The 126,161-nt window shown below is 22.5% G+C and overlaps 26 non-coding genes across 26 annotated transcripts; all 26 read right to left on the reverse strand.

Moving 5' to 3' along the window:
• Positions 1-41,920: 41,920 nt before the first annotated feature.
• Positions 41,921-42,039, reverse strand: LOC147658705 (5S ribosomal RNA). The gene has a single exon (XR_015293238.1). It is a non-coding gene; the product is annotated as a 5S ribosomal RNA (ribosomal RNA).
• A 151-nt stretch (positions 42,040-42,190) lies between these two features.
• On the reverse strand, positions 42,191-42,309 carry LOC147658706 (5S ribosomal RNA). Its single transcript, XR_015293240.1, has one exon. It is a non-coding gene; the product is annotated as a 5S ribosomal RNA (ribosomal RNA).
• Positions 42,310-42,461: 152 nt separating this feature from the next.
• LOC147658707 (5S ribosomal RNA) lies at positions 42,462-42,580 on the reverse strand. Its single transcript, XR_015293248.1, has one exon. It is a non-coding gene; the product is annotated as a 5S ribosomal RNA (ribosomal RNA).
• A 151-nt stretch (positions 42,581-42,731) lies between these two features.
• LOC147658708 (5S ribosomal RNA) lies at positions 42,732-42,850 on the reverse strand. Its single transcript, XR_015293249.1, has one exon. It is a non-coding gene; the product is annotated as a 5S ribosomal RNA (ribosomal RNA).
• Positions 42,851-43,001: 151 nt separating this feature from the next.
• LOC147658709 (5S ribosomal RNA) lies at positions 43,002-43,120 on the reverse strand. The gene has a single exon (XR_015293250.1). It is a non-coding gene; the product is annotated as a 5S ribosomal RNA (ribosomal RNA).
• Positions 43,121-43,271: 151 nt separating this feature from the next.
• On the reverse strand, positions 43,272-43,390 carry LOC147658710 (5S ribosomal RNA). The gene has a single exon (XR_015293251.1). It is a non-coding gene; the product is annotated as a 5S ribosomal RNA (ribosomal RNA).
• A 151-nt stretch (positions 43,391-43,541) lies between these two features.
• Positions 43,542-43,660, reverse strand: LOC147658711 (5S ribosomal RNA). The gene has a single exon (XR_015293253.1). It is a non-coding gene; the product is annotated as a 5S ribosomal RNA (ribosomal RNA).
• A 151-nt stretch (positions 43,661-43,811) lies between these two features.
• LOC147658712 (5S ribosomal RNA) lies at positions 43,812-43,930 on the reverse strand. The gene has a single exon (XR_015293255.1). It is a non-coding gene; the product is annotated as a 5S ribosomal RNA (ribosomal RNA).
• Positions 43,931-44,082: 152 nt separating this feature from the next.
• On the reverse strand, positions 44,083-44,201 carry LOC147658713 (5S ribosomal RNA). The gene has a single exon (XR_015293256.1). It is a non-coding gene; the product is annotated as a 5S ribosomal RNA (ribosomal RNA).
• A 152-nt stretch (positions 44,202-44,353) lies between these two features.
• Positions 44,354-44,472, reverse strand: LOC147658714 (5S ribosomal RNA). The gene has a single exon (XR_015293259.1). It is a non-coding gene; the product is annotated as a 5S ribosomal RNA (ribosomal RNA).
• A 151-nt stretch (positions 44,473-44,623) lies between these two features.
• On the reverse strand, positions 44,624-44,742 carry LOC147658715 (5S ribosomal RNA). Its single transcript, XR_015293261.1, has one exon. It is a non-coding gene; the product is annotated as a 5S ribosomal RNA (ribosomal RNA).
• Positions 44,743-44,893: 151 nt separating this feature from the next.
• On the reverse strand, positions 44,894-45,012 carry LOC147658716 (5S ribosomal RNA). The gene has a single exon (XR_015293262.1). It is a non-coding gene; the product is annotated as a 5S ribosomal RNA (ribosomal RNA).
• Positions 45,013-45,163: 151 nt separating this feature from the next.
• LOC147658717 (5S ribosomal RNA) lies at positions 45,164-45,282 on the reverse strand. Its single transcript, XR_015293265.1, has one exon. It is a non-coding gene; the product is annotated as a 5S ribosomal RNA (ribosomal RNA).
• Positions 45,283-45,433: 151 nt separating this feature from the next.
• LOC147658718 (5S ribosomal RNA) lies at positions 45,434-45,552 on the reverse strand. The gene has a single exon (XR_015293268.1). It is a non-coding gene; the product is annotated as a 5S ribosomal RNA (ribosomal RNA).
• A 152-nt stretch (positions 45,553-45,704) lies between these two features.
• LOC147658719 (5S ribosomal RNA) lies at positions 45,705-45,823 on the reverse strand. Its single transcript, XR_015293269.1, has one exon. It is a non-coding gene; the product is annotated as a 5S ribosomal RNA (ribosomal RNA).
• Positions 45,824-45,974: 151 nt separating this feature from the next.
• LOC147658720 (5S ribosomal RNA) lies at positions 45,975-46,093 on the reverse strand. Its single transcript, XR_015293270.1, has one exon. It is a non-coding gene; the product is annotated as a 5S ribosomal RNA (ribosomal RNA).
• A 152-nt stretch (positions 46,094-46,245) lies between these two features.
• LOC147658721 (5S ribosomal RNA) lies at positions 46,246-46,364 on the reverse strand. The gene has a single exon (XR_015293272.1). It is a non-coding gene; the product is annotated as a 5S ribosomal RNA (ribosomal RNA).
• A 21,982-nt stretch (positions 46,365-68,346) lies between these two features.
• On the reverse strand, positions 68,347-68,465 carry LOC147658722 (5S ribosomal RNA). Its single transcript, XR_015293277.1, has one exon. It is a non-coding gene; the product is annotated as a 5S ribosomal RNA (ribosomal RNA).
• A 662-nt stretch (positions 68,466-69,127) lies between these two features.
• LOC147658723 (5S ribosomal RNA) lies at positions 69,128-69,246 on the reverse strand. Its single transcript, XR_015293279.1, has one exon. It is a non-coding gene; the product is annotated as a 5S ribosomal RNA (ribosomal RNA).
• A 151-nt stretch (positions 69,247-69,397) lies between these two features.
• LOC147658724 (5S ribosomal RNA) lies at positions 69,398-69,516 on the reverse strand. The gene has a single exon (XR_015293289.1). It is a non-coding gene; the product is annotated as a 5S ribosomal RNA (ribosomal RNA).
• A 151-nt stretch (positions 69,517-69,667) lies between these two features.
• LOC147658725 (5S ribosomal RNA) lies at positions 69,668-69,786 on the reverse strand. Its single transcript, XR_015293280.1, has one exon. It is a non-coding gene; the product is annotated as a 5S ribosomal RNA (ribosomal RNA).
• Positions 69,787-69,938: 152 nt separating this feature from the next.
• Positions 69,939-70,057, reverse strand: LOC147658726 (5S ribosomal RNA). Its single transcript, XR_015293282.1, has one exon. It is a non-coding gene; the product is annotated as a 5S ribosomal RNA (ribosomal RNA).
• Positions 70,058-70,209: 152 nt separating this feature from the next.
• On the reverse strand, positions 70,210-70,328 carry LOC147658727 (5S ribosomal RNA). Its single transcript, XR_015293283.1, has one exon. It is a non-coding gene; the product is annotated as a 5S ribosomal RNA (ribosomal RNA).
• A 151-nt stretch (positions 70,329-70,479) lies between these two features.
• Positions 70,480-70,598, reverse strand: LOC147658728 (5S ribosomal RNA). Its single transcript, XR_015293286.1, has one exon. It is a non-coding gene; the product is annotated as a 5S ribosomal RNA (ribosomal RNA).
• A 151-nt stretch (positions 70,599-70,749) lies between these two features.
• On the reverse strand, positions 70,750-70,868 carry LOC147658729 (5S ribosomal RNA). The gene has a single exon (XR_015293287.1). It is a non-coding gene; the product is annotated as a 5S ribosomal RNA (ribosomal RNA).
• A 152-nt stretch (positions 70,869-71,020) lies between these two features.
• LOC147658730 (5S ribosomal RNA) lies at positions 71,021-71,139 on the reverse strand. The gene has a single exon (XR_015293288.1). It is a non-coding gene; the product is annotated as a 5S ribosomal RNA (ribosomal RNA).
• Between the last annotated feature and the right edge of the window lie 55,022 nt (positions 71,140-126,161).

Genomic DNA, 126,161 nt, shown 5'->3' on the forward strand with positions numbered 1-126,161 from the left:
TTGATCATACATTTTAATCGTTTATATTATTTTATGTTTTTTGCTGGAAAGTTGTATTTTATAAAATCTAAAATTTAATTCAAGAGAGAGAGAAAGGGGGGGAGAGAGAGAGAGAGAGAGAGAGAGAGAGAGAGAGAGAGAGAGAGAGAGAGAGAGAGAGAGAGAGAGAGAGAGAGAGAGAGAGAGAAAAGGATTTTTATATTAAATCGTTTATTAAATATTCATAAACATTCCTAATTATCTATTGAAATATGAAAGAATTAATATATTACAATTTTTTAATTCTCAAATTACATATAAATATCAGTGTATACTTGAGAGAAAAAAATAGAATTTAGCAGAAAATGAAATTTTTTAAACATATTGTGCAAGAAAAACAAAAAAATATTATTTCTTAAAAAATTTTAAAAACATTAAAAAATCTTTTTGTATATGAATTTATTTTATGAATTATTTTTTTGACTATCATTCGTTCTAATCGTTTAAATAATATTTGGCAAATATATTTTCAAACAAAATTGAAAAGTAGAAAAAAGTAATGATAAGTTCATTATATCAAATCCGTCATCTTTTTTTTATCAAAGAATTCGAAAATTGTCTGATAATTGAAACAAAGTTATAAAAGTAATGGCGAATAATTAAAAGAATAACAATTATATAGTTTCCTTAGATAAAAATTTTAAATTATATAACTTTAAGTAATTTTTAATATTTAAATAATAATTTTTTTTAAATAATTTTTTTTTAAAAAACTAAATTAATTTCTAGATAATATATAAGATCTAAATAATATTAATTTTCAACATATATTGGAAATAATACTATTCATTTCACATTAATTTCAACATTATATTAATTTCATTTTAATTTGAATTTTCAATACATAAATATTATACGTTGAAAAGATTGAAAATCATACTTGTATGAAATAAAAAAATCTTTTATTATAAATCAAATATTATAAAAATAAATATTTAAAAGTGAAATAAATTTATGATAAATATTTCTTGAGAACTATTTCAGGTAAAGAAAAATTATTAAATTAAAATAGAATAGCCAAAGTTTATTTAAAAAATCAAAAATTTTAATTTTACCTTATGTGACTTAAAATTTTTATTTTATTATTATTTCATTATTCAGTAAACTTTAATTGTAACAAACAAATTTAATATAATGATAGTTTAATAGTTTTGTAATTTCTTATTGTTTCTAATTTTTTAACACATAATGAATTTCTTTAAATAAACATTCAATCAGTTATAGTAATATTTATATTATACATTATAAAATTTTTATTTTTTATTTTTTTTAAAGAATTTTGTTTACTTTTAATGAAATTTAGTGAGTATGTAGAGATTAATGAATTATAATATATACGACAATTTCTTTCAATAGAATATCACTTCAAGAAAATGAAATTAACGTTCAAAATTTTAATACTTTTTCATCTTTTAAATATAACTTTATAGTGATATAATATAGAGCAAAATTTTACATTATAAAATGTTTAATTTTTAATATTCTATCATTCTAAAAAACATCTCCAAAATGCAATTCTATCCAAAATTGAAAAAAATATTGAAACTTTTATTAATTAAATTTTATTAATTTTACTTTCTCAAAGAAATTTTCCGCAAATAAAAAAAATTATATATAAAATATACAAAAGTTTTCAATAAAATTAGAATTTTCAGATAATGAATATTTAAAATGAATATTTTTTTCTTACAAAATTCGAACATTTTTGTTTCTGATTATACGTATTATTAAATTTTTTTGATATCGAATATTGAGTATGGAATTCATTGAAATAAATTATTTTATTTGTTGACGGGTTCAATTCTCTTGTCTCTCTATCTTTGGCCAAAACACAAAGGAAAAGGAAGACAAAATGAAAGGGAGATAGTAGGGTCAGAGAATTTTCTTCAATGAGTAACGGAAAGCGATAATGTAATAATGACTTTATTAGGGTTATCGACATACGCACCTCACCGACATACGACTATGCCTCACCCTCTAACATTTTAACTCTTGACATGCTCGTTATACAAACCCTTCTATCTTAACGATTAATCCTCTTCACACTGTCTAGCCGTAGCAAGTAAGTTATCTTATAATTTTAATCAATCATTATCATTATTGGATCGCTTGCATTATTTATATATCGGTATATATTAGTCTAAGTATAATATAGAGATATAAATAAAAAAAATGTTATAAATAATTGTTATAAATAAATATTATAAATATTGTATAAATACATACATTGTTTGAAATTTTATTAGGAGGTTATAGAAGAGAAAAAAAATGAAAATATAAAGAAAATATTGCTTTTATTATAAAATAATATATATATATATATAGTAAATAATTATCGAATAATTACTTTATTTTCGCTTAATGAATTAATTTGTTGAAAACTTGAAAAGAAACAAGATATAATTGAATTATTATATTATTAAAATAAAAATTAAATTTTTATTTAATATAAATCATTGCAATAATTATTTTTCAAAATATGGAAAACATTTGCTAAAAATATTATTCTATTTTATGAAACAATGTATTTTATTCAGTTTCGTGTTCGAAAAAGATATTAAAATAATTTAAGACTAATAATAAAAAAAAATTATTAATGTTAAAAGTACCAAGTTTTTATTACTAAAAATTGTAAATATAACAATATTATAAAATAATATTTTATTATAAAATATGAATAAAATGTTTTTAAATATAAATTTTATGTTATATTAAAATTATAACTTTTTTTTATTTTTTAACAATTTATTTAAAAAAAAATAATGAATATAATCAACTTTATATAAATCTTAATTCAAAAAGAATTTGAATATTTTTAAATTTTTGATTAAATTTTTAAATTATTCAAAAACTTTTATAATTCTCATTAAATGTTAATGAACCATTTATTTTAACATAGATTATGAATCAAGTAGTTCATGACTAAAGTGTAAGTATATGTATATATATGTATAATTTATCGATTTATTATTATTTAATGTATTATGATTGGTTGTAAAATTAAAATTTATTTTATAAGAATAAAAATTTAAATATATATACATATATCTTATTAGAAAATAGAGAAATATTAATTTTTATGATTAACAATTCTTTTACTTGAAATTTATTTATCTAGAAAGTAGAATATTAAAAAATATAAAATCAATCTACACTTAGTTCCAAAAATATCTGATTTCTTAAATATCTTAAATATGTTTATATTTTAATAGGTATGTTTATAATTTTTTATTTTTTTTATATCTTTTTTTTCTTAAATAATTAGACTATCATTGTAGAATAAAATAATAAATACATATAATGAATCATTTAATTCTACTCTTTGAATTTATTGAAAAACTGCTTGTTATATATATAAAAAAATATTTCAAATAAAAGTTATTTGATAATAAAATGAACATACAATATTAATCAATAATAATTATGTTAAGGATTTCAATTGCACAATATAACAGTCAAGACAAATTGCTATTTTTAAGAAAAAGGTCTTTTTTATTATTTGGATGCTAGTAGTAGATGGTATGTAACTTTGGTACAACTTTCAAATTAGATAATGCAGTACAATTTTTTTATGTTTTTGCAAAACTATATCATAAATTTAGAATTTTCTAGTAAATTAACAATTTGTTGTAGATTGCTATATATTTATTTGGTAGAAAAATCAAAAACTAACTAAAAAAGTTAATCAAATATTTTGAGTCCCTCTCTTGCACATCTTACAGTTACAAAATAGAGAATAGATGACTTCTGATTCCTCGTCTAAAAATAAAAACCATTAAAAGTATAAAGAAATACAAAATCTTCACTATTTATAAATAAATTAGTTTAATTAACTAGTTATTATAGTTTTTGTATGAAAAAATGCACATATAGTATCATTTTTTATCATAATTATAATACACAATTATTGAAAATATATCTAGAAAATTTGTTTATATCTATAAACTATTTCTTTTTTGTTCACTATTATATGTGAAGATGATTAGCACAATATGTACGAATTTTCTTAAATCAGAATATGATCAATCAGGAGTCGTAATAAATTAGTTTTTTATATTCCACATTTTTTATTAAATGTGAAAATCACCTTGAAATTTTTAATTATGATATATCTTTTAATATGTTTTTTAACCATACGATTTAAAAGAATATTAAGAGAGCTAAAATTTAAAAATATGATATACAGTTTGATTAATCTGTTTAAATGATTTGTAGCTTTGATAAATCCAAATAATCCATTCTATCAATAATTGAGGCGAAAAAAATAGCAAGATATATATTTATTTATTAATTTATAAATTTCATTCTTTTACTATTCATTTTTATGTTTTCAATTTTTATTTATTAATAAGCTTAATATGTATAAATTTTCAAGATTGTAAGATAGCAATCTTTCATCAAGCTTAAAAAATGACGGAGAAGAATTTAATAGAAAAGAGGATGAAAATAATTATAGAAATTGACGTTCACAAGCAAGACACAATATTAATGTAAGTCTCGAATTCATTTGAGAATCATTAGAGGTTGAAAGTTAATCTTATATTTATGGATACTGCAATGAGAGGAAATTACTATGAAATAGTCATTCTCAAATGGCTAATCTTAATAAAATACAACTCCCGATTGTAACTCTTAAATATTTTATTCTCTTAAATGTACATTTAGTAAGCAAAAAATACTAAATAAATACTAAATAAGCAGACCTGTGATAATTAAAACTCTGAATGATCAATTCTCAATAATTGCCAAATAATAACCAAATAATAAATTTCATATTTTTAATTTGTCGTTTCGATTTTATCATATCAAAAAGATAAATACTTCAAATCTCAATCAATATATTAAAATTATGATTATTATTATTAATATGATTTTCTGTTTCTTTAAAAATCATAAAATAAACTAAATTTTAATAAACGCGCATAAAAATTTTTTATTACAGTCGAAACATAAAATTATACACAACATTATAACATAAATTCATTAAAAAAAAAAGGTATATATTAACAATAATTGCAATTATAGAAAATTTTTGTCATAATATTTGAAATCGTTATCAAAACTGTCAATATTGTTTATAAATCAAAACTTTTGTATCTCTTATTTCTATTCTATCTCATATTTGTATCCTTTTCTTTTTTCTTATAGTTTTTCATAAAACATAAAATATGTAACGTCGTAAAATATTTTTGTGATCAATTATCAATATTAGAATTAAAATAATATAATATAAAATTCAATTATCGTTAAAACAAAACTAAATTGATACATTCTTTTCTATAACAAATTAGAATTTTTATTTTCTTCTATAAAAATTTAAATACAATCTTGTGATAAATTATTAAAAATTAAAATAATGTAATGCAAAATTCGATTATTATTATCGTATATCATTAACAAACTAGATTGACATGTTCTTTTTTTATAATATATTATGATTTCTATTCTCTTCTATTCTTCTAACAATTTAAGTACAATTTCTCAAAATCATACGTTGTTCGCAAATGCTCTTTCATTAACGAGAGTAATTCAAGTTGCTCCAGTGGCGCTTACCGTTCTTGATATCGCGCGATAAATTGGCCGGATAAACACAGTAATACCGTGAAATCCGGATGGTGTTAATGACCGGTGCCAATTTGGATACGTGCAATAAGTTCGGAAGCGTAGCATTTACGGTGTAATGCGTTGGTCCGCGGAATAGTTTCAATGGGTGTTTCTCATTAAACTAATTCAAATTGCATCGCTTCCCTTCTAAATGACGCAACAATTTCGCGCCAGTGGATTTTTACGCTATCAAATTGTGAACTCGATCTGTTAGTTCGCGTAGAATCGTACCATCGCGAAATTGCGTTCATACAGTACTCCACGAACCGAATTGTTTTAGCTACGATTAAATTACTAATTAGAGAGTTTGGCGAAGGAAGCTTTGTAAATGAATTTTGATAATATTTCAAATTTATCGTATTGAAAATTTCAATGTTTGAAATTTAGATAAAATTTCGATGCTCGTTAAAACAGATACCATATCTATGTTATTAAAATGAAATACATTCTACTTTTCATACTATAATAACGCGATATTATAATTATTTAAAGTTATTTCTCTGTGAGTATGTATGTGATATATATTTTTATTATTATTATATATTAAAGTATTTTATATTATATATATATATAAATTATAATGTATAATATATAATTATAATGTAATATAATGTATATAATTATAATGTATAATTAAAATTTAAATATTTTTGATATCGTCAATTGAAATTTGCCTATTTCAAATTAATAGAGATAGAATTTTTAATCCGGAATTTAACGAGGTTTTTAAAATTTTTAAAAATATGTTAAAACTTTTGAATTTAAAATGTACTATAGATAAAAATATGAGACAATTATTCACACGAAATAGGAAGATCCTTTTAATGATTTTTTGACATAGATTGATTTTAGAGAACAAAATTTTGAATTTTTTGCGAAAGATTCAAACTCGAAATTGGATTTGAGACATTTTAAGTCTATGAGCAAGCAAATTTTTTACCAGTTTATTCATTATAAACATTTTGGATGTTGCCCGTTGAAATACAACATTTTTAGGAACAATAGTGATGTTTACAGGCTTACGCATACATAACTATGAACATAAGATTATTATGCATATAAGAGATATTTTATGATATAGCAACAATTTTTTTTTTCAAATATTTCGAAACTAAGATGACTGTAATATGCAAAGAAAAAAGTTATTTAAAATATTGATTTCTGCAATATATCTAAAAATCATTCAAATCGGTAAGGATTCTTCTATTTCGAATAATAAATGTATACATATATATATGTATTTTTTCTATTTTCTTTTTTTTTAAATAAATTTTGTCAAAAATTAAAATGTTGACAAATTTTACAATTTTTTTACTTTTTCTATATGGATTACTTTTTATTAAATTATTGTAATAAATTATTATAAATTAATTTTGTAATTAAATTGATTAAATTTTTTTATTTTTTATTATACTGTATTGTAATAAATTAGTATATTACCATGTATTAAAAAGGCTATCTAATAAGAATATATTAAGTATTGAAAAAAATGCATTTTTGCACTTATAAGAATAATTAGAGAAATTTAAATTATTAAAGTAAAATAATAAGACTTGTTTTTAGTTTATGTAGTTGTATGAATATTCAAATATGTAAAATAATTGAATCATCGAATAAATAAAAAATATATATATTAAAGAATATAATATATATTAGAGAAACATAATAAATTTGCATAAAATAAAAACAATCTATTATCAAAAATATACATATATTATTAACAAAAAATAATTTATAATATATTAAATCATTTAAAATGTAATGTAATGTCACAGAAAAAAGAAATAAAACACAATACTTATCTTTTATAAAAATTGATTATTTTTTTTTTTAAATTTGTTGATGTTTGAATATTTTTTTGATATTTAATTTGATTTGAATTATTTAATTTGAGTATAAGATATTATATTTATATTAAATAAATGGAATTTATATTTCTATTAAAGAATACTTCAAAGAAAGAATATGTCAAAGAATAATATATTAAAAAACAATAATTCCATTAAATTAACAAATAAGTATAAATTAATAAATAGAATATATAGAATCAATATCTTGTAAATCATGATACTCGTATATTAATTCGAATAATATAACGAATATAAATATTTGCATTTATACGCGAATTTTTTTTCTACTCTAGAAATTAAAATATGGAGAATCGTTCGTTTTTGTGTTCAGCAATTTTTATCGAATTTAAACTAAAAATATTAATTTGAAGATATTTTAGATTAAAATCCTTATTATTGTTCGAATCTACAAGTATTCGAACTATAAGTATTTAACTATAAGATATTTATACTTATATTTTTAAATTGAAATTCCAATTAATTAATAAATATTCAGAATATTAGAATATTCATATAATAGATCGTATAGAAAAATGATGTATTTTAGATACATCTGCAACTTATCGAGCATTTTAAATGCTCCGTTTTATCTTTACGAACGTCCATTCGCGTTTGTTGTGAAAATGATCGACGACTTGTTTGTATTAAATAGACGAATATATAATCAGCTAGAATAGGAAAAGAATGAATATTTGTTGTATTGTAAATGCATCCTAATAATGCATATGAATGAAAACAAAGACGTAATGTAATAGACTTTACCTTGGATTTATATATGCAATTCCTGCAATTCAAATCCAAATACAATACGCATTCAACTATTCTTTCGTGAATAACGATTCACGTACGTTAGATACATCTAAGATACTCGTTTGATGACAGTATCCAATTTATATAGTATAATATAGTATATTAGTTTACTACGAATAAACAATTGTATGAGAATGTGTGAATGACAATATGAATGCTATTATTTTTTTTTTAAATCATTTATTTTATCTTTTCTTTTTAAATTCAAAGGAATTTATCAAAGAATGATAGACTGATTGAAGATATAGGAAATTGAAATTATGATTCTAAATTTTTATGAATTTTCGTTTAAATGTTTTAATATATATAATAAGAATAAGCATATGATTGATATCCATCATGCATGAATCATAATTTATGAATTATTGGAATTGTAAAGGAAAACTATATAATTCGAAAAAAAAAATTATATAAAAATATAGAAATTAATCCATTTATCTAAATTATCATCTCATCATTTGAAGAAAAAATTCATGAATAAAAATTACAGTAATAAAAGTAAGTAATAAAAGAAATCTAAATCTATCAGTGAACTTCTATCTATATGAATGATCTAATTATGCAAACTATTTATTTCTTAAGAGATTCAAATTCTCTACTCTATTATTATTTGATTTTGTTTGTATTATTATTTCTATTATATTATTGAAATTTAAACATTTCAATTTTAATTAATCACAAGTATCTATAAAAATTATCTTTTTTTTATTTATTGCTATAATAATAATTATTAATATTATTATAATTATTATTAAAATTAATTATTATAATATTTAAGTATATTTTTAAGACATATTTAAATTAAATTAAATGTTTTATTATACAGTTTGAATATATTCTTTCTAATAATTCACATTAATAATTATAATAACTATTTAATTAAAAAATAAATAATACTCTTATGATTGTTCGATTAAAACGAAACAACTGTGAAAGTTAACATGAATATTCGTGGAGCCGTAGATTGTAAATATCGAATGATAAAACCAATCTCGTGTATTGGATTTTAATTAATATGAACAGAAATTTTTAGCCGCAAATATGAAACTGCTTTTTTTGCTTGTAACCGTTTCTCTTATCGGAATAAATTATTACCGATTTAATACAGAATATTCTTCAATATCTATAGCGGGATAGAAAGTATTCATGTACTGATTAATTATGATTATATATTCACTTCATTGCTGTCAAAAATTTTGGAAACATTTTAATTTTTTTAAAAAATAATTAAAGACTATTATTATTATTTTTATTATTAAAAAAATATTTATAACTGAATAAGATATTGATAAAAAATATATTAGAAAATATATTAGAAAAATTATATTTATTAACTTTTAGCAGTTCTTCTTTAACTAATTCTTTAATTAATTTTTCAAAATACTGTGAATATATTTAACCAATATTTTTTAGAATCAATTTTATAGATATTTATGTATTGTTACAATTTATTATTAGAAAATATGGAATATAACCAAAACAATAATTCTAAGACAATGTAATTTTAGATAAAAGCAATTTTGAGATTTTCCATTATTACAATAATTCAAAATTCAATGTAATATTTATAAAAAATTTTTTTATAAATTTTAATTTCTTTCTTAATTTTTTTATTTATGTTATTTATATTATTTTACTATATTATCTATATTATTTGTTATTTATTTGTACTATCTCTACTATTTATTTCTATATTTTCTGTGGCTTATTTTATCACAATAAATTTGATTTATGATTAGTATTAAAAAGTACGATACGAGAGTCTACTGAAAAATACTGACTTGCGTGTATTTCGGAGATAAAAGAATGTAAAGAACATTGCATGTTACCAAAATATAACTATATTTTTCTTTTATAAATGTGCAAATGTTATTTGCTCATAGTTTATGAATAATATCGCACGTAATCTTTAATGATCTATAGATGTTAAAATTGAATCAATTTCACATTTGATATATTTGTTTAATTTAACATCTTATGATTTCCAATTTCTTGCATATCTCGTAAAAAACCTTAAAGATGTTAAAGTATATTTGTTTCATTATATGCACAAATGAAATGAAGAAGACAATGAAATTTTCAATTTAGATTAAAAATCGATTATTGAAATATCTCAGTAACGGAAAAAGAAATAAAGATTTCATGTACTATATCTACTACTATATAAACAATGCCAATATTCTTTATTGTTTTTTCTTTATTATTATACTCTTCTGTTTTATTTATATTATAATTTATATTTTATTAATTAATAATTTTGCATATTTAAATATATTATTTTACATATTCAATATTTTTTCTAAAAATTGCATACAATATAATATAATCATTTTTTATCTAATAAACATAATTATCCAATATAATTAATCAATCTATTATAATAATACTTCCTCTTTGATCGTATTCTTTCGTAAAAGAAATAAAAGAAAAAATAGGAAAAAAAAAAGAAAAATTTGATTGCTATTGCCGGCCATTACATATCTGAATCTAGCCAAAGCTTTATTTTTCCATCAGATTCGAGGTAGGGTTGTAGGAGTGGCGGAGGGGTGAACAACGAAGGTGGTTTTCCCGCCGGCGTCTAGACGCCGCGGCGCCTGTTCTCAGGCATCAGTTGCTTATGGAAGTACGGTCGATGCTTGAAATTTGCTTTTTTTTTTCTCTCTTTCTCTCCTCTACGCTGCCCTCCAACGATACTCTCTGTCCTTTTTCCTTTTATACGGTTCGTGCTCCTTCGTTAACAATTTCGATCGAGTCTTTCGGTTATTAAAGAAACGATAGAGTCAAGTCGGGACTAGAAAGGGGAAGGGGGAGTGGAACGGGAGAAAGTTGAACGATAAGCCGACGCGAGAGCTTCCATGGAATGATAAAGGACGTTCGGGCTTATTGGGGACGAAAGTTTATTAAAATCCAGCGCTTTTTCCGGAAGCTGTTGAGAAGAGCCGGTGGTTCATAGTCGAATGTATTCAAATCGAGCGATCAATCATGCGATTTCGTATTGTTTCGTTTTTGTTTCTCGAGTGGAACAATATATGCGTACGCGTGATTAATTGCGACAGATGAAGAGTAACTTGATTTTATTTTGAACAATCGATTCGCATGCAATCTTTTTTTATTATTTTTGAACAAAAGATCATAGTTTATTATTCAGATTCTCTAATAAAAACTATTTGATTCCTACTTTTCTTTTTTTGTTATATATAGGTTATTACAATAAAACTTCGATTATTAGAATTAATAGTTGCTGTGTTCAGATAATAAAATGACTCTATATAATAAATATAGTTTTCCCTATTACAGTAGAATTTTTCATATTCGTATCAATAGGGAAATAAAAATGACTAGGTAAAAGAATTTTTGAATAATAAAGTAATCACTCTTTTATGTTGAACTTTATTTATTTAAATGGAAAATAATAAAATTAATAGTTTTTTCAATATTTAAAATTTTTGACTGTTAAATCACATAAAATTTTTAGCATAAATAATTATATTATATTTTTTATTTTAAAAGAATATACCATTGAAATTTTGTAATGTCTTATATAATTTTTTAATGTTCTTATAAATGAATCGATATCATGTATTCTTTATGATACGTTAATTTCATTAATTTCGTAACTATTAAATGATTATAATATTCGTTGCATGTAAATAAAATTATACATAAATATCGTTATGAAACGGCTATTCAAATAATAAATGAATAATAGAACTTATAACTCTTATATTAAGATATAAGAATATATGAAAAATTCTATTAATTTCATATATTTTCATATCAATTATTTATATATTTTATTATATATTTTATTTCATTTTATTATATATTCTAAATTTCTCTATTTTTTTTATTAAATTTAAACTTATTTATTGTTTTTTAATAATTATTCTCTTTTTTATATCATTGATCTTAATTTTCAAATATCACATTTTGTTAAATTTTTTATGTATTCGCTATTTTTAATTTCCTTGATTTTCGTTTTATTTAAATTAATAATATTATAATTTTCTATTTTGATAATATTATTATTATCAATTCTATGAATGATTTGAATATAAGAATTATATCAAAAATTATTGTGAATAAATTTTTTTTTTATAATTTAAACTTAATTTTTAATTTTGATAATTTTACTAAAAAGAAATAAATATTGCATAGACTCTCTATTATATGGATAATAGAATATTCTGATGATAGATAGAAGAATTTAGATAATAGAGAGTAACTGATAATTCGATATTTAATGTTTTATCATAAAATCTATTTGAATGAATTTACAAATAACATTCAATGGAAACAGCGATGAACAATTTGTGGCTCTTTATCTATTGACCTATTAAAACATTTATTTATCTGAAAAATTTTTACCAACACAACTGGTAAAAATAGAAACATAAAATTTAAATAGAGATCTGTATTATAAATATCATAATGAATATTATATTTTAAATATTTTGTGTTTTGTTCCATATCATATACTGTATATTAAAATTTCCATACTCTACTTATTATGAAATATGTATTAAATGATCATAATAATCATTTATTAAAAATAATCATTTGCTATGATAATTTTCAAAAAACGTTTCTATAAATTTGAATCGAAAATAATAAATTTTATCACATATAATACAAAACTTTTTATTGACGTATTTAATTTTATCATATTTAATATTATATTCGTTGCGGCTCGTACAGAATATTAGATTTTTATTTTTGATATACTGCAAAACAAAAAAAAGTTATCACTGAACTAAACTTTCATTCACGATATGAACAACAAAAAAAAAACGCATAAAAACAGAAATAAAAAAAAAAAGAAAGAAGAAACAGAAAAAAAAACCGTGAAAAGCATTGTCCAAAACATCACGATTTTCGTCGTTTTTCTCCCTCTGTTTCCTGGCCGAGACAGCCACAGCGATACAACCGTGAAACAAAATTTACCAGCAATCAGCCATCAAGGCACCGTGCAAGATCTGGTCAGCATCGATTTCAAGGAGTGCACAATGAAATATTTTTCGCGTGTCAACCCAACTATGGTATCTGTCTATTTCAGTATAACCGATCGTGCCTTTCGTCCTTCCCTTTCGGCGTTACCTTAATCTTGTCATCGAAATCGTTTTCAATTTCCGCGGGCGGAGAAGGAGCAACGAGGAGAGAAAGAGAGAGGAAGGAAGGATGAAGAGATATAGAAGTAAGAGTGAGGTGTAGACACATGTACGGCACTGTTGCCGCATCCGGGGAGCGGATTTTAATCAGTCGATGGCTCATGCGAATTAGAATGGGCTAAGGGCGGATCGATTTTTAATCTCTGTAAGAGACTCGAGGGAACACGCGCGTTACATTCCATTCAGAAACGTTACGTGTTTGCGCGTAGTTTAATGGTCGGTCCACGCGAGCGAACGTCTCCTTAACAGGACAGATTATTATCGCGCATAATTGATTCGTATGATACTTTACTGATTACTACGTATTGCTTCTCGTAGAAACAATAAAATCGAGAATTTTGAGAAAGTTGGGTTTTTCTTCTTATTATTTTTTCTTTTATTGTTTAGTTTTGGATCAATGAAGAGCCATCTCGTATTTTGATCTTTCATATTTGAAGTGTTATATGAAGGGTCATATATTGTAAATTAATTTTGTTATGTTATGAAAAATATTGAAATGGAGAAGATTTAGGAAAAATAGGACTTAATTTTTTACAGAATATTTTTTACAAAATATCAAATTGGAAATTTATGATTTCAAAATGCATTTACAGGATTATGCTACTAAAAGACAGAGTTTGCATTTTATCATGAAACATTAGGCGATCTCACTTTCCGCCGGATTACATTTTAAAACTTTAATCCTCACAAATAACACTATAAAAAACCATCTAGTTACAATATCGTAATAGGTTACGATCTCCAAAAATCCAAATGCGGCTTTAGTAAAAAATACAGTAATACCTTGATTAACTGGCTTAAATAAGGGCAAACATAAACCCATATAAATTGAGCTTCATCGGATAATTGAAGTTCGAGAGAAAACAACTAGAAGCGTATTTTTTATTTTTAAATTATTTTTTCTATAACTCACTTTTGCATTTTGAATTTACTTTTGAATTTAATATCAGTTATCTACCGGATATTAACTTGCGGTGAATATTGACTAAGAGAAATCTAATATTAATCATATAGATAAAAATTCGAAAATAGAATAAGTTAAACCGAATTTAATTTTAGAATACGATTACACATAACAATTATATTAATAACAAAGATTCTAACGAAAGTATTATTTAGTTATTTAATACATTATTACAATAATTTTATTATTTATTATAATATCAAGACTAATAAAAAATGATAAATAAAGAAAATGTTATAACTGTTATTGATTCCGGATCGATCGGATCCGGACACAATTTTAAAAAATTAAGATATTTATTGAATCAAAGTATAAAGAATAAAATTAAACAAAAATAATTTTATTTACATATAAAAAAGCTAAAATTAATTAAAAATTACAATTTTTTTATTGAATTTTATTACAGTGATAATGATATATAAATCATTTTTACACTTTTCAAATCCTTAAATTGTATTCAATGTATTACACCAATTTTTTATTTGATAATAAGCAAAAAAAACAATAAATTTCTTTATGGAATTTTCTTTATTGATTAAAATATTACAACAGAAATTGCCGATATTAATTTCGATTATACTTTTGATTTTTTTAAGTTTAAATTATAAATTTTGATTAATGAGATGTTTAAAATTAATATGTAATGGTTACTTTAAAAAAGATCAGATTAAAAATTAAAAAATAAAAAAGGATATTTGCAAAGAAAAGTATTTATATTTATATTTTTTAAATTAATAAAAAAATTATTTGTATGTATTTATATGTTTATTGCATATCTATATTATTCGATACATGAATAATATAGATAGGATATATGAATCTAAATATTATTTTTCATCATAAATTCAAAATTCATTATTTCATTTATCATTTTTGTCCTCTTTTTCTGTTGCTATTATTCGTCATATAATAGCTTCCGATCTATTCTTCAATTTGATGTTAAAAATTAAATTATCAGATTTATATCGAGGTCCTCAACAATGTAAAAAGAAAAGTCGTTCAAAATAATAATTTGAACATATATAATTGAAATCGAAAATATTTGTTCATATTTACCAAATTTTATCAATGTTATTCATATTTATCAAATTATTTATTGTATATTTATCAAAACATTTTCATCAATTCAAATACCATTTCAGAATAATTTATATGAGTATAATATCAACATTTTATGAGAAAAGAATTTTTTCATATTCCTTCAAATCGTTGAAACTTATTATTCTTATTTAATTGAAAAGAAATAAATCGAAAATACTACATATATAAACGTGAGAATTCGAAAATGAAAGAGTGGATCACGAGGAATCCTCATTAAATTTTTCATAAAATTCTTAGACGAAAAATTACTTTTTTTTTTTCTTTCACTTCTTCGAAAGATGAAGATCGTGGTGATTTCGATCATTTGACAGATAGATTTCAATATGACGCATTAATCCATGTTTTCGTTCGCTTGGTTGTTTCAACTTTCGACAACGGGCTTTTTCTGCGTTATCCAAAGTGGCCCGTAAAATCCTGCGGGTGCGACATCGGCGTAAAACAATTCCCTGGGGTGTGTCGCGTAGATTAAAGGGCATAAAACTTGGCGAAAGCGTAATAAACTCTCTTTCTTTTCTTCTTCACCTTTTTTTTTTCTTCTCTTATCCCTTCTCTTTTCTTCCTTTCATTATTTCTCTCCTTTTCGCTCGCTGTTGCTCCTTTTCCTCGCACTCGAAGATCTCTAAGAGCTCGTCTTACATTCAAGGGCTAGTTTTCCTTGCTCAAACCAGTTTTCTCGATGCTCCTCGTGCTTTCTCCTCGATGCTACGTGAATTAGTGTAACTTTTTCCCGTTTTACAACGTCTATTTAAAACACATTTGTGCCACAATTTCCTCTTTAGAGTGAATTTCATGGAGAACGTACATTTTTAGGCGAGATTATTGTGTTAGGATTATATTGGATTGATTGTTTGTTTATTGTTTAACGATCGAATTGATTTAACGAAAAAAAGACCTCGATTAACTGGATTAGGAGAGAGGTTGGCTTAGAAAAAAATATCAAACAATATTATATATAATAGGTAATATTGGTCAGATATATATTTTAATCAAATTGGTACAAATTGTTTATTTTTTTTATCCAATTAATATTCAATGATTTATTTTTTTAATTATTTCATTTAAATGCTTGAAACAATGATTTCAAAGAAAAAAAACAAGTGTACCGATACCATATGAATTATAGTAATAACTATTTTGAATATACTTAGATTTATCTATTTATTAACATTAAAAGCAATATGAAAATTTATCTTATAGATTTTTCAACGATATAAAATTTTACAAATATAATATAAAAAGTATTAAATATTTATAATTATAATTTTTGTATTTTCGAGATTGTTAATCATTAAGTCATTTCAATTTAAAGAAAAAGTCAATCTTAAATTTAGATAATTTTAAATAATTTTTCAAAGTTGGTCTATGTCAGTAACAAGTAATAATAATAGTATCATTATTGAAATCTGCAAAATATTTGACATAAAAAAATATTTGTCATGGATCGAAGTTATTATTGATAGTAATGACTGGAAAATGAAATTTAGAAAAATGATTAACTTTAATGAATAAATTCATTAATTTATTAAATTGATTATAATTCATCCCATAAATTTATCGTAATGATATTATAATAGGACATACTAATCTATTTCATAGATTAGAATTAAATTAAAATATTTACAATGTGCAAAATTATTGTAATTAGATATATAAATACATAATTTGTTAAAAATTAATTTGATACAAAATAATTTATCACGATAATATTTTTCTTTATTGATTTCATATTTTTTAAGTTAAAAGTCATCTAAAAGGATTGTTTAATTTATTTGGATTCACTACAACAATATAAAATTAAAAATACATAATATTATATAAAAAATTTAATGTAATCTTTTTTCTAAATTTTTTTTCAAGTATTTTATACTGCAACTTATATTATTATATTATTATATTAAAAACAAACAATTCAAAAACATTTCAATTTTAAAACATTTTCATAAAAAATCCTGGCAATAGTTTAATTGTAACGGTATATAATTGTAATAAAATGTAATAAATATAATGTATATATTATATTTATTACATATTTTTTATTTCATCAATTTTATGCGTATAGATAAATGCTTTGTCACGCAGACAACACAATAATCGAATTCACAATTAATCGAGATTTCAAATAATTGAAATAGTAATGAGAATTTTATGTAACAGTGAGATATTGCAGTTTATTTAATTCAAACAATTTAACTTATATTTAACTCATTTACTTTATTTAATTTGATACTAGTTCGCATTCTATCGCGTGTTAATGAATATATTTTATGCTATTAGAATAGTAATAGAATAGTAATAAAATTGTTCAGTTCAGGTTAATAAATTGAAAAATAACGAAATTATTTTCGAATTTTAACTCGCAATTATTATGCTGAGTTTTTATATTAAAATATTCATTATGAAATTTTGTTTACAAAAATGAAAAATGCATTGAAATTTTAAGCATTTATATATTCATAAAATTTCATTAAACATAAAAAAAATTTAAATTTTTTATTTAAAAATACATCTTTTATTTATAATGAAATATTATAAATATATAGAATATAATGAATTATATATGAAGCAATTTTTAAGGGAATATTATTTAAAAAAAAAGAAAATCAACGCTTGATGCACAAAACGTGCATTAAAACATATTAAAACAATATGTATCTTTATTGTACTTATTATAAAAATAATTTTCATGCAAAATTTTTCTCAAAACATGAAAAAATTCTGAAATTTTGAGGATTAATTTCATTCCTTCAAAAGAAGTTCTTATTGACAAAAATATTATTCTATATATAATTTGTTACTATACATTATATATATACAAAATTTCATTCAAATTTTTTCACATTTAAATAAAAATATACAGAAACATTTTTCTCTTTATATATATTAAAATAAATGCAACGATATATAATTAAATAATAAAATAAAAACTAAAATAAATTGAATAAAAATTTTTGATATTATTGTTTTGGATCATTCTCATTAATTTAAAAAAAAACGAATTATTCTTTATCTCGATAAAATTACTTCAAAACATCACAAACACGGTTCGATCCAATTCCTGTGCAATATTAAATACCAAATAAGATAATACATTGGTAATGCCATTCTTTTTTTATATCAACCTTTCGGCACCAGCTTCTCTTAATGAAACGTTATTACTTTGTGAACGATACCAGTTAATTACCCGATAATAAGAAAAAAGTGGGAGCAAAAACGCGCACATGCTTGAGATTCGCTTTGTTCGTATAAACTCGCGAATTCAGGCCTCGACTATCGATCCGACCGCGGTTCGAGGTTTCTTGGCTCCACTGATCGAAGACTAAATGTCGTTGCCAACTGCAGTTTGGACTTTCATTCTTTTGTCCCTTTGGCTAGACTTTTTCTTATGTGTATCGGTAAATGTAGCGATGAAGTATATTTTCTGGAACAGATGAAAACTTTTTTTTAGATCCAATATATTATAAAAATGAAATATGTTATGATAAATGATGAAATGATAAATAATTAAATAAGCTAAATAGGCTATTTAACGAAATTACTTGTGATGATTTTTTTTGAAATTATTATTTAATTTTTTTTTTTGTATTGAGATTTGTAAGAAATTAATTAGTCATTATTTGTCTATGTTTATTAATTTTATTATTTTTTTTTTAGATAAATTATTATTAAAAAATAAAAGAAATATTAATCAAAATAAAAGAAATTTATCAAAATGTGAAAGAAAATTTTTATCGCATTTAATAAATATTATGAAATTTTAGTAATAAATTATTTATTTTTAATTTTATTTATATATTTTTAATTTTTCTAATTAATATTATTTTAATAATATAAAAACTTGAGTATATAAATTTTTTTTAACATTTTATAATCATATATATATGCTTAAAATAAAGACTTAGGTTTCATATTAAAAATATAATAATCAATTATTTTATATTTGATTTTTAATTTTTAGGAAATTAATTAATTGTCCATTAAATTAGAGAATGAAAACTAGGTCATTTATTCCATAAAAATATATTTTAATTGTTTTAAATAAAGATAGATTCAGATAATTAAATTTTAATTTTTATATTCATGAAAAAACAAAAAAATAAAATTTTTAGAGGTTTCGAAATTTATTAAAACAACTTAATTGGAGTTATTATTTCTAATTAAATGTATTTATAATTATTTTTTACATGAGTTCGGAGAATTTCGAATCATAAAAAAAATAAAAAGTTTCGAAGTTTCAAGAGAATTTGAAACTTTATGAGTTTTGGAGAGTTTCGAGATTTCAAAGTTTTGAAGTTTTTCACTAATTTTATGTTTAGACAATATAATGAACCTCAAAAAATGAAAAAAAAATTATAGAAATACTTTTAAAATATTTTTCCAAATGATGTTGAAATTAAGTAATAAAATAATTGTTTTCACAATTGTGACAAATACAATTCTTTCACAGATTTGGATAAAATTTATTTTAAATAATAATTTAAAAACAATTATTTTAAACAGTAAATAATAAGTGTATTCCATATAAGTATTAATCAAAAACAATAATAATATGAACATTTAATGCTATATATTAAAATACCAAATCAAATAATTAAAAAAAAATTATTTATTGCATTAAATAAATTATTTAATTGCATTAATCAAAAATCATTTTAATTTAATAAATATACTTATTTAAATTTTTATATGAAATATTGTATAAAGTATTTGTATCGTTTAAAAAAATAAATTATTTTTTATATGATTTTACAAAAATAATGTAATTTAAAAATTCTTTAAAATATCTAAATCTGTTTTTTTACAAAATTGTTCCACTATTATAATACGTAATTGCATGCCTTTTAAAATGATTGGTAGACATTAATAGGTAGCATGTTTTATATTTTATTTCCCACAGGAAAAATTTTAACGAATTGAAGTCTGGCGAATATGGAAGCCAAATAACGTAAATAAACGATGCAATTATTCTATGTATATTTTTCTGTGTAAGTTTTTTTTATATTTATTTTTATAAATAACTATGGAATGCATAAATGACTATGCAAACATAAATATAATTAATATGATATAAAAAGAATATTACCTTGTTAAAAATTAGAAAAATGAAAAATATAGAAATTGCATTAGAAATTGAACTGATTTATAATAGAGTAATATTAAAAAAAATTCAAAAATTTAGAAATTAAAAAATATCGATAATTATGATTTTAATGTTAAATTTTAATTTTATTGTTAAAGAATCTATAAAAGATTCATTTCTAAGTATTCGAACGTTATATAATATATATAATATATATAATCTTATAATCTCTCTTCAATGTTAACGTAATATGATATAAATAATAATTTCGACTACTAAAAAATGAATTTTTTTATAGCTTCCTTGTAAAATTTATTAAAAAAAAAATTATTATAATTTTATATATTATTAATTATAATAATTTCTTTTTTAATTTTATATAAGTTTATTAATATTTTCAAATTAATATATAAAATGATGTTTAAATGCAAATGAATAAATTGAGAATTTTTTTTTACAAATTAAGAAATAATATTTATACAAATTAAGAAATAATTTATTTCAAATCTAATCCATTTTTTATTATTTAAAATTTTTATATAGAAAAAGATATTATTTTTTATCTAAAAATTTAAATCATTATAAATTATTATAAATAAAAATATATGAAAATAATAATTTTTAAATTGTTTTTAGCAATTTAAAAAAAATTTCTTGATTAAAATTCAAATTTTAATTAATATTTTCAAATGAATATGTAAAAAATATTCACAATATAAATGAAATTAAAAATTCTTCGAAATGATAATTTTAACTATTCTAAATCTGGTTCATAATTCATTTAAAATTATTTTCACATAGAAAAAAATACTATTTCTGCAAAATTTTAAATTATTATATTAAATTATTATATATATTATTAATTTTGAATTATAAATTATATATATCATAATTCATCAAATAAGAATATATGTGAAATCTATGAAAATAATAATTTTTAAATTATTTTCAGTAATTCTTAATTTTAATAATTCTTAAAAAATTTTTTGATTGAATTCAAATTTTGAATTCACAATTTGAATATTAAAAATAATGAAAAGTAAAAAAAAATGTTCTTACGTTTTATTCCATTCTTTTGCATAACCGGAAGAGAGTTTGTTGGGGGCATAGAATAAATGAAGGACGTTACGTTCCAAGTTTAATGATCCACCAACCGGCACTCATATCAAGGCATCATACACAACTCCCCGAAGGGCCTACGGATTCCGATCAATATTCGAAGCAATTCGAAGCTCGTACATTCGAGATAAGTTGAAGCATCCCGTGATCTAACATATATCGTATACATCAGGGACCATAAGGCTACGTGTACTTTGAGTTGGCGAAGATACCTTGTTCGTACTACGATTAGGTGTTAGGCTTGATATAATGTAAATTGGAAACTTTGTTCACTTCTAATGAGATATTTCCGTGAAAGGGATATGAATTTCTGTGGATATTCAGATTAGATTCAAAACTATACTTGGAGAAGAGATTGCGCCGTTCCAAGATATTAGTGTAACACATATTGCTTTATTATTACTAAGATATAATCGTAAAACAGAATTTATGAAAATTTGAATGAGATAATTTTTAGAAAACTTTAAAATATAAGAAATCTTGTATTTTAAATTTGATAAGAAAGAAACTAATATTTATATCATGATAAATTATTTACTTTAAAAAAGATTATAAAGATTAATTATATTAAGATGGTTTAATCCATTTGCAAGCGCGACTGTTTAAAAAAATTAATCCATAGTAAAAAGTAAAAAAGAAAAAGTAAAAAAGCATACATGTTATTAGTAGAATAAATAGCAAGTAAAAAAGTGAATAAAATATTAAATCGATCGAATTACGAGTTATAATAGCGGGTATAAGTCTTTATTTTGCCTTTAAAACGAAATAACTTTCTTAAAATTGAATCAATCAATGATTTGAATATTTTCGAGAAATTACAAGGATTAATTTATTATATGACGTATAAAAAAATTTATGAAGAAATTGATCAGAATCAGAAAGAAAATAAAAATTTTTTATAATTTTTTTATTTAAATTCATGATATCATTTATAACGAAAATTAAAAATATATATACAATTTTGTTAAAATTTATATCAGTTATGTACATATTACTATGATCTATAAATTAAAAAGATGAAAATTACAGACTTTATAATAAATTTAAAATTTTTTACGTATTTCCATGTCTATCCCTTTTGTCGATTTTAATGAATTTTAATAAAATTTTCAGTATATATGTATATAAATTTATAAAATGCATATTTTAAAATTGTAGATTTTTTTAATAAAAATATTATAAAAATGATTTTTATTATCTTGTTTGTGATTTTAACCAGTTGCAATTTTTTCAAAAATTTTGTTCGTCATATAGCAAACTAATCTTTCTAATTTCATAAAAAAATTCAAATCATATCTAATGTTGAAAAAATTATTCTGTTTTAATTGATAGATTTATACTTTTATCCGTTACTATCGTTATATATCTCATTATCTCATCACATTTTAACTTCTTAGCACCCATGATTTAAATTAAACTATCGCAATTGAAACTTTCAATTAATCTATATATGTTCTAATTATATATACATATAATTAATCTATATATTCCCTATTAATTTATTATCACGATATTGCTCTCAAAAAGAATTATCCATTTTTATAAACATGTATTTCAAATAATCTATTCTATATCTATTCCAACGATAATTTGATTCATATTAATGAATATCTGTTGATAGCAAAAAATTCACTTTTGTGAGATAAATGTGTTACGTAAATAAACACGAAATACAAATGTTTTATATATTCTTAAAATGTAAATGTATTATGTAATAAAATAAAAAATACATTTTTAGAATTTTCTGATATATAAAACAAATTTTTCTTTAGATTGTGAATTTTTATTTAGAATTATGAAATTATAAAATTATCTATAATTAGTTAATATAGTTAATATATGCATTTACATAAAATCTGGATTTTATTCATTATTTTATCTTGAATCTTTAATTAATTGATATTGATATATTATTCAAAATATGTAAAATGTAAAAATCAATTTGAAATACAAAAATTTATATTTTTATAAATATAATTAATTATTAATTAACATAGTTTTGTAATAAAATTATAATTAACACAATTTTTTAATAAAAATATAAATAATATAATTTTTAAAAAGTTTAATTTTAAATTTTAATATTAATTATTTAATATATTTTTATATTTCAGAGTATATTTTTTAGAAGTATATTTTTTATATTTCAAATATGAGCATAATTGTATTATAAAAAAAAACAATCCATTTTATTTTAAGATATAAATAAATCACTTGTTGAAAATAATTGTCAATTTGATTTTAATAAACTAGTAAATATATCAAAATTCTTAATCTCTTAATTCTTAACTCTTTGATTTTGATGTATCAATATATTATTAATTGCAAATAAGTTCATTATTAAACAAAATTATAATTTTCAGATTAATATATATTAGAAATAGATCAAATTATTTATTTAGAATAAATGGATATCAAAATTTTATTCCACTTTATTTATAAATGTGTTACAAACAATCTGTGCTGATTTGCCTGTAAATGACTGTTGACACTAAAAATGCGATTATATTTGCAATTATATATATTTCTGCACAAATACAACAAGAACATAAACCAGAATTAGGTTATAAAGCAGTCAAAATAGCTTGAATTTCACTTTAAATCACTTCAGCAATTTCAAAAAATTAAGTTTTAGCAATAATTTATAAATGTACAGTTTCCCTCATATTTTTTTCCCTCAAATCGTCAATATCAATTACTAGAGATTAAGACATAACAACGATAGCTATTTCATAAGTCACATTTGCTCGCTAAATATTTTGCGATAAATCGTGAAAGTGATCGCAAGGATTCTGATTTCTACGTTACGCAATCTCGCGATCTTGAAAACTATCCTTCAATGTGATTATTGGTTCTTTTTATTTTCTCTTAGTTTGCATTTTCGATGAAGTATCCTTTTTTGTGCAATATTCAAAGTCATATTTAATTGGACTTTAACAGCATAACTTTTTTGTGTTCGATTGTATTCAATTGTGAAAAATTATTATTATCGGTAAAGTTTTTCCAAAATTCGTGAATGAAAATTTTTTATCTATTATCTTAAGTTCTTTCACGATCAAATTAGTATATAATAAGCATATATTGCACCAATTCTTTCTTCAAATCTATATAATAATTATATATATATATATATATATACATACATACATACATACATATATACATACAATAATTATATTATAATCTAAAAATATACTCTGCTAAAAAAAAACTTTAATATAAAAAATAACTTTAAGTTTTAAAAAATCAATATTTATCATTTTTTCAATTTTTTCTCTTTTATTTTTCTTGTATTTTCTTCCTTTGTTACGAAAAAATTTCTTTAAAAAATTTTCTCTTTACGTAATATTTAAAATACAATCTTTTTTGTTGGAATATTATTCAAATTTTCTATTACATAAACATTCTATTGTATATATATTTATTATATATATATTCTACTATAAACGAGTCATACGATATTATATAAATGAGTCGGTCACAGAAATCTTCATATCTTATAAAAATTCAATGAATAAATTGTTGTTTTTAAAACAACAATAATTTTATTTTATATAAAATATTATAACTATAACTATGCATATACAATAATGTATACGTATATATAATATATGTATAATATATGTATATAATAATATATTAGAAATAATTTTTTTTTATAAATGAAATATTTCAAGAAGATGAAATTAACTTTTAAAGTATTATTTTTGTTTTTTAAAATAACTTTGTAATGTTATAAGAATAAAACGAAATTTTAAATTATAAAGTTTTATTGTTCTATTATTTTGTTGTAAAATATATTTCCAGACGAAATTATAATTAAAATTTGGAAGCTAATTTTCATTTAAAGAGATTTTCCGTCGAAAAATAATGCTTTATTCATTATTCATTATACATATACAAATTTTCATTAAAAACCTGATTTTTTAAAATAGATGAATTTTTCTGCAAAGTAATGTATGAAGACTTGTTGTATGCATTTTCTATTAGAATAATATATTTAAACATCTACAAAAAATATTTTTTCCTTCTGTAATATGTATATTTATATATTATATACATATATTTACATATAATACTGCTATAGAAATGTGTAATTATGTATTTTATATTTCTAAAGATATATAGAATTGAAACTTCATCATAAATTAAAATTCCAAATTCAGAAATTGAATAACTCAGTTAAGGCAGAAAGTTCGACAGTTAATTGGATATTAATATATCTATTTATCATTATTATTATTAATATATCATATATAATATTTTATTTATATATAATATTATATACAATATTTTATTAATCATTTAATATTTTATTTAATTATCTACAAACAAATTTTTAGTTTACTTCATTTTGTCTTAGATATATTATATGTCTTATATGTCTTAGATACTGTTTTAGGTATTGTATGTTCCAGATTTTTCTTTCAAACTTCACCAGTTTGTTTTAGAAATAAAAATAAGATTTTAGAAATAAAAAAAATATCATGTAACAGAATATTATAATATTATGCAATAAAAAATATTTTGTAAAAAAATTATAAAGAAAATATAAAATATATTTTTTGATTTAATAGACATTATTATACACAATTATTCCTTAAGAGGAAAAATCTTTTACTTTTGATTTTAGTGATTTACTGGTTTTACATCACAATTTTTATTTATGAAGCACTCTAAAAAAGAATATTTATAATACGTAAATATATAAAAAAAGAATTAATTGTAAAAATCAAAATTGTATGCAATGAAATTAAATAAAACAATATTAGATTAAAATTTACAATATATTCAATTTATTATAATTCACCCATATTAAATATAAACGACATTTCAAAATAAAAATGTATTTATAAAGTATAAAGTATTTTTACTTTATTTTTCATATTTTTATTATAACTTTTTAATAAAACATTTATTAATTTTTTATTATAGGATTAATTTTTTATTATTTATTTTAATTTTATTTTTACTGATAAAACATATTAAATTTTAAACGGAAAGATCTAAACATAACATATATGATTGTGGTCGTTCATTATTCCATTATTACAGTCAATTATTACAATCAATCATAGAAATATTCACAATATTTTATTTTATTAAAGTACTCATGTATTAAAAATCTTTCTTTATTATAAAATTTTTTTTATTTTTAATGAATGTGTAGAACATATTACATATGTGCCAATTTTCTTTAACAGAACATCACTTTAAGAAGATAAAATCAACTTAAAGCTTTACTACATTTTCGTTCTTTGAATTATAATTTTATAATAATACGAGATAAAACAAAATTTTAAATTATAAAATATTTAGTTTTTAATACTTTAATTTATTGTAAAACATATCCGTAGATGAAATTGTTTTAAAAATTGAAAAAATATTAAAACTTTCGAAGATTGATTTCATTCTCTCAAAAAGATTTCCTGTTCATAAAAAAATTATTTCATTATTATATTTTATATATATAAACTCTCAATAAAATCAGAATAAGATAAATTCTTTTGTAATATTTCTGTACATGAAAATTCTCTTGTATAAACACATTCAATAAATAATTAGTTCATACAAAGTCTCATCTGATTATAATTTTAATATTAATCTTTTTTTTAATTATATTTAATTAATTATTTTTATTAATTATATATTTTTTAATATTATTATTTGATTTATTAGTAAGTGAAAAATATTTCAGTTGAATCATTTTGAGAGGAATATTTTCGGTATTACAAATATTACTAGTTTTTTCATGAATGTAAAAATATTATGAAGTATTATTTTTTTTTAAATTATAAATATATATTTTTTTAATATATCAATTGATACATCTCGATATTTTTATTTCTCGAACAAAAAAGTATTAATTCATATCTAAAATGCCTAAAAATTATTATAAAAGATATTTCAATTTGAATTTTGAATGTATAAGAGACAAGGAACATAAAAAATGTGTATATTTGCTTTCTTTATTTTTCATATAATAAGTTTTAATAAAATTCAAATTAAAATATCTGTTAATCATTTTTAGGTATTATATATATAAATAATTTATTATTTATTATAATAAATATATGCATATATAGAATAATTTATAGATAATATGTAAATATTTATTAGGTATTCATGTAAATAATTTAAGAATTGAGCACTAATAGAATTGAAATTGACTAAAATTTAAAATAAAGTTACTTTAAGTAATCATTTTATTTAAAATTTACTCGAATAACATTTATTTATAGCTATTATATTACTGCTCTTCATATAATTTTTGTCATTTGGAGTTATTCGATGCTTTGAATATTAAATTATTTTATAATTTAAACAATTTATTAATTTTATTCTTAATTTCAATCAAAAAGAAATTTTGTCTATCACTGATAGAACTAATCGATTGATATATTAAAAAATATATAATATGTAAATATAACACTAAAATATGCTTTTTTTGATATAATTCAATTTTTAAAACATTTTTTTTTGTGCACTAATAATAATAAAATATATGTAACATAACACTGAGAAAAGTAAGATATCAAAATTATGTTAAAAAGACGTATAATGGAACTATATTATCGAAAATGTTAGATAAAAATGCTGGAAAAGAAGAAAAAGACTAAAGAATCCTTACAAAAGAAAAAGAAAAAAAAAAAAGAAGATAGCAGTCGAATGGATAATTCGCAGCGATTCAAAACTGACGCATCTTGAGGCCATCACTAGGGGTAACCATGGCGAGATGCTTCAACTTAGGGTGCACACGTATCATGGTTGCAGGGAGTACGGTGTATCCGAAGGTATAGGGATGGAGGGGAACTCGTCGCGAGCTTAATGATGTACCGACCAGCGAGACAAGAGGGGAATGAGCGCAGGAAAACGTGGCGGGAAATGAGAGCCCGGCAGCCGTTGATATGCATTATGGAACGCTGTATCGTTATTGTTTCCCATTCGTTTTACCGGTCCCCCGGCTTTCTCGACCCCGCCGACGTCGTCGTCGTCGTTCTGCCTTCAACGGCTCGAAAAGAACTATTCTCCTGGCGATTGCGTGGCATCGCGTCGCGAGTAGCGTGTTTGGATTTAGGCGGATCCATGATACAAAGAATAGGGATGTGTGTTTGCCTTTTTCGATGGAAATCGAAATGGTGAATAGGTTGGATGAAAAAATACTGATGCGTTTTTGATTGTGTTTGCTTTTGGTACTTAAGAGGATGACATTTATTGTGGATGAATTTGAGTAAATTGAGATATATGGGATTGGGAATTGATGGAAAATTAGGGAAAATAGAAGTTGGAAAGTGATAGGAAGGATCGTATTAAAAAAACCTTATTTTCGCCAATGATTAATATTTTTAAAGTTTTAATATATTTGTATGGATTCATTAAGAGGCCATCGATCTCTGATATTAATTTTTCTAATAAAATTCTAATAATAAGATAAGAAATACAATAAAACATATTTTTCGATAATATCGAATTAGAATAAGAAAATCAAATCATGTATCATTAAATTAAACTAATTTTTTCAGTTTTTAAGAAGGTAAATATGGAATATTTTTAAATCAAAATTTTATTATCTAATTTTATTAAAAATTTAAAAAAATAATATTTTATAATATATAAATATTATTAATATTACATCTCGTTAATATGTAAAAATGAAGAAAAGATTTATCACAATAATCGATCTTCATAGTATTCACAAGAATTATCATAGAAAAATTATATTATAAAATATTTGGATAAATATTCTAAAGCAGAACAAATTTAAGAAATTTTAAAGATTAAAATAAACAAAAGTTAATAGTAAAAATTAATAGTAAAAATTTCAATTGAAATTTATTTATTAAGAAATTTAATTTTATAGTAACTAAAACAAGACGGAAATAGTTTTTCTTCTTTTCTTTTATTATATTTCATTTATAAGATTAAATTGTTTATAAGTTAATAAATTGCATTTATTTCGATATTTTTGTATATATATTTTCATATTTATTTCTAAAATTATTCCTTAAATTTTTTACATATTTCATCTGAATGTGACTTTGTACAAAAAGCTTATTTAAATAATAAATACACTTTTTGGGAAAATTTTTTTTTTTAGAATTATAACATAAAATTCAATTCGATACTCAAACGGTAAATGAAATATTTGAACAGAATATTCAAAAAATGTGATTTTAAATATTAATTTTATTAAATAGTTCTTTAAAGAATAAAAAATTGAGAATTTATAAGAATTGGAAATTTAAAATTTTCTCACAATTAAAAGAAAATTACATATATAATCTCGATATTTGTGTCTCATATTTCAACACTTTAAAACTAACAGTTTAAGATACATATTTTCATTATTAACAATTTTCTTTAGAAGTATTTTTATAAATTTATATATGTATTTATGTATGTATTTAACTACAACAAACTTGTATATAAATTGTATAGATTCTAAATTTCAAACCACTTCCATTCTTTGTTGTATGAACTTGAGGCGAATTTGAAAGTAAGATGATGCAGAATGTATCGAGTTTCCTCGAAACCATGAAAAGGAAATACGTTCCTTCATTGCAAAAGGATAGAGGTAATATTGTCACAGGTTACCATAAAGGAGGCGAACAATGCGAAAACTTCACTATTCAGTAGCGTTCGAACAAATTCGTTGTTGCATGGTCGTTTCTCGAACAGAAAACGACTTCTATTGGGGTATAAGATTGCGCATAAGTTAACCTAAATTTTATTTTATGCGAATAAATGATCTCTCGGATGCCGCCGCGGTTCTGAATGATTCGAGGAACAACGGGAAAATGATTTCTCATTTCTATTCTTTTTTTGATTATTTTTAACGAAATTGTATCTGTTATATAAATATATAACTTTAATTTTTTACTCTATGTTGACTCTATGTTCATTCTTTTTGTGATAAAATTTAATAATATATTGTTAATTGACATAAATTTAATAGTTATTTAAACATATTCAAATATTATGTGTAAGCAAATATCTCGATTGGAATACTTGTACCTTGGTTACATCTTAATGTCATTTTCACTATTTTTGTTAAAATAAATATCTTTGATTATTTTATTTCTAATATATTTATAAAATATAATTTAATAATTTTTCTATTAGTAGAAAATTTTTTTCGCAAGTGAAATATAAATATAAATATAAGTCAATTAAATCGAATTTATCTTATATAATAAAACATAGATAATATAGATTATATAATTTTTTAAAATAAAAAATGCAAATAATTTATATAATTTGTATAATACAATATGATTAATTTTTAATTGATTTTAACCGAATATTATGCTTTGGATATTGTGCACTATACTATATCGTACTCCACTATTGTACTATTGTATTGTATAAATTTAATCATTTACCATATAGTTATTGTATATATTTATAATAAATATAATTAAAAATAATTAAAAGAAATATAATAAATTAATATGATAAAGTATAATTAATAAATTTATAATTAAAATAAATTTAAAATTGATTTTAATTACTGAATTGTTAAAAAAAAAAAGAATTAAATGTCTTCTTAAGTCTTTTGACAAGATTTACAGAAAAATCGTATTACAAATTTTATTTTTAAAATTAATTCCTCGTGGGCAAGTATTTTTTTACATTTTTTTCTGAGAAATTTGGATTGTTTATATTTATTATTTTCACTAATTTTAAGCTTTAAAAAAAATCTATACAAATTCTGGAATTTTATTTTATTGGAATCTCTATTTATTTTTATAATCAGACGTTTAAAAATTTTATCTACAAAAATAAAATTCTTTTCAAATAAATTTATTTTTCTCTTAATATATATAAATGACTCAAGTTGTCCACAGAGAAAATTAAATAAAATAAAAGTTAACTTTTAAGATATAATAAATAAATCAACAGTATAATTTTTAATTATTGCAACTTCTTTAAAAAAAATGTATCTTCGATTCGATAGTGTCGCAAACGGTACTATGCGAAAAAGTACGTTGAAGACAGCACAGGACACAAAGTAATCATTACAAATCCTCTATATTTGTGATTAACAAAATTTGATTCAGGATGATATTCATCGCGACGCGCGCCGCGGCTTCAAGTCATCAGGTTTCATGCGCGCCTAGTAATTATTCCGATCTTAATCCTAAGAAGGCATACGGGCGCAATTTCCACGCATTCCTCGAGCGTTATATTAAATGGCTTCCGGGTTTTGAATGCCAGCGGCGAGATCATCTCTTTTCACCTGCGAAAAATTTCTATTTATCCGTTCAGACTGAGAAAACACGCGGAGCCTACCAAGAAAAAAAAGACTTCGAAATCCGGGTGCCTCCGACCATTCAACCGACGAAACAGAAAGCAGAGGAGACGAAAAAGGATCCTGTTTACCGCGGTTATCATTTATTCAATGGGGCCGGCATGGTAGCGGGACCAGCGGCATTGTTTGCCTCCTTTCGCTAAGAATCGATCGAGACTGAAAACCGAATGTAAGAATTATTGACACAGATAGAGGATGGCTTTCTTTGTTGTGTCGGTTCAATGTGTGATTCGATTCGATATTAAAATGTGTTTGCTTAAAATTGTCGAGAAATGAATTCGTATCTTCATTGCAATGGCGAGGTTATTGAATGAAGATTGAGGATAGGTAGATATGATGGATGAAGAGTGATGAGATGAAGTTCAATATATATTTAAAAAGTTAAAAATCAAATCCAATCAAAGGCAGCAGATTCGTTCATAGAATTTATAGAATTAAAAATAGAGGATTAGAGATTATAGAATTTAATATATGAAGAGTGTGAATATGAAATAAGGTAGAAATATAAGAAATTTCATCAAAATTTTGATTTGCACATTGATAGTTTTAAAGATGATTATATTTCAAATATTATGATATATTTCCAATTGTTGATTATCTTTCTTTTGTTTAACATTCTATGTTTCGAAAGTCTCTATTATACTAAATTTCTAAGCGCGCTTATTATTAAAGTGAAATTTACTTTATAATTTTTGTAATTTCATAATTTTTAAAAAAATAGAAGAGATAAGTCATACTTCACAACAATCGTTTCGTGATTATAATATATATTATACAATAAAGTATTCGTATTTTTGATATGAAAATGAAATGGTACATTGACAGAAATATAAAATACTAATAGCAAAATATAATTAAAATTTTCCAAATTATAAAATATACTTGAAAATATATTGTCTAATCATACTAATTATGAAACTATTATGATTATAAACTTAAAAAATGAAATTTATATACAATTATTGCAAAATAAAATAAATTTTTTTATCTCTGTTTCTCTCTCTCTCTCTCTCTCTCTCTCTCTTATATATATATATATATATATATATATATATATATATATATATATATATCTATGCTTGTATATTAATAAAACCTTTCTATTAATATTGTATTCAGTTTCATAATTTATTTTCTTTAAAATTAATAATGTCTCATATTACTATCCGAAGTGCTAATCGGATTTTGTCTTTATTTTAGGAAAAATAAAAATTTCGTTTTAAAAAAAATTAAAATTTCGCAAAGTTTATAATATTTATGCAACATATAAAATTCCATATATAAAATTCTTCAAATTTTTTCGTTTGATTTTTTTATCTATTACTATTCTGAAATATGAATATTCTGAATGAATATTCCTATATTAAAAAAATAAAAAAATATATCCTATATTTATATTCTCTCTAGTAATTAATTGTAACTTTTAGCAAAAAGTATTGAGTATAATTTTTTAAATAGTATAATTTTTTTAAAATTAGAACTTGATTTTTTTTTAAAAAAATAGAAAGATTAGTTTATTAGAAGACATATAAAAAAATTTTTGAAAAAATTGCGATTTGAAATTATAAAAAAAAAATAATAAAGATTATTTTTTTAACACTTTTACTTGAGTTTGTAATAAGAAATATTAGGTGTAATTAGTAATAATTAGAAATTGAAATTGAAAATTGTATAATAGTATTAAGTAATTAAATATGATGATCCATAAAAATATTTGAATATTTTCTTTTTTTAATAAAATTTTAATGAATTTTTTATTTTTAATAAAACCTTGTGGATATGTAAAAAATAATGAATACATATCAAACAATTTTGTTTTCGCCAAAATATTATTTTAAGGAACTAAAATCAATATTTATATTTCAATATATTTTTGTTTTTTTGAATACAATGAACGATACCAAATAAAATAAAATTTTAGATTAAAAAATACTGAAACAAGAGAATGAGAATTAATTTCATCTCAATAGATTTCCTAAAAACAAAAAATTATCTATTAAATAAATAATCTATTATGTTATATACATTAAAGAGAATTATTATATATATGTATAAAATGTTTTATTAAACTAGAATTCTTGGGTTTCTTTGTAATTTCTTTGTAAAATCATGTTCAAATATTTTTATAAATCATTGAGTTTGAGTGAAAATAATTAGAAAAAACAAATTTGAAAAATTGTGTAAAAAATTAAAAAAATTAAATTTATATATTTATAAATGTAATTATTTACATTTATAATAATTGTGATAGTTGTGAATAGCATAAATAAGATCGAAGCGAACTTTATTCATTAATCTTTTTAACTTAATATAATATCGTGAAAAAAAAATCAACAAACGGATAAATTGATCTGTTGTATATATTTTTTGATGATTAATGATACAAATTTATATTATATACATTAAAATTGAAGTTGTAATATGATACGCAGGTACGCAACAAGTGGATAACCGATTTATTTTCATTTACTTTTAAAAATGGATGTCATGTGTTCTATTTAACAAAAAAAAAAAAAAAAATTAGAATGATAAATATATTATATATGGAAAATAAATAGAATAATTATGAAATTGATTTAAGCGATCTTAAAATTGAAATAAATTTTAAATGTTTTTTTAAAATTTAACTATAAAATTATCATAAAATTATCATAATAAGAAATATGTGGAGTTTTATTTTTGCTTATGAAACTTAAATTCTTATTATTTTCCTAAATCAATGTTTTTTATTAAAGATAAATTAAAAAATGAATATCACGAATAATATTTTCTTTTGTTTAAAAGGTTTTGTTATGAGTGTTTTTTAATGTTAACACATTTTTAATAATCATCATTCATTCAAAATGGAATTTAAGTTATAATTTCATTTATCATTATTTTCATTATTATAGTAAATTTTTATGATTAATTTATTAATTTTAAATATCTATTTTAAAATATTAATACAAAATTAATCTAAAAATATTTAAATAATTTTAAAATAATAAATAATTAATAAATAAATTATTATAAAGTAAAACAACTATTATTATGAAGTTATTTGAACAGTTATGGATTAATTAGATAGTTCTTAAAAATGTAATTATATATTTTTTTTAAATAAACATTTTTAAATTCTTTTTATCTATTATCTATTATTTATTTGTATATATATCTAATTTATCATTTATGTCACTTCTAAAACAAATTTATTATCATTTAGCAAAAGAATTTTAAAATTATTGAATTAAATTAACGTGTTTCATAGCAGATTTTAACTAAACTTTTCAATTTTTTCTCAAAATAAATAGATGAATAAAATATATTGTGATATTTTTATAAAAATACATTCTTTCAAATTAATTAAAATATTTTTTTTTTTTGCGAAACATATAAATATATAATATTAATATTAATATAAATATATGTAATTAGATCATTGCAAAACTTAAATACAAATGATTATTTGTATGATTATTAGATGTCAACAGAAAAATTGTTTTTTTTATCAACAAAGCATAATTAATGCAAAAAATCATAAAAATATATCAAAAATAATGATTTTGTTTTATTTCTTATTTTTTGTCAGTAAGATTTTATTTTCACATTATCCTGTTTTCGTCATTCGATTCATAATTAAATATCAATCAATCAATCATCAACCAATTGATATAATATCGTTTTCCATCATCGTTATGGCGTCAGAGCTATCTCTATTTCTATTTCGCTTCATCTAATGCAAACTTAAATTATTTATAATTAGATTTTAGATGTTTGTGCAAAAAATTATTTTAATAAATAAAGCAATAAAAAATTTGTTTGTAATAAAGAAATGACAAAAATATATTATTTTATGTTTTAATAATATATTATGTTTTATATATTCTTTGAATATTTTTCATAATATTTTTCACACATAATTGTATATTTTTCATGTACATTTATTATTTTTTATTTTTTTAATTATTATGTTTCTTGCATACTTATCGTGCATAAATATTTAGAGTTAATTTAATAATATATATATATATATTTATATAATTTAATAATATATATATTATTTAATAAACAAGCATCATTTATATATATTTCTAAACTTTTGTGTTTTTATATGTATTTTGGCTTTTAAAATCGAAATCTCTACAATGATTTTTCTGATCTCTATATGAATATATTAACATTTCAAATACTTAATAATATTTGTTGTTAGAAATTGGAATGAATATTTTTTCGAGTGAAATTGAATTTTAAAAGCATTGATGAAAATAAGTTTATTTGTGAATATATAGAAATTATAAATATATATTTGACAAAATAATGGGAAATTGTTGATTTAGATTTTTATATTGATGAGAGAATATTGTTAATGAAGATACAAATTCACTTTCAAATATGTGAAAATTTAATGGAATTTATTGAAATTGAAAGTAAAAGGTGGAATTTAAATCATTGCAACGAATTAGAATTTTCATTTATTTTTTACAAATACATATACAAGAATATTACAGAAACATTATTAAAACAATATTTATTGGATGGAATTACGATTTGTGGATTTGAATTTTTATTACACAACGGAGTTGTGAAATTAAAGATATTTTGTTCAAATATGAAAAAATTATAAAACTGTAAAAAAAATGTAAAACAATTTTTTTTTGTATTTTTATCATTTTTTATTTTATTTCGATAAACAGAAATAAAATTATAATATCTTGCTAAAATAAAACATAATTTTCCAAATATAAATAAAGAGGAAAGTAATTATATTATAAAATATTAGTAATTTCATTATAAAATATTATCCTTTAAAATATCGATGACATCAAAATTTATATGAATTTATCACGAATAGAGATTTTTTAGTAGATTCGAAATTAGTAATAGTTTATTAAAACTTAAAATTTAATATTATATTTTGTAATTTCAAAATTATTCCAAAATTAATATGCAAATGAATACATTATATATTTACTTCAAAATTTTTATATATTTTAATTGCAACAATTAAGTATTTGCTCAAAAACTTTTCAAAAACTCTTCTACAAATTGAATCGAAAATATCAAAATTATGGATCCATAAATATCATTGGATAAAAAGTCATTTATCTTTATTATTTAAAATATTACAAAATAAAATATTAAATATAAAATGTTAGTAATTTTTTTAGATATTTTGATATTCCAATACTATTTTTCTTAAATATGCTTCATTTGTTTTACTTATACTTTTCTCTGCTTTTTTCATAATTGATCAGTTTAATAAATAAGTTTTATTATAAACAAATAGTAACACAGTGTTTACATTGTACAAAGTAATTAATTCTCAACTAATATGATGGATATGTGTCACATAAATAATATAAAATAATAAGTCAAAAAGATTTAAACTTTTATTTTTTTTTATCATGTTAGAAATAAAAATAATGAACTATAAATAAAGAATCATAATGTTTTTTTATAATTAGCTAAAAACAAAATATTGATATCATAATTTAATAAAAAACAATTATTATTATAAAATAAAATCAATTATTAAACAAAATCAATTACTTGTATGAAAAATACGAAACATATAGAGAATTCTACCAATAATATAATTTATAGTCAATATGTACATATATTCTATACAATTAAGAATTAAAGAAATAAAGTTTTACAACTTATTTTACTCTAAAGTCATACTGATCTATATTATGTATACAAATATGTATATATTTATACTATTTCAAGACTATTACTTCTTAAAACTTAAACTTCTCTTCGGAAAAGATAAAAAATTTTAAATCTCTTATATAACAAAATTATATAACGAAACATAATAAAATTCTATACAATTCTCTTCTCTCTTCTTTTTTTTCGATTATTCACTTTCTTAAGTCGAGAAAACAAAATATCACTCGTACAATCTCTTCTACATCTTCTTCGACATAAATTTCTGATAAACTTTCCGAGAGTTCTTCCAAGTCCAAGAAACATATTATATTTACCGTTCTCTAAACAAGATTTAGAGTTTCCCTGCAAGAACAAGCATTCTATAAAATCTAAAGGAAGATATCCCAATGTTCGCACGTTTGGTAAATGTACGAGCCGCGTAGATCTTTGAATCGCGCGAGTCAGAAGCCACTTATTCTCCAAAAGTTTCGCCTGATATGGTAGACCGGCTTTCTAATCTCTAAACGCGAATCTGTAAGTATGCTGAATTATTTCAACGTATGCTTGATTTAAAAGAAACAGTCTGCGAAGTTTAGATTATAAGGATATAAATGAAACCTGAGGTGAATTTACGCGAATTCGTTTATTCTTCGCTCGTTAATTTATTATTTCAAAGCCAGTACCGTTTGGATTTAATCGTTAAATATTCAAAGAAAGAAATATGATGAGAAATCGGATCAAGAACGATTAAATGTTAAGAGAGGAGAAACATCGAGGATAAAAGAATGTCTCATTTGGATGATTACTGTATCATTTTACTTCATCAGATGGTTTTATGCATAGAATTCAATTTTTTTTCTCAAAATGATTATGATCTATGATGTATCTATGATGTATCTATGTATATCTTTGTTAGTATTTATTTATAAAAGAATATTCATCGATTTTGATAACTTTGAAATATGTTGTCAAGTTTATCATTTTGAACAACTTTTCTCTATACACGTTATTGCTATTCAACCTTAGTTTAAATATTAGTTTAATATAAATAATAAAAGAAAAAAATTAATGGATTATAAATTATATTTATTATAATATATAATTATATATTAATTAATCAATTAATTTTTGATTAAAAACTATCGTAATTATTTCATTCATTTAGAAATTCATTTATTATATAAATGATAATTTTAAACAATTTTCAATATCATTTTTAAATCATTTTCAAAATCATTTTTAATATTATATATTTGTCATTCTCACGTTGCTGAAAAATTATTATTCGAAAAGAATATATGTAAATATTCAAATACGAGCAATAACATATGTTAAGATATTTAACAAAGAATATAGGGTGACATTGCTTGGTGACGTTTTTGAGAGAAAGATTTAAAGAATTCTTGGAATTAGAAATTTATTTAAATATTTTTCAAAAATTTCAATTTTATGACTGGAATGTGATTTTGGACTTGAGATAACATTTTCCTCAATCTCAATGTAATCAGCATCATTCTATACTAAAGAAGATTTATTCACAAATACTCGCGGATTAGTTTTCTCGGAACAGCGAATTCTATGGATAAGCATAGTCCTCCCTAGTCTAATTCTAAGAATTTTCCTTAAGTTGGGAATGTCGTACAACCAGAGGCTGGTCTGCGGTGTCATTGACCGCTGATGTGCTTTATCGAGGATTCGCGAATCTCGAGATGAATATGGAGGGGATCTCAGAGAACACGAATAAAATTCGAGAAAAAATTAGAACACATTAAACTATTGAATTATTAGAACACCTTGCAATATTGAATTATATAAACATATTGAATTATTGAATTATATAAACACGTTGAATAATTGAATTATTAGAATTATTCAAATTATTAGAACGCTTTTAACTATTAGAATTATTATTAACTATTGAATTATTATTAACTAATGAAAAACTATATTAAAATGTTTTTGAACTCTTGAACTTTGTAACTTTAAGCTAACAGAACTCTTAGAACCAAATGAATTCACAATTACTCAAATGTAAATTTTATTGGCATATGAACGTTGCTCTTGATCGTTTAAATCAGAATTTTTTTAACGACAGAACTTTGTAATAAATCAATTTTATTATTATGTACTATAACTACAAATCGGTTGCTAACATCGTATTTATCATAAAATAAGAAATATATCGGATATATATACATATGTATTAGAATGTGATATATACTTTCAATTATAAATCTAAGTTTATCAAAAGTTTTCTTGTAAACATCTAGGAATTTATAGCCGAACAGCAAACATGTATAAAAAAAAAGATCATTGAATTTGGTGAAGATAATTAGCCTTCTATTAATTATCATTTTAATTATAAATAAATAACATATTTTGTAATATATATTGTATAATATATGTTATTTATTAGATTTATAATTAATATATAATTTATATTATATATTAATTTTATAATTTTACATATAATTACATACAATTATATTCATAATTTTGTATAATATACGTTTGTAAATAAATATTTTTTATTTAAATATTAATTAAATTTACAAAACGTTGGTTATTTTAAAAAATATGGACTATCACATTTTTTAATATAATTTAATTGATTTATGATACTTTTACATATTAGAAATTAATGCATTATATAAAAATATCATGTATGCATCATGAAGATTTTCTATGGCGATTGAAACGTATGATCGCATCAAATTTTTTGAAAAAGCATTAGAAATGAAAATGAATTTTCTATACATTTGAATTTCCTTTTACATGTGTTCAATATATTATTTATTGTCGTTAATATGCACAACCACTTTCGTTCCATTTTTTAATCGTTTTCTAATAGTTTTCATATTTATAAAAAATCAATATTCGCCATTAATAAGCCTCTATTCTAATTTTTTATGTGATTTCAAATATAATAATTATTATTCTCTGTTTCTATACAGATAAAGACAGAAATTTTAATAAAATTATTTTTTTTCCTTATTTTGTTTTTTTTTTTTTGAATTAATAAGAAGAATATTTTATATCTATTCATATTTATATTTTATATTTATCTCATATTTAATTTCTTGATCGAAAAGTTCCAACTTTACTGACATTACGCGTTATATATTAATTTTGATATAACATGAAAAATATTAAAATAGTAAAGAAGAATATTTCTAAAGTATAAAAATATTCATATGAATAACTGTTCGTTATGCGAAATGATAAAAAAACAGATTAAAAATTTAATGACAGTATTAATTAAGAGCAAAAATTAAAAATATTTAACTAAATTTTACAATCAATACATTCAATATAAAATTAATTTTTGTTATTTATAATATATTAATACATACATTAAATGAAAACAATAATTTACAAGAGATTGAGGAGATTGAAATTAAGGATAAAAGGCGAAAGTAACATAATAAATAATTCAAAATCTAACTTTAGCTTTCATTCAATTTTCAATATTAGATATGCAAAATATCCAAGATAATAGATAATTGAAATACATACATATCATGAAATACATATAATATTCTTTACAATATAGAAATGCAAAAAATATAAAAAACTAATATGATTCTTCGACATATTCATGTAATTTCATATACAAAAGAATTCTGATTAGTAGACATAAAATTGTCATAATTGAATACACGACAAACAAAAGCCATTAATCTATCATATATTCAAAATCTTAGAAGAAAAACATTTTTAAAAAATTTAATTCTTCTATAATTCAATTTTATGTTTTCAATATTAACTTATAATTAAATTAATTATGTATCAAATACAATATCAGTATAACTATCAATTTCACTATTTTTTATTATCATTACCATTTCCCTATTTCCAACTATTTCATTTCCAATTACTATAAGTATAAAAGCTTATTACAAATAAATAAATAACTTATAAAATAATATTATAAGCAATATTAAAGATCTCAAATAGTCTGCTATTTCAAAGACATTTACAAATATATATATCGTATCATAACAATACGTGCTAAGTACTAACCGTGTCCGACGTAGCTTGACTTTGGTGATCGAACGAGAACCAGTAGTTCCTACGTGGTATGGTCGTTGGATCGAGAAGCATTAGTTCTTTTCTTTAAATGCGTGCTATAAATATGATTTGAATACGATAAAATTAGAAATTTGTAAAGTTAAAAAAATATGTGCAAATTGATATTGATGTCCACACATACGGATAAAATACGTCCTAAGATAAAAAAAAAAAAACCAACAACACACGGTGTTCCCAAGCGGTCACCCATCCAAGTACTAACCGTGCCCGACGTAGCTTGACTTTGGTGATCGAACGAGAACCAGTAGTTCCTACGTGGTATGGTCGTTGGCTCGAGAAGCATTAGTTCTTTTCTTTAAATGCGTGTTATAAATATGATTTGAATACGATAAAATTAGAAATTTGTAAAGTTAAAAAAATATGTGCAAATTGATATTCATGTCCACACATACGGACAAAATACGTCCTAAGATAAAAAAAAAAAACCAACAACACACGGTGTTCCCAAGCGGTCACCCATCCAAGTACTAACCGTGCCCGACGTAGCTTGACTTTGGTGATCGAACGAGAACCAGTAGTTCCTACGTGGTATGGTCGTTGGCTCGAGAAGCATTAGTTCTTTTCTTTAAATGCGTGTTATAAATATGATTTGAATACGATAAAATTAGAAATTTGTAAAGTTAAAAAAATATGTGCAAATTGATATTCATGTCCACACATACGGACAAAATACGTCCTAAGATAAAAAAAAAAAAACCAACAACACACGGTGTTCCCAAGCGGTCACCCATCCAAGTACTAACCGTGCCCGACGTAGCTTGACTTTGGTGATCGAACGAGAACCAGTAGTTCCTACGTGGTATGGTCGTTGGCTCGAGAAGCATTAGTTCTTTTCTTTAAATGCGTGTTATAAATATGATTTGAATACGATAAAATTAGAAATTTGTAAAGTTAAAAAAATATGTGCAAATTGATATTGATGTCCACACATACGGATAAAATACGTCCTAAGATAAAAAAAAAAAACCAACAACACACGGTGTTCCCAAGCGGTCACCCATCCAAGTACTAACCGTGCCCGACGTAGCTTGACTTTGGTGATCGAACGAGAACCAGTAGTTCCTACGTGGTATGGTCGTTGGCTCGAGAAGCATTAGTTCTTTTTTTTAAATGCGTGTTATAAATATGATTTGAATACGATAAAATTAGAAATTTGTAAAGTTAAAAAAATATGTGCAAATTGATATTCATGTCCACACATACGGACAAAATACGTCCTAAGATAAAAAAAAAAAACCAACAACACACGGTGTTCCCAAGCGGTCACCCATCCAAGTACTAACCGTGCCCGACGTAGCTTGACTTTGGTGATCGAACGAGAACCAGTAGTTCCTACGTGGTATGGTCGTTGGCTCGAGAAGCATTAGTTCTTTTCTTTAAATGCGTGTTATAAATATGATTTGAATACGATAAAATTAGAAATTTGTAAAGTTAAAAAAATATGTGCAAATTGATATTGATGTCCACACATACGGATAAAATACGTCCTAAGATAAAAAAAAAAAACCAACAACACACGGTGTTCCCAAGCGGTCACCCATCCAAGTACTAACCGTGCCCGACGTAGCTTGACTTTGGTGATCGAACGAGAACCAGTAGTTCCTACGTGGTATGGTCGTTGGCTCGAGAAGCATTAGTTCTTTTCTTTAAATGCGTGTTATAAATATGATTTGAATACGATAAAATTAGAAATTTGTAAAGTTAAAAAAATATGTGCAAATTGATATTGATGTCCACACATACGGACAAAATACGTCCTAAGATAAAAAAAAAAAACCAACAACACACGGTGTTCCCAAGCGGTCACCCATCCAAGTACTAACCGTGCCCGACGTAGCTTGACTTTGGTGATCGAACGAGAACCAGTAGTTCCTACGTGGTATGGTCGTTGGCTCGAGAAGCATTAGTTCTTTTCTTTAAATGCGTGTTATAAATATGATTTGAATACGATAAAATTAGAAATTTGTAAAGTTAAAAAAATATGTGCAAATTGATATTGATGTCCACACATACGGATAAAATACGTCCTAAGATAAAAAAAAAAAACCAACAACACACGGTGTTCCCAAGCGGTCACCCATCCAAGTACTAACCGTGCCCGACGTAGCTTGACTTTGGTGATCGAACGAGAACCAGTAGTTCCTACGTGGTATGGTCGTTGGCTCGAGAAGCATTAGTTCTTTTCTTTAAATGCGTGTTATAAATATGATTTGAATACGATAAAATTAGAAATTTGTAAAGTTAAAAAAATATGTGCAAATTGATATTCATGTCCACACATACGGACAAAATACGTCCTAAGATAAAAAAAAAAAAACCAACAACACACGGTGTTCCCAAGCGGTCACCCATCCAAGTACTAACCGTGCCCGACGTAGCTTGACTTTGGTGATCGAACGAGAACCAGTAGTTCCTACGTGGTATGGTCGTTGGCTCGAGAAGCATTAGTTCTTTTCTTTAAATGCGTGTTATAAATATGATTTGAATACGATAAAATTAGAAATTTGTAAAGTTAAAAAAATATGTGCAAATTGATATTGATGTCCACACATACGGATAAAATACGTCCTAAGATAAAAAAAAAAAAACCAACAACACACGGTGTTCCCAAGCGGTCACCCATCCAAGTACTAACCGTGCCCGACGTAGCTTGACTTTGGTGATCGAACGAGAACCAGTAGTTCCTACGTGGTATGGTCGTTGGCTCGAGAAGCATTAGTTCTTTTTTTTAAATGCGTGTTATAAATATGATTTGAATACGATAAAATTAGAAATTTGTAAAGTTAAAAAAATATGTGCAAATTGATATTCATGTCCACACATACGGACAAAATACGTCCTAAGATAAAAAAAAAAAACCAACAACACACGGTGTTCCCAAGCGGTCACCCATCCAAGTACTAACCGTGCCCGACGTAGCTTGACTTTGGTGATCGAACGAGAACCAGTAGTTCCTACGTGGTATGGTCGTTGGCTCGAGAAGCATTAGTTCTTTTCTTTAAATGCGTGTTATAAATATGATTTGAATACGATAAAATTAGAAATTTGGAAAGTTAAAAAAATATGTGCAAATTGATATTGATGTCCACACATACGGATAAAATACGTCCTAAGATAAAAAAAAAAAACCAACAACACACGGTGTTCCCAAGCGGTCACCCATCCAAGTACTAACCGTGCCCGACGTAGCTTGACTTTGGTGATCGAACGAGAACCAGTAGTTCCTACGTGGTATGGTCGTTGGCTCGAGAAGCATTAGTTCTTTTCTTTAAATGCGTGTTATAAATATGATTTGAATACGATAAAATTAGAAATTTGTAAAGTTAAAAAAATATGTGCAAATTGATATTGATGTCCACACATACGGACAAAATACGTCCTAAGATAAAAAAAAAAAACCAACAACACACGGTGTTCCCAAGCGGTCACCCATCCAAGTACTAACCGTGCCCGACGTAGCTTGACTTTGGTGATCGAACGAGAACCAGTAGTTCCTACGTGGTATGGTCGTTGGCTCGAGAAGCATTAGTTCTTTTCTTTAAATGCGTGTTATAAATATGATTTGAATACGATAAAATTAGAAATTTGTAAAGTTAAAAAAATATGTGCAAATTGATATTGATGTCCACACATACGGACAAAATACGTCCTAAGATAAAAAAAAAAAACCAACAACACACGGTGTTCCCAAGCGGTCACCCATCCAAGTACTAACCGTGCCCGACGTAGCTTGACTTTGGTGATCGAACGAGAACCAGTAGTTCCTACGTGGTATGGTCGTTGGCTCGAGAAGCATTAGTTCTTTTCTTTAAATGCGTGTTATAAATATGATTTGAATACGATAAAATTAGAAATTTGTAAAGTTAAAAAAATATGTGCAAATTGATATTGATGTCCACACATACGGACAAAATACGTCCTAAGATAAAAAAAAAAAAACCAACAACACACGGTGTTCCCAAGCGGTCACCCATCCAAGTACTAACCGTGCCCGACGTAGCTTGACTTTGGTGATCGAACGAGAACCAGTAGTTCCTACGTGGTATGGTCGTTGGCTCGAGAAGCATTAGTTCTTTTCTTTAAATGCGTGTTATAAATATGATTTGAATACGATAAAATTAGAAATTTGTAAAGTTAAAAAAATATGTGCAAATTGATATTGATGTCCACACATACGGATAAAATACGTCCTAAGATAAAAAAAAAAAACCAACAACACACGGTGTTCCCAAGCGGTCACCCATCCAAGTACTAACCGTGCCCGACGTAGCTTGACTTTGGTGATCGAACGAGAACCAGTAGTTCCTACGTGGTATGGTCGTTGGCTCGAGAAGCATTAGTTCTTTTCTTTAAATGCGTGTTATAAATATGATTTGAATACGATAAAATTAGAAATTTGTAAAGTTAAAAAAATATGTGCAAATTGATATTCATGTCCACACATACGGACAAAATACGTCCTAAGATAAAAAAAAAAAAACCAACAACACACGGTGTTCCCAAGCGGTCACCCATCCAAGTACTAACCGTGCCCGACGTAGCTTGACTTTGGTGATCGAACGAGAACCAGTAGTTCCTACGTGGTATGGTCGTTGGCTCGAGAAGCAATAGTTCTTTTCTTAAAATACCCGTTATAGATATGACTTGAAAACGATAATGGATATATTTATGAACAATCATTTAAATTCGTATTGATTAAAATAGTATAATAAATGATATTATCTTATTATGTTTTTTAATGAAGCCCATAAAATTCAATGTGTTTAAATTATAATAAGATATCGATTACCGTTTTAAATGAGGAATAGTCATTTCATATAAATCTATTGGTTAATCGAGATGTAGTAGATAACGAGAAATATGTTTTTTCATTTATATTAAATTTTTTAATCAATTTTAATATTTTTAGTATGTAGTTACAATTCTATGAATTTAGTATTTTAATAATTCTATTTATTTAATATTTTTTATCTAATATAAATAATTTTTAATTAATATCCAAAAGTTGAGGGAAGAAATCTTACAAATATAATTATTCATAGATACAAAAGTTTAGAGAACGAGTATATAAAATTGTATATTTAATTGTACGAATACATTTGGGAGTTTCTATAGTTTGGCAATTGTCTTTTGTTAATATTGTATTGAAATAATCAATCGAAATGAATTTTGAATGTTCATTCTGTACTAACTACATTTTTTAATTAAAAATAATTTCCGATTGCAATTTTTTGTTTTTATGCTTAAATATATCTTTTAATAAATAGAAGACGGATAATCGAAATCTTGAGTAATCGCGCATCAATTAATGGAAATTTCCCTGTATTAAAATTTTTTTATAGGATCATTTCTTATATAAATAAGTATTTTTTTTATTCTAATTTTTAATTTGATCTGTTTAAACAATAATACTTATCATTATTTAATAATTTCATTAGTAAAAGTTAATAATTTAAGCCCAAAAATTTGATTAAGAATTATTATAATATTTATACTTGTAATATTATAACTAATTGAGAATTTTTTAAAAAATATTATTGTCTTCTTGACTTGTGTTATTAAATAAAAAATTGATGTAAGTAGCCTTAGTGTAAGGAATATATTAAGTACAAATAGCCAGAAAAAAATGATAAAATCTATGCAAAATGATTTATTATAATTATAATATATCAAATATTTATCATAATTATAATGTATTTATAAAATAATTCTTAATTTAGTCAAAATTTTATTTAATTTTCAATTACTATTACTATTTCAATTATTTTTTTGTATAAATAAAATTATATTTACTTAAATTTATTTTGTATATCTGTATTATAATTATATAAAAAAAATTTAGAATTAGTAAAATAATGAATTATTATGATTGAATATGATCTATATAGCAAACATGGATATTTGTATGTAAGAAGCTATTTGCTTAGTATCTACATTATTTTGAATAGAAATGTTAAAAAATAAATACTCTGCATACATTTTTTTCATTTTGAAATTTAAAATCAATGAAACGTTACGTAGTAACGCGATTTATTATGAATTTTTTATTACGATATTATTTACGACTTTTTTATAGTTAGACAGATACTTTTTATAGATAGAACAATAATTTGATGAATTTTTTTCGTTATGTTTTATTATTAATTATTTAATAACTCGCAGAAGGACATTTATATAACTTGTTTCAGAAATTATATTATAATTAGCCTGCAATAATTCTACATATAAATGTCAAAAAAAAGAAATAACTTTTTAAGGCTTTATTTTCGAAAAAAATGAATTTAAAAATCTATCAGATATTTGTTCATTAAATTGAATGTTTCGAAACTATTCGTATCTTTAATATTAAATATAAACAATATATTATAGACAAAAATATAAAAGATTGTGGAAAAACATAAGAGTATTTCTCTTACGGCACTTATAAAATTATATAAATTATTTGACAGAATTTTTATTTAAGAAAAATTACGATTTTTATGAACATATAGATTGTTTTTATTTAAAATAATGAATATTTTTGTATTCATTAAATTATTCAAATATTGATTAAAATCCTCATTTCGCATACTTGTCGATTATTTTTGCCATATATTTTATTTAATCTTCTATTCATTGATATATGTAAAATTTTCTTATTATTAATTTTTTAATAAAAAATGAACGACAGCTAAAATCTGTAAATTATTTAATCATATTACAATATCATATTACAATATAAAATTATACATATAAGTTGTATATTAATATATATAATAATAACTAATAATAAATACTAAATAATAATAATAATAATAATAAAACTAATAAATACATATACATATAATACATAATATATATATATATATATATATATATATATATATATATTATATGTAACAATATATATATATAAAGAAAAGGAATTTCATATATATATATATATATATATATATATATATATATATATATAAAAGAAATTTCATAATATACAAAAATAATAGATTTAATTTTATTTTTTATAAATCGAGCTCTATATTTTCATGATTATTTTTTTTTATGAATTATTTATCTTTTTGAACATTTTTAAAAGAAAATGAATAATATAGATCATAAATAACGTATTAATTTTTTAAATTTCATTTTAGTGTATTTTTGATACATTCTCAAAATTGAACTTATTTCAAAAAAATTTTAAGCATAATTTTATTCTTCTAACTGATATTAAATGTTTAATTTAAATAAAATTTAAATTTTTAATTATTAATTTTAGATATTTATTGACAATATATTAATATTTGAAATGTTAATGGCATTGTATAATTCTGTTCATGAACTAAATTTTTTATATATAATATTTTTTATAATGAATTTTATATATAACTTTGAAATGTTCGAATTCCATGATATTTATTTTTAAATAAATTTCTTATTATTATTGGTGTATTTTTTAAATTTAATAAAACTGCATATAATAAATTTAGTGATTAACATAAAATATTATCAAGATCATTCTAACAAATCGTAACATGTTTAATAATGTAAAAATAAGCAGAAAAAAAAAATTTCATTCCTTGAATCATCCATTTAATATATTTAATGCGGGACTAATATAAAAATCGAAATTTTTTGTAGTAAATATTAATTTTTTGAAAAGAAATTATGAAACAATGGAAAATTTAACGAAATTCAAAATGGTTATGCATACTAGTAGGAACATTTATACTGAATGTATACAAAAGAAAAGTTGAATATTTGAAAAAATTTTTCTTCACACAAAATTTTTCTTGAAAAGTTGTATAAGTGGTATAACCATAATCACATAAAATCTTCATAATATATATATATGTTACATATACATATATATGTTATATATGTTATATATATATATACATTCATAATATATACATATATTATATGTAATATTTTTTATATTACCTAAATACCTGACAAATTTTTAAATTTATTTTTTCAAACACGAAATATTAAATGAAAAAAAATTTACTTCGATTTTTTTTTTGCATATTATATCACAAATATTCTACATACCTATATTTATATAGAATCATTACTTTATATCACGATTTTTGACACATTTTATAATAAATAATGTTTTTGTACGATTAAAATTTTAATGAAGAAATTGTAAAAAAATTATATTTGAAAAAAAAAATTTTTATATCAATAGTATTAATATACACGAATGCAAAATTATATATTTGTTTTTATCGCTATTTAATTCAAGTGCAAAATAATTACAAGATAAATATGAACTACTTCTTTGTTTCAATCTCTTTATTATAATTACCTGACTGGGTATTATTTCTGTTTCTCTTTTGCGGTCGATTGTTTGAAATTTCTCTTGAAACATAGAATCAGAGAAGAAGAAGAAAAAGAGAGGAAAAAGAATTCAAGCACAAACTACAGGAATATCCGCTACGGTTAATCTTTCCAACAGGCTTTCAGATAAACTAGGTAAAGGTGAAAGGAACTGGAGCAAAACTGGGATCTTAAGATAATTTCATAACTTTGATATTAATCAAGTGAAAAGGAAATTGAGATTGGAAATTGTTTATTTAAAGAATCCTTTTTCTAAATAATTTTATATATCTGTAATCTTTTAATATTTTAATTGTTTAAAAAAGAAAATGGAAAGAAAAAGAAGAATGAAAGAAAAAAAAGAGGTTGAATATAATGAAAAAAAAAAGAGAAAAAATAGATAATAGGAAAGAGATAGAAAAAGTGAATAGAGAATAGAGAATGGAAAATAGATGTTAATAATGATATGTTAATAATGAATAAAGAGAGTTATTTAGTAGTTTAACTTAATAGTCTGTTTGTCATTTAACTTTATCATATGCAATTTATAATTATTAAATTATTTTTTTTTATTAAAAAAAAAACAATATAGTATATTACAAAAGTCAATTATATAGTCTATTTATATTTATTTATTTTTATATTTATATTTATTAAGTTGAAAGATATTAAGAAATTCTATGTTTTTGTTATTTTCGTATTTAATTACATTTAAGATAGATATGAATTATACGGATTAAATAAACAATTCACGAATGTTCTCTATAAACAAAACATGTATATTTTTGTTAACAATATTATTTATTAATAATCTGATTCAATAATATGTTTGTTATTTCTATCTTCTTCATTACATTTCTTATTATATTATATACTTCTTATTATATTTTGGTTCTAATTTTATTAATATGGTAGTAATATTTTGTTCTATCTTATCCTGATCATTCTCCTTCATTTAAGAAAGAGCAATCTGGAATGGCGTTTGGATTAAATATATATTAATTATATATTATAAATATTATAAATATTAATATATATTAAATATATTAAATATATATATATTAGATATATAATTTTATGATGGGTCATCTCTCTCGTAAAAAATCGAGCTATCTAACCTAAATGTCAAAAAATCATGACTCACTTGTTTTTTCAATAATCATAAGATAATATTTCATTAAAACATAAATACAATCTCTGAACATTATATAATGCATTGTATTTGAAAAAATTATTATTTTTTGATATCAATAAATTATAGTTATTTAAAAGATATATAAAAGGTTTTCGAAAATATTTTCGAATATACAATTTTTATATTATATATAATTTAATTTTTTGAAAAACAAACAAAAAATAATAATTGATATATTTTATATAAATATGAATATAAAATATGCAATCAAAATAATTGAAAATTGGAAAATTTTTTAGTTTTTCATCTCATTTTACTTCTTTGTCAAACTTATCTTATATATAAAGGTATGGAAAAGTAAAATCCATTGTAATCCATTTATTAAAAAAGCAAAACATATCTAAAGCTTATTTTTTAAATTTTCGATTCTAATAAAAGCACATAAAATTCCATATGTTTTTAACTTCGAGACGAAAGAAAGAAAACTATAAACGAGTAACAATAAATATTTAAATTCGTAAAACAACATATCGAAAGTGAATCGGATAAAGTAGATATTGATTTAAAAAAAAGCGATCATTAGAAAAAAGAATCGTTCGTTCATTTAATAGCCAAAAAAAAAGAAAAGATAATATAAAAGATCTAGAAATCTTCTATAATTCGAACATCGCATCACGGATAAGGAAGAATAATGGAAGATGGGTAATAAATCTGTAGTCGGTACGAAACTTTGTAGAAAATTTCAAGTATTTATTGTGCACATAGATAGCATGAGAGATAGCATGAGAGATAATAAACATTTCCATTCGTTTCCATTTATATTAAATCAAAAGCGATGTTGTATTTTTCATGATGTTCTAATAAATTCACTTATTCAGAACGAATTACATATTTAGGTACATATAGATATAGTCGATAGAAAAGATATAATAACATTTAATAAATTTATTTATTCCATTAGAATTTGAAATAAAATTGTAAATATACTCAATTTTTTCAAGCAAACTTTGACAATATATTCTATAAATCAAAATAAAAACGAAAAAAGTATATCATATAAAAATTATCATTGGAAATATTATTAAAAAGTTATAACAAATGAAATGTGAAATAAGCGATAAATAGGGAGTTGAAAATTATAATAATAATATAAATTAATTTCAATGAAAAATTCATATTTATAAATTAATATTTAAGAAAAGAATAACTTTTTTTCTTATCTTTTTATATTTTTGGATTAACTTTATTTATAACTTTATTTATATATATATAGTTATAACTAAAATGTTGAGATAACTTGTAGCAAATAATTCAAAATAATGTGAAATTATAAGACAGTTTTACTTTCTATCTTCTATTGAACTTATACTATTATGATTTTCAGCCTTCCTTTAATAATGCGTATTAGTATTTATAAAATATAACTAAATTAACAACATTTACATGTAATAGTCGTGAGTATATGTTACAATACTTCTACAATTTCAACTACAATTTCATTTCAAATATTCACCTTGTTTCTTAAAATAAAAAAAATCAAAATCAAAGTGAATTTTAAAGAATTTTATGATTTTTTGATTTAATTTTCTATTGCTATTTTCTGATAAAAAATGATAAATAGATATTTTAAAATTAGAATTATAGAAAAATTGTGAATTTTTGACAATTATTACATGTAAATATTGTTGATCATAGTTTGCATATTATTTATTATTTTATATTATTTATTATTTTGTTTTATTGTTATAATTTTTTAATACTTTTAATGGTATATATTTATATGATATTTTTTCTTTAGAAAAATATATTATTAAAAGAACATTGTCAAAGTTTAAAAAAAACTTGTATATTAAATTATTATTGCATAATAAAAAAAAAACAAAAAATAAGATGCATTGCAAAATAAGATGCAAATTAATGACAAAACTTAATGACAATATTTTTTTATTATTTTGAAATTATATTCGCCATATCGTAATCGCTATTTATTTTTTATTAATCGTGAAACATATAGCATCTGTTGAAAATAAGATTTAAATTTTAAGATTTAAAAAAATTCAAGTGGAAAATATGGTAATACTTCTTATATAATCCAGATCTTTTCTCTTGGGACTTTCATGTTTTAGAACCAATAAAAAAGACTTTTCAAAGCGAAGATATGGCTCTCATAAAGAAATTCTAAGTGTGACGCGAATATGGTTATTGCAAGTCGGATGGTAATTTTTCAACGTTGTATAGAAAAACTGGTTCCACAATATGATAAAAAATCCTAATAAATATGAAAAAGTTTCAAGTTTCATATAGTATACAGGGCATACTATATTCAATATAATATATTGAATAAAAAAGCCTAAAAAAACATTAATCTTAACCATTTTTGAGATAATAATTATTTTTTGTTTTATATTAACATTATGATTGAATTATTATTGCTTTTCGATATTAATAAGAGATATTTCACACTTTCGTTTTTCTATTTTTATAAACGCTTAATCTTTTGAAAATTCTAGATTTTCATTTTATTTGACAAACATGCAAGATTTTGTTTCATTATGTCATTTATTGATAAAAAATTGACATATTTTTGTTATGAAGTATGTATGAAAATTGAATAAAGACATTCAAAAATTTATTATTTATTTAAATTATAAACTCTAAAAAGAAACTACTAGTAAATCAGTTATTAATAATTGATATTAAAAATAAACTAAGATTAAATTTTCAATCTATGCTAAAGTTTTTTTATTCTCAATATGCTTTATTCTTCAATACTTCATATGAATCTTTCAAAAAATTTTTTTTGAATACTCTAATAGAAAATGAGTACTCTAATAGGTATAAAAAAATAATAAAAAATAAATAATAAATAAAAACTTAGATTCTATTTTCAAATCAATAAAAAACTAAATTCAAATATGAATATTTTTTTTTAATATATATGTAGCATATATAATATATGTAGTAAATATGTAGTAAAATTATTTCATTATTCAAGCTAATAGATACAGAAAATCGTTTGGATAATAGAACATAAACCTTTCTTAGATAAATTATTCATATTTTGAGAAATAATAAAATAATAGACTTATTTTACAACGAAATTGAGGTAATGATAAACGTCTGTTTATATTATCGCAAATAGAGTAATAATAGTGTAGTAATAGATAATAAAATATATCAAATAATAAAATGTTCGATTAATAAAAAACTATATATGTTCGGATATTAGATAATGGATTATATCCAATGATAATGAAAATTCTATTATTTAGATTAGATTAGATTATAGAAATATAGATTGTATAATTTAAAAAAGATTTTATTATCTCTCTAGCAAAATTATTAAAAAATATTTTATTAACAACTTTTATTGCCTAAATATAACAAAATATATAAAAAATACTGTGATTAAATCAATTAAAAGTTTATCAATTATTTATATACAGAAAAAAAATTTTTTTTGTATTATTTTTTTTCTTTGTATTATAGCAAGATACGATCATATAGATCTTTAATGTAACAAAAATGAAATAGATACAGTTTAATTGAAATTACTTTATTCATTCATTCATCAAAATTGACTTTTATTTTTGTTCTTACATTGCAAAAATTTTTGGAATGAAAAATCGTTCAAAAAAAAAAAAAGGAAAAATAAACATATATTTAATTTTTTAATATAAAAGTTTTTTAATATAAAAATTTTATAGCAAAGAAATATTTAAATTATCATAACAATTTACTATAATATTGATAATATAATAATAAGAAATAGAATAAGATTGAGCATAAATTAAGATTTTTAATTAAGAGATAAATAATATATGAATATAAACTGAAATTATAATTATATCGAAATTATAATAATCGATTATTAAATTAATCTTCTAAATATAGTCAATCACAAAAATCTTTATATGTATATCATCTTGCAAAAAAGAATTTACCTAAAATCTTGATATTGATAAAAATTTATCTATATTCAGAGCAATGTATACAATAATTTTTTTTTTTTTGAAAAATTTCTTTGAATATGTAAAATCAACCTTCAAATTTTCATTATATTTTCATTTTTTGAATATAATTTTATTTTAGAATATATTTTATAATAGAATAATAAATTAAAATTTAATTTTTTTATTTTATAATTTAAAGTTTTCCTCGACTATAACTATACATATAAAGTTATATTTCAAAAAATAATAAAAATATTGATTTCAAAAAGAATTGATTTCACATTTGATAAGAAATGTTTTTTGATAAAAGGATTGTGATTGACTCAATACTTATCCACAACAACGGATTAAAAAATAAATAGATTAATAAAAATCAAAAATTTCTAATATCTATATACATGTCATATCTAAAGATGGCAAAAGACTAAAGAATAAAATGGTAAATATATAATTGAATAAATTGTATATATATAAAATTGTATATAAAATTGTTATTTAAGATTCTGAAAAAAATGGACTTAATACACAATTTAACGGAAAAAGATTTTGTAAATAAAATGAAAATAATTTAATAAACGTAAATAATAAAATTATAGAAATTCGATCAGCGGTGAATAGGTTATATAGGTTAGATTATATTCTGTCAAAAACAAACAATTATTTGAATATATTTTCAATTTTTAATTAAAAATATTTGATCATCGGAAAATGGATGAAAGAGAAAGAAATAAGAATGCTCTTTTTTTCACGTGACACGAGAAAAAAATAAGAAAAAAATAATCGGTCTGTAGAGTAACGTGACGAGATAATTGCAGGTAAATATATGCAAAAGGTATTTCATCGTACACGATTCTGGTCGAGAGAGCCAAACCTCTTCTTGCTAGCTCTGCCGCGAAAAACCATAAAATTAGAGGTCGAAAATTGCGGTGTACCGCAATGACGAAACTCTCCCACTTAACCAACTCGTACATACAAGGTGTTACAAATATTTAGAACAAGTTTCGAAATTCTAAATGGGATGAAAAATGTTGATACATACAAATATAAAGTTATCTAAATTAAATGCCATATTTTTAAATATAATTAAATAAAAATGAATATAATTAAATAAAACACAAATTACTATTATATTTCAATATGTATTAATTCAATATAATTATATTATTTTTTATTTTAATACTATTCTTTTATATTGATGTTTTTTTTATTCAAGGAGCGATAAAATACTATACAAAGTATTAATGAATATTCGTGAGACATTGGAAAATCGATATGTTGAATGAAATGAAATGAAGATAAAACGAATAAACAAAATGACGAAGATAGATATTTCACTTCATCATTATCACTGTCTTTTTCTTTCTGTTTCATATAACAAATTTAAATTGACCATATCTTAATAAATAAGCCTCAACCAACATTTTTGCATATCAACTTACTTGGTATACAAAATATAGACGATTTTTAGACTATCAAAAGTCTCAATTATATTATTATAATTATTCGTACAAATAGCTGGATAAATGGTAAAATATATCGTTATCATTTAAAAATCATTTAAAAATCATTTAAAAATCATAAATATATCATATATCATTTAGATAGATATATAAATGAGATGCTTCTTCAAAAGAGAATCTTCTTCTTGAATGGATGAAAAAATAAGATATTTTTTTGTTTTATAAATGGATTATATGAAACCACTGTTTCTCAATAATTTACATTTAATACAATCAAGATTTATATAATTTACGTACTAATCATATCTAATAATTGGAATACAAGTTATGTTATGTCATCAGAACACGATGATGGATTTTAACTCTCCATTCATACTAATTTTTGAAAAATCTGTAAGGAAACTGTAACCAATGATATCTTCTGAATGATAGAAGAAAGTTTTTAATTAAATTTGAAATTAGTGTTGCAAATAATAGACTTGTTTGCCAAAAGTCTTGTCAAGATAAGATGATGTTGAATGCCATTACTACCATTACGGACTATAAAAAAAGTTAAAGTTATTTTAAGTAATAATTTTATTTAAAGTGATAGAATAACATTTATTCGGTATAATTGATCTACATTTCATATAATCTTGGCAATTTATTTTTACAATTATTCAATATTTTGAAAAATAAATTATTAAAATAATTTAATGAAGTAACTTTATTCTCAACTATTAAAATTTTGTTTAGTCTTCGAAGATTGGAATATATCACGCATGGATTCAGGATTATATTACACTTTAGCCAGATTGAAGTGTTTTAAATATTTTTAATATACAAAAAGTTTTTAAAAAATATACAATTGCAAATGTCACATAAATATTATATTCAAAAACAGCATTATGCTTTGCAATTATCTTAGATCCTCCATTTTAAGTTTAATATAGGTTAACATGCGAGAATAATTGAGATTCTTGCGAGAATTTTTTCTTGAATACAGAGATCATAAACCTTGTGACTTACTGTTTATGAAAAAAATCACCATAACAATATATATTAATATTATAGTTTTATTTGTTCAAAATAATTGAACATTGTAATATAATTTGTTATATACATAAATAGTGCAAATGATTAATAATAGAATTCCATTTATATATCAAATATTCATATACTTATATGAACATTTGTTAATAAAAAAAACAAAGATAATAAACTAATGCATATATAATTCTAAAAAAAAAGAAACTGTATATATTAAATTTACTTACTTGAACAATTCTGGTTGTTCAAGTAACGAAAAGTTGAAAAAATAATCAATGCACTTTTATTATATCTATAATTAATTTTTACCCGATTATACGAATCAGTTATTTTTCTTGAGTTCATATAAATGAAGTTCTAATTAATAGTTTTGTAAATTTACATTAATAATTCAGAAATGATTCAAAAATAATAATACTATTAAATGAAATATAACTATTTTTATTATAAAAGGATTAAACGAAACAAATCGATTTTATGAAAAAATAATATCGTGTTCCATAATTATATTATAATATGTTAAAAAAAAATTTGAAATATCTTAAGTAGTTTGTGTTTTATTTCGATTTAAAGACACGAAATTCAATAACTTTTGGATAATCTTTCATATTTGCATCATATTTAATGTGAAGTGATAAAAAACCACATAAATATCTATATTAATAAAAATTCATTTGGCAATTGGACAAAATTCAATCTTTGAAAAATTTAACATTTTGATTATCAAATATCATGAATCAAAATTCATAATTCATAATCTAATCTATATTCAATCAAACTAATCGAAACAAAAGATTTTAAAATAATTCACAAGATCAAATTAGATTTAATCAATTAGAATTTGAAATATTTAAATATTTATTTAAGACAATACATATTATGTAAATAATTCGAGATAATTATATATTAACCCTTTATAATGTAATTTAAAAAATGAAATTTTTAGATATATATAAAAATTTTGGTATATAAAATAGGATATCTGTTTTGTCTAAATGTGAAATATTTTTTAAAGAAAAATATTATAAAAAAAATATTAAAAGAATGTTATGAAGAAAATATTAAAATATTTTATAATATAATTTCTTTATAAAAATAATAATGTTTTTCATATTTTTTTTTTTTAAATTTGAAAATTCGCTAATTACATAGCTTCTTGTTATATATGTTTAATCTCGATTTTCATAAAAAATAATTTAAAATTTTATTCTATGTTGCCCCGTTTGTTTATTTTCACATATAATCACTTATCAATAATTCATTCCAATCCGGAATTAAATAATTTCATTTATGTTGGAATAATTTTCAAACTTGATTTATGAAATGAAATAATTTTATTCTATATTTTTGATTTATTTTTATGTTTAATATATAAACATCTTTTTCAAAGTTGTGCCATCATTTGTGGGATATCCTGTATAGTAAACTTCCTTTAACCGAGCCTTATAGGGTTAGCTATATTCTCCGGTCGGATAAATGAATGACCGGTTAATCCGATAATATTATTCATAGGTTATAAATAAAATAAAAATACAATATATATATACATAAATACCTGCTCAAAAATTATAATATCTTCTTAATAAATTAAAGATTATTCTTAATAAAATGAAGATTATGCATTTTAAACTGCATATGCATATAGGTAATTTCGTTGGTATATTATTTTTAGTATACTTTACCTTATTAGTAAAGTATCATATATGTTTTAATTTTTAAACATATGAATTTCTTACTTACATATAAAATTTATAATATAATATTATCAATATTGTATATTATCATATAAAAAAATAATAATTGTTATAAGAAAATAATGATTTGTTTCAAATTTCCAAATTCAATTTCTGCACAAAGATTGTATGTAAAATTTTATTGCATAAAAAAAGCAATAACATATTTTATAAATATCTTATAAATTATCTTATAGATTTCAATGATCCTTGCAAAATCATATTTCAAAAATTATTATTTTTTATCCTTATTTTACTTTTTTATCAAAAATGTAATAATTTATTTTACTTTATTGCAAAATATATTTTTACCTCAAATACACATCATTTTCATCAAAACTTCAAAATACATCTATTATAATTTTCTATCACCCATGAATAATCTCTTCGTATTTTATGCATATTTTTTCTCTTGTATGTAATATTAAAGAAATTCCGCGATAAAATAAAAAATCATATATTTTCTAATTTCTTATATTCAAAATCCTCTTTTTTATGTTACTTTATTCGCGTTTTTTCGCTATGTACAGAATAAATAATTTTTATTATCATTCTGATCTAAATTATTAATTGATTACTAAAAATAATAATAATATAAAATATATAATATAATAATAATCATAATATATTATATATTATATATTATTAATAATAATCATAATCATAAATCAAATAATTATCATATAGAATAACCTAGTTTACAGAATTTTCAAAAAGTGCAATGACATATCAGACTAATTCAATGAAGATAAAGAAAAAATCCTTGATCATCACATTAACTTTTACCTTTTAATTGTAAGATGTTCTAAATATTTCATCTATAATTATTAATTAGTACATTTATAATCAATTGAATGATTATGAATTATTTGTATTATTTTATTATTATCATAAAACAAAATTTACAGAAAAAAATCTAATGTAATTTTTTAAAGAAGTATATTAACTAAAATAATTTCAATTTAGAGATCCAAAAATATTTCAAAAAATTAAAAAAATTACCTCATGATAACAAATTCTTTTGATTTTGAAAATAATATCACTTAATTTGTATACATTCAATTGTGTACATTTCATTTGTAAAGAACAATTGAATTTAAAATTTCTCACTCAATTGTTATTCCTTGATAAACAAAATTTTTTTCTTTAATCTTATCTTCAATCGAGAATTTATTTTGATATTTAATAAATAATAATATATATTCTAAAGATTTATAAGATATATATGAAATAAAATGTTTGAAATAAGAAATAAAATAAACGCAAAATTAAAAACAAACTATACTCATAATTATAAGCTTATTAAAGTAAATAAATAATTTACTCAAACTATAATCCAAAATTAAAAAAATAATATTTAAAAAAAAATATTGTTATTATAAATAAATTATTATTTACTTATAATTAAAATTGTAATTATTTCATGGTTAATAAATATTGAATTATTAATGATTTCCGATTGATTTATTGTAATTATTTCTTTTAATCATTATCAATGATTACCGATTTTTTAATAAATAATAATTATAATTAATATATTAATATGATCATAGTTTTATATATATATAATTTCTCTCAATTTCAAATGCGCAAAATAAAATATAATAAAATTTCGATTATCGGAACTAATAAAGAAACAAGTATATTCGAATAATAGAATTTTTGGATTGAGTGATATATAAACTGTACTTAATTTGACATATTTTGAATAATATAATTCATGAATTCTATATCTTTTTAGCCGCTAAATTATATAAATTTTTTTGATATAAATAATTTTTTAAATTTTTTAAAGTTGTATTATTTTTATATTTTAAACTATTTTTTTTTCCCCCTCGAGATTTACGAATATTTCAGAATAAGAAAATATATCATTTTCGTTAATGTATTCATTTCTGTGTTTTTAATTTACATTATTTACATTAATGTATTCAATTTAAAGTTTCATTTAAAGATAAAAATCAAAAGTGACTTGTGAAGCAGCCAAGATAATTTGAATTTCATTTTTAATTTTAGCATTTTCAACAATTTAGATTTAAATAATTAGATTTTATTAATGAGCAAATAGTTCTCTCACATTTTCTAAACTTTCAATAATACTAATATATAATAGCAATGGCCACCTTCACACTTGCGCGTCAAATGTCTTGCGAACGAACCACATAATATCAACCATAGAAACGATTATAAAGGTCTTAATCCTCACGCACAGTTGGTTCTTTTCATCTTCTCTTAAGTTATATTTTTTCATCGAAAATAATTATTAGAGAGAAAATTAAGCCCCGCAACACTTTCTAAAATCATATTTAGAATTGAGATCAAATCGCAGTTAAACATCAGAGAGATTGCATTTAATCGCTACAAAAATCAGTTAGATATGAAATATCGAAACCGCGAAATTCAATTATCAATTGCAAAACAATTACAGTCAATCATCTTGACTCAACTGACTCAAAACTCATAATATAAACAATTGTACAATGCTACAACCGTAAATAGTCTTTTGAGCGATAATATTCAATTGAAGCATCCCTTTATATGCAATAATCACATTATTTGGATTTTAGTTAAGCCATTATGGTTGTAAGCTTATACAATTAATTATATTGCGAACTTTTAATGAATTAATGATAATTAATTCTAACTGTTTGCAACTGATTAATTGAATTTTATCTGACTTCTAAGCTATGCTCTGATCTATACATCTATATCTGAATTTTAATTATGATCTGAACTTTATTTCAAATATAACTGATTTAAAATTCTTTCTGATTTGCAAATTTGTATCCAAATTTTAATTATTGATCTAATCTAAATTATCTAGACTGAATAATTGTAATTTTGAAAACTGTCACCAGTTTCTCTTCAATTCATATATTATTTTTAGTGAAAATATAAATTAAAAAGAACTTAATAATCGTGTTGAAGAATGGTTTCTAAGGATGGTCCATCGTAAGATCGTGAAGTGGCTATCATCCAAAATCTAAACTATTAAAAATGCTAGAGTTAAAGTTTTTGAAAATAAATAAATAAGTTTAAATAAATTTAAACTGACTTCATAAATCAGTTCTTGCTTTTCATTCTTAATATTTTGATGAATTGGGACGTTCTTTTGTTTCGTTATTTCTTTTATCAAATTTAAACCAGTTTATGACATCAGCTTTATCTAAATAACTTCAAAATTTTTCGATTAATAATATGATATTATTAGTCACAATCCAGTGGACAATTCTTAATTTTATATCGTTAATTATTGATTTTCCAATAGTCTATTTTTTGTTAAATTCATTGCATAATTCGCCATTTTTTATTTTCTTAATAATTTCACATTTTATTTATTATTAATTAATAGTATTATTCATTCCAATTCAACAAAATTATTATACTTTCGTAAACAATTCGAGTATAAATTCAAATGTAAATATTAAAATATAGAAAGATTTTGTTTTGATTGTTATTATAATTTTCATAAAAGAAAATAAATATAATAAATAAATAAATACTGTATGGATGATATAAGCAATATATTCGGAATAATAATAAAAACATTTAGATAATATAGAATTGGGATAATTCGATAATCGAGTAGAAGCACAAAACGTATATACGAATCGTAACAATGATCGTTTCAACTTTCTGACATCCGTGTAGGGAAATTAAATCATGCTCGGAGTAAACCTGATAAATCTCAACGGTCCAGTGAGGGGGATAATATTTTTCTCGATTTCTCAAAGCACTCTCCACTGTTCAACAGACCTATTCGATACATCGAATACCAAAGTCTTGATTCGTGGTGGTTCTTATCTTTGCCACGGTTCCATGGATACGTTTCGAACGTGTGTGAGGTTATAGGGAAAATTGTGATTCTTGGTGAAACTAGCGAAGGGTCCAGTAGATTCTCGTTATATGGAAACCTCGGAAACCTACACCACAGATACAGACAGTGGTACATACAGTAGCTTCAAAAAGTATTGGCACATCTTTACAGACGCGATAACATTTTTAAAATTGGATTTAATATGTTCAGTTGATTTGAAAAGTAAAAATAAAAGAATAATGTAGTTAAATGAAAAATGAAGTTTTAAAAGTTTTAAAAAAAATTGCAATTTGTCAAAATAAAAGATATAAAGATCGTTTTTTATCTGTCAGAGAGTTTGTAATGGAAATTTAGTTTAAAAAATAGATTCTAAAGATTTGTGTTAGTTTTATATATATATACAAAAAAGTATAATTCTCCGATTTCGATGAAAATAAAGATTTGGTAATCATTGTTTATTAAAAAGTTATTAATGTAATTTAATCTAAAAAACCAAATTTTGAATAAATTTTGACATCGATTAATTTATATTAATTCTAATTTCATTTCAAATCAAAATTAAATAAAAATTCATCTAATCGTTAATCAAATAAATGATTTGAATTAAATTTGGATTAGTTTTCTAAATCTGACAATTATTTATAATAAATTGTTTAATCTGATTTAAACTAAAGAAATATTTTTATTAATAATTTTTATAAATACAATTATCGTTATTAAAGTCTTTATAATATTACTCAGAGTAACGATCTTGACAATATTTTAACAATTTAAAAATGCAATATTATTTATTTCATCAGATTATTTATTTTGTAAATATATGCTGAAAATTTTATTGATGCAAAAATAAGTAAAAAGCATTGAAAATGTAAAAAGATTCTTTAGACTTTTGATCGAAACTCATAAAAAACAGTGATTTTCGTTTTCTTTAACTGTTTGTAACTATGATAACATTAATTTATTTTAACAAAATTTTTAGCATATATGTAATTGATATAAATTTACAAAATGTATTTTTTAAATTTTCATTAATAGAACAGATAAAAAAAGAAAAAAAATAATCTTTGCTATTTTTTTTTTTTTTTTTGCAATTCCAATCAGTAAGAGCCAAGATTTTTAAGATTTTTTTACGTGTAAACTATTCTAACTTCTCAAAATAATTCAATTCATTATGTCTAATCTAAAGAAAAATTATCGTGTTTTAGAGAATATGCCAATTTTTGGAGCTACTGTATATGTATATGTATACAGTGCAAGTCATTCGCATTGATCGACCCTGGAATCGGTTTCTTCGATTACATTGAAACATTCGAAGAAAAAGTGTATATCTGGTATCGTTAGCTACATTCAATAGGGGAATAGCAAACCCTTTGAAAGAAATTGGAATTGGATTGAATGGAAAGATGTTTGAATTTTTTGTTCACTTTATTAAATACATGATTTTATTTATTCAAATACAGTAAACCTTTGAATTTTAAACACAATTTCAAACACATGTTTTGAAAAATGAAAAATTTTGTTCAAAATTTAATAAATCTTCAAGTTTAATCTTTAGTTTTGAATTAAATTTTTTCATTTGAAATAATGTTGAACAAATTGAATTAATTGAATTTCAGATTCTTAAAATTTATATAATACAAAATATATGTATATATTAGGAAGTTATGATTTATTAACATTACTATCATTTAATTTTTATTTTGAAAGATACCAGTCTAATTATTTGTTTTTATTTATTAAAAAAATTATTATTTTAAAAATTTTTCTAAAATGTTTCGTTACATTGTCATTATCATCTTAAACAAATTGATATTCTTGTTTAAAACTGTGATATTGAAATGTCATTTTCTATGAATTTAAATCAATAATCCAACAATTCATTAATGTTTGTAGAGGAGATGCTTCCACATGACGGCATCTGCGGATTCTTTGTTCGATTTTCGAATTTTTTATTCGAATTTTAAATTATTCAAATATCAAATCATTTGAAATTTGAGGATTGATTTTAATAAAATAATCAATTTTAAAATAATCAATTTACATAGATATTATTATAATTATAATTATAATAAGTAATTTAACAAGAAATTTATGCACTACAGAAATAGTATATAAAATAGATAAAATTTTTTTATTACAAAATTACAATAAATCTGTTTAATAATTATATAATATCTTAATAATCTGATTAATAATTATTTTAATATTCTCCTCATATTTAACTAATTATTATATATTATGTTTCAATCATTTTTTCACATTAATCACGATTTATGATTAAATATGATATCATACGACACCGTATATCATGTGATTTCAATTGAGAATCCTACAGCAAGAGAAATATAAATCCATTTTTGACAGTTCTTTAATTATTACGTGTAATATACTACGTAAAAAATTTTCTGCATCGTTCGATGCATGTTTGATGCAAATCCAATAAAATGACTGATTTATTGCAGATACTTGCAGATTTATTACAGACTGCCGCTATTACTGTTTTATGTCAAACAGGAAACGATTGCATCATACAGTATTTATTCGTTATAAGCTCTCAATATTTATTCGTTATAAACCTGGAATAGATCGTGATCATATATATCTGTAAGAAAATTTATTAAACACATTTAAAAATTATTAAGTCATCATAGTTCAATTAGTTCAAATGGTATGATTCTCTAATGAAAATTAAAATAGTAATTATTTTAAAAAAGTGATTAATAGAAAAGTGATAAAATAGAAAAAAAGAAATTCAAAATTTCTCAATACATTATTTTTGAATGTAGAAAATTATTTAATATATTTTAAAAAAATATTCGATTCATTCTTTAAAATCTATAGATTTCTTCGGTCTTTGTCGTTCGTTTTTACAATCGAAATTTCAAAATAAAATTTTCAGTGTATATATATAAACATAATTAACATAAATCTATAAAAAAGTATTGTTTAATTTTTTATTACAAATTTAAATGAAAAAAAAATGATCTTTAATATCTTCGTGATTTTAACTAAAATTGCAATTTTTCTAAAATTTTTTTTACATATCATCTAATAAATTAATTCTTCTAACATTTAATAAATTCTAATTATTATAATTATAAAAATTTTTTTATAATTATCTAGTAAAATAATTCTTCAAATATTTTTAAAAAATTTAATCATTTAAAAAAAATTAATTATCTCTGAATAAATTATTTATGCTAATAAAACAAATATATATATACAATAAATGGGAGTACAATATTTTATATAATCATATATTTAATATATACAATACAATATTTAGTATTATATTATCTACAAGTCTATTAATAGTCCATTCATCTATTATATATTCAATAATAGGGCACTATATTGGAAAACTAAACAACTGGCATACAGTAACTTATTTCTCATTTTTTTCAAAACACAGTAATTAGTTTATGAACTTTTTTATTATTTTAATTAATATTTGGAATTTTTAAAACAATTGTATAATGTATAAAATAATTTTTTATTGATAGAAAAAATAAAATATAATATGTGTATCTAAAAAGAAAAAAAAAGAAAGAATACTGATTCTATTTAATAAAAACAGGAAGAAAAATTTGACTTAATGGATATAGTAACTAATAATCTAATTCTAATTATTAAATTAATAATTCTATTTCTATTTTAACGAATTTTTATAATTTGGAACTGCTTGCATCAAAATATTAAAATGATGATTTATATTGGCAATGAGCAATAATATGATTTAAATACTAAAACATTGTTTTAATCAAACATGAAAAAATATAAATTTGAAATTTTTTGCAGTCATTAAAAAATAATAATATTTTATGTCCATATTGCATAAAATACTAATAAAGACGATTCAATAATACTAATAAAATCTGAATTAAATCATTCATACTTCACTCAATGTATATTAAACAATGCAAAGCATTTTCTTACATATATTACATGATATAATATAAAATTTATCAAAAATAAATTTGTCTTTTTCTTGATGTAAAGTTTTTCAATTGTTATAATTAATAAATAATTGCATGAAATATTCAACACAGGTAAATAATATTCAACATGATTCATAAGAAAATAAAAGCTTGTAAGTATAAAGTAACATACGCGAAAAAAAGATACCATTTGTTTGAAAGTCAAGTCAGCACAGATAAGTATTAATAATAATAAACAAACAACATTTGTACATAAGTACAAATAGCTCCTAATATCTATTTACCATTTTCGTACGAAGTATGTACTATTTATAAAAATACAAAAAAATTTCGTGAAACAACATAAGAGTAATGAGAGCACTTTTCCTTTATTTAAAGATAAGATGATTTTATTTGTAAATATAATACTTCTGGCCAATATAGTTAACATTTATTTGTTGTATGTGAATGTATTTTAGAAATTAGATGTCTAATTTTTCATAAAGATTTTATATCAGTCCAAAATAATATTTATTCACATTCGGTAAAAATTTATATTTATAAGGCAAGAAACGATTATTTTTTACTTTATTCTGTCACTCGATAAATTTTGTCTGGTATGATTCAATTAATTTTTCTATTATTATACCAAATTTTTAAAAAATAGTAAATAAGTACTGATATATAAATGTATTCAAATGTGGAAGAGCTTCTAAAAATAATAAAATAAAATTAAAGTCATGTTCATAACATCATTTCATTTTTTAAAAATTTTTGAAACAAATGGCAATGCTTTAGAATTAATCTATACGTTTCCAATATTTAAAAATAATTACATATAAAATCACATAGCAACTATATTAATTAATAAATAAAATTATTAACCCCAAAAATCTTATTTATTACCATTATCTATTACCATTATCATGTTTCCATTTTATTTAATCCCCGCCTACATCAATGCCAAAAATAATTATGAATAGATCTATATCCTCGATTGCTTGATATGTATATATATGTCATCAGACATGACTGTTTTATATATTCGCGAAATATTTCGTGAAATAAATCGATATTTAAACAAAATTGTATACAACAAATATAACTGCAAATATACTAAAAATAAGAGAGTATTTCATTCCGATAAAATTAAAAATTTATAAAGTTAGAAGATTACGTGCAAACTGGTAAACGTCTATACCGATAAAATACGCTGTAAGATGAAAAAAAAAAAAGAAACCAACAACACACGGTGTTCCCAAGCGGTCACCCATCCAAGTACTAACCGTGCCCGACGTAGCTTGACTTTGGTGATCGAACGAGAACCAGTAGTTCCTACGTGGTATGGTCGTTGGCTCGAGAAAAATTAGTTCTCTTCTTCAAATACGTGTTATAAATACGATTTAAACGATAATGGATAAATCTTCTAACAATCAAACGTACCAAGTAAAATAATATCACTTGATGCATCTACGTTTTTTATGTAGCTCGTAAAATTTAAAACATAGGCGAAAATACAATAAGATATTGATTATTAACGGTGAAATCATTAGAATTAATCAAAATTCACCAGATAATCGAGAGCTGAACAAGAATAACTAGAAACCTTTTAGTGCATTTCTACAATCAATATTTACGCTTCTGATATTTATAATTGATTATTTATGTTTAAATTTGAAATATACCGTAACACAACAACTAACCTCAAAATACCTATTCATTACCATCTTCGTTTCCTCCTTTCTCAAACACTCAATGCTCGTTATGAAATAGTCGAATAGATTTCTATTCTCGATGACACAAGTATATCGTCATGCATGATAATACGTGCAGCAAGTAATGAAATAAATTTGTTTTTTAATAATATCGATATAAAGAAATCAACTGGAAATGCTTTATTAAAAACAAGAAAGTATAAAGATAAAATTAAAAATTTATAAAGTTAGAAAATTATGTGCAAATTGGTAAACGTCTATACATACCGATAAAATACGTTGTAAGGTGAAAAAAAAAAAAGAAACCAACAACACACGGTGTTCCCAAGCGGTCACCCATCCAAGTACTAACCGTGCCCGACGTAGCTTGACTTTGGTGATCGAACGAGAACCAGTAGTTCCTACGTGGTATGGTCGTTGGCTCGAGAAGCATTAGTTCTTTTCTTTAAATGCGTGTTATAAATATGATTTGAATACGATAAAATTAGAAATTTGTAAAGTTAAAAAAATATGTGCAAATTGATATTGATGTCCACACATACGGATAAAATACGTCCTAAGATAAAAAAAAAAAACCAACAACACACGGTGTTCCCAAGCGGTCACCCATTCAAGTACTAACCGTGCCCGACGTAGCTTGACTTTGGTGATCGAACGAGAACCAGTAGTTCCTACGTGGTATGGTCGTTGGCTCGAGAAAAATTAGTTCTCTTCTTCAAATACGTGTTATAAATATGATTTGAATACGATAAAATTAGAAATTTGTAAAGTTAAAAAATTATGTGCAAATTGATATTGATGTCCACACATACGGATAAAATACGTCCTAAGATAAAAAAAAAAAACCAACAACACACGGTGTTCCCAAGCGGTCACCCATCCAAGTACTAACCGTGCCCGACGTAGCTTGACTTTGGTGATCGAACGAGAACCAGTAGTTCCTACGTGGTATGGTCGTTGGCTCGAGAAAAATTAGTTCTCTTCTTCAAATACGTGTTATAAATATGATTTGAATACGATAAAATTAGAAATTTGTAAAGTTAAAAAATTATGTGCAAATTGATATTGATGTCCACACATACGGATAAAATACGTCGTAAGATAAAAAAAAAAAAACCAACAACACACGGTGTTCCCAAGCGGTCACCCATCCAAGTACTAACCGTGCCCGACGTAGCTTGACTTTGGTGATCGAACGAGAACCAGTAGTTCCTACGTGGTATGGTCGTTGGCTCGAGAAAAATTAGTTCTCTTCTTCAAATACGTGTTATAAATATGATTTGAATACGATAAAATTAGAAATTTGTAAAGTTAAAAAATTATGTGCAAATTGATATTGATGTCCACACATACGGATAAAATACGTCGTAAGATAAAAAAAAAAAAACCAACAACACACGGTGTTCCCAAGCGGTCACCCATCCAAGTACTAACCGTGCCCGACGTAGCTTGACTTTGGTGATCGAACGAGAACCAGTAGTTCCTACGTGGTATGGTCGTTGGCTCGAGAAAAATTAGTTCTCTTCTTCAAATATGTGTTATAAATATGATTTGAATACGATAAAATTAGAAATTTGTAAAGTTAAAAAATTATGTGCAAATTGATATTGATGTCCACACATACGGATAAAATACGTCGTAAGATAAAAAAAAAAAACCAACAACACACGGTGTTCCCAAGCGGTCACCCATCCAAGTACTAACCGTGCCCGACGTAGCTTGACTTTGGTGATCGAACGAGAACCAGTAGTTCCTACGTGGTATGGTCGTTGGCTCGAGAAAAATTAGTTCTCTTCTTCAAATATGTGTTATAAATATGATTTGAATACGATAAAATTAGAAATTTGTAAAGTTAAAAAATTATGTGCAAATTGATATTGATGTCCACACATACGGATAAAATACGTCGTAAGATAAAAAAAAAAAACCAACAACACACGGTGTTCCCAAGCGGTCACCCATCCAAGTACTAACCGTGCCCGACGTAGCTTGACTTTGGTGATCGAACGAGAACCAGTAGTTCCTACGTGGTATGGTCGTTGGCTCGAGAAAAATTAGTTCTCTTCTTCAAATACGTGTTATAAATATGATTTGAATACGATAAAATTAGAAATTTGTAAAGTTAAAAAATTATGTGCAAATTGATATTGATGTCCACACATACGGATAAAATACGTCGTAAGATAAAAAAAAAAAAACCAACAACACACGGTGTTCCCAAGCGGTCACCCATCCAAGTACTAACCGTGCCCGACGTAGCTTGACTTTGGTGATCGAACGAGAACCAGTAGTTCCTACGTGGTATGGTCGTTGGCTCGAGATATATTAGTTCTCTTCTTTAAATATGTGTTATAAATATGATTTGAAAACTATAATGGGTAGATCTACGAACAATCAAACGTACCGAATAAAATAATATCACTCGTTGCATGCATTTATGTTTCTTACGTAGCTTGTAAAATTTAAAACATAAGCGAAAATACAAATTGGTAAATATCGATTATTATCGACGAAATCATTGGAATGAATCGAAACTCACCAGATAATCGAGAGCTGAGCAAGAATAACTAGAATCTTTTAGTGCATTTCTACAATCAATATTTACGTTTCTGATATTTATAATTGATTGTTTGATAATGATCAAATTTGAACTCAATCGTAACATAGTTACTAACCTCAAAATTCCTGCTCTCGTAGCTTAATTTCGGTGATCGAACGAGTAGTTCCTATGATTGATTGCTCGAGAAATATTAATTCTTTTTTTGACATGCGTGTTATAAATATGATTTGACAACGTTAAAGGTAATGGGAAAATCTATAAATAATCAGTCGGATACTCCAATTTAAATGAAACTATTTAATTATGTATGTATTATAACACGTAATTTTTTTTACGACGTTCTAAAATTGATATGCATAATTTTGTTATCTTATCCGATCTAAATTATTTGGATTGAATCCAAAGTATCAATGGCCAAAAATAAGTGTCATAGAAACGTATGGTTTTTTTCTTTTTTGTAGAAATTGTATCATTGATTTACATATCATTTCTCTTTCTTTTTTTACCTATAATTAAATTTAGTGTATAGTAAATATATGTCTTTGCACTCGAATGATGTGTCTTAGGCAATACATGGTTTGATGCGATAATTCGAAAAATGAATTTCCAGGTATCGTTTGTATTGATACGGCAATTGAAACGGTGACAATATTTATATTTGATTTTTTTAGAATATTGCTTCATGAATCAATTCCTAAGTTTTTTATAATCTTAGGAAATGTAGAATAATATGCTATTAAATGATTAGATTTTCTTATTTGATCGTAATCGCGGATTGAACTATATCTTCGGCATTAGTCCGAGTTTGATAGTTATAGCAATAGGAATATTATTTTCAACTTTATAAATTTTTGAGTTTTGTAAGTATGGAATGTAGTAATGAAATTAGTTCAAGTGAGATGAGTTTGATTTTTCGTTATTGCATTTTGTTATTGAACGAAATTACTTCTATTTATTAAAAAAATTGATGATAGAGGGAAAGAATGTAATGGTGAAAATAGAAATATAATAAAAGGAGGAAAAATAAGAATAATAAACAGTGAACGTGAGATCATGTTATGTTAACAGAATTTAAAAGTTTACTTTCAATAAAGGAAGAAAGATGAAGGACATCAAACGACATTTTACTGTGACATTTACCCTGGTAAACGAAAGATGCATCTTAATGATTGTTTTATAAATATTACACAAAACAATATAGAGTTTAATATTCAACAAATTTTCTTTTTTTATATGTAAAAATACATAAAATATTAAAATATAAAAGTTTTATAAGTTTATTTGTGTGAAATCATTTTAAATTTTCTGTAAGAAATTCATCGAACATGCGGAAAATCGTTTTGAGTTGTTAATTCGGCCGAGCGAAAAAGGCTCGAGCACAAAGGGTACGCTATATGGTAAGCTATAATGATTGTTTAACAAATATCAATCTCAAAACGTGGTGGAGAAACATCTAATTGAAAAATAATTTATTCTTGATATAAGTGTTCCCACTATAACGATAATAAGATTAGTAAAAGTATATTATATATTAAATTCATTTGAGAGTTTATTATTAATGAATAATTGCATTGAAATTGAAAATTGTTGAAGTCATCGCAACATTATTTTTTAATGAAAAATAATTTTCTTAAGAATTTTATTTTCAAATATATCTTTAGTAGTGTGTTAGAAATAAAAAAAGTAGTCGAAACTGTCGATATCTAAAATTTTTGATGATCAACATCGCGAATTAATGATATTTCCATGTATAAAAATATTTTTAAATTGCTTACGTTTATCTTAAAAAATTAATGAATAAACTTTTAAATTTCATATAATATATTTTCTTCTTATATTTTCTATAGATATGTTTATAAATTTATTTCGAATTTAACCAACTTTTAATATTATACTTTCAATACAATCAAATGTTTTATAGTTAAATTTATATAGAGTATAGTTAAATTTGTTTACGATATTCAATAATTAATAAAAATAATATTTAAAAAAAAATATGTAACATATGTAACAACTTATTTATGTTGTTTATGTAAAATATGCGAAATATATATAATATGAAAAATATATATTTGCATAAAAATTTGTATATATCTATATAATTATTTCGAAAATTAGAACTAATTATTTTTCAATCTCTGTTGTTACTCTTGTACGAAAATGATATCGAAGAAAAATTTTAAATAAAAGAAAATTATACCGATCAAAGTTAATTTTTATTTTTCCATCAGATATTAATATTTTATTTGAAAATGTAAATATAAGAATTCTATATAGCATGTTTACTTAAAAATAAAAATATTCTTAAAAATATTTGATCGCAAATAGTTATATTTATATTTCAGAATCATTGCTCGAAATTAATATATTAGTCGAAGTTATTATTTGAATACAAAACGATTTTAAAGTATAAGAAATATTCTTATATTGAAAACTATTCACTATGAAAGCTCGGGCAATTGAAATTATGAACTTAATTATAATTTATCAGTATCAGTATAAAAAAACTAATATATTTTTATATATTAATAAAAATTTATGTATTTTGTATTCATACATTAATTATTTAATATGTTACAAATAATTTCAACTACTAAATCTTTCCAATTATATTATATTTAGATAAATCACAATAATTATTGAAGATTAATATACGAATCATCTATAAATTAAAATAAATAATATTTATTCTTATCAATGCATATCTAATATATATACAGTAAGCAGTAAAATTTAACTAATAGAAATTTTTTTTATAAAAAATAAAGACAATATGTATTATATATATTAAATTACAACAATTTTACTGAAAGAAATCTGTGTAAATTTTATAGCATTCTATTTAATTTGTTATATTGATATTCAACTTAATTTTATTTTTAAATATGTTTGTATTTGTTATATTCAGAACTGCTAGAGAAAATCGAATTTATATTAATCAATAACAGTTTTATGAAAGTCATTAAAGATCATGCTAATACTTGTAGCTAATACTTGTGTTATAATGAAATCATAATGAAAGTTGTTCAACATGTAATAATTTTCTTTTAATTTCTTGATTCGTGAATTATTTTAACTTTATGTAGAAAATACTTAATGTTACAGTCCATTATGCAAAGAATTAGAAAAAAATATTGTAACGATATTCCTGAAGACTCGATTGAATGTTCTCATCATAAAATAAGAAAAGTTTCATACGTTTCATACGTCATATAATTCAGATATAGTAAAATCTGCTAAATGCAAGGAAATTAATAAAAATTATAAGAATTTATTGCAGTTGGATCATATGACGAGATCTTAAAAAAATGGATTTTAAGATATATAATAGAAAATAGAAAAAGAAAAAAAAACCTGTAATTTACTAAAGAATTCTTTTGCCAAAAAATATATATATTGAACAGTAGATAATTGGAAAGACTTTATATTATGATCAAATGAATCCAAAATTGATAGAATTTTGTTCGATGGACGTGAGTCTGAATTCATAAATCATCATATAAAAATGACATTTGAAGAAAACAATAAAATTTGATGGTGGATCTGTTATGCTCTATGAAGATGTTTCATAATATATGATGTAAATTGTATTAATGAAAAAATGAATCAATATATGTTTATACAAATTTTAAATGCAAGAAAAAATGATGAGATGCATTACGAGAAACGATAGAGAACATGCCAATTGACAAAATAAATATCTAATACTAAGTATTCTAATAAGGATTTAAAAATAAATGGCAAAAAATGTGCAATGTTAATTGCAATCATTTCAAACATTGGATTGATTAGCCTAAAATTTAGACTTGAATCCAATTAAAAATTTATAGGCAATATTGAAAAAACGATTACGAGACGAACATGATATGCCATTATATAATCTTGATGAATTATGGAGAACAATAAAAGAATAGTGGTATACGATCTTTTCGGAATTATGCAATGTAGTTAAATCTACTTAAAAATATGCCAAGACGAATTGGAATTCTTTTCAATGTTAATAAATTATGCAAAATATTAAATTTACTTAAATTTATTACATTTCATTTATTTTTAGTAACAGTGCAAAATTGAGTTGCCAACATAATTGTGTAATTAGAAAACTGTATACAAAATACAAAATAAGAAATATAAAATTTTCATATGTTTGTTATACTAAAAAAAATTCTACAAACATATATATAGTATTACAAATTTCTTTCTTTTTCTATGCTGATATGTAAATAAATTATCATTTTTTACAAAAAGCACTTGTATTTTGTTTCTTATTGATATATATATGCTTGGAACTCTATTGTTTATTTTATTATTTTAGATTACAATGTTATATTTTAGATGTATTTAGATTATTTTTAAGATATTTATTACATATATCAATTTCAAGGTTAAAAATAATATTTTACAACGAGTTCAGACAATGTAGTTATTTAGTTAATTCAATCGAATAACCGAAACTAACAATAAAATTTCATATTTTCATCGAAAATTTAACTTTTTATATGTATCGATATTTTAAACTGTTATAATTTCGTAAAAAAAATCATACAATTTAATTAATTTTAAATTTCTAAAACATAAATATTATGAAATAAAATAAAAACAAAATTAAAACCATACTCGCGATGATTTTATAATTAAAATAAATATATATAATATATTTTGTTTAATAATTATTTAATAATTAATATTTTATAATTAAATATTAATAATTTTTTTTATAATGTATCATTTATAATATAAATTATTACTATATCCTAATTTTAGTGTTGGATGATTTAGTGTTTAATTTTCATGTGATAAACTTTGGATTCATGGTATATTTTTTAAAGTTCGATAGAATATATTCAAAGTTAAAAAAAAATCTTATTTTGTGATTTTTGAAAAATCATTTTAAAAGAAAACTTTCAATCTTCAAATCTAACATTAGTAATATTGATAAAAAAATTTTTTTCATCTTCATTTAAATATATAAAATTTTCAATAAAAAAAAAAATCTCTTTCTTTTCCTTGTTACATGATGTATAAATTTCATAGAAAAAAAAAAAAAAAAATTATGGAAGGAAATTCTGAAAGTAGATTTTAAAATGAAAATAAGTGAGCCAGGATTATTGTAGAATTTTTTTTCACAAAATTATAATAGTTTAAATGTCAGCAATTTTTAGCAATGATTTAAATGTCTAATGATGATGGATAGGTATACATATACACAAATAATCTTAACTTTTAAATTACTATTGATTTGAAAATGAAGATATTCATCAGAATAATTGAAAAACTAGCCTATAAAATTTATAACACCATCAAGTTTAGATTTATTTAATAATATTTGTTTATCTTTTAGTAACCAGAGGCAATTAATCTACCTTTCAAAATTTAATTCATTTGGAACGAAGAATGATGACATAATAGCAGCAATTAATAATTAGGTAAATTAATTCTTACGATTGATAAGCGAGCAAATGTTTAGAACACATGAATTCAATTGATGAAATAATCACATAATTGTCATATGTTTCGAAAAACAAAGTTATTCTATTAAAATAAAACAAATACTTGAACCATTATTTACTATTAAAAGATTATGCGTATGTAATTTTCAAAACTAGTATGTATTTTTACTTATATTTAATATCTATTTACATTTACTTATTTTTATGAATATCACAACAACATTCAAAATATCATACGTGATCTCGAAAAAAAGTCTGCAGAATCCTATCTCGATTCTCGAATAAATCATTCCTGTATAATACAAATAATAAAAATTGTTATTATTCAACAAATAAAAATTGCGAATAATAAAAACAATACAAGATACAAGACATCTCGTCACTAACATCATATCTACGACATAACATGAAACCGAGATCTTCTTTTATAGCGAAAAGATGAAAAATTGACGATTAAAAATTCTATCAATGCAAAGGATACGGACAATGTCGTATTTTCATAATACAATCGGAATCGTCGTTAACGAAGAAAGATCTTTCTTTATAATGAGGAGGTAAATGAAGGGGATGGAAAATCGTGGCATGAAAGGGATTTTGAAAGTTGTACGAATTAAAGAAATGAAGCGATGCCGGCTGACTGATGGTAGACAAAGGGAATGCAATTATGAACTTTATTTTATGCCTTCGCAATACGGTGGTGCGCTTCGCAATTAACCCTTTGCGTTCATGGGATAACAGGAATAAAAGTTTACCGTCGACGGATATTTCATACGGAGAACTTTTCGTTGCGAAATTATTAGAAAATGCAAAAAACTTCTTGCTATCCGTGTTTTGTTGTAGAAATCGTAGACTAATTGCGCTTTTCATATCTATCCTGTGATAGAATAAAAGAATGGCTGCATACTTTGTAATTAGATGTTAACGATGATATAAAATATGACATATATATATATATATATATATATATATATATAGTAGATAATAGTAGTATATAGTAGTAGAGTTCATAAATATACGGACATTTAGATTGTACTTGAAATTTATCAAAGAGTAAAAATCAAAATGTAAAAGAATGAATGAGAAATTGATGATTGAAATAAAAAATTAAAAATTATCTGCTAATCTACTTGTATTGATTTCATGTTTGTAATTTTCAAAACAATTTTTTAAGTTTATTAAAATAGTTTATGAAATTTAAACATCTTGAAAATGTAGAACTTATAAGTCAATAAAACTTTATAAGATTTAATAATTATGAATATTAATTTTACTATTATAAAGAGAGTGGCTGAATAATATATCAAACAAATAGGATGCAATTATGAAAAGTTTAAAAAAAAAAAATAATAATAGAATAAAATATTTTTATTCAAAACTTTTTATCCAAAAAAATTATTAATTAATTTTCGATTAGATATGAATGAATTATGATAAAAGGATATTTTAAACGTGAAAATAAGTAAAAATGATAGAATAAAATTTTTTAAATTGTTTAAATCTTCATTGATTTTTTAAAAAATCAAGATTGAACATATATTAGTCAAATTATAACGATTTCTAAAATTCGCATTTTCAAAAATTAATTTTTAACATTTTTTGTTTATTTTAAACATAATTTTTAAATATTGTTTTTATTATTAAATTCCTATTAATAATTTATTCGTATGTAAACTGAGAATTATCCAATTTTATTTGTAAAAAGTTAAAAAATTTTTAAATTCGATTTTTTTAAAAATGAAATTTTGGATAATTTTATTCTACTTTTTTTTTCTTATTTTTTTTTTTATATTTGAATTATTTGTTAGCTAAATATATTGTTCGGTCGCATTCTATATATTAATTTTTAACTTCTTTAATTTTTTTTAATTAATTTTTTAGCTATTACATATTAATTTTAAAAATTAATTTTATTTTTTTATATTATTCTATTATTCTATTATAATATATTATATAAAAAGGAAATTATATTATACAAAAGAATCATTATAAATTCTTTGTTCGTAATTTTATAATTAAAATACGTCTTATCTTATACTCTGTCCGGATACTTGTAAATCATGATTATGAGAAATTATTCACATTTTTATAGCTAATTGCCGATTATATAGGATAATAATTTATGTGAATTACTTTTGGAAAATCAACTACTACTTCTAGAAACCAAAATAAAACAAAAATTAATACACATTACATTAATTAATTTTCGATTAATTAAGTGTAATACAGAAATGTCGGTTGATACTTTCTTATTAAATTATAAGAAATCGAAGTTTATATTAGATAAAGCGAGATGAAAGTAAGATAACTCTATTTTCATCACATTGCTGTCGACATTCTAGTAGAACACTAGAATCTTTGCTACTAATGAAGGAAATAGTAAAAATGAGAAACAATAAGCTTGAATGAGATAGAAAGAACATCAGCGTTAGCTAAGTCTTGGTTGTCGAGAATCGTATGATAGAAATAACTTTATTTTTTTAATAGTAGACGTAAAAACGTGTCTACTATTGATTTAATTTTTAGAATCGATTCTCCTAAAACGTTCCACGAATATGTTATTTGTATCTAATAGAAAAAATTGTTAAAAATGAATCCTTAACAATATATTTCACTATAATTTCATTGAAGTCGGTGAAGAGGAAATTTTTCAATAAGTTATCTTCAAAAATAATTGTAAAATTATTTATATTATTTATATATTATGTAATTAAAATATGTAAAATTGTTATAGTAAAATTATAATAATATATTTTTAATTTAGTATTTGGATCAATGGTGATTAAGTATATGGAGTATCAAAATTTATCATATAAAGGATATTTTAGGTTATTTTATCGATGGATATCATAATGGATAATGGATCATATATCGTAATAGATATTTATTTAAAATATTATATTCTTTTAAAATGATATTATATATTTAGTATCTATTATTGTAACTGATCATTAATAATAATAATAAATATAATTTTAGTATTTAATAAACTGAGATTACAAAGGAGATGATCTACTTATGCATCTAATATGCAGAAAAATATTAAATAAAAAGATTGAATTCAAAAAAATTATTAAATGTATAGTGATTTAATTTATATCTAAATATATATAATTATGAATACATTTATGTAAATATATAAATAAATATAAAAATATAAATCATTATATTACAGTTTTAATTTAATTATCAAATCGAAAACTAGTCATTTTTTACTCATATTAGAGTTGTAAATATTAAATTTTATTTATATCGTTAAAAGAATATGAAATGGTTTAAAAATATTCCTGGTTTAAAAATTTGACTGAACGAAGATTAATTAGTTACAAAAATGATCTATACTTATGAATACATAGACACTCATTGACAAGTTTAATGATATGGATAAATTTTCCATTGACTCTGTGATTTCATTGATGATATTCTTCTAAATATTAAATTTTTGACTTTTTTTTTTATTCAAAAATTAAAAATTACAGATATTTTCATTTAATATTGCCATGTTATTTCAAATCTATTCTACATGTTTACATCATTTATTCAATTAATTATGACAATTTTAATATATTCGTTACCATTAAGAAAACATGTTGTATACTTATTTTACTATTTATATTATAATTTTATAAATAAACTATCAATACATTCGCTCTTATCAACAATGATGGTAAACCGCAAATGTTGCAAATAGTGTAATATTAAATTACGCTTGTTGCTATTATTAAATGTGTTACTATCCATCGATAGTACTTCAACAGTAATAATAAAACAGTGTCGAAAAACATCGATATTTCTTTCTAGTTAAAAGTGTGTATTGCTATTTTTGATCTTTATCAATGTACTGTTGAAGCATTATCGACGGATGGTACACGAGACATCATATTAATCGACAATGTTTCGACAGTAAAAACAAATGTATTAAAATATAATACGCTTTTTACAATTAAAAAATTAGAAATCGATCAGTTCAAGAGTCTAGATATCTTTCGTCCTATTTTGAGATAGGATTAGATTAGAAAATGCATTTCGATCGACAAACCTTTTATCATGTCTTCGTCGTCGATGATTTTCAATGAATTCTCGTTCAATTATCGCCGATCAAGAAACGCTTACAATTCGATTCGGTTACTTTCCAATGAAAGTTTCGCCTCGACAAGGCCACTTTGTAACCACTATTTCGAACGCTCGAAATTGCGAATTTGCCTAGCCTGATTGGGAGAAAGTGGTTAATTTTGTTGAAGAGCCGATACTTGCAACAAGTTGTAATAACAAAATGAGTAATTCGGATCAAATCGTGCTTTTCTTTCAGCTTAAGAACTTGTTTTTCTACTTTCCACGATTTTCACATGTGTGCTCGATGTGATTTGCGAAAAAAGTCGCTTTGTTTCTTTCAAGCGTTTGAATATATAATAGTGATTTTTTAGGTTATGAAAATTTATTTTAATAATAAAAAATACATAGATATGTTTATTTTTATTAATATTTTCCAATTTGAATTTTTTTTTTGTGATTCTTCAATTAATTAAGATTTGAAAATAAATTTTGGAACAACTTTAAAATATAAATAGCCTGCGAATTTTTATGCAAACACATATTCTTTATATTACATATGTTTCATATATTTCATGCGAAAACATAAAAATAAATATGTTATATATTTTTCTTCTGATATTAATTTTATTTCATATAATCATTGAACGTTATATTATTAATCGTATTCAAAAAATGAAGCTTTTGGTTATACGATATAATGATTTGCGTTGCATGTCATTCGGCCTTGGAACTCTAAACACGTGAAGGTTGGTTTATAACAAGCGTTTATTATAACGTAGCTATTTTTGAGTGAAAATTTTTAGCGACAAACCAGATGCCCCAACATTTCTCCCTTTCTACACTCAATAACTGCAGACGTGTTATAAACCAGAGTTTCTGAAAGAAAATTCAGAGGAAATGTGTGACATTCTTGATCGCAGGAAATGGTTTCGAGATCTTTCATGCCAGGCATCACCTTCCGTCAAGAACATTCGGTAGCACAACCGTCTGCGTGCCCTTTGATTTCCAAAAAAGACAAAACTCAACAATCAAGGATGCTGCGAATTGAATGAATCGAGAAGAAAGAACAATTGCAACCATCAGGAAAACAAGATCAACATCAACATCATCTTCAAAATTTATTTCGTTTCAATAGATTCATCGTTTCAACGAGATTCAGTATCATTAATAAGTTAAACGCTATGCCGGACTGGCGCTAGACTTTTCGTTCATATTATTTCTTGCGTATTTGTAAGATTTAATTTAAGCAACATCGGTTTTTGTTTGGTCAATGCCTTAAGGAAAAGAATATAATACTTAAAAACATTAATGCAATTTATTAAAACAAGGTAAACAAAAGTGAGATTTGTTTGTACATTGATTACAGAAGATTGTAACATTTTGCGTTAAATTTTTCGCCATCTTTGAAACTAACATTTGTGAATTTGTATTATAACATTCGATGCAAGTATCTTCTAAATTTATGCGCACTTTCCTTTTTTTCCAAGCGATGCTGAAGTTTTGTACGTGTGTCGATTTATTCGTCCTTCTTCTGCGTATCTCAATCAATTTTTTACGATATGTTGTGATACACATATTTTAGCTTGTTTATTCTTGATATATAAAAAACAAATTCACAACAACAGTGTTCAGTAAACGTGGCTCGTTTGACGGCTGACTGTAGTGTGAACGAAACTGGTCGTTTAACGTGTTAAATCTAAACTGAATCATTGAAAAACGACAACGTGTAATCGGAACCTTCTCAACATTGTTTGGTTCTTCGAGTCAAATTTCCACAATCTCAACAGTCGAAATTCAATTTCTATCACTGTTCATTAATACTGGACACAACATTCCAACAATACAGTTGCTGTTGAATCCCATCAAATCTACGTATGTTACAGTAAAGGAGGATTGAGAAAATTTACATACTGCAAGACAAATCCAAAGAAAGAGCTTGAAACAACGTGGCATCAAGGAATCGACTTATCAACATTGTCCATTAACTTGGAAATCTTCTCACAGAGCAAGTCCATCACAGGGATCTCGATGTCGTCCACACAGAACTTTCATTTTTATACTTGTCAATTTTCCTAATTTTCCGTTTTTTAATTTCGTCCTTGCAATGATCTTTGAGAATAACTCGAGGATGAATAATTTTAGGAAACGCGCAGCAATTGAATCAAAATTAATTGCATTTATGAAATTCGTCGTATGAGAGGACACGCATCTTGACGCATCTTGAAAAAGAATTCGAAACATTCGAGTCGGTCCAAGAAGCATTAGAATTAATTGAAGCGAATTTGAGGCGCGGATCAACGAAAGAGATTCGAAGATCGTATTTCGAAATTTTTGAATGGCGATCGCAATGGATAAGGAACCAAGAAAAGATTCGAAGTCAGATAACGATTCAAACATCGTCTCTATCTTCGTTCATATCGGATTCTCGAATTAAACTGACGATGCACTGATTCTTTCGGCGGGAACCATGTTGCAATACACAAAAATTCCAATTTCTGCGACGCACAGTGATTCGAATAATTATTAAAAGTCGGCAAAATTCATATTTAAATTTGTAAAAAGTAATTGTTTCAATATAATAACCATACGTTAAAATAATCCTATGCATTAAAATTTTTAATCCTCTTTTTAAAAATTTACAGATTAAAATACACATGTATAAGCAGAGAGTCGATAACTGATCGATCACATTTCTGGTTGAAAAATATTCTGTAAATTTATTAAGAGGCATTTAAATTTCAATTTTTTAACGGGTGTGACATCTCAAAACATATATTTTAATTTAAATCGTTATAAATTGTCAGTAATTTTTATTTTTTTTGTAAATTAAGCTTAAAGTTATGAAATCATTAGATTATCATGTTAAAAATTCACGAATGTAACGATTTGTCAATGATTTTTTATAATATTTCACGCAATAAGAGTTGGATATATAAAAAGATATATATAGAAACTTTCTATTTTATTTTACTGCTATATTTGATTTATAAAACTTTGCAAAACTATACTATATAAAATTAATTATGTTTACAGCCATCCATAATGTATACATGATGTTCTTTAATATTCACAAAATTCTTTAATATAGCCACTGATATTTATGGATTAATTCTAATCTATCTTATATTGTAATGCATTTTTATGATTATTTATTTATCTATATTTTGGAGAAATAAGCAATAATAATATTTCTAACTTTAGTTGGCAATTTTTTTATTTCTTTCAATCTTTGAACGGTCAGTATATCTTTTTACAATGTTTTTTTCATTTTATAATTTTAATTTTATTATTTTTATTGTTATTTCATTAAATTATCGTTATTTAGATTCATATTTGACTCATATCTATCGGATAATTTATAAGATAGGATTCTCGCAGATATAACAAATAACTATAATTTCTTTTTTTAATAAGGATTTTTTTTTTAACATCTGTTTCTCTAAAATACCATTTCCAATTCTCAAGATTCATCGTACGTTTATCAAATTCGAAATGCTTTCTAATTTAATTGCGTGCTTTTTTCGCTATATCTGCCATGCAGATTTTTTGCACGGTTATTTAAAGGTATGATCTGAGAGTAACCAATGATTTGAGGATTGTCACATTTTGCATTTTTTTTTTTTCAATAGAATAGATTCGACTACTTCTCTTATCAATTTGTAATACAAATTATCCAATCCATACATCTCACCCGCATTATCATCGTCATTGGATTTAGATTCAGATTCAGATTCAAATAGTGAATAAAATTAGAATACTTTTAATTGTATATTATTTAATATTTTTAATTGTGAGTATATTTTTAATGTTATAGTCCATATTTAAAAAATTGTAATTTTGTTTTGCTCTTTCCATTTTTACTTAAGTATTTATTAATTTTTTTTTCTATTTTATTTTAAGCTATATCATACGTTTCATTTTTCTATATATTTATATATTTTTTATATATTAATTACTTGTATTTTTTTTTATTCTATATTAATTAAATGTAATGTTAATTTTTTTATATATTTAATTATATTTTTAATAAAATAATAAAAGACAATATTGTTTTCTAAAAATTAAATCTCCATATAAGCTCAAAATCGAAAAAAAATAATTTTGTCCATTCTGGCCCTATTTTTCGAATCACAACAATTTTTGTGCGCAAAAATTAATCCATTTAAAATTTTGCCTAAGGAGAAAAATCGAGTCGTTAGAGACAACTATGCAATCACGAGTCAAACTATGCAGTCACGCGAAAATTGTTCGAGAAATATTATACAATGATAATATAAACATCATAATAAACAAACACATGAAAACTGTTCGCGCCCGCAGCAATGTTAATGTATTTTTAATTGTGGACTGTATACCAATTAACTGTGCTTGTCTATTAAAGAGATTTCTCACAAAATCGCAGCAAAATATCGGAGCAAGATCTGTTCACAAATTAACTAATTGTCAGCGGTCGGAATACGATGTGATCACTATGAGACTCTATTTTCAAGTGACAGGTAATCGTGTCCAATACGTATCCCCTTCCTAGTTCAATTGATAAACATAATATAAATCATAACAAAAATATTGAAGATATACAATTAATTATACTTTTATAATCAAAAATCCTGAAGATTTTAATCCATGAGAAATTATTATTATATATTCACCAAGCAATTTTAATTATCTTTTAAAAAGTTATTATTCTTATAATTAATAACCCTAATATGAACAATTGATGAAATAGCAATAATTGATTTTATATCATATTGATGTAAACATATTAAAACTAAAACTCCGAATGAATTAATAATAACTAAAAAATTAATTACAAAATTAAATTTAATAATAATAAATTTAAAAATTATTATTAATCATAACATTTCATACCTTCTTAATTTTTATATAATAATTGAAGCTAAAATTATTGATCCATAATAAGGAGCTTCAACATGAGCTTTTAATAATCAACCATGAAATATAAAGGAATTTTTACTAAAAATGATATCAATAAATAAATAAATAATAATACATATAAATCTAAATTTATAAATTCTATTAATAAAAACAGTAATCTACATTCAATTCAACAAATATAATATATAATATACAATATTGGGAAAAACAAAACTGTTGTATAAATTATTAAATAAAATCCAAATAATTATTAAATCCAAATTAATATTATAATCCAAATAATCTCTATAATCTTATTTTACCACTATATGAAAAATAATAATAATCCTAATTCATAAAATAAATTTATTGATAAAAAAAAACTATTAGTAATGAAATTATTAAAAAAATTTATTAATAAACAATTTATTCTATTTCTATTTAAAGAATAAAAAATTAATCCAAAAATTCATAAAGTTAACAAAATTAATCCATAAGAATAAAAATTAAATCTCAAATTACAAAAAATCATAACTCACTCAATTCAATTATAATTAATTAAATTAACTATTAAAATCAATATAATTAAATTACCAATAATTTTTAAATTTTTACTTTTAATTAGGAAAACAATCAACACATATGAAATTAAAAATATGTAATGAAAAACATTATCTTTTTCTACTTTCTACTTTACTATAAATTAATTAAATCTACTATACTTCAGCTCTGGTGACCATCGTCATTCGAGGGTCATCGTTTCTCGATGAAACACGTTAATAACCAATAATATCACGGGCAGTGCCTGGATCGCGACACTATCCAAGTTCGAGCAAATTCCTCGTGATTTGTATACAAAGATCTCAAGACAAAAAAAGAAACATAGGTTCTGCTAGCCATAAAAATAGGAAAGGACCTTTATCTCTGTTTATAAATCTCGCGAGCAATAAATCCTCGCGAACCACTCCAGAAGGGTTGGGTCTAGCCACGAAACATTACAATGCTTGAAAGCTCTTAATAAACCGTTTCTCGAAGTGTTCTCGATCTCGAAGCGATAACGAGAAAGTTAGATGAGCAAACGCGACTACGTATGAACGGAGAAAACACAGGGGACCGATCTTCCATCGATGAAACGACCTATTAGAATTCACATACGGCCGAAACCGAGTTCTAGAAACTGCGAGAATCGAATAATATACAACGTATATTAGTTCGATAATCGTGGATTATCAAAACTAGACTAGAAGTCATATTCGTGTATACATTCGCTGTTTTCTCTAGTAAGAAAAATCATTTCACGCAATATCGTCAACTTGATCCCAAAAAAGAAAAAAAGAATTATGCGCGAACTGTCATCTATCGAATCACAATATTGCATTGCTAGATTCTAAGCGACGTAAGAGAAAGTATTATATACATTGCTGCACAAGAAAATTCACGTTGACTACGTGATAAATATAACATTGATTCAGATAATATGACAGACAACCGTGAATTGAAAGTTATATCTTAATTACTCGATCACGCAAATCAGCAAATCAATTAATATTTCTTCAAAATCGTTGCACTTCCATTTTGGAAAACGAGTAGTTTAATGAAATATCATCTAATTCGCGTAATAGGTAACGTTATTGTCTTTCGAGCCTGTTCTTCATCCAAATTGCTATTCTCAACTTGCGTCCACTTAACTTCTTTTCCCTTGGATTCTGAACGACTGCATTGACGATCGCACATTTTTTAATTGGCGAATCTTTAATAAATCACGATTTTTCGTGAACAATCCACATATACAAATTAACCCTTAGGACTCCTATGTCGAGTGTGGCTCGACATCATATTTCTCACATCAACTCCAATGTCGAGATAGACTCGACATTACATATAATTTTTAAAATAATTTAAAATGTTTAAATCTAATTTTTTTTCTTTTGAATTATATTTTGAATTAAATAAAGACTGAATTTGTTATATTTCGCTATTTTATACGATTAAAAAGTTGTTGCTAGATAAAAAAGAAAATATTAAGGAAAGGGTTAAAACAACATTTTTGGAATTATTATTCACATTGTGGAGAATACCGCAGAAATGACATTCTGATTAAGAAGTGGCAGTCGCAGATAGCAAAATCGTCTTCGATTGAAATTATGATCGAGGTTCAAAAGAACAACGTGGCATCCATGAAATGGACGGTGAAGACAGCGCGTGGCGGATATAAACGATCCATGAAATCGCACCTTAAAACAAAAATCACAGCGACATTTATTATCGTGTAACACAATATTGTATATTTAATAGCAATTAAGTCAATACGTTCCATCAGCACGTTAAAATCATCTTAAGTTTATATTACAAGCCCATGTTACAACGTTGTGTATATCTCTATCAATCATATTATGTATAATATCAATTGCACGTGCATTGCGTTTTCATTGAAGGAATCAAGAGATATGTTGCGTCGCAACCATGTTCATTCGGTTTTGAAACCCAAACGAAACGCGTTAGCATTGATTTATAATATCGTTATAGTATGAGCAAGTATGAACTATTGAATTATTGGTTGTTATCGAAATTAAATATATGTACCATTTATTTTGAAAGTGGTGTAAGTCGATTTTGGTAAAAAAATGAGATATCACATAATTTGTGATTAATTTATATGTAAACTTTTTATTTATAACTAGTTAATATTAATATCTTAAAAAATATCAATGATTTGTTTAATTTAAAATTGGCCAATAAAAGAAATTACGTAGCGATTGATTGTGAAAGTAGTGTAAGTCCAATTTCTATAAGTGACAGACACAGAATTTAAGATGTTAGATCATTTATGTCGGGGAAGATCGCCAAAATTTGAAAGAATCCCTGGCGCTTTTGTATAACGATATCAGACTTATTACATAAAAAATATAAAGGTATGGAGCGGTTATTATATTATATATCTTTTGTGCATTAACATTTTAAAATATTGCCACATAAAAAGTATAAATAAATAATATCAATATCTTTTGTTAAGTTTAACAATATATAAATATAATTAACATAAAAATAAAAAATAGGTTTAAAATAAAAAATACTATTCCTAATACTATTTTATTTCTTGTTATTATTTATAAACAAAATTGGATTAATACAAAATATATTTTAAATGATATTTAATTTTTCATAATTGAAATTAAATGATGTTTTACAATTGAATAATTATGAAAATGATATAAGTTCAATTACAGTTCGTAAATATATATTATTTTAGTTAAATTCGTCTAAAACAAATTTATATAATCAGATTACATATTGATAAATTAGTAGAAACATTGTCAAACTTGACCTAATTAATTTATATTTTTGAATTGACTTAATGCTGAACATTAATTTTCTCGAAACAAGAGAGAATAGATCATTTTCAAAATAAACTGTCCATATCAATTAAAGTTTGATATCGATCACGGAGTAGAATGAACGTGTTGCCCTCTTCTCGAGAATAGACGAGTTATCATTGTAAAGATAATAAATCTAAATTAATATTAAGTTAATTTAACTATTATTTATAATAGTTATAAATAAAGTTACAATGAAGGAAACGAATGACGAATGACGAGAGGCGAATGCAACAATATATTTATATTGAAAGTGAAAATTCTTAGAAAATTTTTAAATCAAATGCTTCAAGATTTTTCTATACTCAATAGCCGCAGACGTATTATAAATTAGAGTTTCTGAAGGGTGATATGAAGGCAATATGTGACACTCTTCTTCCGTGGCCCTTACCCAGAACGAAGTCTCTGAGATATCGCGGTCTTTCATTTCAGACCCTCATCCCTTTCATCGAGAACGTTCAGCAACGCGGAAGGGACAGACATGTCAACGTGTCCTTTGATTGGTTTTTCGAAAAGACAAAAATATCAGACGGTCGTTATATCAGAGAGACAAGTGAACTGAACGAGCATCGAAAAGAGAGAACATCAAGATCGATCATCTTCGAGCAGATTCATTCATCAGCAGTACTCATCAACAGGCTATCATTATTTCAATGAGATTCGGCATCATTAAGTAGAAATTGAATCATTGGAAACGTGTAATCGGAACGCTTTCAATAATTGGAAAAATTTTGAATAATTTATCTATAGACGGCAAATATAACATTTTAGTCAGACGTATAATATATAACATTTTGTAAAAGATCTTTTTTTAATTTATTTTTTTCAAATAAGAAATAATAATTTATTAAGAAAAACTATGAGAAAGTTTTATAATTTTATATACTATTATAATTTTATGTGATTAAATTTATAAATAAAATTTATTATTATTTTATAAATGTTTGAATGTTATTATTATTAAAATATATCGTATTTTATTTTGATTATATTTTTATACATTAATCGAATATCTGAAATTTTGCGTTTTAGTTGCATAAAAATTCATAATCTAATTATAAGATGTAAATGTATTTGTTAAATATTAATTTTTAGGATAATTCAAATCCATTTAACGTTTTTTTAAAATGCTTTTAAAAAAAATTCATCTCACGAAAAGGATATAAAAAACTAAATATAGCGTTATTTATGTACAGTAATGTAAAGCATTATTAAATTATTTATGTAAAGTAAATTTTTTTTCTACAGAAATAATATAAGGTAATAATATAAGAATAAAAAGAAATATAATCTGCAGCCAGCTCTGGCTGCCGAGATGCAAGGAATATTACTAGGAAGAAAAAACTATGTAATAACGTTACAGTCTCAATACTTAATAAGTCAGTATTGTATTTTCTATCTTATCTTTCTATCAACCAAATAATTGTATATTAAAAACTAAGCTTTAAAAGAAAAAATTTTATATTTTTTTCTTATTATTTTTTCATGAGAAATCACCTCTTAGCATTAATCATTCGATCGCACTTTCATACGTGGAAATTTACTCCTCGTTAAGTACATGAGACAATTCATCCCTCATTAAATACAAACTTGTATAGAAACCGTTGACACTCTCTTGAGACGCAGACGATAATTTGCAGTATAAATCAGGTGCTAGTATGCATCTCCACCTGGAATTCACATTCGTTGATCGCAGAGATATATTCAGAAACATTTCGCGTTATCGAAATGCGTTAAATAAATCTCAAAGGATGCTAAGGATCGCTACAAGAGAGAAACAAGCGTGTCTGCTCGCTTGAAAATCAAAGTCATCGACTTGAAGTGCACGCGAAGGCTATTCTACAAGCTATTCTACAAGCCATGAAAATATCTGCCTCTGTGTTCCGCAGTCTTTCTTCTATCCTCTTTGCACGTGTGTATGTGGTATGCAATGATCACATATGCGAGATGTTTTCTTTCTTCTGAGGAATTTTGAACATGGAAATTTTTATCTCTATTTAACTTGGGAATAGATTTAATTTTAAGAAATTTAATTTAATTTTTTCGTGCTAATAAATTGAATTCAAAAATAAATTAAAAGATTTCGTAAATTATTTATTTTTATTTATTTTTATAAAATAATGTGGTAATTAATTAAGATGATTTAAAATGATTAAAATAGATTACAAGTATTATAAATACTTATTAGTTATGAGATAATATAATAAAATATTGATATTAATCTTGATAATTTTGTAATTCGTTTTTTATTACAATTTAATAACGATAATATTATTGATTTTTTTTTAATTACATAAAAATTATTATTTCATCAATTATAATATCATAATCTCTTTTACATCATTGTTAATATTAAATAGCGATAGTGATATAATAAAGAAAAATTATTCATATACAAAGTAAATAACAATAATATATAATATAGATTGAAATACTTTTGGAAAATTGATTCAAAATAAACAAAAATGTTGGTATAATAGAATGTTAATTCTATGATTATTAATTAATTGGAATTAATTGGAAAACAAGAAATTTTCCATGATTTTTTAATCAAAAAAAAAAAAATTAATAAATAATACATTCTGAAACAATAAAATTAAATAATTTTCACGTATTAATAAATATTTATTATATAACAGAATTTAAACAGTTAGATATATCAGTAAACATATATCTACATATTATGTATATTATTTTGTGTTCGAATAATTGGAAAGATAATTAACTGAAGTATAATTAATGTTTTATTGTGTATAATTTATTGTAATTTACTATTTTAATCCAGGTTTATTAAGTTATCTAATAAGTTAATCTATTTCATTAACTTAATTTATTAAGTTATAAGCAATTTAAGTTTGCAATTTAAATTAGATAAAGCAAAGCGGAGACGAAGACACGGAAATTATTGATGAAAGTTGTTTTATTCTATTTCTAGATATCTCACTTTATTTAAGACGAATTTAAGTTGTTTATAATTTAATAAATAAGTTTCAAATTTTTATTTACCAGCAATTAATCTTTAGAATCAACTTTCAAAGATATCTCATGAATACATATTAACATCCTTAAACGAGATGATGAACCAATAAATTTTTTACGTATTTATTCCATTTAGAAATATGACTTTTTTTTAATCTAATTTTTTTTCTATTTATTAATTTTTATTTTAGAAAAAGAATATCTATCTTATAATATATTTTATTATTATTCTTGAAATATCAAATATAATGATTAAAAAATGAATATACATGTTCACACTTTTTTTGTTTTTCATATATCAAGTTTAATAATATTTTTTGATTAAAATATTTCGAGAATTAATAATTAACTTTGTTTATCATTGTATGAAATAACGAGAAAAATCGAGCTATGTAAAAAAAAAATATGTATTATTCCATTGTCTATAGGGATGGTCTATAGAGTGAGCAATTGTTAGCATTGTATCTATATATATTATACAGCAGAAAGAACTTCTATTATGTCTATTATGTCTTCTATTATGTCAATTATTTGTTTCTATGATTGCATGTTATAGCGTTATTAGCGTTTATCGAAGAATTGCTAAATAAGTAAATATTTTTTCTTGAAAATTTTATATTTTTATACTTTAGTAAATGTTGAATGAATATTTTAAACTGTCTATTGTAACAATATTTTGATTTAAAGTTCTGAAGAATGCTGAAGTCACTTGGGAATTAACTAAGTTTCTATATGCTTTCCTATAGTCTAAATTTTATATTGAAAGTTTTTAAATCTTGTTTCTTAAATCTTAAAGATTTAAATTGTTATCTTGCTGTTAAAAATGTAATTTTTATGTTTCGTTTAAATTTATATTATAATTATTTATTTATATATAAATTGTTATATTATTTTTATATATAAATAAATAATTATTTATTTATATATAAAAATATATATATATATATTTAATTAGAAAATCTTTAGTTGATTATTTAAATATGAAGGAAAAGTAATTAATATTTTGTAACAACAAATAACAACAAATTTTTTAACATTATATTATTATAGTTAATTAATACGGAAGATGTTAAAAAGCAATGAAAATACTTTAATTATTTTTACATCAAATCTATTTTAATCATTCAATCAGTTAATCAAACATATAATCCAACTACATATAACAATTTTTACTTTTTATTATAATTTGTTACAAATTAAAAACTGAAAAATCTATTTCCCTCTTTTCTATTTTGATATTCTTTTAATTACACTGGTAATGAACCTGAAACAATTGCACGAACCACCCTATACTATTCTATTATTGTCAAATTATACGAATCCTTCAGTTTCAAAGTGGTCAACAATTACATCACTTCATTCCTCGACAAGCATTGGTAGGAATAGGCGAAAAGTTCGACTGTTTCGCATAGGAAATTCTCGAATCTGGCCAACCCTGATCTAACAAGGTAAACGTACGAATCCACCCACGTAGGTTTGCCCTAGAGACTCGATTCGAAGGCTTCGGAAAGCCCTGCGACTGCTTCCGATCCGGCGGCGCCATTGCATCCACTGTGTGCAGTTCATTTGAGCGAGTTACGCGATTAGCTTCGCGAACCCTTCACGGCTGCTCGTTTAATCTGACAAACGCCGGACGACTTTCAACGTCGTCCTCCAGCGGGCTTCCGTTTGCGCTTCTTATTGAGACAATTAGCGACTGCGCCTCTTCCATCCAGATTCTCCTTACTCAGTTAAGATAGTGGATCTTGAGAATTCGTTTAAGGAAACGATTCTTATTGTTGAATTAAGGGAATTTTCAATTGGTTCTAAATATCTAGTTAAATGACTGCTCTTGATTTTTTAATCTCATATTTACTAGAAGGAAGATAAAAAAAATGTAACGATTAAAATAAAGTTCTCGTTTTTAAAAAAACATGTATTTGAAATTATGTTATGTTGTATTATGTTTAAAATATGATTTATTTTTATGAACTTTTATTTGAAAAAAAAATTGTTATTATTAGCAACGTTTTTGAAAACATGATTCTTATTTCTTATAATCTGTAGACATAATTTATAGGATATTCTAAATAAAACTATTTATTATTCCCATGAAAAATCACATATATTAATAATATTCTTTCACAAAGATCATTTTTAAGTTGTATTGTTGGATGCAAAAAAATCTCAGAACACTAAGTCCCGTTTTGAATAAAATACTTAATTAAAATCTACATGTTTTTTCTTTTTTTATAGTAAACTTTATTGTTACATTCAATTATATTATATTCAAAACTGACGAAGTTAGACATGTTTTGTTAATCAATGTTGGCCAACGAACATTTATTTTTCTAAAGATATATATTGATTTATATCCAATAGTACAATTCTAATCTAACTTAATATCTATTATTTTCGAAGTGTGCTCAAAATACTGCAATTGTCATACTTGGACATTTTATGGCACACTTTTTTTAAAGTATTTATCGGATTTTTTTCTATTCGTATTTGGTATTTAGTAAATCAAATGTATTTAATCTCTTAAGAATGAATAATAGATTTTTCATGAATTGTATATAAGATATTCTATAAATAAAATGTAATTGTCATCAGCTACTCGATTTAATAATGAAAAATATTACAGTAAAGATTGTTGTTTAATAACATCTGGATAGATAACATTCAATATATTAGTAATGTTTAGATATATCTATATATGTAATTTTTTTATAATAATTGACAATTTTTCATTAATATCTCAGAAATTATCTAAAAACTATAAAAAACTAATAGATAAATGTTTGAAGTTAAAATTAAATTTTTTTCTATGATCTATTTTCCTTGTCATTCGCGAATCAAAGAATTTCGAAATTACAGATAAAGTTTTATGGAAATAAATTATTTATTTTAAAACATTTATTGGAAAAATTGATGATTCATGTTATAAATAAAACTCATGAAACAGTTTTATAATTTTTCAAATAAGATTTCAAGAAAGAGAATTTAAAAAAATATTTATTTATATGAAAAAATGAAATGAAAACATAAGTATAATATAAATTAAATATTATCTGATTTTGATATAATTTACGAATTTTTTTTATTTTATCATTTTACAAAATATTATATACAGTATATTAATATAATCGGGAAATAATCGAAAAATCGATTTCTAATATAAAAATAATCATAAATTAGTTAAACAAATTATATAAAAGTGTAATTTTATTTATTAAGTTATAAACAATTTAAATTTGTTTTACATGAAGGGAGATGGTATAAAGATATAACAGAAACGCAAATTTCAATTGATAATGAAGTAATAAATAAACTTATAAATAAAATAAACTTCAATTAATATATTTTTATTTTCGGTTTCGTTTTTAGAATCCTTACTATTAATTCTCTAAAAATATCCCATGATAAAATTAAAAACCTATACGTATAAATAAGATAGAAAACGATAAATAACATTTTTTTAACTATTTAATGATTTTAGAATTTTATGTTTATATATATGTATATATACACTATATAAAACTTAAAAGTTTTATACACTTTATAAAAATTTTCCAAAAGTTATGTACAAACAGGCAATGTAATGATTCATTATTAATTTTATTAAAAAATAGAAATGAATAAAATACAAATTTTTTATTTAAGACTTGAGTTTTCGAAAAAATCGAGTTTAAAAATCTGCTCTATATTTATTTATGATTATAAAATACATCATATAACGTATAATTTAATATTGATATAATATAATATATTATATCAATATTAAGTATAAATTCATAAATATGTAATTATATATAAATTCATAAAATATTTTTTTTGTATTTTTCTTTTTAAGTCCAGTAACTTATATATACATGCCATATCATTTATATAAACATTTCTTATTTTTTCTATGAGTTAATTAGTATTGTTGTACATAATGTTTGTACATAACATTTTGTATATTTTAATAAAATTACAAAATTCTACAAAATTAAAATTCATAAAATAAATTAAAATAGCAAATAATAAAATAAATTAAATTAGTAAATATATGGAATACAATTGTAAATGAATATTATTTTTTATCCTAATTACAATGTTTATACAATATCAATTATCCAAATTTATTGGCAGACAAATTAGTTTCTTAATAATTGATAAAAAATTATATTTGCGAATATGTTATAAAAGTTAAAATTAAACAATTTTCAAATTATTATATAAATTATATAAAAGAATACATAAATATCTAAAAAAATAAGAAAAACATTATAAAAATTAATTAATCATTTTTATACATATACTGTTTTATGATATATATCGTATAAACATTGATAGATAAATTAGTTTAAATATATGTTAGAGTTTACAGTTATAGTTATTAAAAGTAATATATAAAATAAAAATAATAGTTATTAAATATTAGTTACAGTTTACATACAGATTATTTGATTTTTATATAAATGATTATATAAATTCTTGATATATAAGTGCAAACTATAAAACATTATGAATTATAAATTATGAAATATTTACTATCTATATCTTATCTATAACAAATCTAACTTTAAATAAAAAATATTATATTATTCAATATTATTCGTTATTTTTTACAAAAAGTATCAGTTTTATTTATTATCAGAAACATTTGTTTTTATACATTCCCATTCATAAATATATAGACATTTAAATTGTAATAATTATTTAAAAATTAAATTATAAAAAATTATTATGAAATTAATAATAAATTTTTTCAACAAATTTTATGTATATTTTTTTTGTATTGTATATATAACATATTTTAATGAAGTATTTAATATTTCATCAATAGTTAATTTTTCTCTTTGTTAATATATTTCTTGTTCTTATAATTGCTTTTACTATTTACTATTAATTTTTATATTATTTTATAATTATTATTTACAGTTTATAATTATTATTTATTTTATATAATTATTTTATTTTACTATTATTTATTAACATTTTTTCATTCAATTAATAAAAATTTGCTTTTGAATTTGTCTAAATGATAATGATGTATTAATTATTTAAAGAATTCAAATAATTAAATTATTTATTAAATTTTTATTTGATATAAATAAATTATTATATATTACTATAAAATATTAATATAAAATATTAATATAAAATAACACAAGAAGTGAAAGAAAAAAGCAATAAATATTAAATAATAATAATTCGTATATTAATTATTCTTTAAAAACGATAAGCATATAGCCGAAAATATACAGAATGGTTCACCAAATATTACCATCTCGCTGTAATTTTTATTATTATTGAGTAAAAAAAATTTTTCAGATAGAATTGATATTCTACAATTCATATTTGTTTTTTATATAGTGAATTTTGCAAATTTCAAGTTTCAAATCATCTCTTAAATTAATGCTTTTTAAACATAAATTTATGTTGAAATCATATGAATCTATGTTCTCCATGTGAATTTTATACTGTGGATAATAATGATGATAAAAATCGAGATGATAATACCCAAGGAATCATTAAATAATCAAACACTCTACTATAATAAAAATTTCAATCAAAACAATGAATTTTATTTCCTTAATGATCTACCTCATAAAATTCAATATCCTCTCAAATAATTTCGTATAATTATAATAATCTTTTTTGAATCACATATATTTTTTTGATATCTTCATTCGCAAATTCGTAGTAAATAACAACGAGTTTCGAGAGTATGTGACTATCCACCTTACGTTACGTGACCGTTTTACGTTATGCAACATAATTATCCGTTTGTCGAGAGTTTAATTAAAGCATTATCGATGCCGCGGTGATCCGAACTGCATATCTTAACTTTTCCACCGGTATACATAATCGACGGTGGGATGTACATTCGAGCAGCAGGATTAAAGTTTTTTGGTTCGTTAAAGAACGAGAACTGCTGCCAATTAACTTGTGAAAGAAACTTGTTCTTGGATCAGAGAACACGGAATTCGACAAACTTTTTTTCCTTCCACGGCATACGGAATCACGATACAAATTCTCGATTCGATCGAGACGCTGGACGAAGATCGTTCAACTATGTAATGTTTGGCGACGGGCCAAGATGTTTTTCAACTAATATCGATTTTCTAGTAACAAGGAACCATAGCTTCACAAATACGACCCGTCCAGGAAGGGATAAGGTATAATATGTTATGTTGTATTATTAGCAACCGTATAAAGCAATGCCATGTCATCAAATCAACTAATTTCATTTATGTAACGATAGCAATCATTGCAAATTTCGTTTTTAAATTATTCGTATTATCGGTGTTTTATTTATTTAAAAATTTCGTTTTTAAGTTATTATCGATATTCGTATTATATATTTAAAATGAAAATGAAGATTGAAAGTTTAGTTAATTATGATTATTTATTTTTTAAATAGAAAGTATTTGAATATCTCTCATATTATACATCTTTCATAATTACGATATATACTATATATAAAGATAATAACTATTTTTTAAATAGAAAGTATTTGAACATCTTTCATATTCATTATATATCTTTCATAATTACGATATATGCTATATATAAAAATAATAAAAATTGTAAAAATATATTTGTATTATTTGTAAATATATTTGTATATCTCAAAATAGATATTTTCTGGATAACTCTTGTATACATTTTTTATTTGTCTCAACAATGGCATTATTAAAAAAAATTATGATAAAAAAATATGATGATATTTAGCATAAACAATTTTTTAAGTCATAAAAACTTTGAATCAGAATATCAAATCAAAAATATATTTATATGAGTTTATATAAATGTATAATAAAAAATGTAAATAATTTTTTTATAATAAAAAATAAAAAATTTTATTTAGAATTATCTCATTTGCAGCAAATAAGAGATGATTCTTCAAGTGTCAAATGGAATCAAAGCATAATAATATTTATTTAAATATTTGAATTTAATAAATATTAGGTAATAATAATGATAAATAATGATTTTAAAAGATTTTCAATAAAAAAATAATATTATTTCTTTAGTTTTAATTTACTTACTATTATTTACTGACAATTATTATTTATTATGACTGAAACAAACTTTAATTTTATTTTCAAATAATTTTCTTGTCTTTTCAATTGAAAAATTTATATAATATTAAATTCTATGATTTATCATTTAAAAAATTTTATACTACTAAAAATATTAATATAATAATAATAATGAGTACTTTGATGTTACTTTAGAACATGGTGGATTGACTGATGTACCAATTACATGGCTTAATTTTCATTTCCTTTGTTGTTCATAATTATGCATATTTATCATAGTCAAAAAGAAATTTATGATTTTCTGATAATGAATGTATATAAATCTATATCCATATATGTTTTAACGTTTATATATCAAAGCTATACATTGTTTATTTAATTTTTCACTATAAATTAATATAATTGTAGTTATTAATCTTATTTTAAAAAATTATAATAAATAATTTTTTGCACCTTAATTTTTAAAATGTTATTACTTATGAGATTTAATCTAATCTTGAAAGAAATTGTCGATATATTCATATTTCATATTTGTTATTACTTTAAAATTTACTGTTTTCATTCTTTTTTTTTTATATCATTAAATATATCATATTTGATATCATTAAATATAATATTTGATATATAATAATGAATTTAAAATTTGATTCGTTTTAATTCCTTCAACCTATTCATTTTCAAAGATTTGATACCGAAAGTTTGATACTTCTTTGATCGATTCTACTAAATGTAGATGAAATTTGTAAAAAATTTATATATTTAATTTTAAAAGTTTAAAACTTTTTAATTAGAAAAATAAATTATATAAATCAAATTGTACTTAGTTAAAACTTTCATACGAAACAAAAAACAACAAATAAAATTAAAAAATTTTATAAATAAAAAAATATTTAAAAACTTTAGTATTTAAAGTAACAATAAATAAAACCTCTATTTTTTCCGATTTTTCCCCATAAAATTATATGTATATATATATTCTATACAATATTATTCTTAATTTAAATTAACAATGATAATAACGAAAATTCTTCTATTCTCCAGCTGGTGTGCTTATTTATTACACTATATATCTTGTATTTATCTTTACAAGCTATTCTCACTATATTTTTTTTAATAATAGCTATATCAATATATTATCGACTCCAGATTTACTTTAATTTAATGTTTTAATTATAATTTCAAAAAAATCCGATCGAAACGAAATTTGCAGAGGTGATTGAAATGGTAGAAAAGACAATAGATTTTATATTTAAAATTTTGCGTGTCAAGTATTTATTACTTTTTAAGATACTAATGAAAAATCTTTGATATTGAAAATCATATATATAAATATTATTTATATATTAAATATTAATTCAATGTAAACACAATAGTTTTCAGTAATCGTCATCGAGTACTGAATAGCCAATGATAGTGTTATATCAGTTTTATGTTTTAGAATGTTCCATATAATTCATAAAAAATTTGACTACTTCTTAATTTCTTAAAAAATTAAACAGTATTTGACTTACTAAATATGATGTCAAATATGAATAACAGTAAAAAAAAACTAATCTGTAGATAAAAACATTTGACAAGATAACAGCAACTGCTGTTATTTTGAATATGCTTCGAATAGAAGTGTGACAGGACTAATATTTGAGATTTTTCATAAAAGCAATTGAAGGTTTTAGAGTATTCTATAAATATCAAGATCGATTATTAAACATTTGACGACGACCACGATTTTTGGTTGTATTCATCACGTTTATATAAATTCGAAGTTCAACACAATACCGAAAATTTTTCATTATTATTTCGGAAATTAATAAATAATTAAAAATTAAAATTTATATAAATAAATTCAAAGTTAAAAATTTAATATAATAATTGTGGTTCTACTCTTCTTTACACTCCGCCAAATTTCGCATCAATCGCTCTTCGTAAAACTTTTCGAAACTTTATCCAATTTTTTTTTTATCAATTTTCAAGTCGTTGGTTCTTGTAAATTCAATGTAGATACGATTATTAATATGAATAAGTGTTAATATGCTAGTTTTTTCTCGTATTGTATTCCAAGATACACGAATTCTTTATTTGTAATTAACGTGAAGACAAAAATTTTCATATAATGTTACAGATAGTGTTAATATCATCATATAATTTATTTATTAATTACTAAAACACATAATAATATAACTTTAAAAAAGTCGAATATAAGATTAGAATACTTAAAAATATAATAAGCTCAAAAAACATTGATAAATATTTACAAAAATTTTTATAAATATTTTTCATTATGCTATATATTATATTTCATTGAATTCTTATTTAAAATGAAATACAATTATATATTAACATTTTTGAAAATTATAATTAAATGAATTTAATTTCCATATATTGTAATTAATTGATCAATCATTTTCTAATAATAGTTACGTTACAACTATAGTCTAATACAAATCAATTCAGATTAAATCATTTCACATTAGAAATACGATGTATAGTGTATAAAGTAACGGTTCTGAAGAAGTCACTTAAGAATAAGATAACCTTGACAATATATTGAGATTAAGATCAGCGGAAATGATTCCTTTAAAATCTCATATTTACTGACAATTCTTTACAATGTACATCATTTGTACAAAATATTATTGGCAAATATTTCGACATGGAGTATCAAAAGATAATTCACATAGAAAGACAATTGTGAATCGTGGAAATTTTTGAATTAGCTATAAAAATAAGTACGATTTTATCCAAATATATTTTTTTTATAGAGATATAATAATGAATTGATATTATGAAATGAAAATCAATTTCAAATTTCTCAATTTTTCAATTATAAAAATTATGAGAAAGATTTCCATCATTAGTTACATCAAGTTCTATAATATCAATCCTATAATGATAATTGAAATTTCACGAAAACAATATCAATCCCGTAGGAACAATCGATAAATCAATTAGAATTCTAGAAAGCTCTCGTCATTCAACTTCCGTTTATCTCGATCGTTTAATGGTTCGTCACAAGGACGTGTCGTTTTTGTTAATGCTTTTCCAACCGTGAAGATAAGCAGAGATAGGAGAATGGAATGACCGGAAAACGTCATTACTCGACGACCACGAGGGGCAAAAAAGTTTTCACGACGAAAGTTTTTTCGTCGGCCATCGACTTCCGACCTTCGCTCGATAGTACGCGCTTCCGAAGGGCAAACGAGCGGATGTAACGGTTCGAATTCGTAACGAAACAGTGGTGAAGTGAAGGAAGTTACCAGACGGAATCGTATTGTGACATTCGATCAATTTGTAGTCTAGTCCAGTATCGTTCCTAGCTTGTTGGCAGACACGTGCGAAAATAATATTGTAGGGGAATTGCGTAGCGCAACAAGATTTATATAGATGTAATTTATGATTTATTAAATAATAAGAAATAAATTAAATTGCTCTCTTTCTCGTAATGTTCTATCCGTGTATTCTTTTGTTTTGATGCTTTTCTCACGACTGTTCTCAAAAATCGTTCGTACATTTCTAATATATATAAAATATATATATGTATATATAAAGATATTTAACACGCAATCTTAAGGCTAAGATAATTATAAAATATAAAAAAAAGTTTTTATTGCTTGATCTGATAAAATGGAAAGTTTACATGGATAGCAAACGTGGTTCTTAAAAATTTTTCCTATAAGAGAGAAGAAATATTTTTTAAGTTTTATTTGCATAAAATGAGACAAAGCTTTAAAAAAAATTTTTAGGATAATTATTTTATTTGCAAAAATGCAAAATCAATATGTAATAGAGATAACTATTAATATTTAGTTGCAGTTTGAATGAAAATAAAATAAATTGATTTCATTATAAACTTATCTTTTTTATCTTTTTTTTTTTTAATACAAATCATTAATTTTGAAAAATTTAAATTTTCGCAAATATTTTTTCTATAAATAATAATATATTTATTAGTTAAAATTTTAATAAACGGCCTGTGATTAGAAGTGTATTGCATTTCTATTAGGTATTAATTTGATCTCTTTTACAAGTTATTAAAAAAAATAGTTCAATATATCATAAAGTAGATAAGAGGAGAATAAATACATTTATTGGAAAACATTTTAGAGTACAATTAAATATATAATAAATATATATAATAATATATAATAATATAATTCAATAATTGAGAATAGTATATCATAGAGCGATTTCGATTCGATTTCCTTAATTTATAAAAATTGAAATTCAGGAACTAAATATGTGAGCATAAATATTTTATTTGTCTTATTAATTATCAGAAAATAGCTGATTTATTGTTAAATTTCACAAAAGATTCATGAAAGTTAAGATAGACATATTATTAATAATAGATAAGAATTAGTAAATTGCCAAAATTTCAAATTAAAAAAGTGACAGAACATGAATGGTTATAAAAAATATACAGATAAAGTGATCTTATCTATTTATCGATTGTCTTTAAGTAACAATCGATTTGGAATGACACATTCTATGTTTTCATGATCAATTACAGTTTCGCAAGTAATAAATAATAAATAATATATCATAAATAATTCAATATAAAATCATAAAATATATTGAGCTTTGAAAAACATACTAATCTTTAGAAAAAATATATTATACAAATTATTATTTATTTAGTTTGTATCTGTAAAAGACAATTGCTGTATATAAAATAATTCGGAAGATTTGTTAAATCTGATAATTTTATGATTCTATTATTACATTGCAATAGAGAATAAAAAATAATATTTCTGATATTCAAAAATAAACTGTGATATTCATTGGAAAAAAAATTATTAAGACGAATTATTTTTAAAAAAATAACTTGATTGTATTCTATCTCTTAAAATGAATATCTCATTCGGAAAATTTGATATGATATTCATCAAAAATCTATTTAAATGAATTAGTAAATGGATATTAAATATGTAATATAATAAATTATTATATAAATATTTTTTTGTAATTTTTTTTTATATTTTAGATTTTTTCGAAATATCTATAAAAATAAATAATAATATAAAAAATAAATTTAGATCCTGTTTCCTTTTATTTATTCTTTTATTTATCTGAAAATTAAATTGTATTTGGATATGACAAACATTAAATGTATGTATATAAAAATATATCTTTTATTAATTGTATTATACTTTTATTTTTCAATGGTATGTATATATATATCATTTAATCACATATTATACATATATATTTATGTATAATATTTTTCTTTATAATCTATAGAATTTAGGAAGAATAAAAAATATAATATTATATTCGTTGTAAATTTTCCTAGATTAAATTAAAAAATTAGAAATACAAATTAAATTTTACAAATTCTAGAGACAGTTACAGACTTCCAAATTTCTACTTTTTTTTAATTAATTGATAATGTGAGAAATTTAAAAAATCTAATACTCTAATATTTTTTTTATTGAGTATTATAATTAATAATTATAATAATAGATGTATAACAAAGAACATAAATATATGCAAAGTAAATCCATTCGATTATTCGATCAGCAAACTGATTATTTATCTAATTACGCTAATTTTGCGAAATAACAAATGATATTTCTATTAAATTGTAACATAATAATAAATACAAATCCTAAAATCAATCTTTTTCATAAAAAATATAAAAATCTTTTTTAATAATTAACTATGTGTTTAATTGATACAATAATATATATTTACATGATAAAATGATTTTTTTCAATAAACAAAGAAATGTTCTTAATATTATATACTCTATATTTTATAAGTTTTTTACAAAAATGTCTTATTAAAATTTAGTAACATTATTATGACAAAATTGATATGATTATCTTTCTATAGCAACAATATTTTTAATGATAATATGTAATCAGTTATTATCAAATAATACGAGGAATTATTCAACATTGAATCTAAAATCAATTCTCTTAATGAAAAATACAAAAATCTGTGTTAGTAATTAATTTCAATTGATGCAATGTTCTATGTTTTTCAACAGATACTGAAACAAACATCAAAATATTTCTTTTTACTTTAACTAAATTTTCGTTTTATTATGTATAATTATTCAATTTAGAAAATTATCTTTTTATAACCTCAGTATATCATAGAAGTAATTATCTTAACTCCATATTCTTTTAAAATTTGCTTATTTAATTTACTTTTATAATCTCATTATATCATAAAAGTGATTTATTAAGGTGAATGAATAAAAGAAAGCAGGTATTATATGATGAAAGAATTGCTTTAATTGTAAAAACACAATCTTCGTAGCGTATAAAACTATTTATTTGAAACAAAAGAAACAAAAGAAAAAAGATTTCGTTATATAATAGAATCAAAAAGAAAAGAATAAGCCTATTTCTTATGAAATTACGTTTAAACTCGATTCTAATAAACTCTATAATAATAATATATTGACCATAATATAAAATAGTAAATAATGTATTTTATTTTAAATCATACTTTTGAAAATAAAATATTTTAATTTTTTGTTTTTAAAATAATATTATTTTAAAATTAGTATTTTATTTAAAAAGAAAATTAACTTTATTTTTAAATATTTTTTTATTATATATTTAAATATTTATTATTATCTTTATTTAAATATTTTAATATCATATAATTACAATAATATAATATATTATTTAATTTTAAATATTAAAATGCGCCATATTTGGAATATTATTAGTAATTTGAAATACTCAGAATATCTAAACTATTTACATTATCTAATTTGTACCATCGTAAATATTATATATATAATAAACAAATTATTATTAATGACATTTGTATAAAAGCTGTGTATTTCTGATTTAATCTATGAAAATATAAAATAATTTAAATAAAACAATTTGAAAAAGTTTTTTAGCAAATATTCAATCGTTAAAACTATAATTAAAATATGATCAAAATATTAAAGTAAATCGTTTAATTTATTTATTTGTATTTTAATTCTATGCTTTGTAAATTTTATGTAAATTTTATGAAAATTTTGCAAATATTCCAAAAATATAAAATATAACACAAGATTTTAAATTTCAATGATGCTTAATTTCGGAATGTTGAAAATAAAGGTAATTTGAAATATAAAATATTCCAACGACTATATTATTCAAATTATCAGTAAATGATAGAAAATATTGATTAATTTACAAACAAAATGATTGGCTGTATTTAATGAAAATTTTGAGAAAAAATTAATTATGTTATAACAATGAAAATAAAATAAATTTTATGAAGATTAAGATTGGAAATCAATATTTATTTAAATATAAAAAAATAAAATTATATAATAATCTTAAACTAAAATAAAATTATATAATAATCTTAAAGATCTTATATTAAGATTTTGCATTTAATTTGATTATGAGAGAAAATAATTTTAATAAATATATATTTTTTTTAATTTTATAAAGTGAAAATAATTTGAAATAAAAAAATCGTTTTTTCAAATTAGTTTATCGAAATCTTGATTTTGCATTATTTTTTAAATAAAGTTTCAGATATTTTTATGTTTTTTAATATTCAAAATTTAAAACATAATAATAAATTCCTTCAATTTCTATAATTTTATTTATTCTTAATTTCTGCAATAATTTATTATTAGTCCTAAATAAAATGATATTTTAAATATATTGCATTTTCTTTGTATTATATTAATATGATTATATTATAATAATATTAGAATTAGATGGTATTAGAAAATTTTTATCATTTTTTATTATATAGTTCGATAACTTCAAAAAAGAAATTGTACAATTACTTTTTAAAGAGATTTCTTCATTATAAAGAAATCACTTCAATTTCCAAATCTACTTTGAATTTTATGTGAATTTATTCACATTTCATATTCGTTTACAAAAAATTTTTCCTTACAATCGACTGAATTTTTTAAATTTTTGATAGGAAAATCTGGAATATCTTTATTTTTCTATTCGTATATAAATAGAAATATTTTTGAAAGAAACGAATTTAAAACTGAAAGCTTTAAAATGAGTTGAAGCTGAGAATTGAGAATAAATTGTACAATTTTTTTTATACAGTTTAAAATATCAACATTTTTTTTTCATCTATATAAAATATATTAGAAAATAGAAAAAGATAAAAATATTTATTTTCACAAAAAATATAATAACCGATATTATTTATATAAATTCTTTTAAATCGCACAATCGCAGAATTGAACGAATTAGAAAAAGAAACGAATACATTGTCTCTAAATATTCTCGTCTAACATCGTACAAAGAAAGAAAAGTTAAAATTTAGAAAATCTAATAGAAACGAAGCATCTCAACACAATGATCCAAGACAATCTAAATTCTCCTTATGAAATACGAAACGAATGCTAAATTATTTTTCCAAATCTTTCTTTAACTCGCTCGTCGTTTTAATTCGTAGGTCAGTGTCGAATCGCGTGTCTATGACGCTATGTCGACCACGTTCCTCGCGAAAACGACCCAAGTGATGCGGTGTCGGGGTGATTGTTCACCGTGGTGAAGGGTCTGCGGGTTCAAGCCCGGTAGATTGGCCGCTTTGTTCGAACGGCCAACAACTGTCCCCCATCTTCACGAACCCTTTCTTTCATGCATCTTTCCACCCTTTCCCCGCGCTCCTTTCTTCCTAGCTTCGAGCGTTTTCGTGCAAACCTCTGATCCGTCTCCAAGAAACCGCAAGTATTACCGAAACTGATGGTGCTCCGAAGCGTGACCTACCTGACAATTACATTCCTTCTTCCACTTTTCTCTCTGCTCACTCTTTTCGCGTTCAAGCCAGAAATGAAATTAGCTAAGATAAGTGTGTCGACTATCAATGATTCAATAACAATTGTCGTTTAATTTATTTTAAGCCAATATAAACAAAAAATTATATCGTTAAAAAAAAAGGAATCCAAGATTTTAAGAGTTTATAATAGTTATTAAGAGGAATGAAAAACGTCTTATCAACGTAGAACTTGCAAATAATCCTCGTAAAATCGATTTTCTTCGCAACACAAATGTAGACAAAAGATTCAAAGAGAAGATTTTCAACACAATTAATATTACCAATATTAACAGAGATTACTTCATAGACACGAACAAAGGAAAAACCATTAGCAAAGCTAATAATAGTTACGTACAAAATGCGTATTTGCTATTTTCACGTTCGAATAATAAACGAAATGTGAATTGATCGTAGAGAAATATTTTTCATATTCAATCTTAAATAAATTGAAAATTTGCATTTCGTTTGCGTGTAGAAAATAATCTTTGTTAATATTAAGTTAATATTAATGTTAAGTAATATCGGCTTCTGAATCAATCTTCTTGTTTACATTCAATGTATTGCGAAGAAACTCGTCAATGAAAAATATTCGATGAATCGTCAATGATAAAAATCGATTCTATATTTAAAAGGATCCTTTTTTTTAATAAAATATTTTTTATATAAAATATAATATACAAAAAATTATTTTATTAAATTACTTGTTTTATTTATTGAATTAGAATTTGAATAAAATTCCAAAGGTTGATTCCAATAGATATAGATCGATATAAAATTTTGAGGAGCAATGAATTCAAATATAAAATTTTAGTTTCACTTATTAATTAATTTTTGAAATATATAATGAAAAATTTCAGTATTATACATTGAATTCTATTTGTATATTCTTATATTTATATACTCTTTGCTGTAGAGAATAGATTTCATTAAGTATCTATAGAATATCTTATATACTATATAATTTTCAATTATTTTGAAAATATTATCAGAAATATTGACTAAATTCAATTTTTATTTCGAAATTGATTTGAAACGTGCCCAAAATAAACAATTATCACGTCAAATATATTTTTATCGATAAATTGATTTCTTTCTATTCCTTGTTTGCAGATATAAATTCACTATTTATTAATTTGTCATATGTGACAAATATCAATGAATTGATATTGTTCGTTATAAAAAAGCATTAAGTAACTTTATACTTCAAATTGCACGAATTTTTTATTAATTAACCTCTGAATGATTAGATAAAATCACGTTAGAACTTAAAGTAATTGGCAGTAATTGAAATACTTATTCTACATTGCTCGATGTTTCAAATGAAAAAACATTGGTGTTCTTCTTTTAAGAAGATTGCATTTTGTGGATTAGTTACGATACATTTATCAGAGAATCGTGAGATACAATGATTAGTTTTTTGTTTGAAAGAAAATAATGTAAGCAAAAATTAAAGTTTAAGAAATTTACTTGACCATTCCATGGCCATCTTACGAGAAACTATAGTTGACAAGAAATTAACTCGAACTCACGGGATCTCGTTAGAATCCATGGAAGTTGTTTACTTCACGTACACATTTCTCCAAGGGACAATTTGTAACAGGTTGAAAGTTTCACTCTCCGACTCTATCTGCCAATCATTTTGCCTCTCCTTGAAATTCGACATTTCAATTGCTATTATAATTTTATGCAATTATATTTTATAAATTTATATAATTATATTTTTGTGTAAGATAAAAAATCTTTTGTAAATATTGTAAAAGTAATTATTTATAATAAATAAACATTGACATTACTTTAGGCAAAAAAACATTGATAATTAAAATTTAAAAGTGTGATTTCAATAATCTTGATAAATATTCAAAATTACTATTTTGGCTAATTATTTTATATATTTCTTTATATATTTCCTATAAATTCAGCTTTGATTTTTGAAATATTTACAAAAAACTTTTCTTAAACTTATATTCATCATAATGTAAATTCTGGCAGTTGCTTCATTTTTATGTAATCTAAACAATAAAGAAAATTAATAGTTTAGATTTCGTTATTTATTTATTGTGGCGTGAACTGTTTTCACTTTTCAAAATTGTTTTCAATTAAAAATTGTACCGATTATTATCGTAATTATTAAATACATTTAGAAAATTATATAATTTCGTTATGATTAAATTTTTTACCTCTTTAACGATCTTATTCCTTTTGCTATAGATACGTTTGTCATTTATAAATTATTGACAATTATTAGACAAGACATTAAAGAAGAAATATGTATTAAATATCCAAATAAAATAGAGTCGTTATTGTTAATATTGAATTTTGAAGATATAAATATAAAACAAATGTAATTTTTAACATTCATTTAATATTGAATAAACATTATTTTTATATCGTCGTGCAATTTGCATTGTACAACATGAGATTCGAAAGAAATATTTAAAAATATATATCCGTAGATATGAATTTTGTATTATAACAAAAGAAGAATTTGACATTTGTTATAAAAAAGAAAATTTGTGTTACATTTACAATTATGAAATAATTTTTGTCAATATTATTAATGATCTATTGATAATCTTGAACTAACATACATCTAAACCAATTTTTCTATTTCAAGAAATGTGTTAAGAAATTCACTTATGATGTCAAATATTATTCATAAATTAAATCAAAAGTAGATTGAAAGGATTAATTATAATATGTTGATCGAGATATTTTTCATTCCTTATAACGAATATCTATTACAAGCATTTAAAATTTTAGATCATTCTTTTTTAACATCTCTTATACATTTAAATATCATTTTATTATTTAGCAAACTTTAATTATAATAAATAATATTAACGATTTTATTTGAAATTTACTATTTCAAAACTTTTAATAGTAGTACATAAAATAAAATTTTTCTCTGTGTTATATAATATATTATTTATAACTTTTTAATTAATTAACTTTTTATCAAAAACAAATATCTAAATATTTTCACATATTTTTTATGTATCTTTTTATTACTTACTTTGATTTTGTTTTATTATTATAGATTGGAATAAGATAATGAGAAATATTGCATGGTTTTAATTAGAACAGTGGTTTGTAATACGGAAGAGTTATAGCAACAATAGAGAAACATGATAATAGATTGCGGCCGCGAATTATTCGCGCTCGTTTTTCATCCTAACTTTGTGAAACGGTTGAAGCTGGTTGAGTGCGATGAGGAAAGTTTGTTAAACAAATGTTTCGAAAGAGGAATCTGTGTCATGGCAAAGGGATATCATTGTGGCATATTGTTAACCATTTGAGAAGAATATTTGAATATGTTCAGCAAATTGCAAATTATGATTTCTCTGTAATTTAATAAGGTTGAACGAGAAGTTTCCCCTTTATTATCATTATAAATATTAGTACATATAAAATTTGTACATTATAATCAATAATGTAATATCTATTAATCTAGTTCTATTATTCTTTTTACAAATTTTTTTGTTTAAATATAAAGTGATTTATCTAAATAAATATTGAATTGCTGCGTATGAAATTTCATAAATATATTAAGTTCGCCAGAAAGTTCGTGTAATTTGGATTATTTAATGAAAAATATATATATATTTTTTTTTTAGAAAGATAAGTATTTTTATTCTATTAAATGTTCTCTATTTTATTTTATAACCTTTTCAATCTTTCATGATTTTCATGACTTTCAAGATTTCAAAATCTCTACTTTTTTCGCGAAAATTGATTGAATTGATGTTGTTTCATCTTTTCAAAATCAAAAATTTTTTTTTTGCTAATTATTATTTAGATAGTGATTTAGATAGTGATAGTGTTTAATTAATGCTTTATCATAAAAAAAGAAAATGTGTATTATGATAAATTATATCTCAATATCAAATCCAAATCTCAAAATTAAAATATTTTTTTTTTTAATATTAATTTTTTACGTTAAAAAAAATAGCTATCAGTTTTTAATATGAAGAATTAAAATTCATAAAAATATAGACATAAAGAATGAATCAAGGATTTAATAATAATAATTATGTAATTAAAGATTTTAAATGTAATTTTAATCTTGTTTTTTAATAAATAAGATGCACTAAATTTATTGAATCAACTTTATTTAATATTATTTTCAAATTATAAATATTAAAAACCTTAAGAAATTAAGATCATTTATTTGCAACAATTTAATAATGATCAAATGAAAATAAATAACATGAGAATGTTTTATATCTAATTTAGATTAACTTTTTTTAAATAAATAAATAACATTTACTTAAATATTTTTTTTTTTTAATATATTCCAAGATATTTGTAGTTTTTAGTTTATTATATTCATATTACAGAAGAAAATAATATTATAATCTCCTGCTAACAAGATAGCTCTCATAATTTTCATATTTATAAAAAAAATCTCTAAAATGAAGGATAATATGAAACTATAGAAATAATTATAAATGTTATTCAACAATGTCGCAGGAATTTTGATATGAATCAGAAACAAGTAAAAAATGTTAACGATTGAGTAAAAAATGATGAAAAAATTAATCTTCTGATATTTTATAAAATATTTTATAAAATGATGCAATTTTATATAACAAACGTTATTGTATATTCCAACATGGCAAGATATGGATTAAATGCATTTATATATTAAATACATAATAATGTATATTGTACGAAAAGAGAATTACTTATATAATTTTTATATAATTCTTGTCTTGTATATTATTTTTGTAAATAATAAAAATGTGTACTGAAGAATTTTTTATAATTTATGTTAAATAGTCATAATCATTTGGATAAGCGTTCTTAAAATGATTTATTTTCATAATATATACATTTAATTAAATTGTTATTTTTTTATTTTCATATGTAAACTTATAAATTTAATTATATAAATATTGCTAATATATTTATGAGAAATTTAAATATACAAAAATATGAAATATTTCAAATAAAATTATATTTAGAGAATGAATGAAATTTTTATTTATATTCAACTCTTTTAATTATAATAATAAAAATTTAAATTTGCATAAACATCTGCAGTCTATTTATTAGTTTAACTAATATTTTAAATTTAGCAAATAAATATATTTTAAATTTACAACAATTTACAATAATTTACACGAACTGGATTTTTAAAAAGAAATATGAATCATACCTATCTCTTCCTCTACATACATTTTACATATTCTTTGGAATAAAGTAGAAGTTTTGCAATTATACTGATCTTTTTAAAAAAGACTATTACATAAGAAAATTTTCAAGATTGTACCAATGTTATTTTTATCAACTACGTGCTTCGCCTTAAAACTTCTTTAAACGTATACCGAATCTTAATAACAAGAAAGTTGCGCAGAAATAGAACACAGAGAATACGGAACAGAGTTTAACAGAGTTCCATTGGTTCGATCATGCATTCTCGTTTAACAAGCAAAGGTTTAGCCTGAGATTAACTAACTGCTCGTTCATTGATCCGTAGTCAGATTCACAAAGAGCATTTGTTAACGAAGTCGTATTTACCGGAGGAATTTGTACGTATAGCTTAAATTGTTCGTTCATTCATTGGTTAATTGTTGTCGATTTATTATATGTGATTTTTTAAAAAAAACTCTCCGAAGAATAAAAAACATGAACTTTTATAAGTTCATGTAAAAACGATCGACAATATTTTCTAAGTAAAGTGAATTTCAATTTTCCAAAAAACTTTCATATTAGAGCTAGTTTTTGTTGTATCTTTTCATTAATCTTCTTTTTATCTTGTATAATTTATAAATAATCAAAATCAAAAAGTTTGAATTAAATAAGATATTTCAAATAAAATATTTGGAATTTCATTTTGAGCAAAAATAAGTTGTATATATTATGACATTAAGATTTCAAATAAATGATTATCATTAAAAGTTAAAAGACTCAAATGCATCTTTATTTGTACTTATATTATTTTATTTTCCATATTCTGAGAATGAATTGATAAATAATATATAGAATATTCTTATAATATATTCATTTATATTTATGAAATAAAATTTAAAATTTTAGATCCAGTGATCAAGAGGATTATATCATCAAGTTTTATTTTTTCAAAAAAGTTTCATTAAGAAATATTACATATTTGATATTAATTATTGTTAAAATTAATATAAATCAGTATAAAATTAATATAAAATATAATTTCACTTAAATATTATTAAAAGATAAATAGCATGAATGTTGATGATTGATTTTATTATTTCATCTTTATAATTAATTCACAGTATATAACACTTTTTGCTCAGAATGATCTAAGTATACATTTATTTAAAATTATATATTTTTATCAAACATATTTTACTATTACAATATATACTTTATTTTTGATAATTTAAATTTGAATTTAAATTTAACAATAAATATTGAAAAATTATCTATTATAGTCAATAAAAAGTTTAATATATATTAATTGATCACGAAATATCCGTTTCCGAATTATTTTAATTTTCATGAATTTGGAAAAGAGTTTTTTGTTTTATAATTTCGTTTAATATTACACATTTCACGAATATTAATTGTAATGACATTATATTACTAAAAATATCTAATGCGATTAAATTTATAATTCTCGGTTACTTTATTTTCGGCTAACTCAATGATATGATTGAATTTCGACTGACACATTGATTGTTATATCTAATTTAACATATTTTTCTTCAATTACAACAATATCAAATTATCAGAAATTTCAAAAACTTATTTCATAATATGTTAGACTATGCCATTTACGTATATTTAATGTTTCTAATGTGCTATATATTGGATGATAAATACTGAAAGAATTTTAAATTAATGAAATTTTAAATTGATATAATAATAAGTAAAAAATCAATATGTCGAATATTGAAAATAGACGTAGTTTATTTTTCCAAGAATGGAAAAAAATAAGCAGATAAGATTAAACTGGACAATGTGCTGATAAAAGAAAAAAAGAATAAAATTTGATTCAGTACTAAAATAGAAAATAGAATTGAATATTAATAATAACATAAAATATATTTATGTTATAACTATTATTTTGTCTATGCAAATAAAACACAAACACAAAAAATCATTCGATTCGGGTTTAAATCAAGAAGATCTGTATAAGATAAAAGATAAGATATTTTTTAGAAAATGTGAAAATATCGATTGAAAATTAAAAATTCCTGAAAAAATAAAAAGGTTTTAAGAAATATTTTTTTTTTTTTGCAAAAAAATGTCGTTTCGATTTTGTTGTTAAGAATTGTTAATAAAAAACATTAGCCAATTATTGATCATAAATTTGTTGAGCCATTTCTTTAGACAAATCGAAACATTTTTAACCAAAATGTAATCAAATACATAAAATTGCGGAATATTATTATTTGCATTTTATATTCAATTTTCAAAAAGTATAAATAAAAAAAAACTGAAGTGTAAATAATTTTTCGTCAATTTTTCAGTATAAATAATTCATATTAAAAGAGTTATACAATTTTTAAATTCGAAACAAAATTATATATGAATAATATAAATAAAATTAATATATGAATATATATGAATAAAGCTTCCTTTTTTTCAACTATTCTTTGCATAGAAATAGAATAATTATTCTAATTATCACTTTAAGCTTGCCTCATTAAACTACATTTAATTATTTAGAGCAGCGTTTCTCTAATTTATATCTACGCAATAGACAAGTATTATTAATCAGTTCCAAACGAAATTTATTTCAAATAATAATTTAACAACAGCTATTTATTATTTGATAAGTAATGTATTTTTTAATTCAGACAATTTGGTCAATTGAATTCAAGATAAGAATAAATTAAAGAAATGAATTATTTGGACAAATAACTATTTTTAATTTAAATTTATTTTTTAATGAACAAGTTATATTAAAATAACTTTCAGAAAATATATTGAATGATAAGTATAATAATAATATAATAATAATAATAGTAAGCGTATAATAGTATATTAATAAAAAGAAATAATAATAAATATTTGATATTATATATTGAAAAACTAGTCATTTTCACTATAAATCATAAATAATAAATGACAATTACAAGTAATGAATAATTTATTTTAAAATGTTAAATAAATTGCAAATATGTTATTATTATTTATTTACTTCTTGTACAAAATATTTCTTTATTTTTGTACAATATATTATATATTTTGAAATATTTATGTCATTTTCAAAAAGGAAAATATTTTTCAAATAATTTAAAAAAATAATTTTAAAATGATGTAGTATAAAAATTCTTTAAAATATTTGTAAGTCTGTATTGGATTGGAAAGTAATAACCATTTGAAACTATTCGAAGCAATTGTAAATCAAATCTCTCAAGAGAAATTTATAATATATAAAATGTTACTTTTTACGTATGTAGAAATTATTGTCAAATAATTATATTTATTTGCATATAAAATAATTCCAATTTTTTTAGATTTTTAGGAATTTTATATTATATAAAATAAAAAATAAAATAAAAATGTTAAAATTATATATAATTTTATATTCATTTGGATTGCAAAACAATTAGAATGAAAAATATTAAATTACGTAGTAAAACAAGTTAAGAAACTTAGATTTAAAGATTATTTAATTAAGTAATCTTATTTTGAGAAACAAAATATTATTCAATTACATTATTACTTATATAAATAATTAATCAACATTATTATAATTATATTATTAATTTTATTATATATAATTAATACATATCATTAATTATTAAATAAATATTAATTACTAAATAAATCATAATTATTAAATAAAATTCATTTTATAACACAAAAATATTTATATATTTAAAATATGAAGAATTAATTAATAATTGATTAAATTTATTCAATTCTAATATTTTTATAATAATTAAAAAATTATTTTGCTTGTAAAACTTATATATTCCTGCTACTAAATAATTGTTAATCCGCATTATTTATGATTCTACTATTGATATTTTTATTAAATAATAATCTATAAATATAGATCAGATATAAAAATTATTGTTTTCTTTTTAATAACGTATTTTCTTCTTTCATTTTCTTCTTGTATAATTGCGTTTTCAAACTATATTTTCATATAACAAACTTTTTAACATTAACTTTTAAATATTCACAAATAATATATATGTTTCTGTGATATTATATAAATTAATAATAAACATTTTTTTATGCATATATATCTTTATGTATATTTTTTTATTATACATTATGTATTTCACATTTCTATTACAATAAAATAAATAATATAGCAATTATTAGATTAGACTTCGTAGAGCAATCGATTATTTAGCAAATAATAAAATGCTTGTTATATATTATGTAATTATTCAAAATGGAGAAAACCTCATCAACCTAATCTTTTAATATGTATAGAAATTAATATTTTGAACCACTTTTTCCTTTGTATATTACCAACGGCCTGGTTTTCAAGATATTTGCAAAAAAAAAAGAATTACTATTAAATTTCATAAGATTTCTCTTATATGTATACGTGACTACGTGCTCATCTAAGCATGCGACCGCCACTTATCTTCTGTTAATGTAAACACATGGCGGCGGTAAGTAATTAAAGCGTATAACGGGTGAACTAGTCAAAAAAATCTATTTACTCATCAATCATGGTAGGCTTAAAATATTCCAAATTCAATGTCAAGCTTAGATATTCCAGGAATTCTTTTGATGCAAAAATAAAATATGAAATCATTCATGGACAATTGAAACTACAATAATAGATATAAAAAAAATGACACTGATATTCATTGCAATCGTTCAAAGGCTGTTTTATATTTTATTTTTGTATCCATGAAATGCGCAAGCTTGGATTTGAAATATTGAATTTTAAATCCATAATCCATAAGAAAATAGCTTTTTGATCGGTCTACCCGTTATGCGTTTTGGAGACTGCTTACTACAATACATTTATAGGAACAATAGCACGTAGTTGCATACATATAAGAGATACATAACAGAAATTTTATAATAATAGTAGTAATCTTTTTTTGCAAATATCACGAAAATTAAGATCGAGCGGTGATAATATGAAAAAACTGTTCAAAATTGATTGATTTCTGCAACATATCAAAACCCTTATTTCAAATACCAAAACCAAACACTTATTTGCCAATGTAAAATAATGTTTATTTAAATAAAGTTATATAAAGTTTGAATGTCTGCATTGAAAGCGTGCAAATTTCAAAGTTCGTGTCGAGAGTTCAATGCTCCCTGCGTGTTCTATGAGTCCGTTGTCTTTGTCTATTTCTATACTGTTTTGTAAAAAAAACTATATGCATTGCCGATCCTGTCGATTATTTTATACTTTTTGATGTTAAGAAGAATCCAATGAAAGATTCTGAATCTGAAAATATACTTAGTTTTCTCATCCGTCAAGCAAAAAAATTTTATACGTGCGTAAGTCAATAGGAACGCTACTTTATATATTGTTTTATGTTTATTGTTTTATATTTATGTCAAAGATTTCGATGTTTCTATCTCAATTGAATAAAAAGAATTAAAAAATTAAGTAATAAAAGGTTCTCAAAAAATAATACGAGAATTAAAAAATATGAGAGTAGATAGAATTGTTAAAAATTGTTTCTATCTAACTTATTTCGTTTTCTCGTTTGTTTAAAACAATTTCGTTATTAATAAATCTAAAATTGCTAAAATTCCATTCATATCATGATCCATTAATAATTATAGATACTGAAAAAGTTTATTGAAATAGATATGCATTTCAGATGTTTGTCTGTATTTTCAATTTGTACTGTCAGTTTTAAACCAGAATATATAATTGATTTAATAAAGAGAGAAGAAAGAAATAAGAAAAGAAAATCATGAGTGAAAAATGTGATGAAGTTAAAAAGATTAGAAAAGTAACAATTGTTATGGATTAGACAGATAACATTTGACATACAGAATAACATTTGAGAGAATGGAAGAGAAGAATATAGATATAAATAGTAAGAAGATTTCTAGCTCAAATAAAGACAATAAGAGAAAAAAAAGAAAGAATGGAAAGAAGAGAAAAAGAAATTAGGAAAGATTTAGAATGAAAATAAGAAAAGAGAAAGAAATAATGAAAATGCAGATCCTAATAATCCTCTTTTTATAACTATTTTCCTTTCTTTTCGAAAAAAAAATCAAATCTTTTTTATTAATAATAGAAAATTTAAAATTTCGAAATCCATCAAAATTCATCAAAAATTTCATATTCTCGAATTTCAAAATTTTTTGCTATTTTTTGCAGTTCAAAATTCTCAAAATTTGTACTAAAGATAGCATAAAAATTAAAATTTTCAAATTATTACATAAAAAAATTATCACAATCTCAAGCCAAAAAATTAATATCATAATTTTTTCAATATTTTTTAGTTTTTTTAGTTAGTATAGCACTTAATAATAATTTTTATTATTACTATTAAGTTAAATTTTATTAAGATAATTATTATTATTAATTATTATTACATATATATATATAATTTCCTTCCTTTGCTTTGATTACAATGCATATTCTTTTCACATGTTCCATATTTTATTCTTGCATGATTTTCATTTTTAGTATTTAATTTTAGCCAAAAATCAAAAGAGGAGCTATATACATACACTTATTGGCAAAAATTAAGAAACATTTGCAAATATATTTATATTTCTTATTCTTTAAAATTAATAAATTTTAATACATTTAATTTATAAATAAAGTTTCCGTCTTCAATAATAAAATTATATATTTGTAATTAAATAACACATATTACAATACATATTTGTAAATCAAATTTTCGTCAATTAAATTAATTATTATTATATATTATTAATATGAATCATATAACATAATATATAAATTAATAATATGTATATGTGTGAAATAATTAATTTGCAATTAAATTTGCAATTAAATTTCGTTTAAATTTTTAAATTTTATTAAAAACACAAAAAATATTGAAAATTATAAATAATTCTAATTCTTGGCTAGAAATTTATTTATGGCTAATTATAAAAATTTTAAAAATTAAATTCTATAAAATTTTAATTATTAGCAAAATAAATGCTTTTGAAAAAAATAATAAAAAGTATTTGAATTTTAAGAATTTCGAATTTCGAAAGTTTTGAAACGAAATTTCGGGAATTCTAAAAATAGATAAGATTAATAAAATTAATAAGAAGATCAATAAGAATAGATTTTTCTTAACTTCATTCTTTACTATAATATTATAGCATAGAAATAAAATTGTTAATTTACAAATATAGCTCAGAATTTTTATCAATAATATTAATTTTAATATTAATTATTATTGATAATTTGATATATCGATAATATCTCTAAAATATCTATGACTTAAATAAAATGAAATGGATTAGAGAATTCTTATTTTTTCTTATTCAAATTTATTATCAAAGATATTGTTAATCTATAAATTAATAATATTTCATTAACTTCTTTAATACAATTGATACATTGCTAATATTAATAAGAAGAATAAATAATTTACTTGAATTAATTATGATATAGTTTTTCAATAAAATTTTTTTTTTGTATTGCAACTTATTATAGATAACAATTTTACGCATCTTGATAATAACTTTCAATAAAAAAAAGGAATTACTTCTTTCTGTTAACATTATCTTAATAATATTATCGATATATGGAGAACAATCGATAAAATATCGATAATCAATAATCATAACTTTATTATATGCAAAAATCACAAAATTTAAAGATATATTTTCATCGGTGCACCATAGTGTTTACAAATAACTCATAATATAGAGTAAAAGGAACGTTTCCACTGGGAAACATTTCACGAACATTGTTCATATTTCATAACTAATCGTAATCTTTTCGCAAACATTTAATAAATTCATATTTATAAATATTTTGGTAAGATTTTTCTAAATGAAATGAGATCAAATACAATATAAACTTAATAATTAATTACAATACTAATATATTATTTATAATTGACTAATTAGAATGAAATAGAATTTTTTACATCCTATTTACGATTTCTGTACAAATTGTTATTGTTTTACAAATCTTGATTTTTAATAAATTTATCGATATTTTTATAAATCTTGATTTTTCAAAAATCAGTAAATGTAAACACATGTACAACGAACCGATTTCTCTTTAGAAATTGATAGATTAATGTGATAGATTATTGTGAAAACTTTGAATGATAATTATAAAAAGTATAAACTATTTGTAAACTATATACAATCTGTTCCTTAACGAAAACACATCTTAAAGATGCGTCTTAATCAGTTTCTTAATTCATGTTTGTTGTGTATATTTCTTAAAAAATCAAGAAAATAGATTTATAAAAAAAATATCGAACATGTTTACAAAAAATTTTATTTAATTCTAATCGCTTATAGTTAATTATATAAAATAGTTTAAATTATATTGTGTTTTCGTTTAAAAAAAAATCATATCGAAGAATTTTACTGTAAATGTACGAATTTATTAAGTGTTTGCGAAAAGATGATTAATTATGAAATATGAGCGAATAATAATCATAAAATGTTCGCCGGTGAGGATATCTCTTTTAACTCTACATTACGAACAGTTCGCGAATAGACATAAACACAGTAGACATTTTTAGAAAATTTAACTATTTGTTGAATTATTCGTTGATGAACACAAACAATATTTGCAAAAACTTCGAGTGATAATTATAAAAATATAATTATAAAAATAATAATAATAAATTTATTGTTAGTGAAAATTCACTTTATTAACGAACAATGTTTACGAAACTTATGAAAGCTTTATAAATTATTTGCGAATTATTCATTGGACACACTTTTACAATGTTCGCGAAAGTTGTAAAAATTGTTGTTGTAAATTGTTTGCGAATTACTCATTGTAAAAAAATTAAAAAATTTACTGTTTATTAGTGAAAATTCACTTTATTAACGAACAATGTTTAGAAACTTATGAAAGCTTTATAAATTATTTGCGAATTATTCATTGGACACAGTTTTACAATGTTCGCGAAAGTTATAAAAATTCTTGTAAATTGTTTGCGAATTACTCATTGTAAAAAAATTAAAAAATTTACTGTTTATTAGTGAAAATTCACTTTATTAACGAACAATGTTTACGAAACTTATGAAAGCTTTATAAATTATTTGCGAATTATTCATTGGACACACTTTTACAATGTTCGCGAAAGTTATAAAAATTGTTGTTATAAATTGTTTGCGAATCACTCATTGTAAAAAAATTTAAAAATTATTCGTGAACCGTTCGTGAATATTGTTTTCGAACTGTTGAGGACGCATCTTAATATTATTCCCCGAACGCGAAATATACCGATTTCCCTTTGCGGGAGGCTAGCTGATCTGGCGGTAATCTGGCCGGGAGATCTCGACAAGAGGAGAGCGTAGATGGCGAGTTTAGACAAGAGTTGCCGCTAAATGGATTCGAGTCGGTGCGGCGAGTAAAGCACGACGCGAGCTAGACGCTTTCACTCGCGGCGCGGCGGGTGCTAGAGTTCGACAGGTTACGGGAATCGCGATTGCTTTCGCGCGGAACAACGACGCGTTCAAAGTGCGTCTCATGGTAAAAGCGTGGTGGACGATGCTTTACACCGACGACATGATACGTGCAAAATCACGTTACATGTTTTTCGTTGTAAAATGGCACGATATCTTTTGTTTCTTTGTGGTTAATCGTTGACCGTTTTTAATTCGCAAATCCTTCCATTTGTCAAAAGATAGTCTGCAATCTGAGATTATATGCTGGGACAAATGTAAAATTCAAATGTTATATAAATGGGATTTTTGTCACGTAGACCACTAATCATTATGTATTTTTCTATAAGCTGAGTTTTTATATGATGATATTTTATAATTCAAAAAATTGTTAAATTTTATAATTTAGTTTATATTCGTTGAAAAAAGGATAAAAGCAAGTTTGAATCTAGATCTTTTATATTGATCGATGTCTAAAGGGATAAAGAAGTTATCAAATTTTTAAAATTTATGGATATTTGATACAATTTAGAGACATCTTCATTTTTCGTTACAAGTTTAGAAATTATGATCATTTATTTTCAAAAAAAGCAAATATCCTTGAAAAAATTTTATTATTTTTGACAAAATTTTAGTCACTTGAATAAATGCTTATATTTTCTTATTCTACCTTCATCTTATTTCATTTAATTTAAATTACTTATAATTTAATAAATATTTCAATCGATATTATTATTATAAATTAATTTTTAAATCAAAAAAAAAATGTTCGAATATATTAAACTTATCTTATAACAATTCTAAATAGTATTACAGTAATAAATACAAATTCTAAATAGTATTTAATTTTTAAATCAATTATGACATAATAATTGTAATTTTATTGTATCAAATACATATTAAATTAAATCGTACAATTACTGAATCTAATATAATATTCGCTTTCTTATTTTATAGTATTATTTTTAAATTAAGATTTACAAGAAAAGACTGAAAATGGATTGATCAAAAACAAGTGAGCTTTTAAAGAACGATAAAAGAAAAATAAATTTTTTAGCTGCCATAATTCAAGTTTAAGAAATGAAATCACTAAACCATTTTAACGGTTTAAAAGCTGACTTGGTAATGATTAGAGAAAATTTTTAATAAAAATTAAATGCTTTCTAAATATCAAAGAAAATGTTAAAAAAAAATTTTTAACATTTTTTAAGAAAATTGTATCAATCATATTTATTTGAGAAATTATAACAGTTGTATATGCAAATGCAAATTAGTTAATAACAATATCAACAGTATTAACTACTGTATTAGCAAAAATTTTATTTTATTTTTTTTTTCTGATTATCGACATTGATAATCCCCAATACTAACTGATAAACTGATTCGATAAGTAGAAATTATCGATGCTTACACAATTTGATCAATGTAAATATTAAAAACTTTTGTTATCTGTTAACATTTTCGTACGATATGATAGAAAGCATCTGTTAAAAAATTTTTTTCTATTTCTAACCATTACCTTAACTTTTAAGACATCGAAGGACTATTTTCTAAATTTGAGTTACCGTAGTTAAAAGAAAAATATGTATTTATTTTTGACTGTTCTTCAAGCTACGAAGTTTCATCAAAATCAACGTTTGATTATATTCACCTTTCCTCAAGTTATCTCTGATATATCTTTAATATATAATTCTTAATATAAATTTTGAAAAGAGATATAATTAAATAATAAATAAATCCTAAATATTATTTTATTTATTTTTTTAATCAATAAATTAATTTTCATTTGTCTTGGCCCAATCGATCTTTTGAATACGTCTTATGGACATATTAAAACGTCGCATTAAATTCAGTATAAAAAATGAAATTACAATTTAAATCACATATTAAATCTAAGAATAAAAAAAAATTTGCAAATTATTGAAATTATACTTTATATTATTAAGACAAATATTTATAATGGAATTTTTTATAAAAATGATTATGATTACAAATAACAGCATCAACAATCAAGTAAAAATATACTTGATAAAGGATCTTTTAAGGGTCAAGATGCACAAGTTAAGAATCTGGGTCTCAGAGAGAGAAGAATGGGTCGAAATAGGTTAACGGTGCTCGGATAGGGATCGCGTGACTGTGAATTTTGTGCGAAATTAAATGTTTCCTTTAAAACCGCTTCGCTATTTAAAAAAAAAAAAATCTCGGCGAGCATGCCTGAGAGAGAAAAGTATCGAATCAATATTTGTTATCGGACGGATTCCAGATGTTCCGTGCGATTTTCGGCTCGCTCGAAGTGGAATTTGTTCGTGCGTCAGCATTAAACTTGAGGTTTTGCATGGGTGCAGCTCTAGAGAAATCGATTAAACCGGGCGTTGAAATTCGTACAGTGTAAATACACACGGGGGTCATTTTCTAAAATGAGATTACGTAACGAGTTTCAAACCCGTATATATTAGGTTCTATCTTGAGCTTTGTTTTCTCCATTCTGCTAAAGGCTGTTAAACGTCACCTCGTGATTCGAACGAAATGAAACAACGTTTGGTGGAATACTTTTTACATTTGGGCTGTGAATCCAAAATACCTTTATTGCACGTTATAACACGACGAAATGGTACACGAAATGGTCTACGCTTTTCGATATTTCTCAAGGCTAATGCAATATTCAAATTTTTCAGATACTTCGAAGAATATTCTTTGAAAGACGATTACTTCTTTTAAAATTGAACGTAATATATTCAACTGTTTTGAAAAGTTAGAAGAATTAATTAATTAGATGACATGTAAAAAAAAAAAAAGAAAAAAAGTTGTAATTTAAATATATTTTATAGAATTTGTAGAATCAATTATATACATGTCAAAGGAATCATCGAAATCTGCTAACGTTGCTACGAACTATAAACAATTAAAATCTATTTTTCACGATTTTCTAAAATCTAAAGATTTGTATATCTTTCGACGTTTCTTTTTACATCAACTTTCAATGAAATTTTAAATATATATATAATTGATATAAATCTTCAAAATGTTTTTTAAATTTTTATTACAAGCTCAGATATAAAAGATAACTTTTATTTTCCTCAGAATTCTGATAAATTGCCATTTTTGTTACACGTATCTTATCTTTTTAACTTCTCAAAATCTTTTCTAAAAACTTAAGATCAATTTTAAAAAAGTTATCGCGTTTCATCGTGATTGTAATTACATTGTCAATATTTTTTGTCAGTATCATTACAATTCTTATTAATATAGGAATTAATATAGGAAAAAATCAATCATCTTTTTTTAGAAATTTGATTTTATATTTATATTTTTACGTTTTTTATGTTGTAAAAAATATGAAAAATGAATGCGATGATTATAAGTACAATAAATATCAATGATATTTTATTATTTAAGAATGAAAAGATTTCTTATATGTTAAATTCGAATTTGATTCGAATTGAATAATTCATTATATTATTTATTATTTATTATTATATTAAATTTAACATAATATCAAATTGATAAAAATATCAATTTTCTATCAATTTTTATTATATTTAAATATTCCAAAGAGAATATTTCAAAGATAATGCTTATTTCCAATTTTTATCAATTGTATTGTATAATATTAACCTTCCTTTATAATGTTAAATTTAATTTAAAACCAGAAAATTTTTTATCGCCGAAATATATCGCTTCGAAGTTATAATAGTTATGATACCTATATATTGAAAAAAAAAAAAAAAAAAAACTATTTCCGTAATATTCTCATAAATATAATAAAAATCGATATTTTTTATTTTTTTATATTCTGAATAC

This window comes from Apis florea, unplaced genomic scaffold (genome assembly GCF_048593485.1).
Source record: "Apis florea isolate Af1SG1 unplaced genomic scaffold, ASM4859348v1 contig_1789_pilon, whole genome shotgun sequence".
NCBI lineage: Eukaryota > Metazoa > Arthropoda > Insecta > Hymenoptera > Apidae > Apis > Apis florea.